The 144179-nt window shown below is 35.1% G+C and overlaps 1 protein-coding gene across 9 annotated transcripts; it reads right to left on the bottom strand.

The window, feature by feature from the left end:
• Positions 1 to 1208: 1208 nt before the first annotated feature.
• Positions 1209 to 62079, bottom strand: LMO3 (LIM domain only 3). 9 transcript variants are annotated; one of them, XM_063593014.1, is made up of 5 exons: positions 61632 to 62078; positions 57964 to 58030; positions 52554 to 52767; positions 13286 to 13411; positions 1209 to 4106 (listed from the first exon to the last, which is right to left on the bottom strand). In XM_063593014.1, exons 3-5 carry the CDS (start codon positions 52757 to 52759, stop codon positions 4001 to 4003), a joined length of 438 nt encoding a protein of 145 aa, XP_063449084.1. In that variant the 5' UTR covers positions 52760 to 52767; positions 57964 to 58030; positions 61632 to 62078; the 3' UTR covers positions 1209 to 4000. The 9 variants fall into 9 exon arrangements, with proteins under 9 accessions (XP_063449084.1, XP_063449085.1, XP_063449087.1 ...); XM_063593015.1 differs by lacking the exon at positions 61632 to 62078 and adding an exon at positions 59833 to 59998; XM_063593017.1 differs by lacking the exon at positions 61632 to 62078 and adding an exon at positions 58718 to 58855.
• Positions 62080 to 144179: the final 82100 nt, after the last annotated feature.

Genomic DNA, 144179 nt, shown 5'->3' on the forward strand with positions numbered 1-144179 from the left:
GTTAAACTTGACACTGGTTTCAGCCAAATAATGGACCAGTTGCAAACAATAAATAGAGGCAGCTTCATTTATAACCGCTATTTCAACAGAGCTCTATTGTAATCATAGCAATCTGAGGGTGACTCATTAATTAATTGATGTTCTTTTTTATTATGTGCTATTGAGTTAATGAGTAATTTGTGTGCGATAATTCTCTGAACACATTGATTACTTGAGATATTTTCTGGGGCTTTCATATCAATAACATGCTGGAGAGGTAGAAGATGCTATTCGCTTTTGTGTGCTCATTATTAGCAGGTTGGAGATGAGCACAAACCAGTGCAAAGACATGTTAAAGTTATTTGATCTAGGCCAACCATAAGTCTGCCCAACAGGAGGCTGAATGCTCAGGGAGAGGCCTGTCACATAGTAGGTGCTCAATAAATGTCAGTTGAACTAATGACTATTAAATCTCTGCTTTCTATTTCCTTAAATTACATTAAAACCACATTTAAAAAATATAACAATGTTTTTAAGAAAAAGTAATGATCAAAAAGGCTTTTGCTAAAATTGTATTTTGTGCTAATGGCCTATTACAATAAACATGCAGATTGTTTTTGCAACTTACTGAAGTGAACACTAAACATGTTTGGCCTACGTAATTTCTATGAAACTGTTTAAGTGATGATTCAGACAGTGGTTTGCCTAAAGTGATAGTTAAAAGGAAAACACTTCTGCATGGCATGTTTTACTACAGACATAATTTTCAGTGCCCTGTTTCAGTTAAGGTGCAACATCTCTTCTGTAAAAATGTAGAATTGAGTTTCCTGTTTTAATTCATTATACAGAATAGAAAATTTGAAATTTAATCTGACAACAGCAACAGAGTTGCTTTCAGAAAGATCACCTAAAATTTGTATAAATGTGCAAAATTACACCCAGCAATTGCTACCTTCATTTTTGAGAGTTTTATTTTCCCCATAAAAATAAATAGCGGTAAACGACCTAGCGCAGAGATCCTAAACATTACTTTCAGAGAAACATTTGGGGTGCTTTGTCTATGCTTGTTATGACTTAGCTTTAGAAAGTAAATGTCCTTACACACCTTTTTTTTCTTTTCATGGACTTAACATATGCTTTCTAGAGATCATCTTAAATTTTGCCAGTTAAGTGCAATCAAATAGTGTAACACCCCTTTTATTAAAAACATAAATCCAAATGTAAAAAAGTGAATGAAAGAATCCAGCAGATATTTATTAAGCAAGATGAAAGTGAAATTACAAACACAGGTCAGCTTTTAAACTCAGCACTCTGTTGGAGTGGAGGTGCACGGTCCTTCATCATAGGCAGCCTATGCGAGATGCATCTTAGGAAGGGAGCTTTCGCTGCTCAGAAATCAAAGCTCCATCGGAGGTGTCCTACTGGGGGCATCAGACAACAAGCTAAATGACGTTAGGGCTACACAACACAAAGGGGAAAGTTGACAACAATTCAGGGGCTTTGAGTAGTCAAGACAATTAGCTTAGTACTTCAGGTCAATAAATGCTACAATTTATGGGCAATTAGCTGTAAAAATGGCCTACAGCTGAAACACTATTGTCTTGTTTCATGATTTCATGGAGATTAAAGATAATCTAAACAGATTAAGGCCTTAATCTTTAATCCAGGTGAGTAATTGTGTTTGTAGTAAAAAGCGTGAGAAATAATTATCAGCATATTATGTAAAAGAAAAAGCAGTGAAAACCTTGTTTGGTCTTCCAGTGGCAAGGATAGTTGAACAGCTTCAAGAAGCTGAGAGAAGTTTGTTCCCAATTTACAAGTATTTTAACATAGAGATAAACAAAAGCAAAACCAGCTAAACCTTAAAAGATCATCTGAATAAGATACTGACAATTATAATTTTACATCCACGTGAATTTCAAGCAATTGTTAATGGGGACCAGCAGGGCTGCATTAAGAAAACCACTTTTCACTGATCTCTCCCCCGCACATTTTTAATTTGTCTTGCTTTGTTTATTTTGGTTATGCAAGTCCTTTCTCTTCATGAAACAAGTGTAAGGCTCTAAGGCTAAAATAATAGTTATTTTTGTGGGCCCCAAATAGCTATTTTTGAATTTCTTTCTTTAGTATATCTCAAATCTGGGGAACACGGAACTTGAAGACTCCTAACCATGAAGCATTTGGAAAAATACATATCATTCACTTTTCACAGAACCATTTTCTTAAAAATAAGAGGCAATATCCAGATTCACATGCATGTTCATAATAAAGCTTTGTTTTAAAACAAATCCACACCAGCATTATTTTCAGCTTAATATTTTGGCCCCAACCCAAGAATTCAGGTATAACATTTAATTTTCATCTGCAATGCATATATTGGAAGGACAAAATATATATGCAAATAACACTGGAAAATATTGTTTCCTGTACAAGTGATCAAGAAAAAAACAAAGAAAAAGAAAACCCATAGCACTAAGTTTGCTGTAGTGAAAATATGGTTAATGGTGCCGTGCAAAATTAGATTTGTTGAAAAGTAGTTCTATTACAGGGAGCAAAAGCAAAGAAGCAAGTTTGTGGGCAACGCGGAAGAGGGGATCATATTCTCATTTCCTTAATTGTAATTTAAATAATCATTCTCCATAATTTCTGTTTCTAGAGCTTTCTTCTTTGTATGCTATCATGTAAGGTAGTACTATTTCACCTTAAAAAATGGAAAGACAAATTTCAGCCTAAGAATGATGTATTCTGAGTTGGCAATTACTTAATGAGAGAGTAAAACACATCAAACTTAAAGTGTTTACTTTTTGAACATTAAAATAAATGTCAGGTAAATACAGAAAAATATATAATCACTAGTTCTCAGCTTTTTATCAATCCCTTTGTTTCTCTTCTAGAAGATTCTATGAGCATTATGTTGCTCCGATCAAAAGTAACCTCACTACTCAAATACCATCATAGCTTCAATGTGCATTATAGTGATTTCAGTAGATTCACACTCAAATCTTTTCAGTGTCATACATTTATTAAGCCATAAAGTTATTAAACCCTCAGCTCTTGTGGAGAGATCTGGGCAGAATTTATACAAGAAGAAGTTTAATTTATCACTTAAAAATCATCTTATAATTGTGGTAACAGATTTTTAAAGTAACCCTTTGGAAAAAATTTTACGTGATACCCAAAGGCACTAGTTCACATAAGGGGTGTGGCTGAAAAAGCAAAACAAAGCCATTGTGTAGGTAAAGAGCACACAAAAAAAGGATATTAAAAGGAAACCTGTTAAGCTTTAAAGTTATTCTAAAAATGGCACTTTTCACGTTGGTATAAAATGAAAGTGCTTTAAGATGAAATTTTTATGTATTTTTTTAAAGCTGATTTTTAACCCCCTGAAAATAGGGGGTTATAACAAGAACACTGATAGACTCTAACTCATAGCGGCAATAAGTAGTGGATGTCACTAAAATGCTCTGTGTGTGTCTTTATTTTTTAGTATTTTTAATGTTGATAGACTTGCTTTATCTATCTGTGTATCATTAGTGAGATTTGCTTTTCAATTCTTTACTAGAAAGTTACAGCTCATTTAAAATAGCTGGTAAATACAGAAAGCATAAATATACAGTAAGTTTAAACACTGATTGTACTAAATGCAACAATACAAAGAAGCAAACGGAACACAAATAGTAACACAATAAAACTGTATTACATTTGTGCTTCAAATATTACAATACATTATATACAATAGTCCAAAATAAACATCTCATGCCAAGTGACACAAAAACGAATAGCAAGCAAAAAAATCCAGCCATATGTACATTACTTTTTTCTTTAATAATAAACATTCAACTCTGAACTGGGGCAATTTCACTACATACAGATGCAGTCCGCCTTTTATTCCATATAACCATCCTGCCTTCCTATATCTACGCTATTCAATAGGTTCCTGTGTCAATTCTTATATACATGTGGAGCAAAAAAGATAAAAGAATGTAGTGCTTTGTATTCTTAATGGGGTGATGTTGATAGATCAGCGAACCTGGGGTGCATAACCTTCTTTCATTAAACCTTCCTCGTAGTCCGTCTGGCAAAGGATCATGTTATTCTTTAGGAAAAATTTGTCTCCAACACAAAATCTGAAAATATTTTAAACAATAAAATGTGGTTAAGACCATTTCACTTGGATCTAGAAATTTGAAGATTTAGTTTCCTATTAATAGTTTCTCATGGTAATTCCCTGAATCTGAAAACCTGGCTTAGACAGTTGTCTTCATTATCAGAATTAGACCATTTACCATTTACTTCATTTAATGAAATGTTGCACACATTTGAAATCTTGCCTTTGCATGCAAAAATTCTAAGGATATTGAGATAAACACTTTGGGCACCAAAGATGACTTGCTTTTTTTTTTTTAACCACACTGGAAAGAAAAAAAATAAAAAGAACTGATCTGTATTTATACCCAATAAAATAAAAGAAAGAATGATAATAATGTTTCACTGCAGTAATTATGGATGATTTCATCTCTGGCCATTTAGGCACTTAATAAAAAAGTAAAAGGCATTAAAATGAATCAAACAATTAGAAAATAGCCCATTTTAAAGCTTCCCATTTAAAGCTTTCTTTTACTCTGTTATTAAAATGTGATTAAATGTTAGTAATCTAGAAGTGATCATTCTGAAATGAAAGTTGCTCTAGCATCAGATTCTGATGCTGAGCCATTTTCCTTTGTTTGTGGCAAGTTCACCAACATGAAATAGTAGATGTCATTTCTTAGAGCACTTCCAATTCAACCACAGGGAGTAACCTAAATGAACTACTTAATATTGATGTGATAAATTAAACTAGTTTCCAATAGCTAATTATGCATTTTATTTCATAAAGCATTGTTTAATGTGCAAGACTGTAATGTTTTTAATAAGTGTTCTTTTTGTATGATTTCCCCATGGTGACACTTTGGACACAATTAAGGTCAGAAATAAATGCTTTTTCTGTTTCCGGTACATTTAACAATAAAGTAACTCTGGGGAGATCTGTATATATATTTAATTGTAACAATTTAACCTTCAAATAGTGGTGTCTGGTAGAGTTGACCCAGTAAAACTACTTGTAATTATACAAGTTGACCTCTCTGACCTTTGATAGTAGTCTCTCTTTATCAGATAGTCAATTTCAAATGATGTTCCAGCAGAAATCTTAGTGGATAGATTAAATTGTGTAGTGAAAGCCACCCTTTAATGTTTTGTGAAGTTGAAGGTTTAAATGAGGAGCAGTTGGACTGATTTACATTTGCAAAGATTGGAATGCTAGACAAACAGTGAACCTATTTTTTTTCCAACTGGGTAGCTTTGGAAATTTATCCTTATACTAGCTAAGTAGATAGAGGGGAAAATAGTGTAATTTAAAAAGTAGATTGAAAAGAATTAGCTTTCCTCTTAAAGGAAAATTGGTCTGTTTATTTGTGGAATTTACTTTTTTTCCCCAGGATTACTGCCTGCTGATGATGTTGATTGAAAGCACAGACTATGCACTGATCTTGAAATCCTAGGGTTGTTTGTGGGCAAAGCTACTGGATACAATGAACATTCAAGTTTGGGGCTTTAAGTATATTTTCTTTGTATTAGTTGTAACCTGTATACTTTAAATGTTGCACTTCAATAATGGTGTTTGTGCAAGCCAGTTTGATATCCTTATCAAATGAAAAGTGTCTGAAAGGCAGAGAGGTATACTGCAACCAGTAGGGTCCAAACTCTACCTTCCCACTTATGATAATTGAAAATAAAACTTTGGTTTTTAATACCTGTGACATCAGTCGACTTTGTAGGCTTGCGGCAAGGAGTAGAAATGAAATATCTAAAATCTTACCTCTATGTTTGAAATATAGGTAAAATAGCCACCTTTTTATACTTACCATGTGCTAAATGCTAAGCATGTATGTACATCATCACATTTATTCCCTACATCCAACCTAGAAAGTAAGCATTATCATGGCTTTTTACAGAAGAAAAACCTAAGACTCCATGCCAGAATTTCAAAGCCCTGCCCAAGATTCTGTAGTTAGAACGTATACAGTAAAGGAAGAAAAATAACCCAGGCCTTTTTGGATTCAAGACTCAAGCTTTTACCTGAGGGCAGTAAAGCATGCAGGCTACAAGAATAATGTGAAGATTAAATGGTTATACAGGGTGTAACTGTGTTTTTTGTATTACTATTATTCTTTTGCATAACTTTAAAAAAGTCTGCCTACTATTCAATTAGGTGGTATATATAGAGCAACAGAGGCAGAGCGAGAGAGAGACAGAACTTTTCTAAAATATTCCTACCTGACATATTTTATTACTAATATGTTAACAACTGGATAAAGTGCATTTTATATGCATTTCAATTTATACTTAAAGGTCAAGATGAAACGAACATGGATGAGGGATGTCACACTTGCACATATGACTCAAACAAAACAGCCTTGAAAGCTGTGGTTAAGAGCAGATTACGACTGGTATGCAATTAAGGTTGACACCCTCTTTAAAAAATACTTCATATATAAATATAAAGAAATTTCAGAGACAGCAATACAGATAGTATGTATTTAACAAATTAATCTGTAACTGTGATTTTGTAAGAAATGCTAATTTCCAGTGTGATTTAACCAACTTCTTATGAGATTCAGCATTTGCAGGACCAAAAAAAAAAAAAAAAAAAGCATTATGAAAGGAGTGATAGCCAGAGGATACTGTAAGTATATTAACAGGCTACAATTACTAAAAATAAACATAATCTTTCTTGTAATCTGACCCTAATTACTTGTAGTATGCTCAGTTCAATTAGTTTTACCCTTATTAAAAAAAATTATGGTAAGGAATAAGAAGATGCCCAATTGGATTATTAAACCATCTAATTCTGATGTTTTGGAATTAATATTAGATGTAATTTCTAGATATTTTTGAGTGATTCTAGCTGACTTCGTATAGTCTTAGAGACTTGAGAAGTATATGAAACAAGTGTAACTAGTAAATCATCCTTATAAAATATAGTGCTTAGTTTTAAGCAGGTTATCAAAAGCCTATGCTAAGAAGCCTCCACTGGTAACATCCCTTTTAAGAAATAAAAATGTTAGCCTAGCCATCTTCTTTCCCTAATGTTAGTGACTGACAATTATGATTAATTTCTATCTTACAACACTTAGCTAGGGAGCTCCAATCCATATTTCTAGTGTCTATACTTTCCTATTCCACATCTTCAGTTAACTGTAAGTTAGAGATTTCTATACTATACTGTTTTCAATAAGAAGTCCGGGTTGTGTACTCATTCCTCCACTATACACCTGTGAACAAATTTACTGTCTTTCCCACTGACAGTCCGGTTGTCATTATACATCTCACTGCTAACAACCCTTAGTGTATCAAATGACACTACCCACACCCCAAATCTTGCTATACATTATTCAAAGTTTACCTTACTTTAAGTCCACTATATCTATTCACATTTATATGCTCTTAGTCAGAAAATAAAATACCTGTCTTGAAATGGGCCTGACTCCAGAGAGGGAGACCAGATTCCTTGGGTTTAAATCTTTTTTTTTTTTTTTTTTTTTTGAGACGGAGTCTTGCTCTGTCGCCCAGGCTGGAGTGCAGTGGCGCGATCTCGGCTCACTGCAAGCTCCGCCTCCCGGGTTCAAGCCATTCTCCTGCCTTAGCCTCCCCAGTAGCTCTGACTACAGGCGCCCGCCACCTCGACCGGCTCATTTTTTTGTATTTTTTAGTAGAGACGGGGTTTCACCGTGTTAGCCAGGATGGTCTCGATCTCCCAACCTCGTGATCCGCCCGCCCGCCTCGGCCTCCCAAAGTGCTGGGATTACCGGCATTAGCCACCACGCCCGGCCAGGTTTAAATCTTGAGTCTACCACTTTCTTCTAACTGTAATCTTGGGCAAGTTACTTACATTTCCTATACTTTACTTTCCTCATCTGTCAAATGAAGCTAATAACTACCTATTTATGGGATATTTTGAGTATTAAACGAATGAGTACATGTAAAACACTCAGAACGGTGTTTGGTGTTTGACTAATACTTTATCAGAATTCGCTATCATTACTATTTGGTAATGATAATCTTTTCACCTTTACTTAAGTTGTTCCCTAGCAAGAAATATTTCTCTCCTTTTTCTGTCTACTTAAATTGTAACAATCCTTGAGTTCCCATTGCCTCCATCAACATCTTCTGACCATGTAAATTTGCTTATTCTGATGTTTCCCAAAGCACTTCTTTATTGGTGTATTGTTTATTTTGGTGTTTCAAAATTTCTCATGAATGTGTAACTGGTTTGCCATTATAGTCAGCAGTTCTGTGGTAAATGACCACGAGTTACAGTTCTTTTGAACCCTTTGCAGAACCATCATAAACTGTACTACTACTTAAGGTGTGTGGTCAATAAAAAATGGTTAAGGTAGATTTATTCCAGAAACCAACAGCTTTAAATAACAAACGTATTTTAGATGACTAATTTAAATTTGTATTCATTTTGACTTTTATTTAATGGCTTTTCAAAGACTAAGTTTACAATTTCATTTCCTCTAGGTGCTTGCTCTCTTTCTACTCCTCCATGTGCCTACCAAACCGCTTCTCTAATCTCTGAACATACTGAGCCGCTTTTCATTTCCTAAACACGTCAAATGCTTTCACATCTGCATGCCTTTGCACGTTGCTCAATTTGCCTGAAAATTCCTTTCCTCACTGCTCCCTGGCTCCCTCATCTTCCCCAACCCCCAGCAGACACACTTCCTGTAGGTCAACCAGTTCTAGGGAGTTCTTTTTTCAAGACCCAGCATATCAGGCCTTTGATGCTTCCCTAACACTTCAAGAAGGATGGCTCTCTCTTCCCTCAGTATAGCTCTATTTAGCATCGATTACACTCTTCTGTGAGTCTTTGATGTCCTGTCTCTCCCATAGCTCTGGACACCTCTAAGAAATAAACCAGATTTTATCCATCTCAGCTTCCACAGAGCCTAGCACAGTGCTTTATTCTTAAAAAAAGAAAATTAATTGTTACATAATTTTACATATTTGGGAAAATTTCATCACAAGCTTTTTATTTTTCCTTTTCTTACAAAACTATCATTTAGTTTTATTGTGTTTTCTAAGAAGAAGGGGCTTATTCACCTTTAAGAAATTAACCTGTTATATAGAATCTTTCAATTCTGAATGAGAGTCAAGATATCATAAAATAAGCTTAAATAACCCTCCTGCGGTACCTTTTAAAATAGAGAAACTAGCCGAATTTTAATGCAGGATTCACGTTTTAGCTATACGCCTCTAAAAGGGGCAGAGGAGATCTATATATAAGGGACAATCAATCCTGAAAGGTTATTATTACTGCTACTTTTTAAAACATTCAGAAATGCTTTGGAACTTAATGATACTTTGATTTAAAGGTAAAGATGAAATGACTGCTGAATACAATTCACAAATGCGTAATTCCACAACTTTAGACGTCGATAAAGTTTGCTTAAGAGAAAATGCCTATGAATTACCTATTTGCCTTGTGTTTCACTTGAAAAGTGCAATATTGCGACAATGATTTGGCTACTGGAAGTGGGATATGGGTTTCCCGGAGGAGACTGAAGCAAACTTCAGAGTAAAAGGAGAATCTCCTATATGAAAACCTTCTGTATCCTGGGTAACAAAATTTGTCTGCTTTGCTTGACTGATGAAGATTAGCTGACTTCCCGCATTAAAGAAGTTTGTCTTGTAGGGGCTAAAGTGACAAGACAATAACTAAGTGCTAATTGTGCATAACCGGCACTAAAGATATGCAGTCCCATTATGGCATGTAATAAATGAAGCGAACACAGAAATATATTAGGTACTTTAATAATGATACTAGAATAGTATTTCGCAGCAATAAGAATGTGAACAGTTTTAGAGTCAAAATTTAGGAGTGTTTGTCTTACTTGACTGAGTTCTCCTGAGGAGACAGACTTAATTGTGAATGCAACTTTTTATTTCAATGGTGAAATAAAACAGATATATGATTTGTAAATAGCATTAACAACCTACAATTACTTTGCATCATAATAGAATTTAGGCTGGGTTTAGCACTTGAATGATGTTTTTATTTTCTATGTAGAACATGGATAAAATAGGTAAGCCTACTTAATAGAAGAAAATGGACAAAGGACATAAACTGCCTACTTCTCTAAAAGAAGGAATACCAAAGGGCCACCAGGGATCAAATAAATGCCAGTTAGAAATTATAATGAAATACTGTCTTTCATCCCTTAAGGTGGCAAGGATTTTTTTTTTTTTTAAACGTAATTCCTAGTGTTAGAATGAATGTGAGGGAATGCGTAGTTTTGTAGATTTCTGCTAGGAGAATAATTGGTATAACTTTCCTGGAGATCATTAAGCAATGTACAGCATATGCCTTCAAACTGTTATATACCTTGTTTAATTAATCATGCTCTGTGAATTTAACCAGATAGAGATATGAGCATTTGTTTTTATATAATCTGAATATCTACATTTAGCAAGAAACACTATTGTGATATATGTCTTGTGGGAAAGTCAAGTTAGTGGAATATTATTTGGTAAATTATAAAAATAACTAACTTTTGAGAACCAGTTGTGTTCCTGACATTTAATATAAATTATTTTATTGAAGTTTCAGACTCTGCAAGAGAGGTATTAGTGTTTCTATTTTATAGGTGTGGGAATCAAATTCAGAGAGATTAAGTAACATACTCAAGATCACACAGTTAATATATCAGCTACTATATGGTGGTGCTGAAATTTGAATCTCTTCTCACTATAAATGTCACATTCTTTCTACTATTCTACAGGGTCTCATAAGGTCCATTTTTATATTGATAATACTGATAATATTTACAGCACAAAAACTTTTGAAGATACAACTTATATATCTGATGATAGAAGACATATGTGAAGCTCTGTCCATAAAACTGAACTCAGGAAAGCTTAAAATATCTTAAAAGAATTTTTAATGGCAGGTAAAACAGGCACAAAATATAAATTGAGTGAAAAAGTCCAAATATCAAACATTAGGATTCTCCCTTGTAACTTTAATTTGCTTAAATGTGAGTGTAATATTTATACAATGTCATTTGTCCTATATACATAGAAACATGTATGGCTGGCTATATATCAAAATATTAAAATGTTTTCTTTTAGAAGAATGAGACATGGGACAATGTCTTGTTCTTATCATTTTCTATTTTCTAAATTTTCTACTATGAATATGTAATCTTTTATAAGTAGAAAAGCAATGACTTCATGATTCCATAATGGGAACTGCATGGTTACTGGCTGCTATTAGTTGATCAACATGACAAGTCAACAAAAGTATTCTAAATTTACTACTAAGACACCTTTAAAATGTATAAAATACATATATACATGCACATAAAGGTGTCTGTATGGATGTGGGAATGTTTGTGTTTGTATATCCTTATCCCTACCAAAAACGTGCATTTGCCAATTTATTTTCGTCTAAATGTTACCCTAGACTGAATGAACTTACTTTGATTCTCAGTACTTGCTGGGAAGAGTCAAGACATTGTAAGATAACATCTTACATGACTGTCTGGGTAACTATTATATTATAAGGTACATTAGGCCACAATCTGAATATCTACATTTAGCAAGAAACACTATTGTGATACATGTCTTGTGGGAAAGTCAAGTTAATGGAATATTATTTGGTAAATTATAAAGATAACTAACTTTTGAGAACCTGTTGTGTTCCTGACATTTAATATAAATTATTTCATTTAAGTTTCAAACTCTGCAAGAGAGGTGTTAGTGTTTCTATTTTATGGGTGTGGGAATCAAATTCAGAGAGGTTAAGTAACATACTGAAGATCACACAGCTAATATATCAGCTAATATATGGTGGTGCTGAAATTTGAATCCCATTCTCACTAGAAATGTCACATTCTTTCTACTATTCTACAGGGTCTCATAAGAAGATTCTGCATCAAATAGTACCTTTCAGAGTAAATTACAATAACTGAGAACTTGATGCAACTAATATTTATTGATTATATACTCTGCCAGGTGTTCTCACAGAAAGTCAGTGAATTCATTTTCATTAAAATCTATCAAGTGTTCTAATTTTTGAAATGTTGTATTTTTAATATGTACATTTTAATGTTCTAAAACCCTCTCCATTTATCATATAAAACAGGTGCCAGTAGTATATAGTTTTCACAGAAATAAAAAATATAACTTTCAATAAGAAAAAATGGAATTAAGTGATAATACTTTTGAGCTGAAAGAATTCTCTGAGATGAACTAATCCAGCTTCATATGTTACAAATGAAAAACCTGAGGTCCAGAGAGGGAAAGTGTTTGGTTTAAGATTGCACAGCTTATTAGTGGCAGAGCCCATATTAGAATTTAGGTTTCCAGGTTCCCTGTTCAACACTTTTTCAAATGCTCCTCTCCAATGATAATAATTGTTTAATTATTAGCTATATCTGGACTGATTCTCAAAGATATTTGAAGTAACTGCAAAAGTACATATAGGACAGGGTTAAAATTTAAGGTAAACAGCTAGATTGGGTGGGGGTGGTGGCTCATGCCTATAATCCCTGCACTTTGGGAGGTGGAGGTGGGAGGATTGCTTGAGGCCAGGAGTTTGAGACCAGCCTGGGTAACATAGTGAAACTCCATCATCTCTATAAAAAATGAAAAAAAAAAATTAGCCAGGCATGGGAGTGCACACCTGTACTCCCAGCTACTTGGGAGGCTGAGGCAGGAGGATTGCTTGAGCACAGAAGTTGAGGCTGCATGAGCCACGTTAGTGCCACTGCGCTCTAGGCTGGGTGACAGAACCAGACCTTGTATTAAAAAAAACAAAAACAAAAACATGAGAGATAAGGAATTTAAAATATAAAAAATAATAAGAATATAAAATACCTGCAACAAATTCCTGTATATTTGCTTCATTGCCTATTTATTTACTCACATAAGTAGTACAAAAAAGTAGATATTTAAAACTACTTTTAAAAAGACAGGAAAATAATAAAAGAAGGAATGAGTAAAAGAAGTCAGAGTTTACGGAAGTGTTTCCATTTTCTGTTACTTGCTCTTATATGATGCTTTTCTTTCAGGTAGAAGTAAGTCTTAAGACCTTTCTTCTCCTTAGTAGTTTGTCTCTGGCATGGGATTAAAGTTTACAGAACAGAAAAATGCTGAGATTGATTGCTTTAAATGTATGAATATAATTTCCACCTATTAAATAAATAGCCAGCACAGAGAGGTTAACCATTTCTTAGAGACCAAAAAGAGACCTGCTTACCTCTGATTACAAAGCTGACATGCAAAGCAGTCCAGGTGGTAAACATTGTCCTTGGCACGCATCACCATCTCAAAGGCAGGGATGAGCTTACTACAGGCAGCGCAGTTTCCCGTTACACCAAAGAGCCTAGAATAAGAAACATTTTTTTTTTTTTTTTTTTTTACAAACTCTTACAGAGAAATCTGAGATCGTGAAGAGAGATGATGCTAATATACTCTGTAAAGCTACAATACACAATGCTTTATGATGTACACAAGTGGATTTTATCCTAGGTGTATGCATAAATATTCTTCTGCAATATATTCTCCGTTGACCTTCTTTGATGAAAATCACATCTTGTTTGAGAAGAAAAGGAAAAGACAAATACATTAGGAAGCTTACGTAACTGCACATAAACAGAAGTCAATGGGGGTGAATTCATAGCAAAAATCTCTGGGTTAGAGTATATAGAAAATATAAAAGCAATATAACTTTGCTCTTAATGTTATATATTAAACATTTTAGTTGGGAAAGGAACCAACTAATGAATGATTCACTACTTTTTGACATTTAGTTACTAAAAGGTTTGCCATTATTATTAAAAATACATTTATGAAGAAGCCATTTAAATAGTCAAAAAACATAGAGGCGCATGCATGCACCTTATGGCTCTATACCATAGTTATAGCTATGATTATGTTATTCAAGTAGCACATTAAAGTAAATGAGGCTGTAAACTATATATAGCTAGACCAGAAATTGAAGGATAATATACTGTCAGAACCACTGGAATTGTCTAGAATTTAAAAAAATTCCTATTTGCTGCAGATTCCTGAGAATCATTATTGTAACGACCTAAAAGAAGTACAAAATAAAATGTCTCTCATTTCATAACGTGAGGAAATATTTTATCCATTTGCACTGGCAATATTTAAACCAAGTTTCTTTAAAGTTGATAATGGAGGGGAAGAATTATTACAAATAATATTCCATGCATAGTAGTTAATGCACTTTTTTACTAGGAAGCAAACTAGATGAAAAACACCACATCTGCCAGTTTTCTTTTTTCTCCAGTGTCAGGCTGACAGGAGGCAAATATAATGGCTCTCATGGGAAAGACCAAATTAAAAGCAGTTCTAAACTAATGAATTCAAAGGTGCTATAGAGAAAACTCATTTTGGTTATAAAAATGTACTTTTAAAAACCTTAGCCTTTCATTTTATTGAATTTAAGGATTAGGCACAAATGTGCTGAAGTCTCTCTTATTACTTTCTGTAGACTCCAAAGAGAAGTCTTTTCTTAAGGCATGCATATTCATTTTCAAGTTTATAACTATTTCCTTTTACCAGGATAATGACAGTTGTTGGAAACAGTTGTGAGAATGGTTTCTAAGTGTCTGGCAAAATGTGCAATGAATGTTTATGCTCATATTTTTGTTGGATTGTCTCTTGAAGAGCATAAGCGCCTTGAAGGTAGAACAATAAATGCATTTTAAAGACTTTGCTAACATAGTCTGTGCACTTGATAAAAAGTAAGCGAAGTTTACATTCAAGAAGATCAAATTCATAATTGTTAGCACTTATTTTCCTTAATGAATTAAAAAATACTTTAGTATGCTTATTTTAAGGACTATAACCCAAGTAACCTTCATGTTCTCAGTTTGTAATCCGTATTTTGATAAATAATATTTATTTAAAAAGAACTTGCTCAAAAATGTAATATCTTAATTTCCTACTGGCATCATCAAAAATGAAACCATCACCAACTAAAGCTTTCATCCTATTCATTTGTAAGGAGAATTTTTTAGTTCATTCTAACATTTCATATTTATTTTTCAGTGTACTTAACATGATCTGCTTAGGAGATCTGCTTAGGAGATCACTTACATGTGCCATTGTTTCTTCTGTTCTTTATTATTTTTGAGAAATAAGAAAAACTTAAAAGTTCTTTATTCAATGAATATAGATATACTTGTGTATATAACATCTGGTTAACATGCGATAAAGCCGTTTTTAAGAATTATTCAGTTTGTTCATATCTAATAAACATACACACAATGCCATTTTGAAATTCTGGACGTAGTTTTCCCCCATTTCAATTGCTCTCGCTAGCTGAGCATTTATCAGCTACCTGATTAGAATTTGTTTCCACACAAACCATTGATCATCAGCCTATTACTAGGCAAATGACAGTTAATTACCCACTACATTAACCACTGGGACCTGAGACCTGCTTCTGCTGCCATCAGTCAACATGATAAATGTGGCAAGTTCAGTAATGCATGGCCAGCCCTGAGCTGCCTGCTATACTGTGAACAACCCTCAATCTCACTTCCAGGCCCAGGAAAATCTATGGCAATCTGCATAATTACAAGCTCTGGGTTAATAACAGACAAATGATTTGTTGCATCTAAACAAAGTCCTTGGAATGGTCCGAGTCTCTGATGGCTGCCCGTACGGCGCACTGCTACCAGTGTACTTTCCACTACAATGTGCACAAAAGAGTTCTCTGACGTTATAGCCTTCCAATTTGTTGCCCTCCAATTTATGGATTCTGCATATGTGATTTTTAATCATTAAAGGACTCTTGAAGCAATATTATCTTAATTATTCTCTGCTGTAACCAGGGAATTAGGCTTCAGATAAAATTTTCTTCTTCCACGCACTTTCCCTGCCTCGCTGGAGGCTCCATCAGTTTCCATCTACACCTGGACTCTGATATCCTAATGATGAATTATTGCCCCTTTTCCTAAGAGGGCGAACCTTACAAGGGAACATTTTACTGAACTGTCAGCTCACAGACTGAGTGCGGAGATGCGGAAATCTGATCTAATTTACTGCAAAGCGATGCATTTGTTAGACTTTTTCCTCAGTTTTGTCCAAGGATCAAGAGATCATTCTATAGCTACATTCGAGTTCTCTTTTTTCTCAGTGGGACAAACCCAAGATTCTCTGGGAAAAGAAACAAAGTATTATTTTATAAAATGGGATTTTCAAATGTATAATGTTATCCTTTGGTTTCCAAACATGACATTTGGATTTCGAGGCAAAAGAATTTTCATATATGTCAATTAAGCATAAGACAGGCATAGTTCTCCTTTGTAAGATTTTTTTTCAGATTGTGCCTAGGAAATATTTAAAAACAGTCTCTTAACTATCTAATTCATTTTGAGTACTCATAATCCTGATAATTCTTATAACCCCTTCCTCTGCACTCTTTACTCCCACACTCGTTTATAAAGTTATCATAGATCCACTTTTCCATTTAAGCTGGAGATCCTTGTAAATTCTTGTTTGTAGTGCTTGTACAGTCACATCCCCTACATAAGAGGGCCTAAGAGTTCTTAGTCGTACACTGAGACAGACAAAGCATTATTTTAAAAAGGAAGTCATTTTGAAATTTTGATCTAAATTAATCACAGCATACCAGCTTATACATTTACGGTAAGGAAAAAAATAAGCTCATTGATCTATTTTGCTCATTTTAAGATGTCTTATAGATTATTAAATCATGATACATGGTAATTTGCCAATTTATGGGCTAGATTTTTCCCTATCATTTATGTTCATAGTAGGCCTTAAGCAATATGACCTTTATCTTGTTTCTGACACACTTCCAAAAGTAGGCTTATAATGTAAAAGGTGACAAGTACCGGCCATACAATATCAGTGCATATAACTATTAATATCTGTAGAAATCCCAAAGATGTTTCTGTCCCCTTTCTATTCCATTTTTTTGCTTTTGCTACCTCATTTTGTCTATCTAAAAACAGACATGAATATAAAAACCAAACAGACAACTTTCTAACTTTCTTATGGGTAAGAACACGGCCTACCTGTATGCTGTATTACACCTGCCACACTGTAGTGAGCATGCACAGAGAAATATTTAATAACTTTTGTGTATGGGTGGCATTGCAAGAACTAAGACAAAACAAGTTTAGATGTTTTTAAAGCTGCCAGAACATTTTGCATTTTTACTAAATGTTCAACAGCTTCGGCAACATTGCCATAAAGCAAGCAAACTCTTTATGGTTTAGTGTATATCCATTTCTAACGTTCCTGCAGACTGGGGGTAGGGAAAAACTCAAGACATATACTCATTTAACATAGCAATAATGAATGTGGTTTACTACAGGCATCAGGGGAAAATGAGTGTTCATTGTATTAGTGTCTTTTATTTCACAGCACCAGATGTTTCTATAGATTTTTTTAACCAGGTCAGTGGCTCAAGTCACTAAATCAAATTCCTCCAAGCTATGTAAAGCATAGTATTTGACTCAAAGTAATTTAATATTTGAGGAAAGTGCACAAATATGTCACTGCAGTAAACCTTAATTCTGAGTAAAGATGAGATCAGTAGTCAAGCAATCCTCATTTAATGAGATAAATATGCATAAATTTAGAAGTTATTTTATTTTATTTGAGAGTCTCACTCTGTCACCTAGGCTGGAATGCAGTGGTGTGACCATGACTCACTGCAGCCTTGACCTCCTAGGCTTAAGTGATCTTCCTGCCTCAGCTCCCCAAGTAGCTGGGACCACAAGTGCATATCAACAGACTTGGCTAATTTAAAAAAAAAAAATTTGTAGAGATGGGGTCTCTCTCTGTTGCCCAGGCTGAACTCACACTCTTGGGCTGAAGCCATCCTCCCAACTTGGCCTCCCAAAGTTATCAAATTATAGTGTGAGCCACTATGCCCGGTCTAGTATTTGTTAAAATATTAAGGATAAGACTAGTTTAGTTATAATCCTATCTTTAAAAAAAACTATAGAATAACTACAGATGAACAGAGAAAGGAAAGTTTGGCTTTCGAAGAATATGAAATTGCAATCAATTGAAAAGATTTTTAACTTTTGACTGTTGGATGGAAAAGTTTTATTGAATATGTTTTGTGGGAAGGAATGAACATTTTCACAGATTGAAGGACAATTGCTTTTTTGTCTGTTACAAACATGCTTCTCATCTACTTTCTTCTTTTACTTTTTCAACTAAGGAAGGTAGTGATAGAAAATGAAAACACTTTAAACATTCAATTCTTTTGTTTTCAACTTAAAAAGTTAGCCCATTACAAGCTGTAGAGAGTTGAGTCTATTGTTCTTTCTCTTTTTGGGTTCTCAGCATGTGCTCCACTGTCATAGAGATAAATGTATTATGAAAGTTAAAGAAAAGTAAAAAAGAAAACACTGAACATTTTAGAATGTACATATAAAAATATAAATGTTTAACATTATTTTGAACTGTGTTTCTAATTGTTGCAGTTAGGTCTACCACATATTAAATATTTTCATTGATGATTTTGAATTTTCCTGAAGTTAAGATTAAAAGGCTGAAAAAAGGAACACTGACACTCTGTTGGTGAGATTGCAAATGAGTACAGCCATTACAGAAAACAGTATGGAGGTTCCTCAAAAAATTAAAAACGGAACTACCATATGATCCAGCAATCCCACTACTGGATTAAAAATCCCACTACTGGAAATCAGTATGTTGAAGAGATATCTGCACTCTCGTGTTTATTACAGCACTATTTACAATAGTCAAGCTATGGAATCAACCTACATGCCCATCAATGGATGAATGGATGAAGAAAATGTGAGATATATATATAAATATATAAAAAAATATATAAATATATATAAATATATAAAAATATATATAAATAAATATATATATATAATGGAGTACTATTCAGCCATAAAAAAGAATGAAATCCTGTCATTTGTGACCACCTGGATGAACCTGGAGGGCATCATGTTAAATGAAATAAGCCAGGCATAGATGGAAAAATACCTCATGATCTCAGTCATGTGGAAGCTAAAATAAAAAGTCGACATCATAGAAGGAGAAAGTAGCATAGTGATTACCAGAGCCTGGGAAAGGGAGCAGAGAGGGAAGGAGGAAGGGGAGAGATTGGTCAATGGGGCCAAAATGACAGTTAAGAGAAATAAGTTCTGGTGTTCTGTTATTGCACAGTAGGGTGACTATGGGCAACAGTAAATTACTGTATATTATAAAATAGGTAGAAGAGAAGCTTTTGAATGTTTTCAACACACAAAAAAATGATAAATAATGTATGAGGCGATGGGTATTTGAACTACCCTAATTAGATCATTACACAAAATATATATGCATTGAAACATCAGACTGTACCCTAGAAATATGTACCATTATAAGGTGCTAATTAAAAAAAGAAATTTTCAAAAAAGCTTAAAAGTTGACCATATATTAAAGAAAAGACATTTTCTATTTTAAAACCTTAGAGATTATTTATTTCATAATTAAATCTATAATATTAACTCTAGCTTATTTAGTTCAGCCTTTGTAAATAATATTTTTCTTTATTAACACATACAGATCATGCCAAAACAGAAACATAAAAGCCATTTGCTGAAAGTTCAACATATAAATATATACATGTATAGTACATATATTCATTCTCTCTCCAAACATGCACATACACACATAATAGGCAGATACTACACTGAATGAAAAGGAAAGAGAAGAAAAATTAAGTTAAACTTACTAAGTGCCTAACTACAATTTCAGTAAAAAACTACCAAAAGCCCATGCTACATAGTCATATATGTATGTTAAAAACTACAACTTGGCACTTGAGATCAGGAGTTCGGGACCAGCCTGGCCAATATGGCAAAACCCCATCTCTACTAAAAATATGAAAAATTAGCTGCGTATGTTGGCAGGCGCCTGTATTTCCAGCTACTCAGGAGGCTGAGCCAGGAGAATCACTTGAACCTGCGAGGCAGAGGTTGCAGTGAGCTGAGATCGTGCCATTGCACTCCAGCCTGGGCAATAAGAGTGAAACTCCACCTCAAAACAAACAAACAAACAAACAAACAAAAAACTACAACTTGGTACCTGAAATCCCAACAATAATTCATGGTATTGAGAGAAAGCTGAGGTTCAATGAACCTTTTTTAATGAAAGTAGATGCCTACTACGTGCAAGGTACTTTGTGGGAAATGTTCAGTGGACTATGGGTGTGTGTTGCCAGGCAACCAGTGAGAAGGATAACCCAGGGATAGAATACGAGAAGTGCTCTACAATAAAGGGGAGGATGGTACATCACTTGGTAGGCTTGTGCTGGAGGACCGGGGAAGACAAACCAGCTGAAGCAGGACTTGAATGACATGGCATTTCACAAATAGAGAACTGCGGGGAGCTGAAAGAAGGTCATCGTGGGATGATGTTAGAGGGTGAGCAGAAGCCTCTATGTGGTCAAGATCAGGGTTTATTTAAAGGCTATTTTTTAAATGACCAATATGGTAGTAGTCTGCTTGGTGGAGGTTAGGTGGAGTAGGTAGAGAAACCTACACAGCCTGGATGGGTGATGACAGCTTGGATGATAGAAGCTTCATGTTTGGTAAGTTGGTATTTTAAGAGAATCCTCAGAATATCATCCCTCTCCTACACTCAGGCAAAACTCCACACTTCCTTCAATCAGACAGAACACCACCAGGCAGCAGTGGGTGCTCAAGCCCACTCAGAGGGCTCACTCCTAAGATCCGCCAACCGCTAGTTGGACTTACTCAGTAGCGATCATGATCTGATCCATTTTAACAACATGGTGGGGGTAATAAAATTACAGGTAAAAATTATCCCTGAACAGGAGGGAGAAAGAATATTTAACTGTTTGATTTTTTGGAATTCTTGAGATCTAGACTTAGTACTACACTGACAACAATAGAAAATAAAAAGGAGTACTAAAGGTGAGGAAAGAGATCTTGGTGAAAGTTATTGTCATCGGTTTCTCTGGGTATTGTACGTTAATGGAAACCTGATTTCCCATTAGAACTACACAAGACTTGTAAGAACCTAGCATTACAGAAGCATCAAGTCAAGCTCTATGAATAATCTGTATAAAATACCTGCCATAAACAATTACAGAATCCATTCCAGTTTGAAGGTTGTGATTCAAAATAGATTATTTTAGACTTGAGATACTCAGAGAAACATAGAAAACAGAAAAGCAATACCCTCCATACTCTGGATGTGGATCTTTCAGTTTTACCAAATGGCTGGTTTCTCCCCAACCTCCAATCCACTCATAATCCAAGCGAAGTACCCATTCACTTACTGTCTATTGCTGTGCTGACCGGCATTTTAGTCACCAGCCACATGTGGCTAACGACTACTTGACATGTAGTGAGTCTGAATTGAGATGCTCTAAGTGGGGCATATGTACCAGATTCCAAAGCTTAGCACAAAAAAGAAAAATATTTCATGAATAATTTTTGAAAATATTGATTACACATTGAGATGGTAATCTTTGGATACATTGTATTAAATATGTTGTTTAAAAAACTAATTTCACCTTTAAAACACTTTCCTTGGCTACTCTGGCTACTAGAAATATTAAAATTAATATGTGGATTACATTCTATTTCTATTGGACAGTGCTGGTCTATAGCTTCAGCTTTCTTTACGTCCCTGGATATATGACAGTTGTAACTTTCAAACAAATGGAGATCCAAAATTTTCTAACTGAAATCCATCCTAGAAATCTCTCTTGTAATGTTCTAAGCTTAAAGATGAGAAAAAATACAGGCCAGAGACATTTTTTTCTAACTTGAAACTTAAAAATATGTATGCTAATAGTGTGAATCATTATAGCTCTCTCATAATCTGAAATAGATGACAATGCCCCACCTATTGTTCCAGTTTCAGGCTTACTCAGTCAGTGTTAATTCCTTTCTAAACTTGCCATTTCCTGCTCCATGAAGACAGCAACAGAACAATATGTAAAGAAAAATGGGTTGATGCTTGGGCTAATTGGCCCTGTCTTAGCTCTGCTATAGAGAGCAGAAAATATCCCATGTCTACACACAAAACCTTACACAATTATTTAGTGTCAGAGCTAGCAAGAGAACCTACATCCCTTATCCAAATTTGTTTTTCCTTCTCACTATACTTCTTTGTTTTTCCCTGCAAAAATGGGGCAAGAAGGGGTTGCTTTGAATAAAAGTCTCTAGGTTTCTGGCCTGACAGAGGGTAATGGCTGATCTACATAGAATCATCATGTCTCTTTCTACACCTGACTCTTAAAAGTTGCAAACAGTGTTTAAACATTATACTTTCCCTTTCAACAAATAATTGTCAATTCCTTCTCATACCCATTTTCCAAAGCCTTACGAGCAGGTGTTACTGCTATTTATGATCAGCACAGCAGCCTACTGGGAGAAGCTATGCAGAGAAAAGTAAAATAGAATGTTTTTCCCTTAACATTTGATGAGAAAAATATTTCCAGGCAAATATGGCAGTTGTACCAACATTTCATAGAATCACAAAATCTTAGATCTGAAAAGAATCTTTTGTTGCTAGAATAAAAGAAATGTGTCAAGCTTGCTATTTATTGTTTTGATATTTAAAAGACAGGATTTTTCACTTTTAGACATAGTTATGGAAAGAACTAGAATATTAAAAGGGAGAAGGGAAAAAGAAACAGTAAAATAAAGGATAACACATAGGTACTAAAACAGAAATATTTTAACTATATTTTTAAAGTAATAGAAACAAATATTTTATCTAATCACTATAGCTCCTTGTTCTAATTTTAAGGTAAGTTTATAATGAAGGAAAGGCCAATCAGCCACAATTATACGAGCATAAAAATCTACAACTATTTTAGATATCGTGGGAAATTTAGATACTACACATCTCTCCCTTGATATAGCTCAGGAAGCTGCTAGTTTCAGCCACAGTACAATTAATGCTAATTGGAATATGCTTTATACAATTTCATAATAAAAGCTTTTAAGAATTTTTTGTGATAGTCTATTCTATAATAAGTTTCAAAAAGCTTTGTCTACTTAAAATTGAATAGGGTTTTCTAGGTGAAACTTTTTATGTAAGTAATACTTTCCTAAAAATCAGCATTGAAGTCTTTTGATATCTTTACAGACTTCTTAGAGACTCATAATTACCTTCTTTTCTATCTTTCTTTTTCATCCTTTTCTTTCCATACACCATATATAAAAGTGAACAAGAAATTAAGTGGAGAGGTATCTGGTTTGAAAATATTTTTTTTTACTCATCTCGTAATTAAGGCACTTCAAATACTGAAATTTTCAACAGAAAAGAAAAATAAAGAAAATGAAAAGAAAGAAGCATTATACGAAAAAATATATAGATTGAATATCTCTAAAAGCAAGGGTATTCATATGTCACAATTTTTCTAGGACAATCCTGGATATAAACCTGTTGCCTAGTCTATATACTCATGTTATCTTTAACAAAAATGTCCTGGGTTGGGTAGAAAATTATATGGCAACCCTAGTAATAGCCAAAGAGCAATGAGAACTCACTCAAAGGTTTCACAATTTCTGTTCTTTGGTTCCTTCACTGACTCAAATATGCAGATTGAATTAAATACCCTTTCAAGATATTTATGTAATTATAAAATTCTGTGATTCTTCCTTCTAATCATAGTGTAACTGGATCATTCAGCTAACACTAATTTAGAAAATGTGACTTACTTTTCAGACTGAACTTGTAACATTGTCTTAAAACTCATTGAAAAGGGAAGGCATCTAACTTTTATTTAAAATAAGCTAGTATTTAAAATACATACACATTTTTTAAATTTGTGAATCCTTAAAAGGATTTTTGCATTGCCTCAAAGTGGGATTTAAGAGGAAAATCCCACGTTATCAAAATAAAGCCATGAAAGCAATTATTTGTAGGATTAGATGAACTCCTTTTTGGAATAAGAAATTAACAAAAGGAAAGAGATTCAAAAAGACAAAATGGTATTCTGCAAGAAAAAGGTACATTTCATTAGTATTAATTTGTTAAAACTTGATGCTTTCCATAATAAATTACCACAACTCTCAATCCAGTATTAAGAAGGAGAAATATTAAAGTTGTACTTTTATGTAGTAAAGCTCTACAGAACGAATTACAATAAAACCTGTAGATTACATATTTATATGTTCACATACAATATTGTTCATAAACATTCTCTATGTTTTCTGCATAGTGGTCCAAACTCTTTTTTTTTTTTGTAAAGAGCTGTTTCTACAGTGCTGACTTTAATTAACGATTTTAGAATGTGTATCTATCTATCTTCTTTATTAAAAAAAAAACAGAGCTACTAAGCTATTTCCTTTATTGGGTCACCTTTAGGACTTATTATTTGAAGTACTTCTTAGAAGCTGCTATGCCAAAGTGCCTAGAATTTTAACTGTTTCTCAAACAGATCTAAAACTGGATGTCAAACCCTTCATAAATAGAGTATGTGTTAGGGTGTGTAATATCCACGTATATCCAACTTCTAACTTGTAAAATATATTTAAGTCAGTTACCTCTGACTTAAATATACAGATTATATATATAATTTAAATATATTATATATATTTAAATATATTATAAACCATATAATGCTCTGCTCACTGTTAATAAACTAAATATTTTTGTAAAAAACAGAGACCAACCACTTTGGGAAAACCTGTTCACAAAATATAGGTTAAAGTAATTTGCTCTAAGGATACTACATTAAGACCAAACCTGCTAAGGTATTTGATATGAATTTATTCACCTAATTTTTAACAGTTTGATAATAGCAAGTGGATATAAAATTGATCATCAAAATAGGAAATTATAAATATGAAATCCACAATCCTTGAAAGTAGAGATTTTTTAAAGGAGTGCAATTCTTAAAATTTTCCTGTTTTTATTATGTGTTTCTCTATCCAGATACATTTTATAAAAGGAAAGAAAAAATACCTTTTTTTTTTCCCTATGAAAGTTAGGAGTAAGCCACTCAGTCAAATCACAGATAGGAAAAAACATTAAATAAATATATTCCAATGTCTATTCATAAGTGCCCCGGACAAAAACCTCATATTAACATATTATTCATATAAATACTATTTGGGGGTTTAGAGAGAATATTGAATAAGGCAGGTCCAATTTAAAATCATTAGTGAATGAAGTCAGATATAGTTGAAACAAAAATTTTGAACTCAGACATATTGAATATTAAAAACATGAGGTACTGGAATCATTTGACAGCTGATATTCAGTGGTAACCAGCGGCCCTGAAAAGACAACTTAAAAGATATTTGAACGCGTGTGTGCATGTCTTTCTATGTGCTTGTGTGTCCACATGTATAAATAAAGTACTAACCTACTAGTTATCTCTTTTTACTCTCAGCCTGTCAAAAAAACCTGTCAGCTGCAAAGGCGATAAGGGGGGCAGTTAAAAGAAGATACTGGAGCCTTAAGCTTCTTAATGTGCCAAGAATCAATCCCATGAAAGCAAACAACTTGAAAAGGGGTTATATGTATTTAGGAAATCTCTGAGGCTCCCTTCCTGCTCTGCTCGAGCTGGAGCGAGTGCTCAAGTTTTCTCACCCTAATGACCCCTGAAGCAGCCCTGAGGGATTGCAAAACAAGGCCGTTACACAAGGCAGCTTGCTAATTGAGAAGTTGATCGGGGGTAGAGAAATCCTGCTTTACCACGTTAAGTGTCGAAATCAAGCATGACTAGATTGACGTCGCCAAATCACCGTCTGGAGGCCACTCCACGCCGGGAGCAGCAGGGCTTTTCACACCTGATAGGCCCTCACTCTATCTACATCAAGTCACATTAAGAAAGGAATGTATTACGGAACTGGAGTCAGTCCGTGCCCCTCAGAGCATTACTCCACTGCCTAATTGCTGCTTCTCCGCTTCCCCGAAGTAACAAATGTGTCCACGTGGACCTGCAGCTTACCTGATCCCTTTGGAAAGCCAACCTTCCTCCACCTACTCTGCCGATTTGCTCCATTATAAAAATGCAACACCACCAAGACCCAGAGTAAGTTAGAGGAAGACAGTAGGGTTAGAAATTTTGTATTACATATCTCGATCACATTGATTTAAATTACAGGGACCTTGGAACAATGTATAAACGATGGTTCTTTAAACCTTTTATTTTTAAATGAAGTTGCAGATGCAGGATGTCTGATCAATGAAAACGCCTGTCTCTCGGATAGTGATTTAGACACCACACGGTGTGCAGAGAGGAGAGACCTTCTGCTTTTGAACTTTGAGTCCCCAGTCACGGATTTGCTGCTCTCCAACCTAAAATCTCCTGTGACAGATGGCATAATAGATATTCCCAACAGCCCAGACTAGCAGGCTGATATTACTTGGTATTTTTTCTTATACTCTTTCTGACAGGTTCAAAGCACTTAACCAATGATGTGTTTTAGGTAGGGGATAAAAGGTGACTTAGGAACTTTCCCCCTATTTGTACCACTTTTTAAATTTTAAATCTCAGTTTTCTTACTGACACAATGGAGCTAATTCCTATCTGTGCTCTGTTAACTACAAGACACATAGAGAAGAAAAATGGCTTGTTTCCAACCGCAAAGGATTTACCGGCCATTAGAAAAGAAAGTCTTCTATAAATCTGTAATAGAAAAATTAATCCTTACCATACATTTTGAGAGGTGGTAGGTGGCATCCATTCTGTGAGTGGGGAAACAGAAGTATAGAGGTAGCAGTGACATGTCTGAGATCTCACAGTCATTAACAGCAGTGATAGAAATCTGGCCGAGTCCGAGTCTATGTGTTCTGATACCTAGAAGGGTGCTCCCTACATAAGGCACCTCCTTTCTTACCCTCAATTGAAGTATGATACATAGTATGACAAACTAGTAACAAAAAGAAACAAACACAAAACACACAAAAGAAAAGGTGTTTTTGTTTGTTTGTTTTTACCTAGCAAAACATAACAGGGCAATCTACAGTATTATGTAACCTGGTACTGACTTCCAAGTTATAATCTAAACTTAACATTATGATGTCCGTCATGTTTTTATAAAAAGCTCCCTATTCTCTTTTGCAGCTCAAAATTTATAAATAAACCCATATGAATAAAACCCCACTAAAATGGAAGCTTTGTTTATCTTCAAAAATATAGGCATAAGGTCAATTTCCACACACTAAACGTCATACTGTCTACGAAGCCTTTTTAATGGAAAAAGCAACTAAAAGTCCAAGTCCTCTCCGATAATGATACCTCCGCAAATTAGACAAATTAGTCCAAAGATTTCCCTTTGCTTACATTTTAAAGAAACATCTGAAATCAATATCAATATGAAATTTGGTCAATTATGTAAGGGCTTAGTGTATAAGAGCTAATGTTTATTGAGCCCTGTCTCTGTACCAGACACTGTTCTAAGCATTTGACACGAGTTATTTCATTAATCCTCAGGACAACTGAATGAGGCAGGTTTATTCCTCCATTTTATGGATGAGGAAAATAAGGCATGCAGAATTATGTAATACACCCAGCGTCACATAGATAGATAATAGGAGAGCTGGACTCCACACACTGAGCCATTTAGGATTCCCCTCTTGTGTCAAGAGAACAACAGAAGGAACCTCAGAGGCTATTCACTACTACCTCTTAAAGATCACTTTTCATGTCCTGACCTGTAGGAAGTGCTTATGCATAAAGCTAAATTCTTCAGACTTTCTACCCACCAGGGCCTTACAGTCTAGTTCTCCCTACACGACATCCTTCTCTTCTGCAGACTACATTACCCTCCCTCTCCCCATGTTCAATGCACGTAGAAATGAATGTCGGAACATTTGCAAGTCCCTCGAGCCACAGGTCTTGAACTTAACTTTGAATTTGCCTCCTCTTCTCAGACCCCCAAATCTAGCCCTGCCGCTGTGTTAAAAGGGGATCTGTCCTCTTTTGTCTCAGTAAGCTACTTCTAGCGCGCATCACTTCTCCCTTGCACTCATACTACAACCTCCCAGCTGAACATCTTTCCACCAGCCTGCCCTGCCCTGCTGTCCGCCTTCCACTCTGCAGCCGGTAGACTTTCTATAACACAGCTCCAACCCATTGATCCTGCTTATAACCTTCCATAGCTCCCCTACTGTATGCAGGGTAGATGCAGGGAAGCATGAAAGGTCCATCCTGTCTGTCTTCTTTTCTGTCTTCTATCCCATCACTGAGCCTCACCCCCAATGTGCTGCCTACTCCCTGGACTCAGCATCTACCTTCACACCTGATGTCCTGCCACTCCTGCCTGCTGAGTTCCTACTAAATCTATTCTTCCTGGAAGACTACTGCTGCTTTTTTTTCATATTCAGATCAAATGTCAATGGATCTATGAAGCCTCTCTGATTTCCTTGAGGCAGAATAAATAACACACTTCTTTAGACATGTAAGCACTTGTTTTCATATACTAATTCATCTTTCAGAATCTGTATCAGTTACGTACCTGTTTGTCTCTTTCTCACTACATAATAAGCTCCCTGAAAACTTGCCTTCTCCTTTACTCTGCACCTAACACATGTGATGTTCATATGCTCCATAACTGCTGAATTAGAATGTAGAGATATATAAATGGAAATTAACATTCTTGCATTGTCCAACTATATAGACTGCATACAGGGATTTTACTTATGACCCCTAGATTAGTACCATCTATTTTTAAATACCATTTTAAATTCAGTGTACAATGGACATAAGACCTGTAGGTGGAAGTCAAAAATAAATTACTTAAAAGCTGTTACAAAGAAATGATTATACCACCCTCCCCATGTTCTTTCCTAAACTATCTATTTTAGAAATAACCCAATAAGGGCAAAGCTATATGAGTAAAACTACACTGGAAGCTTGCTAGGCAACATGAGAATCTACTTGCTGAAACTTAGCACCAATTCCATCTGTCTTTGATCACACTCAAGATGGTTTAGGTGCCAACACATCAGAATTCTATTATTAGCAGATGCAGAAAACTTGTGACTGGTAACATCTGTATCCCTCATATCTAGTGATATTTCTTTACCATCATTACCCCATTACTCTAAAGAGTTAACAAACAGCATGATATTGTATACCTAACTTAGGCAGACAGTCAGAAGGTGCACCAACATCCACCTGAATTCTGCAAGGACGTAAACTTTCTTCTTTTTAGGATCATCTCCTAAATTTCCTTTTCAGCTTCTAGGACCATCTCTTATCACAATTCTTCCATGAAGGCCTCCTAAATAAGCTGAGTTATTAAAATCACATTTTCCTAAGTAGTTGGCAATTATTCTTCATTATTTTCATCATATAGGTTGTCATCTTATTGCATTTATTTCAGCATTCCTAAATATATTATTCTACCCCACTCCCTCCTTCTACCCTCCAGTCAATATTTATTGAGTACCTATTATCAGCCAGATTTTCTACCAGATGTTGGATATAACAAAACAAATAAGAATTTCCCCTGTTCACAAAACGTTTGTGGTATAGTTTTGGAAGAGGACAAGTAAGAATAATAACAAACAAACAGAAAGGACATTCTCATCTCATAACAAATCATTCTGCACACATCTAGAGGAGAATTTTTTTCCTTAAGGCAGTAATTTCCTCATTTCACTCATCTGTTCAATAACTTACAATGGTTCCATCTCACCAACATAATAATATTCAGGTTGCCCATGATGGTTCTCTGGATCAATTTAACAGGGCCACAGTTCTTTCTAACTTTCTTCTAAATGTGCCACCTAATTATGGTTGCCAGATTTAGGATCACAAATTATTTCATGTGACATTTTTAGACTAAAATAATTATCCATTATTTATCAGAAATTTGAGTTTACCTGGGTATCCTGTATTTTTGTCTGGCAACACTACAACTAATTCCACCATCTCATTTGGAATTAGATGTACAATGGACTCCAGTCCTCAGTAGGCAACAACTTTCATAAGAAATATATTCTGTCCTCATTGCTCACGGCATCTCATCGCCTCCCAGAAGTCTTGCCAGGCAACAGAGACTGAGTTTTTCTTTAAACTCATAGTTTCATGAAACTTAGAAAATGTTAACTAACTACCTAAAGTGACAGTACTGCAATTTTCTCAAATTCATGTACAATGAATGTTTAGGGGAATTCTAAGAGAATTTTTTTCTTCCAAAGCTTGTATAAACTACTCAAGTTTGAGAACAATTGTATTTTACTTAGCTTACCTGAACAATATAAATTAAAAATAACTTCCTACTTTTAACTTTACATGGGGTAGAGGGAGAAAGGGGAGGGGTCAGGTAGAAGGGATGGAGGAACAGGGAAGAGAAGAAGCAGTTGTGCTCTCTTTGGAGTAGATGGTCTCAGGCTGGCCCATGCTCAGGTCTGACCTTAGGTATAAAAGTTTCAAAGTACTAAAATAAAAATCACATTAGGCCGGACGCCGTGGCTCATGCCTGTAATCCCAGCCCTTTGGGAGGCTGAGGCGGGTGGATCACTTGAGGTCAGGAGTTCGAGACCAGCTTGGCCAACATGGTGAAGCCCCATGTCTACTAAAAATACAAAAATCAGCCAGGTGTGGTGGTGCATGCCTGTAATGCCAGTTTCTTGGAAGGCTGAGGCAGGAGAATTCCTTGAACCTGGGAGGCGGAGTTTGCAGTGAGCCGAGATCGAGCCACTGCACTCCAGCCTGGGAGACAGAGCGAGATTCTGTCTCAAAAAACAACAACAACAACAACAAAAAACATTAATTCACTAGAAGAATATATTCAAGGAGAAATAATTCATAGTTATATACTTAACAAAATCTCACTTGAAATAAAAAGAAAAGAAAAAGTTCTTTATTCTAATGAAGTATATTGCATTGTTAAGGTCTAGTATATTACATTTGTACACACTCTTGACAGACTGTATCATTGCAAATAGGTGACCTTTTCCAACCCAAACACTCTCTAGAGCTTAGTTTTTTAAAAAGGCACTGATTATAAAGGTCATAAACTTCCACAGGGATTTTTTTTTGAAGAGAACAACATGTTTTCTCTTCTAGCATTAAATTGTATATATATATTCCCTTAGATACACATAATTTAGATATTTAGGGTAACCGTCATTAAATGGTTTGGCTGTTTTCCAATAGAATTAGGAAACCAAGAACAAGAATTGTCCAAATTTGTTCAGATAATTATTACCAGAAAAACAATAGCTGTGTTTCACAAGGAGGTTTTTGGTGAGCCTCAGAAAAGAAGTAAAATCAAATGTGCCTGATGCCACTGATGAGAAACAATTTTTTTGGTAGGATTTACATAACCTTCCAAGTTTACATTTAATTGACTAACAATTTGGTGATGGTATATCAGTAGCTTAAAAGCCAACGCAGATGTATAAGTGAATAGTTCCCTTGCTTCTTATTTGTCGGCATTATGGCCTAATAATTTGAAAAAAAGGTTTTAGAATCTTAGCCAGGGTAATGGCTCTAAGTAAAGAAAGATCACGTTGGTGGAATCCTTTAGTTGAAATCTTACTCAGTAGGAAGGCTGAGGCTGCCTCTTCTCTCTCAACCCCACCTAGCCTACTAGGCACTCAGTAAGAATTCAGAAAATTTTTATCTTGTTTTTCCAGTAGAAATTGCATTTCAGAATGACCAATAGATTCAGTGGCTGAGTGAATGCGATACTTTACAGAAAAATACCAGCTTATAAATGTAGAAGTGATAGGATGACAATCTAATTTTTCAACCTGTACTGATTTAGATAATGATTATCCATTGTTATTTATACCCACTAGGTTTAATTGCCAACAGAGAACCAGGTATCTGTTGGTATTTAAGTAATGTTGCACAGGGTGCTTTCTGGTCACAATGAGAAAGGTGTAACTGTACAAAAGCAGGATCAGTTTATCATCTCATGATCAATTTAAGTGTCACAAATAGTGAGATAACAGATATTATGTATTTCCTGATATTATACAATATGACATCATTTATCATGTATTCTAAAACAAAATATACACCTACGTTATTTTTATTTTTTAATAGAGATGGGATCTATGTTGCCCAGGCTGGCCTCCAACTCCTGGGCTCAAGTGGTCCTCCCACCTCAATCTCCCTAGTAGCTTAGACTACAGGTGCGTGCCACTGCTTCTGGCAATATCTGAATTTTGTCAATGTTTAAAGCAACTTCTATTTTACTGGGAGCACTAGGAATAGAAGGATCAAGAGCAAAGATACCACAAGGATGCAACCAACCAAATGAAGTAGGTGAAAAATTTTAGAGGACCACTTCTATGGTCTCTTTAATAAGTGAATGTCATGAAAATGACAATGTTCAACATTAAGAGAAACGTAATAGACATGATAATCAGATGTAAAGTGAAATCTTGGATTGGATCTTGATTTGGAAAACCTTTGGAGGTCTTTTCTGGGGACAACTAGAGAAATCTGAACAAGGATCGGGTAGTAGATTATATAAAATTTCACTAGCATGCAAAAATGTAGATCATATTCTAAAAAATTAGGTTACAAAACAGTATGTAAATACAATCTCAATTTGATAAAAAATACATACATGTGCATAAATACAGGTAGAAAAAGATTTGGAATGATGAATAATTAGAGCAAACATTAGTAGGTTCTGGTGGAATCATGGTGATTTTGTTACTGCATTTTTGCTAATCTCTTGTTAAATTTTTCACGATGTTCTTAAAGTTGCTTTGCAATAAAAGCTTTTATTAATTATACAAAGAAACAGAATTGACCACTGTTAACACCTTATTTGTTTTAAATCTATTATGAATAAGTATATTGTGTATTGGACATGCTATATACAACACAGACATTCAGTCATCCCTCAAGTTTATGTTTGCTGTGCTATTTTATAACTAATGTTTTGATGAAATTGCAGCCACTAACAAATTTTTTTCTAATCTACAACTAATCAACATTGTAAATAGTTAGGTACAAGAAAACCGTTGGTTATCTGGAGAGAAACAAAGGAAGTTCATCAGTGCTTGAGTTTGAATGATTGAAAATTCAATTACAGATGACAGGATCAATTTATGGGGACCTCGGAGTAAGTCCCTGAAGCCATGTCCTCAGTCACTAAACACTAGAGTACAGCTCATGAGGATGGGTTCTGGAGTCAGTCACACTGTCTGGATTTGAATCCTAGCTCCATCACTTGCACCTTGGGAACTTTGACTAAATGACTTAATTACCCTCAGCCTCAGTGCCTTCTTCTCTAAAATGGGTTTAATAATACTGTAGTTCCCAAGGGCTAGAGGAGATTACATCTGTACAGCACTTAGCACAGTATATAACTCATTGAGAATACCTGAAAAATAATACTAAAATATAAGATACATAAAGGCAAATATTTCTGTCCATTTTTTTAACTGCTGGAGCCTCAGTTCCTATAACACTACCCATTATAGAGTAAATCCTCAAGAAATATTTGCCATGATCTGAGTTTCATTCTGTTGACTTTCACAATGTTAAAACAAACACTCAAAATTCCATTGCTATTATAACAGGCTTACCATCAGTCTCATTGAGATTTTTCTGTGATACTTATCTAGCAGGGAAGAACAGAAAAATAGAGGACATTTTTTTTCAGCAGAGTTTTCCTTTAAAAAGATTTCTTCATATGAATGCTGAACTCTAAAGCATATATATTTTAATAATTGTATTACTACTCTTTATTAATTTCTTTTATATTTCTAACAAGCTATTTTTGGCATAGAATAAAACTATAAATTTGATTTACTTTTTTATTTAGCTGCTATGCTTAATGTACCTATTTCTTGAGTTTTCTCGATTTTCTGCAGACAAAATAGTTATCTTTTTTACTATTTATATTTATTTACTTCATTTTCTTATCTTATTACATTGGCTAGACCCTTTAAAACATTAAATATGAGGGACAATAATGAGTATCCCTGGCTTTTTCTTGACTTTAATGGAAATTACTTTAGTATTTAGCTGTTTCATAAATTTGCAGTTAGGTTTCAGTAAATTTTCTTAATCATATTTAACTGGTTTCTTCCTGTTTCTCTTTATTTGGAAGTTTTGAAATGGCTGAATTTTATCAATTGCCTTTTTGGTACAGACTGCCATAACTCTGGTGTTTCTTCCTCCAGTTTGATAATACAATGAATTAGATTGAGATATGTCCTGGTGTTCATCTCTGAATTCTAGAAAACATCTAACCTGTTCCTATAGTATTATTCATTTTAGACAGTGACAGACTGTTTGCTAGTATCTTCCAAGTTTTTGTATCTGTATGCAAAAATAGCATTAGTGTTTTATATTTTATATTGTCTTTATCAGAACAAGTTACTGTATTAGAGTTACGTTAGTTTTGCATAAGCTGCTTTACATATTTTGAACTTAAGCTTCCTGTGTAACACTTAATTGTGGATGCTATGGAAGTGGCTAGATATACATTGCTTAAGCTTGTTGGAGAGTAATGGGCTACGGGTAGAGATTGAGTCATCACAATAAGAGAAGGGATTGAAACCATGAGGACAAATAACATCTCCTAGGAAAAATAAGTATACCACAACAAGATCACTCTTCCTAGGTACGGTCCCTCACTCTTTTAAGTATCTGATTGGGATGAGACGCCCAGAAAAGAATCAGAACTAGGCCGGGCACGGTGGCCCATGCCTGTAATCCCAGCACTTTGGGAGGCCGAGTTGAGTGGATCACCTGAGGTCAGGAGTTCGAGACCAGCCTGGCCAACATGGCGAAACCCCGTCTCTACTAAAATAAAAAAATTAGCCGGGAGTGGTGGCATGCATCTGTAATCCCAGCTACTCGGGAGGCTAATGCAGGAAAATCTCTTGAAGCTGGGAGGCAGAGGTTGTAGTGAGCTGAGATCACTCCACTGCACTCTAGCCTGGGTGACAGAGCAAGACTCCGTCTCAAAAAAAAAAAAAAAAAAAAAAATCTAAACTGTAGGGTCATGGCATCCAAGACAGTAGAAAGCTTTTAAAGAGAATAAATGATCAACACTATTAAAAGAGAAGAGAGACTGTAAGATGATCCCTGATAAAATGCCCATTGGCTTTAGCAATTGGATGTCAGTAACAGCAGTATCAGCAGGGTGGTGAGAGACAGAAGCCAGATCACAAGTGGGTAAGGAGCGCAAAGGAGGTTGAGGGAGTATGGATGACAACAACAGACTGTTCTTTTTTTTAAAAAAAAATTAGACAATAGGGGAATTGATAACAGTAACATAAATTTGAGGGATAAAGAATCTTTTTACAGAACAGAAAAATCTTGGGTACAGCCATATGTTGACAGTCAAGTAATTGTAGAAAAGAAGATACTAAAGACTGAAGAAAAACAAGTTAACTCATAAAATGAAGACACACAGAATACTGGAGGGAATGGAGCCAAGGACATAAAATTGGCCTTAGAAGGAATAGGAAGACCTCTTTCCCATAGATGGGATAAAAGAAATTAAAGATAAATGGAAAAGCAGATAAAATGTAAGAGGCTGATTTATATCAAACCTGATAAAAAAAATCAGGGAATATCAATCTGTATGTTATTTGCTTGTTTCTAGCAATGCTTAACCACACTGTAGGAATGGATTGAAAAAGGGTGGCATACCCACGGCAATTTGTTAGACTGGAGCAGGGGTGAAAATTGAGCTAGCACAGGCATGGGAGGAGACACAGAAGATGGAAGTGAAGGGGACTTGCCTGATTGACAGTTGGGTTCATACTGGGCAGGAAAGATAGAAGTCTTAAAGGTTTGACCAAATTAGGAGAAAGAGACATGACAGGAGAGCTGAATGTCTGAAATCAAAGATCAGTGCTATTACAAGTGAAACAGGACTACAGTGTGGAGTTTAAGATTCCTGAGATGAAATACTTTTCCATAAGGAAAAGACACTGTATATAATTCTGGGATGGCAGGCTGATGTTCAGTAGGGTCAAGGAGGCTCAACAAGTTAGGGCTTGGTTTCAAGTGAGTCATCTCTAAGCCTTTTAGAATCCCTAGAATTGTGGTAAGAGGGAAATGACAGCAGTGAGAAGGGGTAAAAGGTAGTATAATTAGATGTACGAGTTTTGTTGGAGGATGCATTTTTTAGTAGTGAGTGGGGAGAGTTATGTGTATCTAAGATTGCCAGTTTCTCCTCTTGGCTTCATGGAATGTGGGATTTACATGAGTAAGTAGTACCTTGCACCTGTTGACAGCTGAAAGAAAAGTTGCCTCCTTAAAGGAGAGGCAAGTTTCAGGTAAGGCAACAGATGAAATTCAGTTAAAACAATATTTTGATGGGAAAGGCATCTGGCCAAAAGATTGTGGACACAGCAAAAGTTATTGACAAGGACATGAGGTTTCTGGAGGACCCAGTGGAAAAGTGTTGAGTGAACGTAACAGCAGAAATATACAGAGAATGAGGAAAGGAATGGAAACAAGAGAAGTTTTAGATTAACATTAGCAAGTGGAGGAGTGGTGGGGGTAAGAGGCCTGTTTAGAGGTGGATGGCCTCAGATGTCTTAGCTTTGGCACAGTGAGGGTCCCAGAAAATATCCCACTTAAGTCCAAACATATTGCAATGGCTGCCATGAAGTTCAAGAAACAGCAAGAGATTTCTTTTATCAGGACGGGCTGCTTCTCGCTTCACAAAGCAGTGCCAAGACTCCTTGTTAGGCTGAAAGCTCCCAGGAGATTTCTGAAGCAGGAGTGTAACTGGTATACATTGGATGAAGGGCTGTGATCCTCTCTTCAAGAATTCAGGATGCGAGGAAATATTTTCAAACACCTTAGCGAACTGTACACATTAAAGGGCCTGATCAGTTATCTGAAACTAGAATTTTATGATTCTGACCAAAAAGTTACATACTAGTAGCTGTGTGCCACGTTAGAATTAGTTGCCAATGTCTTATATACAAGAGATTTTACTGAAATATCTAGAAAAAAAAAATCTGGTTTATCCAGAAAAATCAGCAACATTAGGCCCACATTCGTACAGTGTGCTGGAATTAAGTCATGGCTTCCCCCTTTGGGTGGCGCATGCAAGCCCCAGTTCACAACGTTATTATTCCTTCCAGACCCCGGAACCTGGAGGCAATTGAGTTTGTAATTCCCGTCTTAGCCCTTGGCAAGATAAATAATTCAGCCTATTTTATTTACATTCAAGTATCATGGTAGAAAACAAGTTATTGATTACTGCTTCAAGAAAAAGGATTTGCATATTTGTGTATATATTTTTAAAAAGTGGATTAACTTTATGTTAAACAATCACTTGGCCACAAAGATTAATATTAACCTATATTAAAGGTTATTTTTGCTACCATCTTCATCCTACATAGTGAGCATAAATGTTGTTTCAAATATTGTTCCCAAATATTATTCAAATTCACCTAATTTTACATATAATTGCAGATTAGAAAACTAATTTCATCACAATCTCCCCTTTCCTAAATTCCTCTCACTCAGCTATCTGAGCATCTCTCATGCATCAGGCCCTATGTTCCCACCTGTATTTTCTTTCCGTTGAAGTCCACCCATTCCAATTATTTAAGTGATTTCATTTGAATGATGTCAAAAATAATCCTCAGGTGATGCAAGCAGCTCCAAATATAATAATAGAAAGGAAAATATGCGTGAGAAATTACAAAAGCCTGGAGAATCAATTAACATATACACTTCTAAACAATTGTTAGAAAGTAAATTTGATCTGGGCTTCCCAGGAAACAAAGAAAAGAGGGAAAATGTCAACATGTATATGATTCACAGGCCCAAGAAAAACATCATTTAGTCATTTATAGTCTCAGAAATCTTGCTTATCCTAAGATCTGGGCGACGTTTCACCAGTGAGGCGGTAGGACATTGTGTGATAGAGTAAACAAAGTCCCCAATAGCATCCTTAGGACACTGATGTTTTTGCAGCTGTTAATGAAAATCTTCAACACAGGAAAACAGCAAAACCTTGATGTACAATTCCATAAAAATTTTTGAGGGGCCAAAACAATAGGGGTCAAGATCAAAGACACAGGGAAGGATAAATTAAAAACCATCACAAGGAATAATTTTTTAACATCCAGTTTTTCAGGTAATCTGCCATAAATACTATTTCCTTCAGATGACTTCTTAAAACATAAGAATGGAAAAGCAGCATTTGAAGTTGTAATCTCTGGCAAGAACACAGAGTGTTAAGATGTCATGATACGATGAAGTCCACATACGGAACAACTAAGAAACAACTAAAACACGTGCATGAATGGAGAACCACTGCATGGCTGTGTCAAGGAGAGCGGAGGATCCTAATCTTCCCCAGCAAGGCTTTCTGGGTCTCCTCCAACACACAGCTGAGTCACAGAGGCCCTGGACAATGTGTCTGGACAAATCTCACGCTAAGCATTATCTTCTACGTCCACAGAAAAAAATCTGTTGTATAATATTGTCAGATTCAGGCCAACTGAATTCTGGAGGACATCTGCAAAGACACTGCATTTCATCTTTGGACGTCCTTTCTTGGCAGGACCACTTGTCTCCCAAAGCCTGTCCTAGGATGTGGCAATAAGGCTATACCGTCGGGGTAGAGAATTCAAGATACACATCTTTTGACCCCCCATTGCAGTAGATGATGTTTTTTTTCCATTTCTCTGGTACTTGAGCTAAGCTCCTGTGGCTCAGATTATTTATTGCATTACTTTTGTAACCTTTCTCCCAAAGGAACATGTAAGCCATACACAGTTGGCATCAAATATTACTGGATGACAGATTTGTTTTTAAAATGGTAAAATTAGACAATACATCTCATCTAAATTCATGGAATTCTCCCCTCTAATAATAGAGTCATGTGATAGCTTAAAAACACATGCTTTATCATCATTCAGTAGCAGTTTATTCATTAGAACATTCTGTACTCCTCTAAAAATCCAACATATCTCGTCACATCTCATATTTGGTTATTTTCCTTCTCAAAAGGTCTTGTTACAAATCTAATGCATTTAACTACCAAACTATGCCCACAAGGGTACTTGGACAATGGCTTACATTTTAAATTATAGCAATTGTGGGTGCTGCTGACCTGTCAATCTCAAATATATTCATAAGCTACACACACGAAAATGAAATGAACAAAGTGATTCAGATTAAACAGCTCTGACTACCCATTTTAAGAAAATCACTGGGTGTGCCTAGGATCCAATGCTAACAATTTGTTACGCACTGCAGTGTTACAGCTTTCTAAATGGTAAGTAACTGTTTAAAAATTCCAAAGCATTCTTAAAACGTTTCACTTAAACATTTCTGCAATAAAATCTTATTGAACTGTTGCTTTCATTAATTTTCTACAGACTAGAGAGCAAGGAATTCAAGTTCGATTTTTTTTCTTTTAACTTTGCCTACTACTAGCAAATAAACTGTGCCTCTTTTTAAAATAAACCCCTGGCCTTGAGTTTTGGCCCCTTAATAGTAGCCTACATGGTTGACTACCCTTGGTGTTAAATTTTCTTAAATTGTATTTCTGTCAGTGTATCATTTTTTTAAGCAATGGACCCTATAATAGCAAGCACTGGTCTGTCAGGAGTGCATTTTAACAGCACGACGCAAGTATTTTTCACTACAGGAGACAAACAATGATATGTATTACATGCAGTAAACACTGCCTTTGGTACACAGGGTTCTCTTAGCATTTATCTGTCTAAAAATCTCACTGTGTCCTGAATGGGGGGTTTCAGAGGGAGGGAGAGGAACCTTGTCTCATATTAATGCTGCCAGTAGCTATGGTATAGCGTTAGAAAAAGTCCACAAGCATTGCTACATTTCTCATGAAAGAAAACCTTGATTTAATTTTAAATGAACAAAACAAGGAATATTAATTCATCCTTAAAAAGTCCCTTTCTTTCAGATAATTACCCTGTCTTTCTCTTATGACTTCTTTCCCAAGCTTTGGTATTTTCCCCCTTTTATTCACAAGTATCATCAAACAACTTTCAATTAAACATAAAAAGCTACTAAGACATAGTGCTCTCCAAATTTAAGGTGCAATACTCCAAGAAATGCTTAAAAAATTATTAGCATTTCCATGCATTTTCTACTTTTTCCTTTAAATGTTGTTTTCATAATTTTTAAAATGTATAATAATTTACAATTTATAAATATATACAAATTGAAGGTGTGCACTTAAATTTCTTTAAGAATAAAGATATATAATCAAATTGTTTAAAGAACACTGTGAAAAATAATGTGAGTAAAAAAGTTGGTATTCAATTTCCTTGCCACCTGAGAAAAAGATGCAAAATCAACACTATAAAGAAAACCTAAAACAACCTAAAATTGTATAATATAATTCTACTCTATGGAATATTAAATATAATGCTTTACAAGGCCATAGAACTTTTATAAGGTAAAATAGGGAGAGCATGGATATATAAGGTATTTTAGAAAACTATCACCTCAGTTACAAAGGAAATAGAATTTTCAGTAATTCTCCCAAAGATCCAAATTCATCCTCATTTATATAAAGCACACTACAATCTTAATTTAACAATCCATTCCAAATTCCAATAATCTCCAGTGTTGAGATAATTTTTCCATAGAGCCTAAAGTGCACATATTTAGACATTTCTCCACCCATCTCCTTTGCACATGAAAAGTTGGTAAACGATCTCATTATACTAGTAGCCTTTCATATTCTTCATTATTAATCACTCTTAAACCTCTTCTTTAATCTTCTCCTCATGTTTAATTTCTCCCTTATCTTATCTTCGTAACTCAGTGCCATTCTCCCCTCATAGCAACAGAAGCTGACATTGGAGGAGTATCAGCCAATGTGTACCGCTCTTTCCCTACTGTGGTCCACTGTCACCCCTAACTATTTTATGAATAGGATTCCTATTTCTAGAGAAGAAAACGGAGACTTGGAGAGGTTGAGTAAGTTGCCTAGGAACGTGAAGATGGGGTGTAGCAGAAGGGGGTCGACGTCAGGCCTGGATACCTCACCGTGATGCAACCTGACATGCCTCTAAGATCTAGGAATTAGATGTAACCTCACCCAGTTTGGAAGATTTTAGGGAAGTGACAAGAACTCATGTAACTTTTTATTTTTTAATGAAGTGATATTCACAGAAGATTAAAACAACAGTAGATGAATGCATCCTAATAGGAATACATGAGTTATCTGCCACTGATGATCATTGATGGAGAAGGGGCAATACCTAATGTAGTAGAATAATGAGAAACACATGATGAGACATTTAAAATATACTGTACATATTACTATGAGTGCAGTATAAGCTTGTGGCTTTACTTTTACTTGTGACTTCACAGTAAAAAATTAGGTCGTAGTGCAGATGAAAGGCTCCGTATAAGTTAGGAAGGAAAAATTTAAGAAACATTAATTTAAAATCTCCTGAAAAATTATATCTTTTTTAGGTTGCTGCAGAAGTCAAGAGCTAACCAAGAAGACAAATAATGTAACATATTTAATCAAATAAGCACATCATCTCTATTATAAAGAGAGTGGTTTGTTTAATAACTATCACTGACAAGATTATTTCAGATTATTTAAACACCAAGCAAACTATCAGGTTAAGATCAAGCAACTTTTCTTTAAGATCAAGCTCAAATTGATCGGCCTTGGAAGACGAGGATCACCAAGTGATTAGGAATATAGGTTCCTCAACTCAATCTGGACAAGAAAAGCATCTGCCAGGAAGAACAGAGGGGGACTGTTAGAAATTGTAACAGAAAAAAGCCCCCAAGATGCAGACCACAGTAGGAATTAAGCCTCGTAAAGCTCTTTGGCTACTATCTCCGTCTAGCTTTCTGGGAAGTATGTGTTGGATTTTTTTGTGCATGAAGTATAAATGCCACCGTTTTTGAAAGCCCACCCATTCATCCTGTACCTCCTTATAAGATTCAGAGCACATTTGCATAGCTTCTTAGCCAAGTATGCATGAAGATATCCCAGCCCATTTTATAAATATACATGCAAGCTCGAGAACTTTGATTTGTACCCAAAGTTTAAACTTAAACATTTTTAAAAGACACTTTGTACATACAAATCCCACTGTTATAAATAGAAATTAATATTTAACTTTTGGCTTTGAGGATTATGCTTAGCTCTTCTTCAAGCGAAACTAACATTAGTGAGCTAGGATTAAGGTTAGTGGGTTAGGTTAGTGGTGAGAAATATAAGCATAAACAAACTCATGTAACATTTGTCTCATCAAGAATGTAATTCACGAAATTGTTTTAAATAACAATATGTCCTTAATGTATCTTCTCTAAGTGCTGGATTTAGAAACATTTATCATAACTAGAGCAAATATATTATTTTACATGTTTTATAACTGTAAGATAATTAAATAGGGCTTGGCTTGACTTTTAAAAAGTGAAAAAAAGACAAGAATATCACCCCTCAGACCTAGAATAGCTGACTTCAAGAGTAGAAAATTAATGGCCTTTGAAAAATCCACATCTTTGCAATTTGTATTACCTAAGAATTAAAAAAAAATCGGTATCATTGTGATCAGGACAGTTTGATGACATCTTTGGTCAAGATCTTACTCTCATAAATGCTGTGTTGGCAGTCCTAGCTCATCAATATAGGCATTTCCTTGAATTTCACATTGAAATACTATGATGTATAGATATTCCATTTGCCATATTAATAGATGAATGTAGATGCATCACTTTAAAATCAAACATGCGACTATATCATCCCCCTTAGATTGGCAACAGATCATCACGTGACCAAATCCAGAAGCCTGTTTTCAAATTCATATTTCACAACTATTACTTAATCACACAGGGTCATCAATGGGGCCAAATAAAAAGACATCCAAAAAAACTTCCTGTAAATAAATGAAAAATAATCTCATTCAATTCAGCAGATGAATTCTATAATCCCAAATGAAATTGATTTCACAACTGCCTCACTGAATAAGCTTTACGATGGTTTTCAAATTGAAGTATTATCACTTTTCTAGGGGACATTTAGAAATGTATACGGGGCACTGTTTGTTGCAACAGTGATAGGTGGTACCATAGACCTACACAGCGACTACCCCTTATTCTTGCCCCTCCTGCTCTCACACACCCCAGCTGCACTAGTATCTGTGATGTCCTTCAAACATATGAGAAAAACTCCCACCTCAGGGCCTTTGTACTGGATGTTCCTGAGCCCAGAATGTCCTTCCCGTACATGATCATGGCTAGCTCCTTCACTTTCATCAGGTCATTACTCAAGTCACCGTCTCAGTGAGGCTGTCCGCACCCCCTCCACACAAACCAAAATTCTACAAACCTCTTGTACTGCTTCATTTTCTCCTCATTGTGTTTATCATCTCCTCATGCCCTATACTTATTTTGTTGATTACCTATTTCCCCTAAGTAGAATATAAACTCTACAAGGGGAGCGGGTATTTTTGTGTTTTATTTAGTGCTGTATGTCAAGGCCTTTTACAGTACCTAGAATATACAGAATGATCACATTTATTGAATGAAAAAATGGGAATGGGGATGATTAAGTGTTTTGCAAGAGGTATCAATTGTACAAGGAAAGATAAGCATTTTGCAAGGGGTGTCAATTATTGATAACTTACTGATATCTGTGATAAGAGTTGGAATAATACAAATAGCATGAAAGTTACAAGCTAAGTCTGTCTTGCTCTGCACCCAAAATATAACCCGTGAAGCTCAAAGCTCAGCTTTTATAAGAGGACCACTGGCTTATGAAATAATTTTTATGAAGTCCAGATACTTTATAACCTCCCTGCTTCAGAATATTTTCTAATCTCTCCTGATCATACCTCTTGTCATTCTCTATATTGGTTCCCTGGGACTTAACTGGAGTGAAACTCTTTATATATTCTACTTAGTTATTTGACAATAATAGTGACTATGTTTATCAGGTGTAGAAAATTTGAAAAATAACTTGCTCTTAAGTTCTTTCCAATTTTCCCAGACTGGATAGCTTATTCTTCACAAAAGAAAGTACGTATAACTTTGTACTTTATATATTATACAAAATTAATTAGAAATGTAGTATTTCACATTCATTATTTATAAGAATGAAGTATTGGCACTCAAATATTTGTCAAGTGACTAAATGGTTTCATTGTAGAACTGTTAAAGAGATAGCAAAGCAAGTAATCATAAACACAAACCCCAATCCTGCCTCTCAGCAAGGGTTGCACTGTGAAAGAAGAGATTCTTCTAGCTCAGGAACTTTCTAATATTTTTCCTAATAAATGGTCACAGAAAATACTGGCTTATAAATTTGAAGGCAATTACTTATAATTTCTTTGTATCTCCCAAAGTGCAAATGTTCCTCAGTGGATATTCACATGCAATATTTATAGACTCTAAAATTACATTCACAGTATAAGTGAGCATCTCACCTGTAAAATGCAAATAACCTGCTCATGGAAACTAATACTTGCATGAAGTTACGACTGCTTTTTCCATCCGCTTCCCTTACTCCTACCCACCCAGGTAAAGGAACAGGTACTGATCCACTCATGTTACCATCTTTATACATAGATATTGGTAAGAATATATTTTTATTGAGCAGCTAATAAACAAAAAATAAGTGGTATGCTTAATGTTGTAAGGTATTTTAAAATGTAACAGTCTTGATTCTTCTATTTTTTGGTGAAATGTGAGCAGTATGTCAAAAAACACTATCCTAGAGATGGAAAATTAAAAAACATTAAAAATAATTACTAAAGAGATTTCAAAATCTTTTAAAAACAAAAAGAATAAAATAATTTCAAAAACAGGTAAATAAACATCTCTGTTAGAACTGCTAAAATAAAAACATAACATTGTTCTAAAAGTTTTAGAAACTAGGAGTAAAGTAATGACATCTAAAATTAGCTTTTCCCTCTTGTTGCTTGTTGGGATCCCACAGCATAAATGAGACAGGAATTTATTTTTTCTCTGTGGTATCTGATTACTGTTAAACATTAGGATTAGCACATTTTATGAAGTTCCATGCCTGCTTACTAGTCCTTGTCATATCTGATATTTATGTTTACTAAAATTGATTTTCTCTTTTTATTAATAGCTTGGGTTTAATGTGGACGATGCTTCACTGCATTAGTAATAACAATTTTACTTAAATATTGCTTTGGTGTGCTCTTCTGCAAATACTCTTTCAATTCCTAAGAGTCTTTTATTTTCCCAGTAGCCCAGTTGGAGAGTTTTAATATTAAATTGAATCATAACAACACATGCTGATTAGAGTCTAACTTAATACATGCAGCTTAATGTTAATTTTCCAACTTCAAATCAGGGATTTGACTATTCCAAGATGATTATTCATCTCAAGTGTGATTTCATTTTAAACTTGTAAAGCCCACAACTAGAGATTTTTGCATCAGAAAACACTAACATGATAGCGCAAAGGAATTCGGCGAAAAGAGAATCATTACATAACTACAAAAATACTGTTGAGAAGAAAAAGGTTTATCAAGAAGATTTCATAATACAGCACAGAAGCAAAAAAATGGCACAAGCAAATGCACAGTTGGCTGATGTAGTTAGTTTGTCAAGATAGCAAACGTTTGGTTTCTATAATAAGAGGATGTGCTTAGGTCCTAATTCCTTTAGAGAAAGTTATCCATTAATACTGATAATAAAGGGGGGAAAGGCATAAGCCAAAGGAATTGTTTCAAAGTTAGAAATGAAAAGCTAAATGCCACATTTCTTGCTTCACAGTATAAACTTCCACTTCAAAATAAGCTTCGTGTAAGCACCTTGAAAAGGGAAATACATGGTTAATCATCAAAACAAGTATATTATCATAGTAAAAACAGAACTAGAACAGGCAGTGTCAAACTCCCTCGGAGCTAAGAAAAACAGAATTAGATATTTTAAATCACAAGGAAATAAATTTAGGCATTCTGTAGTTTTATAAAAGTTGTCCTACATGTTAGACTGATTAGTATCCTGTAAGAATAGATGAGTGCTATAGTTTGCAATATTAACGAATTAGCTGGGGTCAAGTGTTTGAATTTTACAAGTTTTAAAGCTTACCAAGCTATGGTGATTTGTTGGCTAAAGTCAATGATGACAAAAGGTAATGGCGATTCTAAGGTTACACAGATTCCAATCTCTGTATGTGCAGCATGTATGTATATAGATCCACACCTCTTCAAATGCTTAACAAGAGGAAGTGCCATGTATCAGCAGAAGTAATCATATACATAAACCAATTTTTATAAGCCAATTAAACTAAAAAATAAAAAAGAAAGAAAAAGGCCGTTTATAGAGACATGCCTAATACAAATGGAGGTTTATAAAAATACCTAGCAAATTGAACAGAGTATTGCTATTTTTATTTTTATTCCCTTTGTTTTCCAGATCTTGTCCAGCATTTACACTTCATATATTGTATTTTTTATTGATAAAAGTGAGAAACATTGGCTAATTTTTTCAGAAGATGGGATGAGGATGCAGTACATGGCTTTGAATAATAGAAGACATTCTCATACGAGTTGGAAAAATGTTTTCAAGCCAAATACCAAAATAAGACTTCAGTGCCCCACAGTGTAATGAAGGGAAATACAACGGTCATTTAGGTTGGTGCAATTCTTTTTTTAGGCTATTTCATTTTTATGTGAGGCAGAAAACGGAACTGCATAATACATTTCTACAATTTATATATTCATCAAAACCATTTACAAAATTACTACTTTCAGCATATTTTAAAAATGAGATTGCTTAACAAATTATGTTTATGTAGTCAAAACACACCATTAAAATTTATTATTAGTCACTTAATGGAAGTTAATGGTGAGTTTATAAATGAAGTGCTGGCTTACTTTGATATAGTCTAAGAGCAACCAAAAATAGAAATTATTTCCCAGAATTCTATGTATTTATAAAGTGCAAAATAAGCAATTTTAGCAATTCTCAAATGTAGGTTTTCCAGATGCATTTAATCCTAAATACACTTGTAGAAACAGAATATTTTTCTGCTAAGTCAGGTATGTCTAACTTATCCATCTTACATGTAAAAACTATCCTGACTGAAGTATTTCGTACTTATTAAAAGATAAAAAACTATCAAGATACAGAAACATTATAAAATATTTTTAATACTCTGGGGGGTCGTGAAATTTCCAGTGAAACTATCTCAAGTCTACAAAACAAACTAAAACAAAAAGCCACAAAAGTAAAATAATTATATTATTGGTAAATACTCATTTACTGAAAATGAATGCATTATAGAATTAAAGATAGAAAGATATTGCAGGTAAATTTACCAATGAGAAGAAATTCTGTATGTGCAGTAAATATTTTTAATAGAAGTTGTTTGGGGGCAGTTTTTGCTCAGGAAGTCTAGTGTGAATTCACCTACTATTTTCCAGAATGAGGGGCACTCTTCTGAAGAATTATCCAAAAAAATTATCACTCCTAATTTGTATTGGTTCAGGAGTAGTATAAACGCTAAAATATTTAAAACAGAATTCAATAATGCTTCTTCTACAATAAAGGGAAAAATGATCTTAAAATTGTAACTTTTTATAAAGCTGCAAATAAGATAATTTGTAAGGAATATAACAGTATTTTTGTAACAGATATGGAGTTCAATATGCTCATGTCAAAATATTTCATAATACTAAAATTAACTTAGACATTCAAACATAAAAATTATGACAATAAGATAGTATTTAAAAGCTCAAATGAAGCTTATAGAAATAAAGCTTATTTGTAGAGTTCCATTTCATATAAAAGTTTATGCTTTCAGAATTTAGAACAGTAAAAAGTGGTTTTTCAAATAATAAGAATACATTGCTTTCCTGGAAAAATACTTCCAAATGATTAATATTAAAAAGATGACAATGAAAGAAAAAAGAATGAATATTGTATCAACATTAAAAAAGCATCTGTGCTATAAATTGCCAGATAAAATAATATTAACAACATATTCCTATTTACCTTTACACTTATAATTATGTACCAATATAAAGCTGACCTTACATAAAAATTTAGAAGCACCAGGTTTGATCAATGTGAGATAAAGTTATAGCTAGATTTATGCCCTATGTGGCAATTTATTTTTATTTTCTCTTTTAGAGTTATTATATTATTATATTAAAGCATATAAAATTTGTAGTCAGCATAGCAAGCTTCAAATCATTTTAGTTAATTAGCAACTATGGTGAAGCATGAAGCATCACTCTTTCCCAGTAGTTTCATTTTAAACAAATCATCCTCACGTATAAAAATAGCAAATTGCATTAAATTTTATATAAGACATTTTACAGCTTCTTATATAGGAAAAGCTATAAGCAGCTTCCATGGCACATACCACAGCAAACAGCTTTGAATAAACTCTGGCAAGATATCATTCATAGAGATACAAGATACATACAGCCTATATAGACTTAATGCTTAAAGTACGTCACAAAAAGTTGCAGGTTCAAAGAAAGAACAACGAAAAATTGCCCAGAAGTTGAGTTCCAGTTACATTCTGACATCCTTTATTGCCTTCAAGTTGAAAAAGAAAGTATTTTGGTATTTCTCCTAGTTCTATTTAATGCTTGCTGCAAAACATTAAATAAAAGCATGTAGAATTCCTAATTCTAAGACTCTGATTATGCACTGGCTGGCTACTTTATTCATATTTTTTCATACTGAAATAAGGCTGATAGATCACAGTGATGAGTACCTTAAACATTATCACTACAACTTTGCTATTTTTACACAGTCATTTTTAATCTACTTTAGACAATATCAATTTTAAGCTCCAACTTAAAGCACAAAGATGTTTCTATATCTAATTTGTCATAAGTTACTCTTCAAAAAAATAAAAATAATTATAAATGCATTGGATAGATTTTTAACAGATACATTTCTTGGTCTGCCTGGCATATAAATATTGACTGGGTAGATTTCATAATTTCAGTCAGAAACATGTTAGAGGAAGTTTTAAAAAGTCAGTCCTTCTCTTTCTTTAGCTAATGAGTTTCCAAAGGAGGAAAGCAATCCCACAAATGGGCAAATTCTGTCTCATCAGATATGTACGTTTTATGTTCCACAGCTAAATGAATGATATGCCAGTCCAGTTCTGGAAAGTGAAAAATTCCACTGTTAAGGTTTGATACTTAATGTAAAAACTATGGAAGATTTTTCTTTCTTTTTCTCTTAAATATAGCTACTAGTGCCATAAAGGAGAAAAAAAATGGAAAGACATCAAATTTTCCATAATAATAGTTTCTATAACCCTTAAGAAAATATCTTACAGTCTAAATTATTATATTTTCATATTATTTAATATCTCAAATCATCATTCAAAGAACTTATAAATCACATCATCATTATCACTACTCAAAGTAACACAAATAAAACACAGATCTTTAAGTCTCATTGCTCATAATTAGGAGTGTTTGTTTCTTTCTGTTTATGGAGGGAGAAGTGTATTAAGAAGCTAAATGTAATTGGCAAAAATATTTTACATTTCACTGTATGTAAAAAATTATCTGGTCCAGGACAATACTTGTAACCAACAATATATGTGGACAGGCAAATTACTATTTTATTACTTTCCTTATTCTTACTTACGTTCTTAATAATTTAGACATGAAATATAAATATGTAAGTTATTTATGTCCAGTTTGGTGCCTCAGAGAAGTTACATAATATCCAAGGGCCAAAAATAAAACAACTTTTAAAATAGAACTTAAGTGATTAAACATTGGTTATATAAAATACAAAATGAAAGTATGCTGAATTTGGAGGAAAATGAGAAAAATTACTTTTAAAGCTCAGGAAAATAACCACAGAATATTACTTGTTCACTGATTATATTACAGATTCTATGTAATTAAATAAACAATTAGATAGTGGCAACTTTAGGTGTACCTTCCTTTTTCCTTTAGCTAATTTCACCCATTGCCTGAAATCATACCTCTCACACAGTAAGCATTTAATAAACATTTTTGAACAACTATTTGTATCTAATCAAAGAAATTAATTTGTAAATAAAATCTGCTTGACTATATTTGTTGATTTACCATACAGAATCAGACTATTTTAATTTGCCAATCAGAGACATATGCTGTTGAACATCTACACAATTTCACTGAGACACATGCTTTCCACATAAAACTAAATACCACATCTGCGGCATAATCTATAACACGTAACACAGTGTTTTACACACACCAATTCTCCACTTCACTTCTGCAATTTTAAGTGTTGATGAAGTTGCCAAATAAGTCACATTATATACAACAAACTTTCAGTTTAAATAAGGGACAAGATTGCTGTTAACAACTTAGTTTGAAATGTTAACAACCGTTAGGCTGTTAACATAACAACTGGCCATTAATGTGGTAATGACCAATTTAAGAGGAAATCGTACTCTGAGAAATGAATATATTGGCAATCAGGACCAGGGTTTATATTTGAAAGAATATTATATACTTTTAATAAGTTAACCACCATTAAAAGTTTGAGCCTATCAGGAGGTAACTGAAAGTTATTCTACAAAAAGCCACATACACTCTTATAGAGATACAAAAACTTCTGATATGAAAAGTATTTTTGATAAATGCGTTTTAGCAAAACACTTGAGACTATCAAATATATTTTTACTACCACAAGGAAAAAGAAAACAAAACAAATCTAAGATTACTGTCTTTGCTCGATGCTATGTTGACAGCTAAGAAGCATGTTATACTCACAATATAGATATTTCCTTGGCAAATTTTTATTTTTGTTTTCAAAACCCCCAGATATTTCAGTTGACATTCTTTCAAGTTTACTTAATTTTTGTCCTTTGGTTTATTAAAACACCTTAACATTGCCCGGGCTATATAAACTCCTTATTTGAAATGGTAACATAAATCTACTTGAGATACTGAAATTACAAACAAATGTAAAAGTCAAAAGGAGTCAAAAAGCTATGACTATTGGTTAGTACAGATAAAGCAAAACTAAAAAGCAGTATTAAATCACTAAAAGCAAATACAAATGCTTTATGTGGAAATGAGGCTCTAATTCACAATGGGCAGAAGAGAAATTTTTATTTCAAAGAGGAAAGTTCAAAGACCAGAGAGTTCTAAAAGAATGAACATTATACATTAATTTTGATTAGTTGTGCCAACACAATGAGGGAAATCCTGGCTGGAGAGAGTGACTTCTCATTGTTGGCACCTTGCATGTGTTTTACGCACTTGGAACACAGAGAAGTAGTAACAAGTGGCCATAATTAGTCAGGAGGCTGTCAGATGAGGCCGTCCTAAGAGCGAGAAGGAGTAGAATCTGATAAACAGTACTGCTTTCACCCTCTTGTAACTACCACTAATCAAATGATATATTTTTATATCTAAAGATTGGATCTGACTGAAAATAGCTGAATTATATACTAAGAACGACCAAATTCCCTAGAAAACACCTCACCAAATGACCAAGGTACTAAAGGAGTTACCGTTGATTGATAAATTTTGTCATAAGGGAAAAAATTCCAAATAAATCGCTTAATGTCAGACCAGAAAATGATTAATTGTATTAAATATGAAAATCCCAATGATGCCATATATCATTTCTCTAATTTGATAGATCCTACTTTATTAATATAAGTAATTTGCAGCTGAAGTAAGTCACAAAGTTGCCTGAAAAGCAAAATAATTTTCCTTCAGCAGAAATTCTGTGTTGAGTACTTAATGCTGGAAAACAAGCTTTAGTAGGCTTCATAGCTCCATAACCAAGAACACCTGCCTTGTCCTGAAAGCATTCAGATGTTTACAGGTTGGAGGGTGGCTGTCATTTTCCTATAATGATGGAGGTCTTTACTTTGTTATTATCCATAAAACTACTGGCAAGTCTGAGGCGGTTCAATTGCTTAGTTGTATTTTTGAGATTCCCGTTTAGAATGTCATGAGGTGGGGCAGGAGGAAGATGTATCTACACTTGGGGAAAGTTTTCAAAACTCTACAATAAATGCACTAATAGATATTAACCAAGGATTTGCACCTGACTTCCTCTGACACACTTGAAACAGAGAAGACAGCTGAATAACTTTAGAAGACTAAATTCAGGTCCAACTTAGAGGCAACAATTAAACTGTTTTACACAGTCCATTTTTTTTCAAGTTGAACTTTTTAAAAATAGTTAAGATACTTTGCCAAATGGCTGATTAATTTCTTTGTGTTATGCTCAACCCCCATTCCCCCTTAAGCTCCAAAAAAAAAAAAAAAAAAAAAAAAAGCAAAAATAAGTAAATCAACCTGAATGCTGATTTCGACCAAATACATCCTTGACATTGACATTAACTGGCAGTTTCAATATAGGCAGCGCCATAACCAATTGCCTGAGTGTGCAGGCAAGCCAAATTGAAATACTTTAAATATTGTGGTTTGCTGGCTATTCCTTAAGCATTAATTTGGGTAACACACACAGGGCAACACTTTGAAGGCTGACAGGTCAACTTCTTTCAGGAATATAAGCTGGCAGTAAGGAAACGAAACAAGCAAACAAAAAATACACTTACAAAAGTACTTTAAAAGGCATCCAGTCATCACTGGTGTGCAAGGATAATTCCTACCTCAGATAGTCTCTGCGACAAAGGATAAGATTAGCTTTAGTGTACAGGGTGGAGCCCACCTCTCCCAAGCGACAGTCACAGCAGGCACACTTCAGGCAGTCTTCATGCCAGTATTTGTCCAGTGCCTTTAGAAGATACCGGTCCTTGATCTTTCGGTTGCAGCCAGCACAACCTTTCGGCTTGGTGTCTGGCTGGACTGAGAGCATTTGTATACCTAAAGGAAGACAAAAGCAAAAAAGAGAGCTGAGACTACCAGACAGAATAAAAAGACCTCAAACAAGTTAAATATTTAATATTTCCTTATTCTAGGAGTGTTAGCTTTTCTTGTTTAGGGCTATACTGAAATCAAACCAAATTTTGGAAACAAAAAGTCTCAAACTTTATCAAGTGCTTATTAAATCATTCATAAAGTTACACATGCCAAGTGACAATAATAATAAATTCATGTTGACCATGGTAAATTGACATTATAAATATGAAGTTCAATAACATTAAATAATTTTATAGTATCTTCATTCTCCCCATAGAGCAGTTCCTTTAGAAAGAAAATGTGAGTAAATAACAATCTGAAAAGAAAGCTATTTAACAAATTAATCTATGCACAGTCCCTAGAAGTAAAAAAATGAGTTTCACTTAACTGTTTAAAAATTTCACTTAATATGTGCTTGACGGTGGAAGGAGAGTGCACCTGGTATGGGGTTACACTAACCTTATTCAGCAGTAGAGGTGTTTATAGTTAAGTACACAGAACTGCTACCCGAAAAGCTCACCAATCCTATATTTCTTGCTTGCATCCAAATACTTCTTCTATGTCCTTGATATTTCAAAGTATTCATTGTGTTCAAATATAACATTTATACTCACAAGCATCAGTCAGCACCTATATTAATGGCAGATTACTTAACTATATACTATATGCTTTTATGTAAACCTAAAGTATATGATTATACCATTTATTACCATAAACATGCAATTATTTGTTTTATAAAGGAAAGAAAAAACAATAGAAGGCAAGATCTAAATATATATACAATTATACAAACATATATAAGTAAATATATACATATTATATGTATACTATGCTAAACATAGAAACATTTATATATTTTAAAGATATAAATCCATCATAAATAAGGAATCCAGCTGGATTCTATGGGCTTTACAGTTTGATTGAAATCTTTTGAATGAATGGATATTCACCTTGAGTGTCTTCCTATTTCCTAGGTATTAAAACACCCAGCTTTAGCAAGAAGCTGGACCAACTATCCAATGCCTCATATTTATCAAATAACTCATTTTAAGCACTATAAAGTACTGCAGACATCATCAATTCCAAATTCCCTCATTTTACAAATTATGTTACAGAGGCCCAAGAGAGGTTCAGAGACTTGCTCAAAGCTGAAAGACAGTTACGCTATAGACTCCAGCCAAATGGCCTTCTTACAGTCCAGAGACCCCTCTGCTGCATTATGTTTGCTCTCCTAGGCATAAAGTTTTAAACTTGCATGTAGGAGGATACAAAACACCAAATGTGCATGCATTATAGGATAAGAAATGTCAAGCTGTAATCTGCACTTTTGTATATTTTCCTTCTCCAAAACAGCTAAACCTCCTCTAGTTTCCTCTGATACCTTATGATGAAGGCTTCACCCCCATCACAACTTTCACAACCTTTTTTTTTAAAAAAAAATCCCACTGGTAAGAGACATCAAGGCATCCGCAGAGCGGAATAACTTTTCTAACTACAAATAATACATGAGTTGCACAAAATATTGTTAGGATGTTGAACTTTCATTAGAAAATAACTTGTCTGGTAGAGTTGTGTAGGGAATGGCAGGAAATAAAGCAGAGTAGCTGTTCTTTCTTTCTGCATCATAAGCATAGCTGTAGTCACCGGAGCTGCAGACTAACAGCTGGATTTGTAAGAAGAGCAGGTGGTATCCCTATAGCCTGCTTTCTGTTCCTTTCCTTTGAAGGAGCTAAGGGCCTAGTGTAGATTAATCATAACCCTTGATAGCTCTGCTAAATCTCACTCTCTAGAACTTCTAACAAATGAAGTTTCTTTGATCAGAACTAGTTATCCTCTTCTAGCAAGGTTCCACAAGGAACGAATGCCATTAATTACAGTGAAAACAGATCCAAGTGCCTGTTAACCACACATCTAGGGGGAAGGGGAAGTTTTGATTTACTCAGTGAAATTCTGGATGGTGTTACTGAAAACACCTAAATAATAAATATTAAGAGAAGCCATTCTAATTAAGCCATCCTAATTAACGGCCATTCTATTAAATTTGTAAGGCTATTATTTTTATTTATCACAAAGCTCAAAGATGACAAATCGAAAAAAAAAAAATCCCAGTAGCAGCTAAGTTATATTTCCCACAGTTGTGTTTCTACCATCAAGCATAGAAGGTCAGCTATTTTATTCAAAATGCTTTGCAACCAAGACAGGGGATACCAACATTTGGCACAAGTAACACTACCCTACTTGTCTTCACAAAATGTTTTTGTTGTGTTGACATTTTAATTTAGCACTCAGAGGCCAATTAATATTTGAAACTCTTACATTCTGTTTGGCCTTGGGCATAAAAGGAGTTTGATATTTCACACTCCATCCTGGTACCTTATTTGAAGAACATCATGGCAATTCTCTTGAAAACGGAATCTCTTGAATTCCATGCAAGTTAACAATTGTAGCAAAAGAACTATTTTGTAGTCACCATGTTACCGTGTACTTAAAAGGCATAAAGCAGTCAGCAGCCTCCCCTCTTCCACCAGAAGAACATGTCTGGGTAGAGTTACGTGTTTGTAGCTAAGAAACATTTCACAAGTTGCTCATAGCACATCAGAACTCATAACTAGTTTTAGATTGGCATGTAAATTGTTCTGAGGGAAATTCTTATTGCCTCTGAGACCCTGCCATTCTGAGTTATTTGACAGTTTAAGGGAAATCATAATTAAAAAAAAGACATAAATAATAGCCTGTGCAGTGTGGTGTGCAGAAATAAGTAGAACCATTTCATTTAAACTCTGGTGAGCTTTTAATTGCCTGGATTGCATTGTGAGGCGGCCTAACGGTTGATTGCATCCATTATGTTCCCTTGTTCCGTGCCATTCATCCGCACAGTCTCAGCTTCAGTAGTTAACACAACAAAGTAACCACAACTCCACAACACACAGGGGTTTAAAAAATAATAATAATAATGAAAGATTTGCAGGACTTAGACACAGTCTTACATTTTTGGACTAACTACACAGAGTGAATAGAAAACATTTTGTCCCTGTCGGAAAATTCACAGAGAACAATTTGGGAGAGGGAAGAGGAAGAGGGAATACATAAAGGGGGTTGGAAGAGATGAGGTGCTTCAGAAAGATGCTAAAATGGGAATGCAGGTTCTGCAGCTGGGAGCATTGACACAGATTAAAAGAATTTGGCCAACATGGCCATTCGATTGCCAAGAGGCACCAGACAAAAGATTTTCTCTCCTCCTGCCCATCTTCATCCTCTTCCCAGCCCCCAACCCAGGTTGGAAAACTGGATTGGGCCTAAAAGCTTGTTTCTCTCTGTTCACTGGCCCAGAGCATCCCTACAGGCTGCAGCCCCCTAAGGGACAACAATGCAAATAGATGTCCCCAGATCTCAGGCACTGGAGCTGCTTAACTCTGTTCTGCCCCTTCAACTCCCAGCCCCCTTCCCTATCCTTCACCCCCCTCCCCTTTTTGAGCAATGGAGCTGGGAACCAATTTGATTCCCTTTTTCTCCAATGCAGCTGCAAGGCTCAGAGATACTGACATTTTTCCACTCTTATCAGTTTAATTACAGTTACCATGGCAGCAAAGTGCTAGTGCTTGGCAAAGGCCAACAAGAGATTTGCAAGACTGAGTTCAATTTTGATGCAGCTCACATGCAAAATAAAAAAAAAAAAAAATAAGAAACATACATACACTCTAACAAAGAATCCCTTGCGGAGTTTATGCTCCAGCCTTTTGTGGTTGTGTCTTTGCAGCCACACAGGGATGGTTTGCAAAGAATGTAGCAGTATTTGTTGCATCTAGCAAGATTAATTGGTTTAAGCAGCAGTCTTTCAAAGCAGTTACAACAATAATATTTCGGTTCTTTCAGAAAGACACAAAAGCAGCGGAAAAGCAGAAAGGCTTTTGAGCGGCCAGGAGTGCAGAGCGCCAGCAAAGTGCATCTATGATAGACTGTAACCTTACCAAAACTTTTCTCCTTTTTCTGCATGAGTTGACTTAGGCGTGCCTGAGTTGCAGCAGCTTCGCATTGAGCACCAAGCCCAAAGGTAGAAGTAGAAGGGGGTCTCCTTGATTTCGCTTAAGTGTGGACCTGGTGCGCAGCCTACACCGCCGAGGACCGACTATTGTGAAGCCACTTTGGGAGCGGGTCGGAGTGGCGGCAGGGGGTGGGGGAAGGGATGAGGACGGCCAGACAAGACAGGGCGCACACACGGAGCCCCTCGCAGTGTGCAAAATGATGGCGAATGACAAAGCCACATGCTTCCCTAACTCTGCCCGTAATCCTAAAATCCCAGCGGCCCCTTTTAGCTTCCTGGTAACAAATGGATTTGATTAAACTGTCACATGCAGCGTTAGCATAGCATATCATGTTCAATATGAAAAAGATCATAAATCTGACTTGTATTTCATAACAGCAATCTGGGTAGTCCCCGTAAAAAATGTGCTGCATCAGTTTGAATCTCAATCTATTAAGATATAGGCACCTTGGTCCAGGGACCTTCCCTCTTCTAGCCACTTCTGCCCCTACCCGCCTGCCCCCCCCCATGCCCAAACACAGCCACTTTTCCACGGCAAAGGAACAACATTTTGTTATTATGGCTGCGTGGAGAGAGGCAGAAGCGTCAACAAGGACCAAAAGATTGTAATATCAACTCTTTAAGAAGTGGGGGTTCATGAATTCCAGCAAGTAAGGGGGAGGGGTCCGGAAACCCACCCAGGACTGAATTCTTTTCCTATGGGCTGGGAGCAAACACTTCCTAATTCCAAACTCTCCCTGCCCCTCTCTCCCCGGGAGTCAGGGGTGTGGAAATACTGCAGTTCATGGTGAACTTTGACTATTATCCACTCGAGTCGTACTTGAGACGTTCCGCGCCGCAGCCGCTCTCCCTCCTTCCATCAACATCTTCCGCCTGCATCTATTTCATGTCTCATCATAAAAATAATGAAGCCTCACATGATTTAAACAAAACCGTCTCAGTAGAGCTGCAGCCCGAGTGAAAGTTGCAGTGCGGAGCTGGGTTGCAGCTCCAGTTTATGCCTCATTAGCAGAGGCTGGGGAAGAAAAAAATACCCACATCCGCACACGCACGCGCGCACCCGCAGACACACACACCACAAATAAGCCGACGCGTGTGTACACAGTTGCTGCACTTACCTTCTCAATCAAGCGATACAGGGGGAGGCCGTTCAGTAAGCACAGTGGCTGCTTTGTAGCGCTTCTCCTTGGGAAAGGTCAAAAAGAAGCATTGTTTGAAAAAAAAAAAAAAAAAGACGGGGGAGGGAATGTCTATTTTTTTTTAAGTTTAAAATAATGAGGTCCTCAAGGATCCGCCAAGCAATGGTGTTGACCGCATCTGAGCCACAGGTGTCCTCCTTTTAGGCAACTGCAGTCCGAGGCTGTCTCTCTCCGTCCTGGTTCAAGACAACTTACCCCAGCAGCGTGCGAGGAGCCGAGCTGAAGGAAGCTCCGGCTCTCAGCTGCAAAATGCAATCCCTTCCCAGCCAGACATAATACAGCCAAAGAAAAGGTCACTCAGTTATTAGTGAGCCGGCGGAGCCCAGGCAGCGCTTGTCAAGACCACAGAGAAGCAGCTCCCTTCCGATTTAAGACTATTTACCTCTCGCCCCCACCCCTCCCCTCTTCTTTCCTTCTCTCCCTCCCTCTCTCGCTGGCTCCCTCGCTCGCTCTCGTGTGCCTGTTCTGCAGCTCAGTCAAGTACAGCCGCCCTCGGAAAGTGCAAAGCAGCCACGAGACAGATCGGGCTTTGTTGCTAATTTCCCAGGGTGAAAATTTACAAGCCTGCGAGTGCAGTCAGCACAACCACATGCATATGCTACTCACAAACGCTGGGGACAAACCCGCACACAAAATGTGACCTCTGCAGGAGTCGACTGAGGAAGGACCCTACCTCCTGGACCAGTCCAAAAGAAGAACTCCTGCGAGAGAGCTCCGGAGGAAAAGGGTAGGGTTCCTAAAATAACCAGGGCATTTTGGAATAGGTGGCTACATTTAAAGCAAATTGCCTTCCAAAGCCATTTCTGAAGCTACCAATTATGGAAATTAAAATAAAAGCAAGAGAATCAAACTGCTACCAGAATACCCTGGAAAAAGCACACAACCCTCCCCTTTAAGAAATGCCTGGAGGTGGCTGCAGTCGCTGGTCTGTCTGTGACTTCCATTCATGAACTCTCTGAAGTCGCTGCTCCGCAAGTCCGCCACACAAGCCTGGTTCAGGGGGTCACACACACACTCTCCTTCCTCCCTTCCTCTAATGGCCCAAGACCCAAACTGTGAACTTGTTCTCCATTCACTAATGCTGACCCCCACCACCACCACCCCGAAACACACTTCCTGCAATTACTTGAATTCCTTGCTATTTAAAACTCACACGCTCCAATGAAAAACAGCCAAGAGCACTGAGAAACATGTTTTCAGGACTAACTTGGTCAAAGAACCATAGTTTCTGCACCATTACTGCTTTGTCTTCACAGGCTTGTTTTAAGGCCTTGACAAATTTTTTTTTTTTTTTTCTAATAGGTCCCATTATCTCTAACCTCCTCTCCTCTTAACTTTCCTTGGCATCTATAAAGGCCACTGGTAGCTTTAAAATACCTTATTATTTTTCCAAGTTTTCCAACTTCAAAGTCACCCTCTCTTTGGGCTGCTCTTAAAGTACCCTCACCAGATTTTACAAAGCTTCGTCAGAGGTCAAGCTTAAAAATGGTCCACATTTGAATGACACTCACTGAAATGTTTAAGAGCCAAGAAATATTCAATTGTTGAACTACAAAAAACTTGTTTTCTTCTCTTCACCATCAGTTTTAATCTAGCTCTAGTTTAAAAAAAAAAAAAATCAAAGCACCCCCCCATGAGTATTTAAGCTAAATTTTGTTTTTCTTCATAAAGAATAAAGGCACAACATTGATAACTAGTTTTTACCCCCTCCCTTTTGAAGGCTCATAATAAAATAGCCTGTGGTTTGCTTTCCTCTCCCTTTAAAAGGCAACAAAACTCAGAACTAACCTGAAAAATAACGATATTCACAGACGGTAGATTAATGAGAACCCCTTAGTTGACTTGTTCTGTACATAGGCAGATTTCTTAAGTTTGGCTTTTCTGGCCCGTCTAGGCAGGCATACATGCACTTCACCCATCCGCACAGCTCCCCACTGTTCTACCCCACCTCTCTGCTACAGCCACTCTGAAAACACCCCAGTATGTGTGAGTGTGTGTGTGTGCATGTGTGTGCATGCATGTGTGTGTGTCTCGTGCGCTCTGTCTCAGCCAATGCACTGAGAAGAAGAAAAGAGGGAGGGAGGGAGGGAGAAGTATGTGTAGGGAAAGGGAGAAATAAAATCAAAACAAATGGTACAGCTAATGAGGACAATTAAATTAATTATGTTCAAGGAGATGAGATTTTTTTTCCCCTCCAACTGTATGATCTGTTACCCCTCGCTGGCAACTGCTGCTCTGTAATTCATGGCAACTGATTAGTGCATCTATGCAAATCTTTGTTTAAATCATTCAACTAATTAAATGATGGGATTATTCCTCTGCCTACGGTGACATCATTCGCGGTAATTAGTACTCTATTTGGACTGTGGCAGTAAGATTCCTGATATCAACACCAACCTGCAAAGACATTAACCACTTTGTCACCTTTTTCTTAAGGGACAAACACCCAGATCTCTAATTGCATCCCATCCTCTTCCTTTTTCCCCAATCTTCCTTTTCCCCTCAATTTTACCATTTCCCCCACACTTATAAGCAAGTAATACTGCCAAGCAAGGAGGAGAGAGAGAGAGAAGGAGAGACAGAGGAGAGAGAGAGACAGAGAGAGAGAGAGGAACTTAGCGAATAATATGCCAAACCACATGTGTAAAGGAATAAAATGGAATAGTTAACATTCAGCTCCATGCCATTCATTTTCCCCTAAAATGTAATGATAATTAGATGGGTCATAAAATGCTCTTCTTTTCATTATGACTGATGAAATGCATTAAAGCTGACAGGGTATTACCTGACAGTAATTAGGTTTTGTCATGAATTAAATTATTTGAAAGCAGGCTATCTCCCCAATCACGCAATTTACAGCAAGATTTTTTTTAATCTGTGCTACAGAAGAGAGAGAGATAGAAAATAGCAGTTTTTCTCTTCATAATCATATGAATTATTCACAGAAAAAATCATCAGAAAACCCCGTGCAGATGAAGAGGCTTGCCACTTAATGTACTGCACAGATGTGATCATCAGCGGTTGCCGACAATGAAATATACAAGTGCACACAAAGTGATCTGGTGAACAAGAGGTGGAATTTAATCATCTTCTGCTGACACTTTGCGAAAAACACCATTAACCCTCAGCAAACCCCCTGTTTTCCTGGCTCCCCCCAACCCCAAAGTCTCACCCCTCCCGCGAGGGAAAAAGTGAAAGAAGAATTTGTGCTTTTGTTTACTCAGCCAAGCTAAAGGTTGGATCCAGCCAGGCAAGCAGTTTCTTCATTTCCTGAGAGTAAACTACCCAGTTTAATTGCAGATCCTTTGGAAATCTTTGCGAAAGGATTGCTATAAAGAGCCAGATCTTTTTGGTCCGATTACCTTTTGCCTGTGCCCTCTTTCTGCAACTCATCATCAGACGTTTGATGAGAGAATTTACTTCATCCAGCCCCCATCCCAACACTTATTAAAGGAAAAAAAAAAAAGGCAGACTGTCTTCTTCAGGGGTCTTATATTGTGATACCTTGATGAGGGGAAAATGGGAGGGGAATGACAAAATGGGGTGGAGGAGGGTGCTGAGGGGGTGATTAGATATATACTACTTACCTTTGCCCAAAGGAGATCTCCCACAAGAAAATAGTGTGTATATATGTATATTTCTAAACACGTCTTCAAGTTTTCAGCTGTTTCTTTCTTTAAAACACACCTCACAGATTACTTTTGTGTGCGGGTGTTCAATTACGATTTCTGTGGCGTCCCAGAGATGCTTCGGTTAGGTTGCCGTCTTTTTTTTTTTAATTTTTTTTTTTTTTTAGGGCAGCAGACAGGTTGTTGGGGGGAGGCAAAGGATAGCACACCCTGAAAGTCCAGGAGCAGTGAAAGGTCTCGGTCAAGGGAAGGATGAGGTTGATACTGCCCCCGCCACACACACTCCCACCATCACTCTTCGAAATTCAGCAACACAAATGAAAGAAACCTCTGCTTCAGGCTTCCTGTCTTTCTTGTGTGCCTCTCCCTTTCTCACTTTCTTCCCGAACTGCATACAAAACCTGAGTGGGCCAGAGCTGCTCCTCCAGTATTTAAACACCTCGCCAGGTCCCTAGTTAGCAGCTTCCTTCAGCTCATCCAAGAAGCTGACAAGTACTGTTAGAGGAGGCTGTACATGTTGCTCTAATGGACCTCATTAAGTTCTACTTACAGATGTTCTCTTAACATAATTGATCTGCGGTGAGTTGAGAGGACTGCAACTTATTCCCTAGCCCCCAATTATGGTTGGGTAATTAGATCCCCAACCTCCAATTTTTCACATTCACCCTTCTAACATTCCAAAATATCAAAGTATCTCTCTCTCACCAAAGCTCCCCCTTACCGGACTCCACTCTACTCACTGTATTGACAGTTAGATCTGCTCTAACCTTTGTAGTGACGCCAGTTTTAATGGTGCATTCAGTCCATTGACAGAGCTGTGTTTTCTCCTCCAGCCTCTCTTCTCCCTTCCTCTCCACACTACCACCCCCACCCCACCCCCTTAACCCTCAGAAACAAAAGGGTAAAAAAAAAAAAATCCTCTAACTTGTGTAGTTTGTACTTTTGATAAAAGGTTTCAGTGATGAGCTTTGGCAGTGGTGCTTCCTTTCTAATGTCTTTTTATCTGTATTAATTCCTCAGATGAAAACTTTAAGGAACAATGAAGGAGAGAGGTAGTGCTCTGAAACGGTGAGAAGAAAAAAATTACACAGCACACCTGGGACAGATGAAGCCAAACTAGTGCTTTTATAATGCCAATCAGCAGGGCTGTTATCATCCCTCTAATTAGGAAAGCAGCCTAAAACAGAGAGCACTTGGGGAAATGGTAATGTTATGGTTTTGCACTTAAAAGGAGAGACATTTCCTGCACTGTAAGAATCTAGGATTGGGGCTGACAAGTCCTTTAATTAATGGGCAGGATTCCCTGTGTGTGCAAGTGTGTGTGCATGTTTTAATTCATAAAAGTGGACAAAGGGTGTTATGAGGAGGAGGGAAGGAGCGATGGGGGAGGGAGGGTGAGTCCATTAGTTTGAAGATGAACAGAGTTCATAGCTACATTCATCTTTTTTTTTTTTTTTAACCCCCACAGGACTGAGGTGCAGAACTGGAGTGAGCTGTTTTTCTAGGAATTTGAATGTTATACTGAATAAAAGCCCCAGGCCATAAGGCAAACACAAAAGTTTGAGAGAACCCATATTTCAAGTTGGCAAACCCCTGTGTCTAGCTTGCCCCTGGTCGCTATCTCTTTGGGTGGGTGTTTCACCCAGCTCCTCTGGGCTTTGCTGTAGACTACTTTCCCACACACAGGTGCCTAGGATTCGCTTTCATTTTGCCGTGCTAAAGAAATATGTAGCTTAAATAATTCCAGCAACAAGATTACTCTTACTGGTTAAAAAAAAAAAAAAAAAAAAAAAAAAAAAAAAAAAAAAAAAAAAAGTGGCCTAGTATCCTAAGACAAAGAGTTAATATTTGTCTTTTTGAGGGTTTTGAAACTGAACACTTTGAACCTGGCAGCATCGAGTTCTCAATACTGTTTTAAATGGCTTTTTAACACTTAGGAGAAATTCTCCAATGGCTCTAAGAGATACTTCTCAATTTTTTCATTCCCTCTCTCTGCTCTCTGCTATTATTCACAGATATGCATATTCCTACACGTAAATACACATGGGGTAGATTGTTTGAGGGATAATTAATCTAAAATTTAGTAAGATCTTATCTAATTTATTATTTCTTTTTTCCAAAAGAAATTCAAATGCTCTATTGCCATCTCAGATATACTAGTGTGTCGCCTAAAAATTACACTTAGATATTACACTTACACCAACATACTAAAGGGATGCTGATTTTACAGTAGTCACAGTGATTGATTAAACAAATTTATCTTATATCAAACTAGTGCTTGACTTGTAAGTCTACTGTGTAGAATAAATAAGATTCTTAAAAATAACACACATTATTCATTTAATTTTTGTAGTAGTATCAACGTCTTTTTAAGGGAAACATAGCCTCTGCTTTCAAAATATCACTAAATTTAGAACCCTAAATTTACCCTGGTCAGAAGGAAGCAGCTTTATAATAGTGTAATTTTATTTTAACATTTTATGAACAAATTTAAGGTAAGAGTAATCCTTAAAGAAATAAATGGGGTTAGTCATTTTCTTATAAAGTTGAAATGGCAAAGCAGCCTCCTTCTAATTTAATGGAAGCAGAAAGTGAAACCAAATAATCTAATATTCAATACCTTTTTAAGATAAAAAGAAGAAACTAAAATGAGGCCCCAAGATTAATTTTATAATTTACCAGAGATTATTTTTAGAAGAATTTAAAATGAAATAAATATCATGTTGTTTGTACTCATTTGAAAGAAAATTTTCATCACTTTAAAAGAAAATCACTTTCTGAACAAAGTAGTACATGGCATTCGCATATGCCTCCAAGCAGCTGGGAAAAATATGTAATTATTTTAAATATCCTTACACAATGTATTGAACTATTAAGCAACCACGCCAGGCTTCAATTCCTTGACAATTCTTTCCATGGATAGTATTTTTTAAAAGACAATGAATACTTTTTGAGGAAAATGAAAATGAGTTTTAATTTCCAATAACCTAGGATGGGTAGTAAGCCTAACAATAGGCAATACTTTACTTCAGTTTGTAAGAAAGAAAGAAAAAAGAAAACAACAGCTAAACAAACAAAACAAAGTTTCTAACAGGCTTGATACCTTTCCTCTGAATCACTCCACAAGAGCAAACTGCTCTCAGTTTAAATCATATTGCATGACAAGTTGTAACTTACATGTGTGTAATATGCTAAATGAGCTTTCAAAATGTTTGCTAATTCTTTACCTATACAGACATCACAGCAGACTGGATTTCATGTAAAATAAGCTAAGAAGGCAAAGTAAAAATTACCCACCTGTCCCTCCTGCAAATTTTGTAAGTTTTCATTCATAAATGGAATTTTCTCTCCAAAATTATACACTTCTGTTTCAATTTTCCACATATTGAACAGAATCATTAGCCACTGCTAAAAGAAAACTTATCTGAGGCTTTAAAATGATAGTGTCTTTTAAGAATCTGGGCCAACCACAATTCTGGCTATTGCCAGTCCCTATTCAATTTGATTTAGAGTTGTTTTATTTTTAAGTTGTAATATTTATTTTTACATGGAAAACATTTGTCACCACTTCATATTTCAGAGACAAATTTAATATGTTTATCTTGGTTGAATTCTTTTAGAAGTTAGATGTATACAATCTAAAAGAAGATGGCACCTACTTTACAATCCTCTAACTATTTCTTTTTGAGTCTGGATACTGTTAGAAAGTTTACATCTTTATGTGGCTGTAAGCCAGGTCTGATAGGCAATGTAGTCTGCCAAAGGCACTAAGTTTAATGCAGATAATGGTTGCCCAATCATTCTCTAAGTACTTAATTTTTATTGTGTTTGCATCAAGTAATTGTCTTCCACTGAATCCCATCCCTACCCTCATTCCTCCCCAAGAAATGGGTGGAAAGATTTTTAAGCAATGTTTCAAAGGCATGCTACTCCATTTCGGTTAGGCCCTCTGAACTGATGTAGATAACGCAAAGTTAAAAATATCTTCATTTTCCAAGATTAGAGACAATGTACAGAAAGCATCTACTATAGTGACTAGCTTATATAATAAGCATCTTAATAAATGGTACTAATTATTATCATATTCAATATAGCCCAGCTCAATTTTTTACTCCTCATTGTACAATCATTCTTGTTGTGATCTTCTCTGTTTCTGTGCTTCTTTAACACTTTCTGTAGTTTATTGAAAGTGAATTATGGATAGTCTGTATTCCCTGCTAGTCTAAAAACCTGGAGGATTCATATTTTGTCTTATTTAGCTTTGCATACCACACAGTGCCAAGTAGAGTGTCTTGCTCACAGTAGACATTTATTAAATGCTGATCAAATTGATTTGAATTAAATGAAGAAGCTACAGTGCTAAAGAAAATGTTTATAATGAAAATTTTAAATCTAAGTTATTGACAAAAATAAAAATCTAAGCATAGTAAAGTCAGATGTTCGTTGATAACATTTTGATATTTTAGGGCCGGCACGGTGGCTCACGCCTGTAATCCCAGCACTTTGGGAGGCCGAGGCAGGCAGATAACCGCTTCAACCTGGGAGGCAGAGGTTCCAGTGAGCTGAGGTCATGCCACTCACTGCACTCTAGCCACTCATGCCACTCACTGCACTCTGCACCTGACAGGTGACAGAGTGAGATCCTGTCTCAAAAATAAAATAAAATACAATAAAATTAGACATTTTTACATTATGCAAATATTTAAAAAGATTTATTACAGCATACTGTAAATGTTGATTTTGTCATCTGTCTTCATGAGTAGACCATAAGTTCTTACAGGCAGAACATATATTTTAGTATCTGCAGGGCACAGTCTAGCACACAGTAAGTACTTAAATGTTTACTGCATGAATGACAAAATAGAAAAATAAGAAGAAATAGAAAGATTCAATGGACAGTTAATCTAAATAAAATTATCATTACTTAAAATCACTAGCTTTCTGTGACAAGTAAGGGAGATACAAAATGGAGGTCAATAGAATTTTAACAGAAACTAGAATTACAAAAGCTTCCTATAATATACAGACATTTAGAATTTTTACAAGGTTTATAGTGGTAAGAATGCTTAGGCTAGGCAGAGGATATTTATTAGTTATTACTATCAGATATCAAATAACACCTTTAAGAGTCTACTTATAGTGATAGAACATCTTAGGTGACATTTAAAAGGATGTAGCTTTTTCTAATTATGTCCTAAAATACTTAAGAAAACACTAAAAAGACAAAATCATGGCATCAAGTCTCAAATACACTAAAGCAAAGCATCTAGGTGGAACACCTACTAATTACAGTTAGGCCAATTTTCTTGGCACTCTCAGGTTTTATCTCATGACAAAGTCAACACCTAAAGTGGATAGGAAGACGCTTTGTAGTTTTATCATGTTATGCCTACTGGTCTATACCCAGAGTGTATTTTAACCAAAGAAAAAGAATGCCCAAATGTTGATTGTTGAGGCAATTTTAGGTCAATTCTCAGACCTCCATCCGGTTCCCCAACTGCCATCTCACTCCCCATTTAGAAACAACATCTTTCAGAAACAAGTAAGCAGAAGCTATAGGGGGGGACTACTTATTGCTCATTGCATACTGGCTGCTTCTCCCTCCAGAAGAAATGATCTGAAGATGGTGAGAGAAACATCCTAAATACATTGAATGCTGGGACTTTTAGACTGTTGTGTATTATATCTTCTCAGAGTTTCAAAGGACCAGGCAGGAAGTAAAAGAGAAATCACCACTCAGTTAAAAACTAAAAATCATATTGGAATCTGGGCAATCAACTTCCTTTCTAGATGTGAATCTGAGAAGGAGATTTTGTTGCCATTGTTGCCATGCTATTTTTTTGGTCAGAGAGTGTGTCTAAGGACAATCCACTCATCCTATATTCTGAGAGTCACTGAGTTTAGAAAGTACTCCATTTAATGATTTGTAAAGAGAGGTAAAAAGAAACAAAACATTAAGCACCAAGAATTACTGTGGAATAAGGGAAAAATAATTACCAACCTGGAAGCCCAAAGGAAGAATATGTTTTTAAAATTGATTTCTTGTAAGACTCAAGAGAACATTTCTGGAACCTGTTTGCTATGTTCAATAAAATGCAAAAAGAAATGCTTCATGAACCTCCATGGAGCAGGATAATCAGCCTACAAGGAAAAGGGTGAGGTACAAAAGAGGGACAGAAAAGCTAAAAGAGAATTTCAATAAAACTTAAGGTGTAACAGAAAAATTAAGCCACACACTTTAAAAGGTACTGAGAATACTAAACTCTAGTAATGGTAATACTGAAGCAGGAATGAAGTGACAGGGAGGATGGGCTGAGAAGCTGTCATAAAATGTACAGGATGAGGACAAATAGATGAAAAGTATGAAAGGAACATGATAGTTTATAAGACCTATTATGGAGCTTCAATATGTAACTAACTAGTGGTCCTGAATAAAGAATTACAACATAGTAAACAGAAGCAGTAAATAAAAATATAACAGAAAAATTGACTGTTTGACCTACATATTCAGAATTGATTGACTTTACTAACTTCAAGATAAAATGATAAAGGAGACCCACAAAACTCATATTGAAAACTTCTGAATTGCAAAAGAAACAAATAATAATTTAGAAACTCAAGTATCCAAATAGGGGGGAAAAGGAAAAGAAGGGATTTTCACCAAAGAAAAATGTATCCAGCTAGCTTCAGATACTAACTGTAAATATTTCAAAAAAAGAAAAATAAGAATTTTAAAAGGGTGATATTGTGAACCAAGAATTTCATATCTACACAATGTATTTTCTTATGTAAAAACCATTTAAGGTTGGTTTGTATGTATAAAAGATCAGCAAAATGAACATTTATGTACCTTTACAAAACAAATGACTTGAAAGATTGCTCTAAATTAATCTAAAAGAATCAGATTTTAAAACCCAAACATGGGAGGGTCATGGCACAAAAGGATTGGGAGTTTTGCCTTTATCTATTTGGATCAAAATTTTAGGTGCAATGTTAGATATTTCATCAAGCAGTAGAGTATTTCTGTAATCCAGTGATTTCATTTGATTCTCTTCAACTCCGACCGCTTCCCCATCACCAGGAAATATATTTCTCATGTCTCATTGCAAACCTCACAGTTCAGATGGAGCCTCTTGTTAGGTCCAACGACCTAGGAAACTAACTAGCACTTGCGAGATGTCCAAAATATCATACAGTTGGCCCTCTGTAACTGTAGGTCCCATATCCATGGATTCAGCCAACTACAGATAAAAAATATTCGGAAAAAACTGCATTTGTACTTAACATATACAGACATACTTTTGTTGTTATTCCCTAAACAATATAGTATAACAACTATTGCCATTGTATTTGGTATTACAAGTAACCTAGAGATTATTTAAAGTATGCAGGAAAATGTGCATAGGTTATACACAAATACAACACCATTTTATATCAGATGACTACAGCATTTGCTGTTTTGATATTTGCGGGAGGTCTTGGAACCAATTCTACATGGATACTCCGGGACAACTGTATTTACATGGCTGAGAATTATGCTTGATAGTTTCTGTTTGCTATCTATATGGCAATATATTGTCAACTTTTAAAAATCATTTATTTCTCTCATTAATGAGGCCTTTATCACGACTAGATTTGTTTTACAGATTAGGAAATTTAGGATGCTTGGCCAACTTTCTCAAGACACCACACTAAGTAAGAAATAAATTTGAACTTACATTTTCTGACTTCAAATCAGATACGTGCTCCATATCTTGCCTAACATAGGACTGCTTCATAGATTTTTAGAAAATGGTAATTTGTATTTTTTTTTGGTTGTATCCCATCATTTGAGTTGAAAAAAGGAAACAATCTTCATGTCACTTAATACTTCAATCAGTTTAACCTTATTGTTCAACTCTCAAGTGTACAATTATTGTGCATAATGGTATTAATATGTAAAAAATTACTTTTCTAATATTCAGTTGATATGACAGTAGGTTCCAAACTGCTTTTTTGACATCTATTTGTTTGATTACTCTGAATCAGATAGTTTAGCATTACATTTTTTGGAAAGAAATTTGAGGACCCTTAGTTTCAGCTACAGTAAAGCTTTTTTTAAAACAATAAATTTTGATATAATTTCAAACTTACAGAAAAATTGCTAAAACAGTACAAGAAACTCCTATATCCCATTTACCCAAATTCAACAATTATTTGTATGCTGCCTCATTTACTTTATAAATCTCTGTCTCCCTCTTCATATGTATACATACATGCAAATTTTCCTTTAAATATTTGAGAATACATTGGAGACATTGTGCCCCTCTACCCTTGAATAGTTTATTATGTGTTTCTGGGAAAACAAGAGCAAAAAATGAAATCTCTATGTTCTCTGAAGTACTTAAAACCCAATTATAGAAATCAGAAAAACTTAACCTCCATAAAATACTATTATCTAATTCACAGTCCATACACAAAATTCATCAATTGTCCCATTAAGATCCTTTATAACCCACCCCATTCTGTCTCCATCCAGGATACAAATCAGCATCAGGCACTGCATTTAGTTATCATATCTCTTCTTTTCTTTCTTTATGGAGAAGCTTGAAGTCCAAAACACATTTCTTCTTACGGCCAGTAAAGTTTGGAGGCAGACCAGTTGTTCACCATCCTGGTTTACATTTAGACTTATCTGGGGAAATCTGCAAAGCCATTTTACTATTCCCACACTACCCTTGCTGACTCAGAATCCCAGGGAAGGAATTGCCCCAGAACTGATATTTGTTTTTTTTATTCTTCAAAAGATCTAGTCATTCTGATGATCAGCTAGCTTTGAAATCCCTGAGGTCAACCAATGATAAACTTGGAGAAAGAGAGCAACACTGCTGAGGCTAGCCAGAGAGGCAATATTAGAGAGAGAGAGAGAGAAGAAAGATGACAGGAGAGAAGAGGAATGACAGAGAGGAATCAGAGGCATGTCATAGAAGGTGGAAGTTTTCCAGTAGGTACTTAAGAATATTTACCCCAAAACGACCACTAGTAAAGACAGCTCTGGAAAGAGTAAAACAGAGACCCTTTTGGCTTTCATAATTTTAAGATATCTGTAAGCAGCTTGTTTCTTGAACAATTATAACCTATTTGGCAAGAAAACATTTCTGTAACCATGTAAATCTGAAGAACAAAATTAGTGTAATTACCTTCTTATCACCTTTAATATATGAAAATTCATCATAAATCTGCAAGAGTACAAAGTATTTACCCAATTTGCTTGACATCACCTTTTTGGAGGCATGCCTGTTAGTTAACACATCCACTTCACTGCCTAAGTGACTTTAGAAGTTGCATTAAATTCTGAAAAACTGCACCATATAACTCAGGTAAATTTTGGTAAAGACATTCATAAGGACAAAATTATAAAGAAATATCTTTTCTCTAACTGTTTTTAGTTTAGGATTACATATAAGCAAAGAACAGCTAATACTACCAACAAAGTCACATAAGAGTATAAAATGATGAGCAGAATTATACATGAACCATACAAGTGACTAATGAAGAACCATATAAATTGCCAATAGCAATGAAGATGATGGTTAGCCAGATCAAAAAAGATGTATTCTGAGGCAAAAATATACAATGTTGAGACCTTTACTCCTAAATACATAACTGTCTTCACTAGAAGATACAAATATTGAATTTTAAAAACTTGTTGTATTAAAAGCTCTTCCTAAATACTCTTTGAGTTCCTATAATTTAAAAAAATTCCATGAAGTTAAAAAAAGTAAAATCTTAAAGCAATAGTTCAAAGATCCAAGCCACCTTTGTTTTTCCTCCAATAAGAAATACTAGAGTTGTTCCTATAGAGCCCAGTCATACAAAATATTAAAAAATAGGGCTGGTATACTGGATTATCTCCATAATTGCTGCTTAAGGAAAATATACAGTTTTACACTTTTAGGAGTCTATTGTGTTTATGTTATTACCATATGATATGACAAAGTGAAAATTAAGAAGCAGCTTAAGGTTGGCTGTGCTCACCTGGGGTGGTTTTCTATTTTTTTGTACTATAGCTGAGGTTATTCATGTGCTTGCATTTAGTTAGGTCTCTGCTGGGCATGGACTATCTTAGATATCCTCATCTTCCAGGGTCTTTCCTCCATAAAGTTCCCCTTTAGTTCAACCTTCTTTATAGCATGGCAGCTGGCTGCCAAGAAGAACCATGCCAAGAAGACAAGTCCCAGTGTACAAGTATTTATTTGTCAAGCTTCTGCTTGCATCACACTTGCCACTGTCCCGTTGGGCAAAGCATGTCACATGGTCAAGCCTAGCTAGAATGGGAAAGAACTATACCAGAGTGTGAATACTATGAGACATGGTGCTTTAGAAGCCATCAGTGTAACAGCCTGCCAAGCAGAAGGGTTTTAGATGCATTTCTGTCTGTGTTGGCTAATAATTTGCATCTGATTATCCATCTTCAAATATTGCAACTCTAGACAAGGATAAAGCAAGAAACAAAGAAGATAGGTATATATTCATAAAGTGCTTAGAAATATCCATCGAGATATATAGATTTTGTGGCTAAATATATTAATTACTCTAAATGGAATCACATATTATTTGATTAGCCAAGATTAGAACTGATAGTTGAGCTGTTTCTAATATGTTGACTACTAAAAGTAATAGCACAGCTAATATCAGAGTGTAATAAAACAGAAACATTAGGCTAGGACATAGGATCACATAAGTGTCATCAAACTATGTGCCTGTAAGGGTATCATTTAAGTTCTTTAGGCCTCAGTTTTTTATATATTAACACAAATGTCTTAAACTATATTTTTTCTTAGCATTTTTTCAGCTCTAAAATTTGCCACATCTTTAAAAATTCTTTAAGTATTATTAGCAACACAAACACACACACACATACAATGTCACCCAAATTCCCTCATTAATCAGTTAGCTATGCCAGGGATTGTGAGAAATATGTAAACGTTAATTTGTGGTTATTAAAGATTTAATTCAACTAATTGGGCCCTGTTAGTTACCTATTAAAATCTCAGTCACAACCGATAACATGGTCAAGAGGGTGTTTCCATGGTCTAGGTTCCCCTGGATATTACCAGATAGCATCGTGATTAGAAATAAACAATAAACAAGGTTTTTATTGGGGGGGGAGGCTAAGGATACTCTGTATAAATGTGTAAATATTATAATTAAAAGAAGAAAAAGGGAGGTTACAATGTCCTAATGTACTGGGAGCTAAGGAGTGCTTGTAATCTCTGGTCATCAGAGATGGTGTACAAGAAATGTTTCTTACTTTAGAATTCTTCTTCCCAGATTTTTATCCTTTTCAACACAATGAGGCGACTGAAGCAACAGAATATTCATAACTCCTCCTCCTCCTCTGCCCCTATTAATTCTTTCCTCCTCCAGCCATTTAGTTTAGATTTTCTTTTACTCTTACAGACAAACCACCCGCAGTTTACAGCAATCTAAGGCATTAGCTGTGTCTACAGATGAGCTGATACTTGCAAGACAGAACTTTTGTCAGATCCATAAATTGCTTTCTATTGTTCCTTTCTCTAGTGCTCATATTCTTGCCCTTGGACATTGCTAAATTCTTATTCTACTTCCCATTTGTATATATGGCATCTCCAAATAAGTTAGTTCATTCCCCTCCTTTCCTACCTCCTTATATGCCATATCCTTCATACTAATTGGTCCATCCTTCTGAGAAGGTAAGTTCACATGACATATAGGCTTTATGGAGTGCTGAAATATGCTTTGCATCCACAGTGGAATTTCCATGCAGGAATTTTTTTTTTGTCTTGGCTCATTGATTATTAAATCAAGTTTTCTGTGTCCTGAATTGAGTCTTCTACTTCTTTTAGGTTGATCTTGCTGTGAAGTAAATACTGTATAGAGTTGTCTGAAATAACTTTCTAGGATGATAGGCATGTTCTCAATCTGCATTGTACAATAGTCTAGTCTCTAGCCACATGTGGATATTGAGCACTTGAAATATATTTTGTGTGACTGAAAGTGAGCCTGTATTTTAATTAATTTTAAATTAAATAATTATGTATGACTAATAGCCACCATGTACTGGTAGTGTAATGGCAGAGAGAGTAGTCATTTTGCACTTTAAGAGTTATTTTCTTGACTTCCTGACACAGATATTTCTTACACATGGAATGTCCAGCCTTAGAAAATGTTACCCAGTCTAATAGATCTAGATCCAGATTTATCTTCTACAGAGTATCTTCTTGCCTTTGAGTCTGTACTGATCCTCTTTTTGTTGAAACATTAAGTGTACCTTGCCTCTGGCACTTAGAGCAGACTATTATGCATTGTAATTTATCTGCATCACAAAAGTGTGATTTTTCTCCATAATCAGATTTAAAACTCTTTGAGGTCAGAAACTCTAACATTTCTTTTGCATTCCTCTTGGCAACATAGCATATGCTGGGTACCTGGTTGTTGCTCTATAAGTATTTATTGCATGGATAAATAAAGTAGGTTACATCAGGGAGTACGGTGACTGGGCAGATGGTGTCCAAATGACAAAAGCCCCACTTCTTCCTGCTTGAAGTGACGGCATATTTTGATAAGTTTCCCATAAGGTCCTAGAAAAGTATCTGAGAACTAGAATATGCAGTTAAGGAGGCTGGCAAAGAGAGAGCCAATTTCATGGAACTTGCAATGTGTAGTTATACAATTGCAGTATGTTGCATACAAGGGCCTCTCTGATTTCCTCTCAGTATAAAATACACTTCAGCAGAACAGAGTACTGGAGTGAAATTGTAAGCTTTCTCTCATGTGTGTAGAAAGCCACATGGTGGCTCCCACCACTAGTGATTTCAGATCTGTGTAATAGTTCTGGTTTGACTTTTTACAAGTTCTTGAAATTGTTGGCTATGTTATTCGTATATACTGTGTAGTCAAACTGTTAGTGTAAAGACTATTTTCCTGAACTTTCTAGAGCTGAGTAGGATAAGAAAACAAAATGATAAAGCAAGGAATACAAACAATGCAACACACTGCTAATGATTTTAAATCATGCTGACAAAAAGTTTCTGAATAGCTCATGAAATTCTTGATATGTTTGAAAAAATATACCATTTGAAGTAACAATACAATGTCACTAACATTTTTGAAAATAGTCAACAATGTTTAGAATTTGTTTATACATATGGCATGCATTTTAGATGTAACAGCCAGGAAAATCTCATTATTGTAGACTTCACTGGAAGATCTCTGAGGTCCCTTCCAGCTTTAAAATGCTGAATATAATTCAGAATTTATGATAATTTGAACTAGGCAAGGCTGAAATTTACTTTTGTATGATCTATGAAGCAAGGATTTGCTAATAGTGTAAACAAGATTGCTTGAGGCTTTTAACCAAGCCATTTTTAAAGATTTTAACACGTTGTGTGATACAAATGGGTCTAATTTCAAATGATTCCCACCTATTTATTAAAGCACGCAATGAAAGACTGTTACTTAGAAGTGCTTTTATTAGCAGCTAAATGTACACTGTGAATTTGAAAATAATAAATCTGCATTTCTTATTAGAGTATATAGTTTGTGTTTTACTTAATTCTGTTTGGTTTCTCTAATGGTAGAAGATATCAATGAAGCTTTTCTGTAATTAGAAATGACTACTTCAAATACAATTGCCTATTTCATTAGTTTATTTTTCCCTTCTTACTTTATGCATTCTTTATCACCTTGATCTATTTAAAAATATATTTATGAGGCACTGATATTTCACAAGCAATGTAATTACTCTTTGAGGAATAATTAAAAACTTAGGGCTTCTTAAATTTGGCTGTAATTCTGATATCTATTTCCAATTATTCAAGAGTACAATGGATTAATATAGAAAGTGTAAGATTAGGTTGATTCCTGTAAAGCTTTAATTTTCTTCTTCAGCATGTTGTCATCATAATTTGTTTCTCTTGATTTTAAAACAATTCTCTGTGTACATAAAGGCTAAGAAATATTCTGTACTTTACTATGAAACTAAGATTCTACTCTAGGCAAAAGAGCTTGAAAATTTACTTCACTTACAAATAGGAAAAATCCTTCTAAAGGCCTGTAGAGATAATACATATAGTATAATTTACAAAAATGAATATAAAAAGATTTACTTTGTAAAATCTTATATACCGTTTAGAATGATAATTTGAAATTGAAATTGAATTTAAAACACAATGTAGGAAATATTTGATATCACTTGCTGTATGTTGACAAAGCTAAAACACAAAATCATTTCTATTAGAAGATGTTTGTGTAAAAATCTTTATGGTTTCCCTTCACAAGTGTATTTTTAAAATGACATATTTTTGTAGCATGTAGGATGGTGGTATTTTATAACACCATTTTCTAGATTCTATAGTCCATGTTTATACTAACAGAGAGTGATGCTATAATAATAACAGTCACGATTTACTGTAAAACTTTTACATCATAGTCCTTTGAACATATAAAAAAATTTAAAAACATGTATTATTGTATACTTTAGTTAAATAATATTCACTAAATATCTAATGTGTTGCTTAAGCTGGCCTAAATATTCTATACTATCATCCTTAATCCTCACAAAAACCTATGAAATAAGAACTATGATTGTCTCCAAGTTATAAATGGGGAAATTGAGGACTTGAAGGAGACAGTAACTTGCATAAGAGATTCATGTGGTTGAGAAAGCATTTGAATGTACATGTCTGACTCTAAAACTTATGACTCTAAAACTCTTACCCCTCTAGTTTTTCTGAGTAAAGGGTTTATTTTATTTTCTCATGGTGTTGCCCTAATCACCGTAATGCCTTAATATCTCCATATATTAAATACAAATTTCATTATTGTTGCTAAAGAATAGGAGCTCTTTTTTGAAAAGGGATGGAATTACTCTATTTGAAAAGGTGAAGAAAGTAGTCTAGGGTATTAAACGTTTTCAGTGGTGGCTTAACAAAACTTGAATACAGTTATTGCCAAGTTATTTTGCTCACCCATCCAAGTGGGTACTTTTGAAATCCCATCTGGTTGCATCTACTTCTTGTGTTCCACCTATTTTTCAATGTTAAAAATTTCATCTGAAATTCTTTATACCAATGAAATGATTTCTTCTGTCTCATTCAATTCAGGACTTCTGCCCCATGCCAATTGGTCTGAGATGGTAAGTTTCACTCATTACCTCTTAGCATAAAAGAAGTGCAATGATGTAGAAAATATAATCTGTTGAAGAAATATTGGTTGCTAGAGATTCCCATATATGAGGCTTAAATTTTAGTGATCTCAAAATCCTTTTCTGTTTCATCTTTTTCATTTTGCTTCCTAAAATGAGTATTACTTCAGATTTTGCAGTAAGTACCCACTAAATGCAGATAGCACCCAATTCAAAGCAATCTCGGTTTTGACGCTACCATTTTAACCCCAACAGTGTTTTGGTTGGGTGACCCCTAATAAGTGAAATTGCTAGGAATAATCAACACCAAATAAAACAGAAGGACTATAACTGCACAAGAAATAAAATGTGACTAAATAAAATTGGATATAGTATAAGATCTTATTGAAATATTCATCTATAATGTTCTATCCAGGAAAATTTGTCTTAGTAGAATAATCACCAAAAGCAAGCAATCAGAAAGCCTAAACATTAAGACATTTTTATATGAGCAAAACTGATTGATTAATCAGCTTTCTGTCATAAAATTTACTGATCAAAATTAAAATATTTTCAGTAAAAGAAAAATGGTAATTGACAAGAGGAAATTATTTAACTATAGTCTGTAAGAAGTTGACCATTGGATTAAATTGGTTCATGGATTTACTCTAAATAACCTTCCAATAAAGTTTATAAATATTTCAATACTGATAAATTATTTTATCTTATTAAAAAACTGTTTTAGATAGGAGCTTGCTCTGTCACCCAGGCCGGAGTCCAGTGGACTGATCATAGCTCACTGCAGCCTCAGCCTCCTGGGCTCAACTGATCCTTCCACTTCAGCCTTCCAAATAGCAGGGATTACAGGTGCTCACCACCACACCCTGCTGAATTTTGTATTTTTTGTAGAGATGGGACCTTGCTTTGTTGCCCAGGCTGGGATAAAATACTTATTTTTATAAATAGAGATTCAAAGTATCAAAAGCTGTAAAAGCACCAGGGTTGAAATATTTTGTGTTTTCCTCAAATCTATTGTTTCCATTCCTAAATCTATTTATGAAATGAATTCAATTATGATAAGATTTGTCCTATCAACTCATAGCGTTTTTGTGAAGATCGAATGAGATGATAACTACAAAAGTACTTTGTTAAATTTAAAGCATTATTTAGTGGTACTTATTATTTTGAACTGCCTGTTAAACATTCTTTGTTGAATGTATGACTGACACAAATCAAACTTACGGCATTTTCCCAAAAAGTGAACCTCTCTCTATGACTTGCCCACCCTGTCAATGATACTACAATTCTAACACTTCTTCAAAATTCAAGGGTTGAAACCTCAGCATTTCTTTTCTTTGTTTTAATTTTTTTGAGTTCCTTTTAACTCCTTTTCTATCATGATTATACAAGCCAAATAGAGCCAAACAGTCTAATCAACCAGACTATATGTGATAACCAAATTGTTGTCACATCTCAACTGCTACTCAGTTATAACTTTATCTCATTTTTATAATAGACGTATTTCTGAAAATGTGCAGAAATTGATTTTTTTACAAATGAAATTTTATTCTATATACAATAAAGTGATTTTAAGGAGTTCTACTTTGAAATTTTGCGTAGAGTGAAAAATTCATTATCACTGTAGATTTTTCTATATGTCATTAAAACATGACATGCAAATATTATTTTCCGTTTTCAAAGAAACTCTTGCAAAAGACATGCCAAATGTGGTTCATTGAAGATTCTCTTCTCTGGCAAAGCTAGCAATTCAATGACCCATTGAATTAGTGTCACTGTGGTTATGTGGTTTGGTTTTCTGCTTTATATTAAACCCCAAAGCTTTAAATAAATGAGTGTGATTATTTGAAAGTTTTAAGCAATAGTAAAATAAGGGCAGAGAAGAAGGAACAAAGAGTTATCCTGTAATTTATATTTGAGACAGTATGGATGACATTTAAGATATAACTGTAAGAAGCAAATTATAGTGACCATAACTCAGCTGCATGATCAATTTTATTTTCAGTGGGACTTGGAATAAAATAATATAACTCAGTAGAACAAATTTTGTTGCCCAGGATAACTGTTGAGAGTATTTGAATTCATTGCATGGGAAAGAGGCATCTTAAAATTTTTTAATGATAAAATTTTAAAAAATGGTAATCATGCATGTTATTAAAATTAGTGCAATAGAGTCATCTTAAGCATTGACTTTCCTATGGTAGGAAGTTTTTATTTGAAGAGTTTCTGAGGATTATTTTGTCATCTCATATATTCCTTAAAAATTTCTAAGAATATCAGTGAAACCACATGATGCAATTATGGTCAACTTAAATGACATGGTCATGGTTCAATGACAGAGGTTAATTGTGCATGTAAGCTTTCCTGTGTAACTACTGAAATTAAAAGCTGATAGACCTAGGTTTTAATTTGCCCAGGTTTTAGGTATTTCTGTGTGTCTACTATAGTAGAAACAAAATTGACATGTGGAAAATATTACAATATATTGTAGTATAATTCTTTAAATATTTTAATAAAATCTGGGACTGGCCATACATTAAAATACAGTTCAAGCCTGTAATCCCAGCACTTTGGGAGGCCGAGGTGGGCAGATCACAAGGTCAGGAGATTGAGACCATCCTGGCTAACATGGTGAAACCCCGTCTCTACTAAAAATACAAAAAATTAGCCAGGCGTGGTGGCAGGCGCCTGTAGTCCCAGCTACTTGGGAGGCTGAGGCAGGAGAAAGGCGTGAACCCGGGAGGTGGAGCTTGCAGTGAGTTGAGATTGCACCACTGTACTCCAGCCTGGGTGACAGAGCGAGACTCCATCTCAAAACAAACAAACAAACAAACAAACAAACAAACAAACAAAAAACAGTTCAAAATATATGAAGACATATAGACTAGCAGGACAAGCCATGTGCAATTAGGTTACAGCTTCTAAAATGAAAAATGAAATTGTATGGATTTCCACGTTTCTCTAGGAAGAAAAAAAGAAGCAAATAAAATTAGAACAAAAATTTTGTATTACTCACCCAAAGCCACTGTGGACCAAGTGGCATCAGAGTGGTACAAGCAGCACCTGGATCCTTAATGCCTAGACTAGGTATGGAAAGAGACTAATTCACTGGCTAATAACATTAATATCTGAACTGGTCTTAAGAGATAACATACATTAGCATGTTGAATCACACTGTTATTTTCAAACTGTAGGGTTCAAATAGACAGTGATGATAATGAAGTTTAGCTCAGTCCCAGAAAAACACAGATATTTTTTCATAAAATGGTTGAAGGTTTTATGACTAAAATTATGCTGAAATGTGTTTTTTAAGTTTAAGTGATCAATTCTTCTATGGTTAGTGACTGCATAGTCTGGATTTTCCAGTGCAGTTTAGATTTCATAAAAATGTTCTTTTTAAAATAAAGGTAATTCAAAAGGTAATTCCCTTTTGAATTATTTTTGTGTAATTAACTTCACAAATGAGAAAGAAGAAAAACAGTCTATTATCAAACCACATATTTTGGTTTTAGGGCCAGAATACATGAATATTTTATCCATAGCCTAACACCATATTATTTTAATATTGTTTTCATTAATTATTGACATATATAATACCCCTTAAATATTGAAGAAACTATAATCTCTAAAGTCTTGAGCTATTATTTTCTGTTTGTAAACAAGAAATGTTTAAAATCTGAATTTAACCTAAACCAACCGGGCACAGTGGCTCACACCTGTAATCCCAGCATTTTGGGAGGCCAAAGTGGGAGGACCACTTGAGGCCAGGAATTCAAGACCAGCCTTGGCAACATGGCGAGACTCTGGTCTCTACTAAAAATTAGCCAGGCGTGGTGGCACGTGCTTGTAATCCCAGCTACTCAGGAGGCTGAGGCAGGAGAATCACTTGAACTCGGAAGGCGGAGGTTGCAATGAACCAAAATTGTGCCCCACAATTTTGTTCTCCCACAAAAAAGAAAGAAAGAAACAAAAGGAAGGAAGGAAGGAAGGAAGGAAGAAAGGAAGGAAGGAAGGAAGGAAAGAAGGAAGGAAGGATGGATCACCTAAACAAGGTGGGTGGGATGAAAAACATTTGCTTTTTTCAGTCTTCAGTGATATCTTTTCTCTTTTCCTTCAAAACTTCTCTTCCTATGTTCCTTATGCCTTTTATTCCACAGGACTAGAAAGCAAGTGCTGATGTTACTTTCTATCTGTCTGTCTGCCCTTTTGTCATTGTTCTCATTCAGGCTCTTGGTATTCTTCAAGAGAACTATTAAACTCTGTGCTTTCTAGGCCAGGCACGGTGGCTTCTGTCTGTAATCCCAGCACTTTGGGAGGCCAATGCCAGCGGATTGCTTGAGCCCAGGAGTTCGAGACCAGACTGGCCAACATGGCAAAACCCCGTCTCTACGAAAAACACATAAATTAACCAGGCGTAGTGGTGCACACCTGTAATCCCAGCTACTCTGGTGGCTGAAGCACCTGAATCGCTTGAACCTGTGAGGCAGAGAGTGCAGTGAGCGGAAATGACTCCACTGCACTCCAGCCAGGGCGACAGAGGCAGACTCAAAAACAAATGAACAAACAAACAAACAGCTTTGTGCTTTCCACTTTCACTCTTGCTTCCATTCCCCAATTTATGAACTATTTTGCTACCAGAATTATCTATCTAAAATCTGAATCTGATCTGATTACTTCCTCTTTTATTACCTTTCAATACTGCTCTCAGGTAAATGATCACCCGCCCCAGACTTAGCTCCAATGACTCCATGCCTCACAGTGAATAATCACAGCGAGTTATATGGCCCTCCATCATGAGTCCACACCACCTTTGGTGTGTATCCTCCTACCATATTATGCCATTCGTTAAGAAGCAGGGATTTGTTTTTTAATGAGCTTCTTTCTCTATCTCTTGCAAATGTGAACCGGCCCTGGAATTTTTCATAAGCCCCTCTAGGGAAATGCTTTAAGGGGAAAAAAGAGGGGTTAGCACTATCTATAGGCACTTGCTGTGTGTGAACTTCTTTACATGACTTTGCTTAAGACCTCACAGCCACTTCATGGCCCAGGTATAATTTTTATTTTGTGAATAAAAAGACTAGAGCTCAGAGAGTCTATCTACATTGTCAGAGATGATACCTTTGTTTAAAAAGTAAAGCCTAGAATCAACCATTTGATTTCTAGAATCAAAATCTTTGCACAGTACCTCACCCAGGTTCTAGAACTGTGATCTGGGCCAGGAGCTGCCATTGGGCACATTAGGTTAGTGTATCCTCCTGTGATTTAATCACAACACAAAATAGATTTTGGTCTTTGAGGATTGCCACAATGACTTCTCACTACCCCCACAGGCCACAATGGGCCAACAGCCTCCACACTGTGTACTCTGATATTTTTGCTCAAAGGTGCACTAAATCCCAGTAGAGCCCCTCTACATGAATCTTGGGCTAGATCCTGTGCGGGTCCACGTTCACAGGGCAACCCACTCGGAGTAGTAGGCTCCAATTCACAAGTCAAACACATATCACGGGAAATATCAGTAAATTGTACAAATTTCAGGATCCAGAGAAAACAATGTATGATCCTTTGAAAACCATTTTTTGAAAAATGCAATGTATATAACTTCAAAACTTTATGCAGAGTATTTGGCTAAAAAATATATGGACAGTAGATTTAATTTATAATGTTAAGACAGCTTTATTTATTCATTGTTTTGAGAATGGACATGAATACTTTGACATGAAGATGGCCAGGACATGGCAAAATGAGGTTAGACGGAGAAAAAGCACTGTGCCCATTCCTTTGTCAAATGTAGGATCCACCATGTTGCTTTTGCAAAACGAGGTTAGAAGGCAAAAATGAGGTTAGAAGGACAGAGAAAAAGCATTGTGCCCATTGCTTTGCCAAATGTACTTGAAAAAGAAGAGAATTTCCCAAGGCCCATATCTCTATGATAGAAATCTAAGAGTTTGGGAAAGAGTTACGTGAGTAAAGATCATAGTTATCTAGCAGGAAAACTACTTGTCACCAAAAATAAATAAATAAACAAACAAACAAACAAATAAATAAATACAGGTATATCCAAACAAAAACACTGTGTTTTAGTCTATTAAGGAGAATTTCAATGAAAGTTTATGATTGATTGGTTGTCATAATGGAAAATAGTTTCCCTGATTTTGCCTTATTTTCCCACTCTCCCCATATTTTTCCTTGTCTCTTGATTTTTTTTTTTTTTTTTTTGAGACAGAGTCTTGCTCTGTCACCCAGGCTGGAATGCAGTGGTGTGATCTCAGCTCACTGCAACCTCCCCATCCCGGGTTCAAGCAATTCTCCTGCCATAGGCTCCTGAGTAGCTGGGACTACAGGCCTGTGCCAGCATACCTGGCTAATTTTTGTATTTTTAGTAGAGATGGGGTTTCACCATGTTGCCCAGGCTAGTCTCCAACTCTTGGCCTCAAGTGATCCTCCTATCTCAGCCTCCCAAAGTGCTGGGACTATAGGCGTGAGCCACCATGCCCAGCTATCTCTTGATTTTTAACATTCTCCTCTAATCCCTTGTACCTAAAAATTACAAAGTTTGTGACACATAACTTGGAAATTTTAAAATTCTATGGGAACTAGTACTGTTACATTTATTTTAGAACTGAAATGGAGTTTCCCAGAGACTCCCTGTGTTTCACAGTAAATAATGTGTTAAACAAAATAACCAGTCAGAATATATTCAGCCAGATTTCATGCAGGTCTGGGGTGAATTTTAAATTTTTCTCATCTCTAGCTTATTTAATTTTCTAGTATTTGACCTTCCTAAAAGCAGGCAACTGTTAACTTAATGCTAATGGTGAAAGCGAAAGCAACATGGTGGATCCTTCATTTTATTCTACTTTACCGCCAATTTGTGTAACTGGGAAGGACGTAAGTTTTTGCTCTCTGAAAAAAGAAAGTATTTATCACATCTCCTCCCTTGCCCAGAATGAGTAAGAATTTATATTGGGAATAAAAGCATAGTAGCTGTTTCTTTCACTTGCTACTTCAGTGGAAGAACGTAGGCAGGTAAAATCTTTTACCAGGTGGTCTGGTAAAAAATTATTGTCTTTATTCCATGCACATATACAAAATACTATATATATATATAGTATTATATATATTATATATATAATGATATATAATACATATTATATATCATTATATATAATACGTATTATATATAATGATATATAATATGTATTATATATCATTATATATATGTATTATATATCATTATATATATGTATTATATATCATTATATATAATACGTATTATATATAATATATATAATATATAATATGTATTATATAATATATAATATATAATATGTATTATATATAATCTATATAATATATAATATGTATTATATATAATCTATATAATATATAATATGTATTATATATTATATATAATATATAATACGTATTATATATTATATATAATATGTATTATATATTATATATTATATATAATATGTATTATATATTATATATTATATATAATATGTATTATATATTATATATAATATGTAATATATATTATATATAATATGTATTATATATTATATATAATATGTAATATATATAATATATAATATGTATTATATATAATATATAATATGTATTATATATAATATATAATATGTAATATATATAATATATAATATGTAATATATATAATATATAATATGTATTATATATAATATATAATATGTATTATATATAATATATAATATGTATTATATATTATATATAATATGTATTATATATAATATATAATATGTATTATATATTATATATAATACGTATTATATATTATATATTATATATTTTATATAAGATATTATATATAATATTGTGTATATGTATATATTATATATATTATATATACAATATTTTGTATATGTATATTTTATATATAATATTTTGTATATTATATATAATATTTTGTATATATACAATATTATATATTATATATATAATATTATAATATATAATATTATATATATAATTATATAATATATTATATATTATATAATATATTATATATTATATAATATATTATATAATTATATATATTATAATATATTATATATAATTATATAATATATTATATATAATATAATATATAATAATTATATATATAATATATTATATATAATGATATATATAATATATATTATATTATTATATATTATGTAAAATAATATATAATATATATAATTATATCTAATATAATTATATTAGATATAATTATATTATATATAAATATATTATATTATATATATATATTTTTTGAAACAGGGTCTCACTCTGTCACCCAGGCTGGAGTGCAACGGTGTGATACTGGCTCACTGCAACCTAAGCCTCCTAGGGTCAAGTGATTCTCTCTTCTCAGCCTCCCACCACGCTCGGCTAAGTTTTGTATTTTTTTAGAGATGAGATCTCACTGTGTCACCCAGACTGGTCTCAAATTCTTTGACTCAAGGGATCAACCCACCTTGACCTCCCAAAGGGGTAGGATTACAGGCATGAGCCACTGTTCCTGGCTGCATGTAATAAAAAAACTTACCAACTTCAATATACTCACAATTCTTATTTATATACAAACTACTTGTAATATTTTTTTCTTCTAGTGTGACTTGAGATTCTCTTTCATTGATAGGACTTAATAATCACAAAAATTAAGTCACATATTTTGAATTATTTCAAATATGTGGGAGGACAAGTATATGTAGAGGGGAAGAACTTCTAAAGTTGATATTTTATAATACTCAATGAAATGATTCACACACAGATATACAATACATAAACGTCCATATTAGTAGAATATTTCCATATATCTTATACAGATGTTGAGCTACTTATTGACATGTGTGTGGAGAGGACTAAGACAAGTTTCCTGGTGAACTATGTTGATATTGGGCTATTCCTATACATAGTAATATTGCAGAAGAAAAGTGGGGAATAGAGGTGGCAGATGGCCAATTATAATACCAAATTTACATAATAAGGACAGGATTTGATTGGCCAGTAATGTAGCACACAGTCTTTTGTAGCATATTATATTATGTTAACATTAAGATAAATGTATGACAAATAAAAAATTAAATGATTTAAATAATTTGTGTCCAAGTCAGCATTAAAATACGGTTGCCTTTAATAAAATACTATTTTATGATCCACTCACACAGACTTTCTGTATCCAAATCATCCAGAAGATACCAACTCTTCTTATGGAACAAATCAATTTTAAACTCTTTCTTACAAAATTTATAATAAAATAAAGTTATCAGAATAATGGTATAAATTATTAGATAACTATGAATATATATAGATATTTCATTACAGGTAGAGGCAGTTTGTGGGGACTTTAAACACAGAGATATTAGAAGTCCAGGACAGGATTTTTGTATTTAGAGAAATGTTTGTTTTATGTGTGTGTGTTTTTTTTTTTATGATGGGAATAGGAGGAAAGTACTCAATAGACTAGGACCTCTAATATGAAATTTACCAGCAGTGTAAATAACTATTCCCAGAACAACTTTAGATCTAGAATTTAATGTCATATCATAAGAGCTTCTTTACTTTTGTAGGCATGTTATTATTTCCCCATATGTTGAACTTTCATATAGTCAGTTTCTTTTAGGAAGAATAATGCTATATCGTGTTATTTATATGTCAGAGGGAGATGGATACATTTAACTGATATTATGGAATAGATATATAATCACTATTGTCACCTATTTTAATGTACTTTTAAAAGAAAATCAATTTTATTATTTATAACATACATGAGTGCATTCTCTATTTCAAATCTGTAACATTGTGTGTGACCACTTACTATTATTCTGGTTATCTAAATTAATTTTAAAAATCCATCATCATATATATAGTTACTTATTTGCCTTTGTTTCTTTGCTGAGCATATATATATATATCATATTTTTGAAAGAGCTGAATTTAGATTTTTATTATGCTTTTGCTACCACTGTCTTGAATTTTATTTGTAGAGTGCAAATATGAAGTCCTAAATGAGCTTGAATTAAGTTACACTATGTTTTTCATTAAATAGATTTTTTAAAAGAATAGGCTTTGGGGAGACAATAAAAATACAATATTATAAAATTGTATTTTGCTTTTAACTTGAAATAAAAGTTTAATCCTGAATGGTGGAAATGGTACCTGAAATTTTTCCCTCAATGTTTTAACAGATAAGACTCTTATCTGTTATAAATTCTGGATTGTGGTTGTCACCAATTTTGTGAAAGAAAAAAGAGCATTGCATTAGCCAATGATTCTTTGTCAAGTTACACTATAAAGTATTATTGCATTTTGTAACCATTCACTGATATTAAAAGCTGGGATTTTAAAGAAAAGCTTTAGATTCAGGGCCACCAAACATAAGGATTATCAAATCTGGGGACATTGTATGACAGAAGCCCAGGTAGGCAGTTTCTTTCTATTCTCATTCTTACCTTGAGGAAAATAATTTAGTCATTAATATGCAAATATTCCCCTGACTTTATTTTATTTTTAACTTATTTCTAGGTTCCCTCTTTTTCTCTGGGATTAAACTCTATATTAATAAGTTTTTATGCTTTATTAAACTATTATTGAAACTATATTAATACATTTAATATGAAAAATTAAAATCAAAATCTCTTCAACTGAACTAAAGTAGAGAGCTGATTTGAATATCTAGCTATTCAGGAAACACACATACACACAAATCACATTTTACTTAAAAAAACCTAATAAATTTTTGCAGTTGTTTGTTTTTTATATTTTGGTCTTGAACAATTTAAAGTCTGTTGATTTATTTGTTATACTAGTTTGTAGACTGATCATTCAGGCCACAACTTATTCTAAGCATCCTTAAATAAGATTTATCAAGAACAACCATGGATATAAAAGTAGAAGTATTTTTTTTCCCTTAAGGAATTTCAAATCTAGCTGTAGAGAAAAGTATTACATATGGAAACCAAGAAGAACTATTTTGGGCGATGGTGCCCCAAACACAGCTTCTTCTAAAGGAAACATCACTGGGCTAGCCCCTGATGGGGGCTGCTTCTTCCCAGGCTGCCATCTTCTGAATCAGGAATGGCTGGAATGAAGGAATTCTTGATCTTAGAGAAGCCAAATCTCAGATTTGCCAGCAGCCAGTTAGCTAGAATAAAGGATGAGTAAAGCTAAGCAGATACATTTTTGAGTAATCAGGTTAATGCCTCAGGAATCAACTTAGCTAATCAGATTTGCTACTCCAAACAGGCCATGAAAGCTGAGTTTAGACTAAGGTGCCTATGTGGGACCACATCAAAAGTCAAGTTTTGAAGTAGCACAGAGCTAAAATAAACCAAAAGAGGCGGTTGATACTGGAGAACAAGAAACACTTGTGAGGAGTATGGCTGTTAAGTATGATAGAGCACCAAGAAAAAGGTGATTGAATTCTTGTTTCTAAAGTAGCCAGGGCTAACTAAAATTCAGAAACACCCTTTAGCTCCAGCCTCTGGGAGGGGCTTTCTGAATACGCTTAAAAAAAAATCTGAGTTTGACAAATGAGAAATTTTGTACAGGTTATTTTTTCGTGAATGTAGAAAGCAGGCTTCAGGATTTAATTTTTAAACCCATTTCTTAAGTCATTGGTCAACAAACATTTTCTGTCGAAGGCCAGATGGTATTTTTTTGGCATGGTAGGTAGTGCAATCATTGTCACAGCTACTCCACTCTACTGTTGTAGTGAAAATTATTCTTTTTAAATATTTTTAACCACTAAATGTATATAAGTCATTCAGCCCTAACAAAATCAAGCAGCAAATTCAATTTAAGCCACGCATCATAGTTTGCCTGACTTAAAAGCACGAGTCTGGGATTCCAGATTTCTCTACTCAGCACTCATTCACAACTAGGTGACGCTGCACAGGTGGCATTCCTTCTGGGCCTTGATTTTCTTCTTTACAGTGGGACAATTGGATTATATGAGCTTACAGACCCCTATCCCTCTAAATGCTAAACTTATTTTCTCTCTCTCTTTCTCCCTCTCTCTATATGGAGAGATATCTAGCTATCTATATATACACAGATGTATATACAATATATAATATTTATCTATATATAGATATCTAGCTATCTCTATATAAATATATATTTCCTCTCTATATGTCTATATATAAAATATATAATATTTATATATAGATATCTAGCTATCTATATATAGACATACATAAAATATATATAAAATACATAAAATTTCTCTCATAGAGATATCTAGCTATCTATATATAGATATGTATAAAATATACATATTTATTTATATATAGATGTATAAATATCGATATTTATATATAGATACATAAATATACATATTTATTTACATATATATATATTTTTGAGACCTGATCTCAGGATCTCATTGTTACCCGGGCTGGAGGGCAGTGGTGTAATCAGGTATACATCACCACATCTGGCTAAATTTTTTTGTTGTTGTTGTATTTTTTGTAGAGATGGGGTTTTGCTCTGTTGCTCAGGCTGGTCTCAAACCCCCGAGTTCAAGCAATCTGCCTGCCTCAGCTTCCCAGAGTTCTGGGATTACAGGAGTGAGCCACTGCACCTGACTGTATATTTTGGTTAAATCATTATAAAAGTTTATTTATTTTATGCTTTAAAACTTATATCCCCATATTCTATGTTAATGTCTATAAAAATCTACTCTTTTTTTGTCATTATGAAATAAATGGAAACATAAACAAAAATTTATCCAGCCAAGATATTTTGTAAGCATAAAATGTATTTATGTCTATTTTACAAAGCAGGTCCTGGCCTCTGTTTTCATTATCTCTAGGTTTAAGTAGTGATCTTCTGATATTAAGTCTTCCAGTTTCTGTTTATTATTTGTAGTTCTGCATGAAGTGTGCTCATCAACTGATTTTTTAGGGGGTAGGGATGTCAAAGCTTCATAATTTCTATGTTTATTCAGGTACCCACTGTGGATACCAAAAACCAGAAAGTAATTAGGATTTAAAGACTTCCATCAGTTTTTTGGGGGGATGGTGAGGGGAAGTTTTTCATTATTGTAAGAGCAAGTTGAGTGCCAAAGATAGAAAGATAGTTAATATTTTTAAAGCTTTCTGTGTAGTTTTCACTTCTGTTTTTCTGTTATTATAGTTTACAACATGTAGAGAACTGAGAGTGACTGAGAGTACTGAGAATTTAACCTTGAGGAGTGCTTAACACATGATTTCTTTTCAAAACTAGACCGTTACAGTCACAAGTCCAATTTATGCCACGGTTTGAAATCTCAATTTCATATTCTTTCTGTATTTTTATTTTCATCCCAACTATAAAATATACTGTGCTTCTCTATTTTCACTCTAAATTATAAACATTTCTTAGCATTATTCTATGTTTTATTTAAAAAGCAACCTGGGCTGGGCACGGTGGCTCACACTTGTAATTCCAGCACTTTGGGAGGCCAAAGCCGGCGGATCACCTGATGTCAGTCAGGAGTTCGAGACCAGCCTGGCCAACACGGTGAAACTCCGTCTCTATTAAAAATACAAATATTAGTTGGGTATGGTGGCATGCACCTGTAATTCCAGCTACTCGGGAGGCTGAGGCAGGAGAATTGCTTCAACCCTGGAGGCAGACCATTGCACTCCAGCCTGGGCAACAAGAGCTAAACGCCGTCTCAAAAAAAAAAAAAAAAAAAAAAGCAACCTGGAAAACAGAAATTATTATGCTAACATTCAAAATGTAAATGTGTTCTCAGTTCAGAGATTAAGGAAGCTGGTTGGAATTTGTTTTGTAGGCTTCCGAAAGGCACTTACCTTCAGTCAGAATTGACTAGATCAAGGAACATTGTGACATAGATGAAGTTAAACCTGAGCATTTTGTTAAACACCCAATACCTTTTAGAGACATAGGTCTCCGCATTGGGTACACATTCACCTCTCTTTTCCTTGCAGGACTCAAGCCCCAGAGCTTTTCTATCTTCCTTTTCTCTTTCTGATTCCACTCCTCACACCCTGTTCTGCTCTACATTAATCTAATAACCTAAGGACTATATGTGTCAACATTTGTATTAGAATAGGAACTTTTTCAGAATCCAGTGGCTATCTCCAAAGTGAGTAGAGGTGATATCCAAGGTAGGTGGCCTTAAGCCCAAACCGACTCTGCCTATATCTAGGAGTAGCTCTGCTGGGTCCACATTACAATATTTTATTTTTACTTTATCCAAAAATCAACTTCATTCATTCATAAAAAAGAATTATATGAAGATCTTTTATAAAAGAAACCAGGGAGTCCTCAATATTAGTGTGAAAATGAAAAAGACAGGATATTCTCAGTATTAAAATCTTTCTTGCCCCCATGATGTGCTGAGCACTGTATTAGAGAATTCACTAAAAAGTAAATTATGGTCTGTGCTTTCCAGTCACCGGCTGTTTGATAGGAAATGCAGATACAAGTAAATAATTGCAATAAGATATTTAAAATGCTGTAATTCGAGGTACTAGATACATAGATGACACAAAGACAGAAGTGGTTAACTCTGTTGGTTGGGGCAGACAAGACTTCATAGGAGACCACTGAGTTAGATTTTGAAAAATTAACTTTACAGATGAAGAAAGTAATGAGGAGTTTTGTGCCAAGACGTGGTGGCAAGAAACACATTTGCCTTCTATTTTGAATAAAGAACTAGTCTTGCAAAGACTTGAAGTCAATAGAAAATCCATTTTCACGAAGGTAGTAGCTACCTCCAATATTCAGGGGATAGTGGCACTGAATCAAGCTTCAGTACACAGCCATCAGTGGCATTGATAATGTGCAGTGATATACTTATTGGATCAATTAAATTGTATAATCACAGTTACTGTTCTGTCTACCTAGTTTCATTTTGTCCTGCCATTTATAGAGCCTCACTCCAACCTTCCAGATTATTCCCTTAGTTATCCAATTTCCTTTCAATAGTGTGTTTCATTTTTCTTAACATAGCAACTGTTAGTTTCTGATGTACCTAGATACCCTGGCTCTTGCAGCAGTAAAGAACAGGAGTCTTGAATTTTGTGGTCATTTTTTGCAGAGGTGGAACAGTTCAGAGTGATGTGCTTTTGTGTACTGCACTAAAAGAGAGTTTAGTAGAGACACTGGGATTGAGGAGGTCTGTAGGACTAGGGTTTTGGCTAAATTATTCATATGAACTTTGGAATTATGACCATGACTGTATTTGGGATAGTAAAGGTTTGATGTTTCTTTTTTTTTTTTTTTTTTTCGGAGTCTCGCTCTTGTTGCCCAGGCTGGAGTGTGGAGTGCAGTGGCATGATCTCGGCTCACTGCAACCTCCGCCTCCTGGGTTCAAGTGATTCTCTTGCCTCAGCCTCCCGAGTAGCTGGGACTACAGGTGCCCACCACCACACTCGGCTGATTTTTTATATTTAGTAGAGATGGGGTTTCACCATGTTGGCCAGGCTGGTCTCAAACTCCTGACCTCTGATAATCCACCCACCTCAGCCTCCCAAAGTGTTAGTATTTACAGGCTGAACCACTGCGCACGGCCGAGGTTTGGTGTTTTTAATGAATTTGGGTATTTGGCTTTGTTAGTGTGTTCTCATGCTGCTAATAAAGACATACCTGAGACTGGGTAATTTATAAAGGAAAGAGGTTTAATGGACTCACAGTTCCACATGGCTGGGAAAGCCTTACAATCATGGCAGAAAACGCAGGAAGAGCAAATGGACTTCTTACATGGTGGCAGGCAAGAGAGCCTGTGCAGGGGAACTCCCCTTTATAAAACCATCGGCCATCGGCCAGGCGCAGGGGCTCACGGCTGTAATCCCAGCACTTTGGGAGGCCGCGGCAAGCGTATCACGAGGTCAGGAGATCAAGACCATCCTGGCTAACACAGTGAAACCCCATCTCTACTAAAAATAAAAAATAATTAGCCGGGCGTGGTGGCGGACACCTGTAGTCCCAGCTACTCGGGAGGCTGAGGCAGGAGAATGGCGTGAACCCAGGAGGCGGAGCTTGCAGTGAGCTGAGAGTGTGCCACCTTATTCCAGCCTAGGTGACAGAGCAGGACTCTGTCTCAAAAATAAATAAATAAAATAAAATAAAAAATAAAACCATCAGCTATCATGAGACTTACTACCATGAGAACAGCACAAGAAAGACCCACACGCATGATTCAATTACCTCCCACCAGGTCCCTTCCATGACATGTGGGGATTATGGGAGCTACAAATTCAAGATGAGATTTTGATAGCGACACAGCCAAACCATATCATTCTGCCGCAGCCCCTCCCAAATCTCATGTCCTCATATTTCAAAAGCAATCATGCCTTCCCAACGGTCCTCCAAAGTATTATTTTGTTTTTTTTTTTTTTGAGACAGAGTCTCTCTGTGGCCTAGGCTGGAGTGCAGTGACATGTGATCTTGGCTCACTGCAACCTCTGCTTGCTGGGTTCAAGCAATTCTCCTGCCTCAGCCTCCTGAGTATCTGGGACTACAGGTGCATGCCACCATGCACAGCTAAAGTTTTGTATTTTTAGTGGAAACAGGGTTTCACCATGTTGGCCAGGCTGGTCTCGAACTCTTGACCTTGTGATCCGCCTGCCTTGGCCTCCCAAAGTGCCGGGATTATAGGTGTGAGCCACCACGCCTGGCCCCAAAGTCTTAACTCATTTCAGCATTAACTCAAAAGTCTACATTCCAAAGTCTTATCAGAGACAAGGCAAGTCCCTTCCACCTATGAGCCTTTAAAATCAAAAGCAAGTCAGTTACTTCTCCAATACAATGGAGGTACAGGCATTGGGTAAATATATCCATTCCAAATGGGAGAAATTGGCCAAAACAAAGGGGCTACAGGCTCCATGCAAGTCTGAAATCCAATAGGGCAGTCATTAAAACTTAAAGTTCCAAAATGATCTCCTTTGACTCCATGTCTCACATCCGGGGTATGCTGATGCAAGAGGTGGGCTCCCATGAGCTTGGGAAGCTCTGCCTCTGCGGCTTTGCAGGGTACAGCTCCCCTCCTGGCTGCTTTCATGGGCTCACATTGAGTGTCTGCAGCTTTTCCAGGCCCATGGTACAAGCTCTCAGTGGATCTACCATTCTGGGGTCTGGAAGACCATGGCCCTCTTCTCACAGCTCCACTAGGCGGTGTACCAGTGGGGACTCTGTGTGGGGGCTCCCACTGTACATTTCGCTTCCAACTGCCCTAGCAGAGATTCTCCATGAGGGCTCTGCCCTTGCGGTAAACTTTTGCCTGTATATCCAGGTGTTTCCATACATCCTCTGAAATCTAGGAGGAGGTTCACAAACCTCAATTCTCGATTTCTGTGCATGCGCAGGCTCAACACCACATGGAAGCCCCCAAGTGTTAGGGTTTACACCCTCTGAAGCCACAGCCCGAGCTGTATCTTGTTTAGCCATGGCTGGAGCTGAAGCAGCTGGGATGCGGGGCAGCAAGTCTCAAGGCTGCACACAGGAGTGGGGCCCTGGACCCAGCCCAGGAAACCATTATTTCCTCCTAGGCTTCTGGGCCTGTGATAGGAGGGGCTGCCATGAAGGTCTCTGACATGCCCTGCAGACATTTTATGCATTGTCTTGGCTGTTAGCATTTGGCTCCTTGTTACTTATGCAGATTTCTGCAGCCAGCTTTAATTTCTCCCCAGAACATGGGTTTTTCTTTCCTACTGCATCATCAGTCTGCAAATTTTTCAAACTATTATGCTCTGTGTCCTCTTGAACACTTTGCCACTTGGAAATTTTTTCCCCCAGATACCCTAAATCATCTCTCTTAAGTCCAATGTTCCACAGATCTCTAGGGCAGGGGCAACACGCCACCAGTCTCTTTGCATAGCAAGAGTTTCCTTTAATCCAGTTCTCAAGAAGTTCCTCATCTCCATCTGAGACTACCTTAGTATTGCATGCTTTGTCAGCCTGGACCTTATTTTCCATATCACAATCAGCACTTTGGTCACAGCCATTCCATTCAACAAGTCTCTAGGAAGTTCCAAACCTTCCCACATCTTCCTGTCTTCTGAGCTCTCCAAGTCTCTATGAAGTTCCAGACTTTCCCACATTTTCCTATCTACTTCGGAGCCCTCCAAACTGTCCCAATCTCTGCCTGTTACCCAGTTCTAAAGTCGTTTTCACATTTTCAGGTGTCTTTACAGCAGCACCCCACAACCTGGTACCAATTTACTGCATTACTCTGTTCTCACACTGCTAATAAAGACATACCTGAGACTGGGTCATTTATGAAGGAAAGAGGTTTAGTGGACTCACATTTCTATATGGCTGGGGAGGCCTCACAATCGTGGCAAAGATGAAGGAAGAGGAAAGGGACATCTTACATGGTGGCAGGCAAGACAGCATTTGCAAGGGAACTCCCTTTTATTATTTTATTTTAGTTTAGTTTAGTTTAGTTTAGTTTAGTTTAGTTTAGTTTAGTTTCGTTTCGTTTCGTTTCGTTTTTTGAGATGGATTCTTGCTCTGTCTCCCAGACTGGAGGGCAGTGGTGCAATCTTGGCTCACTGCAACCTCTGTCTCCCAGGTTCAAGGAATTCTCCTGCCTCAGCCTCCGAGTAGCTGGGACTACAGGCATGTGCCACCAGACCTGGCTATTTTTATTTTCTTATTTTTAGTAGAGACAGGGTTTCACCATGTTGGTCAGACTGGTCTCAACCTCCTGACCTCACATAATCCACCCACCGTGGCCTCCCAAAGTGCCGGGATTACAGGCATGAGCCACCGCGCCCAGCTTCCCCCTTATAAAACAGATCTTATCAAACTTACCACTATCATGAGAACTGCACGGGAAAGATTCACCCCCGTGATTCAATGACCCCCCCCACCAGGTCCCTCCCACAATATGTGGGAATTTTGGGGGCTACAATTCAAGATGAGATTTGGGTGGGGACACAGTCAAACTATATCAATGACCAAGAGGGTAATAAATGGCAGATAGAGATGTTGAGAGTATGTAGCCAGGTGTCATGAGCCTAAAAAAAAATTGCAAGTGAGTGACATTATGGTGTAAAAAGACAAAAATAGGAATTAAGATGACCATCTACTCTCTTCCAAGCCCTCATGGTGTTTTGGACATTTGAGAAAGCTATAGAAAAGTATATGAATGATTTATGAAGATGTAGAAGATGCAGAAAAATTATTTATAAGGAAACGGGATTCCAGAAGGCACAAAGGAAGAGTTGAGAAGGCAGCAATAGGGAATTAGTTGGTGTGAAGTATAGAATTACATCAGATTAAGAAATAAAAGGTGATAGATTATAGAAAGGGACTTTACTTGGCTGGTGTCCTTGGACATCAAGGATGGGTAGCATGGCAGGCTAGAATTTTGAACAGAATTCTAGTAGAAAGATGTTTCTATGTTGGGACTAGGAGTCTATGAATGGTGAAGAGTTGGATTTGGAGCCTCTTACCAGTCAGCAGTGTCGCACACTGCTGTCTGGACATCTTGAGAGAAAATTGGTAAATGTTTGTTTTGATTTTTCTGATTAGCTTAGGTTTGGGCCTGGCTTTCTCAACCTTGAAACTATTGACGTTTTAGCCTGATAATTCTTTGTTGTAAGAGGACTCTTTTGCATTATAGAACAAACAGCAACAAACCTGGCCTTTACCCACTAGTTGCCAATGCACTATCCTCCCAGATGTGACAATCCCAGATGTCTCCAGACATTGCCAAATGTCCCAGGTTGAAAACCGGTGGACTAAGCTCTTCTACAATTTTGTAGGGCAGGATGAAGTGGTACTAAATCTGAAATATTAATGACAGCTTTTATTAAAACTTCTTGGCTTAGGCAAGGAACTGTACATTGGAGTAGTAATATTCCAAAGCTAAATATTCCAGTTACTGAAAATTACTTTTCAGGAATATATGGAAGTGTGATTCAAAAAATTCTAACAATTTCTTGTTGCTTACAGAATAAAATCCAGATTTAGCACATTAGTGAAGTTTTTTCCCCAGTAAGTTCTGCTCTTCAGCTCTGCTTCCACATTTACCTTTCTGCCAACCTTCCATTCATGGCATTTTCCCCAAATAATTTTTATAATTTCTCATTTTATTTTTGCTCATATTTTTGGTTGCATATTTCTTTACCATTATTTTCCAAATAAATCTAGGTTTCAAGGCACATCCCAAATGACATCTCTGTCATGAATCCTTCTCCAATTCTATTGGTAGAATTTAATATCTTCCTCCCCTGCATTGAGGTGGTACAGTGTAATTTTATACTATTTATTACATTCTACATTTTTATTGATGATATATTTTTTCCCATGGAATACAATATCTCCCTATAAAGTGCAGATCCAGTTCTTTAATTTTAGAAAGTTTTCTTGTATTATATCATTAAAAACTTCTGTTCCATTTGCTGAATTGCTTATTCAGGAAAACTATTAATATTTAGGTTGGATCATATTTGTATTCCATGTCTTTATTGTCTTTCTAATTGTCTTAATCACTTGATTTTTAATGAATTTACTGTGATTATATTGAGTGCTTTTCCTAGGTCTCACTTTGCATTTTGGATTTGTCTAGCCTGTTTCCAATTTATAAAAAAAATTACTTGTTGCATTTTAATGGTACTAATTTTATGTGTGTATGAAAAACTAAAAAATATGTAAAAAAGGAATCCAAATACATTTTTTATCCTCAGCCCAAAAGTAAAAATCTTAAACAGCTTTTCTCTATTTTTAAAAATTTAATTATAAAACTGTGTTCTTCAACTTGTATTCTTAGCTTTACAATTACTCTCTAATCTTATTCCATATTTTAATAATTTTATCTCTGTGGATTTAAAAATATCAAATTTGTATTCTAATTAAGTAATGGTACAGAAGAAAGTATTCATGGAGAATTCTCTTCATTATCTGCAGTTATATTTTCCCCCACTATTTCTCATCATTTCTCTTTTTTTTCTCTTCCTCTCCTACCTTTCTTTGCCTTTTTCCTTTTTTTTTTTTCCTTTTGGCTGTTATAGTTTGCATATCTGACATTTCTTGTAACTGCTCTTGTTTAACATGGTCAGAGCCAAAACTCTGTTTGACTTGCTTCTTACCACATATGAGACGTCTTAATCTTTCAAATTACTTAGTATTGCATGCTTATCCTATTTTTCTGAAACCTAAGGCATGGTAGGATGCTTGGTAATTATCTGAAGCCATGTACAATTTTTTTGGAGAACTCAACTCCTCTGTCTCTCTCTCTTATCCAATATTTCATTAATCTTCTGAGATACATCCATGCCCCTTAGTTGGGAATCTTACCCCTTTGGGAGAGTCAAGAGAGAAACATCAGCCCTTCAATACGTTTCTCCCTAAAATGAAGTATTAATAAGATTTCCCAGGATTCTGTCTTTGTCTTCTTGACATTTTTTTTCTCTGATCTGCTTCTTGGTTGAGTTGGAATAGAAGTGGTGGAAGGGTAGATTTAGAATTATGTCTAGCCACAAAGCAATCTTTTGTATCCTTCAGTGGATACTGCTTTCTAAACAGCTTTATTAAACATTGATTGACATTCAATAAAACTGAAAAATATTTAAAGAATACAATTTGATAAGTTTGATATATGTGTATAGTGAAGAAGCCATCACCATAATAAAGATAATTATATATCTATCCCTGCCCCAAGTTTTCCATGCCCTTTTGTGACCCCTTCTTCCTACCTTTCCCTGATATTCTCCCCTCTTTCCCATTCCAAGGCAACCACTGTCACTATAGATTAGTTTGCATTTACTAGATTTTCATAAATAGAAGCATACAGAATGCACTATTTTCTATTTGGCTTCTTTAACTCAGCATGATGATTCTGAGATTCATGGATGTTGTAGTATGTATCAATAGTTTATTCCTTTGTATTGCTAAGTAGAATTCCATTTTGATTTGGGTCTCTTTTTTTAATATCTTGCATTTATCTACACAACTTTTTAAACATGTGAAAGGTGGATTTTCCTCTTCTTTATAGATTTTATTTTTCTGCTATTTTAAATACCTTTATAAATTTTTTTGTTGATTGGCAGTCACTGTGAATTTCACTTTATTGAGTGCTGGATACTTCTGTATTTCTATACTTATTCTTGAGCTTTGTTCTGAGACACAGGTTATTTTTGAGATATTTTGCATATTCAGGTCTTGCATTCTAGCTTTGTTATGTGAAACTGGAACAGTACTTAATCTATAGCCTATTATTCCCCACCAATGAGGTGGGACCCTCTGTGTATTTTACTCTATGCTTCATGAATTATGAAGTTTTTTTCAATCTGTCTGGTGGAAACAGATACTGTATGTGCCTCTGTAAAGTGGAAAATTTCCCCCAGCTTTGGGTAGTTTTCTCACATGCATGCGCTGACAGGTATCCAGCAAGAATACACAACGGAGACATCTGGAGGTCATCAGAGTTGCCTCTGGATGCAGCTCTTTTCTGTTTGACACTCTGTCCTTAGATGTTTAGCCTCCTTGGTCTCGTTCCCTGGACTATCAACTCTGTTTGCTAGACTTATAGATTCTGGTGGGATCTGGCTGGGTTCCCTTCTCTCTGTGCAGCAACCGGAATATGCTTTCAAGGCAGCACATTGGGCCAATTACTGGGCTCACTTTATTTGCTTCTTATCTCTCTGGGATCACTGAAATTTGTTGCTTCAAGTCCAGTGACTTAAAATCTGATGTTTTATATAATTTAATAAATGTTTTTGGTTGTTCGTCCAGATGTAAAAGAGATACTTTTGTTTTCTCTGGAGAGTATAGCATGAATTGTGCTTTTCTCAACGTTTTGTTGCAGTTAGTTAAATTTTTAATGAATATCAACATTAAAAAACTTATAGCTATTATTGGACTGCAATTCTATGATTTGCTTTTTATGTAGTATGTATACTCTAATGTTTTTATTTAATTACACATGTCTTTATTACTAGATTTTATAATCCCGATGTCAGCTAAGACAGCCTAAAATCTAGAAGAGATTGACTTGAATCCCTATTCAACAACTTTTAAGACATCTAATTCTCTTTGCCTCAGACCTATACATTAGTGCACCAAGGTTGAAACTGTATCTGTGTATGAAGAGAAAGAAAGGAAGCAAAGAAGCAAGCAAGGAAAGAAGAAAGAAGAGAGGTAAACAGAGAAAGAGAGAGGAAGGCTTAATCTTCCAAAACCAGTGTGGAAAAACCTTCATTTTAAAGCCTAGTTGAAGAAATTGACATCTATGAAGAGAATGTCGATATAAAGAGTTCAGGGATGAGATAAGGTTACACCTAAGGTATTATTAGAGATGAAAGGAGGGAACCTGGTGCTGTTATTCTAGGTGAAGAAAGACGGTAATGGCATAAAGTTATGAACCACATATATGTATAGAATTTTTATTTGCCTAGTAGCTTTCACTCTCTCTCCTTTGTGTTACAGATTGTAGTTCCTGGATCAAAGGCATGAAATAATTAATCTAGCCCACTCTCCTTGGCCACATGGTTGGCCTATGGAGGTAGTGAGATTTGAGATAAGTGGGAGTTTCCATATAAAGTAAGTGACTCTACTCCTCTCTATTCCAGAAATTTCTTTTTTTCTTTCTTTTTTTTTTCTTTTTTCTTTCTTTTTTTTTTTTTTTTTGAGATGGAGTTTCACTCTTGTCGCCCAGCCTGGAATGCAATGGTGTAATCTCGGTGCACTGCAACCTCCACCTCCCAGGTTCAACTGATTCTTCTGCCTCAGCCTCCAAAGTAGCTGGGATTACAGGCATCCACCACCATGCCCGGCCAATTTTTTTGTATTTTTAGTAGAGACAGGGTTTCACCATGTTGGCCAGGCTGGACTCAAACTCCCGACCTCAGGTGATCCACCTGCCTCAGCCTCCCAAAGTGCTGGGATTACAGATGTGAGCCACCGCACCCGGACTATTCCAGAAATTTAAGCCTTGAGCAGACACATGGAAACCAATGGCAATTGGTGTTGGTGCTGAGTTATTTGTGGCCAGCTCTCTGGAGAGATGATTCCTGTCTTCCAAGAGTTTTACATTAATTAATCTAGAACCCATTCAGTGAACTCTATTTTTACTTAAGTTAACCAGCTTTTATTTCCATTTACTTAAAACTAAAGAAATTTCTCCAGTAGAAGCTACAAGCAATTTGGTATTATGAGTAGACAAAATTGTAAGTATATGATGAAAACTGAAGCTAAATAGGTGAGTGGGGCCAGGTCATAGAGGGCTTCCTTTTTCACGTTATATGCTTAGTATTTATTTTGTAGCTTACAGAGTTTTAGGAAATAAAATGAAGACTCTGTCAAATTTTAGTTTTTGATCAATCATTCTGACAGCCGTATTAAAGATGGATTTGAAGAGAATAAACCTTGAGAGGGAATGAACAATTAGATTCTGCTTAAGCTAAAAGATACTGAAGACCTAAACTAGTATATTAGTTTTCTATTGCTGTTAAAACAAATTACCACAAACTTAGTGAGTCATAACAACACAAATTTATTATCTTATAGTTCATAGGTTAGAAGTCTAACATGTATCTCACTGAGTTAAAATCAAGGTGTCATCACAAACCATGCAAGCAAGATCATGGAGTAAAATATTTATATATTGAAAGAAAAAATACCCACCAGCTTAAAATTTTGTTTAAAGGAATTAATATTTAAAAGCAAAGGAGAAACAAAAACTTTCTCAGGACAAAAAAAAAAAAAAAAAAAAAAAAAAAAGAAATTTGTCATCACTAGACCTGCCTTGCAAGAATTGTTAAAAGTTCTACAGAAAGAAGATTGACATTACTAAGAAACTTTAACATATACATATATAAAATGACGAGCATTAAGAAAGGAATAAAAAAAGCTAAAATAAATATTTTTAATTTTCTTATTCCTAATTGGTGTTATAGATAACTGGGTTCAAAATAATGATAGCAACGATGTTTTGAATGATTATAGCTTATGGGCAAGTAAAATAAGTAATAGGAATATAAAAAAACTGGAAAAAGAAATAGGAAGTATTCTACAATAAAGTAACTTGCATTACACATGAATTAATATACTGTTATTTGAATGTGTACTTATATTAATTGTAAATATATACTGCAAAATCTATAAAGACCACTAAAATATTTTTAAAACGGATAATATTCTAAGCAAATAGAGAACATGGAATCATATAAAATGCTCAATTAAAATTAGAAAAGGCACAACAAAAGGGTAATATTAAAAAAAAAGCAAAAAACAAGTGCAATAAGGGCAATGACTGTTTTTATGGTTACTAATGTGGTAGATATTAATCTATATCAATAACTACCTTTTGTTTGTTTGTTTGTTTGTTTGTTTTTGGAGATGGAGTCATACTGTCGCCCAGGCTGGAGTGTAGTGGCATGATCTTGGCTCACTGCCACCTCTGCCTCCAAGATTCAAGCAATTCTCCCACCTCAGCCTCTCGACTAGCTGGGACCACGGGCACACACCACCATGCCTGGCCAATTTTTTGTATTTTGGTTGAGATGGGGTTTCACCGTGTTGCCCAGGCTCTTCTCGAATTCCTGAGCTCAGGCAATCCACCTGCCCCTGCCTCCCAAAGTGCTAGGATTACAGGCATGAGCCACTGCGCTTGGCCAATTACTTTAAATGTGAAAGGTCTGAATACATCAATTACAAGACAGAGATTGACTGAGTAATTAAAAAACAAGATTTAATTGGCTGGGCACGGTGGCTCACGCCTGTAATCCCAGCACTTTGGGAGGCCGAGGTGGGCGGATCATGAGGTCAGGAGATCGAGACCATGGTGAAACCCTGTCTCTACTAAAAATACAAAAAAAAAAAAAAAATTTAGCTGGGCATGGTGGCGGGTGCCTGTAGTCCCAGCTACTGAGGAGGCTGAGGCAGTAGAATGGCATGAACCCGGGAGGTGGAGCTTGTAGTGAGCTGAGTTTGCATCACTGCACTCCAGCCTGGTCAACAGAGCTCAAAAAACAAAACAAAACAAAAAAAACAAGATTTAACTATATGTTATTGACAAGAAATGCACTGTATAAAACACAAGATGCATTAAAAGTAAAGGGATGAAAAAAGATATACCTTGCTAACACAAATCAAAAGAAAGCTGGAGTAGCAATATTAATTTCAGAAAAAGCAGACTTAAGAACAAAGAAAATTATTATAAATTAAGAAGGATATTACATAAAGATAAGGGGTCAATTCAACAAGAAGACATAACAATCCTTAATGGATATTCTCCTACCATGAGAGCCTCAAAATATAGGAGGCAAAAATGGAAAGATCTGCAATGAGACTAGACAAGTTCGCTATTATAGTTAGAGGCTTCAACATCCATCTATCTGTAATTGACACACAGCAGGCAGAAAATTAGTAAGGATATAATTGAACTAAACAGCACCATCAATCAAGTGGATCTAATTGACATTTATAGAATATTTCATTTAACAACAGCAGAATGCACACATTTTTCAAGGTCACGTGTAACATTCACCAAGATAGACTAAATTTGAAGTTATAAAACACACATCAACAAATTTAGAAGACTAGAAATTGTGTAAGGTATGTTCTTAGAACACAATGGAATTGAACTAAAATCTAACAGATAGCTGTGAAATATTATTTGGAGATTACACAACACACTTTTAAATAACACATGGGTCTGAAAAAGAAATTTCAAAAAAATCTTTAAAAATATTTTGAACTAAATGAACAAGAAAAACCTGAGGAATGCGACAAAAGCAGCACTAAGAGGGAAATTTATAGCATTAAATGAATGTATTAGACAAGAAGAAAGACCTAAAATTAATAGTCTAAGCTTTCATCTTTGGAAAATAGAGAAAAAAGAGCAATATCAATAAAGTTGAAAATAGAAAAACAATAGATGGTATCAATGAAGCCAAAAGGTAGTTCTTTGAAAAGATCAATGAAATAGAAAAAACTCTAGTTAGGCTCACCAAAGAAACCAAACAGAAGACACAAATTACTAACATCAGAAATGAAAGAAGGGCCATTATTACTAATCTTATGGACATTAGCAAGATAATAATAGAATATTATCAATGACACTATGGCCCACAAATTTGATAACTTAGGTGATGGACCAATTTTTTGGAAGTCATAATCTATAAAACCTCAACAAGGTAAACTACATAATTTGAATATGTGCATGTCCATTAAAAACATCTAATCTATAATTAATAACCTTTCAAAATGGAAAGCACCAGGCCCAGATGATTTCCCTCATAAATTCTACAGAACATTTAAGAAAGAAACGGTACAAATTTTCTACAGCATCTTTTTAAAAATGGAAGCAGAATGAACAATTCCTAATTCATTATATAGGGCCAACTTTAACCTTATATCAAAACTCTATAAATTATGCAAAATGAAACTATAGACTGAAATCTCTCATGAATATTGACATCTTCAACCACATATTAGCAAATCAAATCCAGTAATCTAAAAAGAGAATTATAAACTATGATTAAATAAAATTTTCTCCAGGTATTAATAACTGTGTCAGCATTTGAAACTCAATTAATGTAATCAATCACATTAATGTCCCATAGAAAATTCACATAATTATATCAATAGATGCAGAAAACAATTGACAAAATTTAACATTCTTTCTTGATACAAACTCTCAGCAAACTAGGAATAGAGGGGAACTTCTTCAACTGAGTAAAGAAGGTTTACAAAAAACTTACAGCTAATGTCATATTTAATGGTGAGAAATGAGATGCTTTTTTTCAAAGATTGAGAAAAAGCCAGAGATGTCTATTCTCACTACTGTTATTCAACATCATACTGAAAGCCTGAGCCAATTCAATAAGACAGGAAGAGGAGATTAAAGTATATGATTGGGAAAGAAGAAATAAAACTGTATGTTTGCAAATGACATAATCGTCCATGTAGAAATCTCCCCCAAATTGCCAAAAAATCCCTTCTGGAACCAATAAATGAATATAGCAAAGTTGCAGGGTGGAAAGTTAATATACAAAAGTCAATTGTTTTCCTGTATAATAGCAATAAAAAAATTGCAATTTGCAATTAAAAACCTAATAGCATCTCATTAGCATCATAAAGTGAAATTTTGAGGTATAAATCTATATTAGTCTATTCTCACATTGCTATAAAGTAATATCTGAGGCTGGGTAATTTATAAAGAAAAAGTATTTAATTTGCTCACGGTTCTGTAGGCTGTCCAGCAAGTGTGATGCTAGTATCTGCTTGACTTCTGGGGAGGCCTAAGGAAATTTACAGTCATGGTAGAAAGTGAAGGGGGAGCAGACATATCACATGGTAAGAGCAACAGCAAGAGAGGGAGGGGAGAAGTGCCACATGCTTTTAAGTAATCAGAGCTCATGTGAACTCATTCACTATTACAAGGACAGTACCGAAAAGATGATATGAAACAATTTATGACATTTGCCCCCACGATCCAATCACCTCCCACCAGGTCCACCTCCAACACTGGAAATTACAATCCAACACGAGGATTTGGGTGGGGACACAGATACAAGCCATGTCAATATCTAACAAAATTTTTATAAGATCTCTATGAAAAAAAACTACAAAACTCTGACAAAAGAAATAAAAAAAGATAGATTAATAGATATTCATTTTGTGGATAGAAAGACTCAGTATTATTTAGTTGTCAGTTCTTTCCAACCTGAGCTATAGGCTCAAGCAATTTTTTTTTTAAACTTTCATTTTAGGTTCAGAAGTACATGTGCTGGTTTGTTACATAGGTAAACCCAAGTCACAGGGGTTCTTTGTACAGATTATTTTGTCACCCAAGTACTAAGCCTGGTAGTCTGATCCTCTCTCTCCTATCACACTACTCTCTCAAGTAGCCCCCAGTGTCTATTGTTCCCCTCTTTGTGCCCATGTGTTTTCATTATTTAGCTCCCACTTATAAGTGAGAACATGCAGTATTTGCTTTTCTTTTCCTGCATTAGTTTGCTAATGATGGCCTCCAGCTCCATCCATGTTCTTGTCGGGGACATGATCTCATTCTTTTTTATGACTTTTGTATGACTGCATAGTATTCCACAATGTATATGTACCATTTTCTTTTTCCACTCTACCACTGATGGGCATTTAGGTTGGTTCCATGTCTTTGCTATTGTGAATAGTGCTGCAGTGAACATACATGTGTATGTGTCTTTATGGTAGAATGATTTATATTCCCTTGGCTATATACCCAGTAATGGGATTGTTGGGTCAAATGGTAGTTCTGTTTTTAGCTCTTTGGGAAATTACCACACTGCTTTCCACAATGGTGGAACTAATTTACACTCCCACGAACACACCAACAGTGTATACATGTTCCAATTTATCTGCAAACTTGCAGGCATCTGCTATTTATTGACTTTTTAGTAACAGCCATTGTGACTGGTTTGAGAAGGTATCTTGTGGTTTTGATTTGCATTTCTCTAATGGTTAGTGATATTGAGCTTTTGTTCATATGTTGGTTGGCCACATGTATGTCTACTTTTAAAAAGTGACTGTTTATGTTCTTTGCCCACTTTTTAAAACTTTTATTTTAAATTCAGGAGTACACATGCAGGTCTGTTATATAGGTAAGCTTGTGTCATGGTGGTGGGTTATACAGATTATTTCATCACCCAGGTATTAAGCCTAGTACCTATTAGTTATTTTCCCTGATCCTCTGCCTCTTCCCACCCTTCAACTTCCAGTAGGCTCTGGTTTGTGTTACTTCCTTCTATGTGTTCATGTGTTCCCATCATTTAGTTCCCACTTATAAGTGAGAACATGCAGTATTTTGTTTTCTGTTCCTGCATTAGTTAGCTAAGGATAATGGCCTCCAGCTTTACCCATGTTTCTGCGAAGGACATGATCTCATTCTTTTTTAATGGGTGCACAGAATTCCATGGTGTATATGTACCACATTTTGTTTATCCAGTCTATCATTGATGGGCATTTAGGTTGATTCTATGTCTTTGCTATTGTGAATAGTGCTGCAATGAACATACACATGCATGTATCTTTATAATAGAATGATTAATATTCCACTGGATGTATACCCAGCAATGGAATTTCTGGGTTGAATGGTACTCATGTTTCTAAGTCTTTGAGGAATCACCACACTGTTTTCCACAATAGTTGAACTAATTTACACTCCCACCAACAGTGTATAAATGTTGCCTTTTCTCTGCAACCTTGGCAGCATTTGTTATTGTTTGACTTTTTAATAATAGCCATCCTGATTGGTGTGAGTTGGCATCTTATTGTGGTTTTGATGTGCATTTCTCTAATGATTAGTGACACTGAGCTTTTTTCCATATGCTTGTTGGCTGCATGTATGTCTTCTTTTAAAAAGTGTCTGTTCATGTCCTTTGGCCACTTTTTAACGCGGTTGTTTTTCTCTTGCAATTATGTTTAAATTACTTATAGTTGCTGGATTATAGAGCTGTTTCAGATGCATAGCTTGCAAATATTTTCTCCAATTCTTTTGGTTTCCGGTTTACTCTGTTGATTGTTTCTTTTGCTGTGCAGAGGCTCTTACGTTTAGTTAGATTCCATTGGTAAATTTTTGCTTTTGTTGCAATTGCCTTTGGTGTGTTCATCATGACATCTTTGCCAGTTCCTATATCCAAAATGGTATTGCCTAGGTTGTCTTCCTGGCTTTTTATAGTTTTATATTCTACATTTAAGTCTTTAATCCATCTTGATTTGATTTTTGTATGGTGTAAGGAAGGGGTCTAGTTTCAATCTTCTGCATATGGCCAACCAGTTATCCCAGCACAATTTATTGAACAGGGAGTCCTTTCCTCCTTGCTTGTTTTTGTCAGCTTTGTTGAAGAGCAAATGGTTATAGGTGTGCAACCTTATTTCTGGGCTCTTTATTCTGTTCCATTGGTCTTTGTGTCCATTTTTGTACTAGTACCATGCTGTTTTGGTTACCGTAGCCCTGTAATATAGTTTGAAGTCAGGTAACATGATGCTTCCAGCTTTGTTCTTTTTGCTTAGGATTGGCTTGACTATTTGGTCTTTTTGGTTCCATATGAATTTTAAAATAGTTTCTTCTAGCTCTGTGAAGAATGTCATCACTAGTATGATAGAAATTTTATAGAATCTGTAAATTGCTTTGGACAGTGTAGCCATTTAAATGATATTGAGTCTTCCTATCCATAAGCATGGAATGTTTTTCCATTTATTTGTGTTATCTGTGATTTATTTGAGCAGTGTTTTGTAATTCTTGTTATAGAGATATCTCACCTCCCTGGCTAGCTGTATTCCTAACTATTTTATTCTTTTTGTGGCAATTGTGAATGGGACTGCATTTCTGATTTGGCTCTTGGCTTGGCTGTTGATGGTGTATAGAAATGCTACTTTTTTTGTACATTGCTTTTGTATCCTGAAACTTTGCTGAAGTTGTTTATCAGTTGATAGAGCTTTTGAGCTGAGACTATGGGGTTTTCTATGTATAGAATAATGTTATCTTCAAACAGAGATAGCTTGACTTTCTCTCTTCCTGTTTGGATAGCCTTTCTTTCTTTCTCTTGACTCCTCTCTGGCCAGGACTTGCAATACTATGTTGAATAGAAGTGGTGGGAGAAGCCACCCTTGTCTTGTGTTGGTTTTCAAGGGGAATGCTCCCAGCTTTTGCCCCTTCAGTATGATGTTGACTGCGGGTTTGTCATAGATGGTTCTTGTTATTTTCAGTTATATTTCTTCAATACCTAGTTTATTGAGAGTTTTTTAACATGAAGCGATTTTGAATCTTATTGAAAGCCTTTTCTGCATCTATTTAGATAATCAAGTGTTTTTTGTCTTTAGTTCTGTTTACGTGATGAATCACATTTATTGATTTGCACATGTTGAACCAAACTTGCATCCCAGGAATAAAGAGTACTTGATTGTTGTGAATTAGCTTTTTGATGTACTGCTGGATTTGGATTGCAAGTATTTTGTTGAGCATTTTTTCATCAATGTTCAACAAGTATATTGGACTGAAGTTTTCTTTTTTGTTGTTGTGTCTCCGCCAGGTTTTAGAATCAGGATAATGGTGGCCTCATAGAATGAGTTGGGGAGGATTCCCTCCTCCTCGAATTTATGGAATAGTTTCAGTAGGACTGATACCTCCTTTGTACATCTGGTAGAATTTTGTTTTGAATCCATCTGCCTTGGGCTTTTTTAGTTGGTAGACTATTACTGATTCAATTTTGGAGCTCATTATTGGTGTGTTCAGGGAATAAATTTCTTTCTGCTTCAGTCTTGGGTGTATGTGTCTAGGAATTTATCCAACTCTTCCAGGTTTTCTAGTTTGTGTGCATAGAGGTATTCATAGTAGTCTCTGATGGTTATTTGTATTTCTGTAGAGTCAGTGGTAACATCCCCTTCGTCATTTCTAATTGTGTTTGTTTGCACTTTCTGTCTTTTCTTCTTTATCACCCTAACTAATGGCCTATTGTATTAGTCTGTTCTGACACTGCTGATAAAGACATACCCGAGACTGGGCAATTTACAAAAGACACAGGTTTATTGGACTTACAGTTCCATGTGGCTGAAGAGGCCTCACAATCATGGCAGAAGGTGAAAGGCACACCTCAAATGGCAGCAGATGAGAAAAGAGAGCTTGTGCAGGGAGACACCCATTTTTTGAAAACCATCAGATCTCATGAGATTTATTCACTATCACAAGAACAGCACTGGAAAGACCTGCCCCTGTGATTCAATTACCTCCCACTGGGTCCCTCCCACAACACATGGGAATTCAAGATGAGATTTGGGTAGGGACACAGCCAAACCATGTCACCTATGTATCTTATTAATTTTTTTTCAAAAAAACCTCTTTGATTCTTTAGTGTTTTGAATAGCTTATCTTGTCTCATTCTTCTTCAGTTTGGCTCTGATTTTGGTTATTTCTTCTCTTCTGCTAGCTTTGGGGTTAGTTTGCACTTTGTTCCCTAGTTCTTTTAGTTGTGATGTTAGGTTGTTAAATTGAGATCTTTCTAACTTTTTGATGTGGGCATTTAGTGCGATAAATTCCCCTCTTAACACTGCCTTAGCTGTGTACCAGAGATTCTAATATGTTGTATCTTTGTTCTCATTAGTTTCAAAGAACTTCTTGATTTCTGCCTTAATTTCATTATTTACCCAAAAGTCATTCAAGAGAAGGTTGTTTAATTTCCATGTAACTGCATGGTTTTGAGTGATTTTTTTAGCCTTGATTTCTATTTTTATTGTGTTATGTTCTGAGTGTGGTTGGTGTGATTTTGGCTCTTTGCATTTGCTGAGGATTGTTTTATGTTTAATTGCGTGGTCAATTTTAAAGTATGTGCTATGTGATGATAAGAAGAATTTATATATTTTTTATTTAAAAAAAGATTTTTTTTGGAGAGTTCTGTAAAGGTCTGTCAGATCTGTTTGGTCCAATATTAAGTTCAGGTCCTGAATATCTTTGTTAATTTTCTGCGTTGATGATCTGTCTAATACTGTCAGTGGAATGTTGACATCTCCCACTATTATGGCGTGGAAGTCTATGCCTTTTTGTAGGTCTCTAAGAACTTGCTTTACCAATCTTGGTGCTCTGTGTTGGGTTCATATATATTTACAATAACTAGATCTTCTTGTTGAATTGAAGCCTTTGCCATTATGTAATGCCCTTCTTTGTCTTTTTTAAAATCTCTGTTGGTTTAAAGTCTGTTTTGTCTGAAATTAGGGTTGCAACCTATGCTTTTTTCCCAATTTCCATTTTCTTGGTAGATTTTTCTTCCATTGCTTTAGTTTGAGCCTATGGGTGTCACTGTTTGTGAGACTGGTCTCTTGAAGACAGTGTAACATTGGCTTTTGCTTTTTTTCCAGCTTGCCACTCTATGCCTTTCATTCAAGGCTAGTATTGTTATGTGTGGATTTTATCCTGTCCCCGTGTTGTTAGCTGGTTATTATTCTGGCTTGTTTGTGTGGTTGCTTTATGGTGTCACTGTTCTGTGTACTTAACTGTGTTTTTATATTAGCTGGTAATGGTCTTTCCTCTCCATTTAGTGTGCCTTTCAAGACCTCTTGTAAGGTGGGTCTTTGGTAATAAACTCCCTCAGCATTTGCTTTTCTGAAAAAGATGTTATTTCTCCTTTGCTTAGTAAGCTTAGTTTGGCTGGATATGAAATTCTTGGTTGAAGATTCTTTTCTTTAAGAATGTTGAATACAGACCCCTAATCTCTTATGGCTAGTAGGGTTTCTGCTGAGAAGTTGGCCATTATCCTGATGGGCTTCCCTTTGTAGGTGACCTGCCTTTCTCTCTAGCTGCCTTTAACATTGTTTTTCATTTTGACCTTGGCAAATCTGATGATTATGTGTCTTGGGGATGATCTTCTTGTGTGCAATCTTGCAGGGGTTCTCTGTATTTTCTGAATTTGACTGTTGCCCTCTCTAGTGAGGTTGAGGAATTTTTCATGGGTGATATCCTGAAATATATTTTCCAAGTTGTTTGCCTTTTCCCCATCCATTTTAGGGATACTACTGTTTCACAGATTTGGGCTCTTACATAATTCCATATTTCTCAGAGGTTTTGTTGATTCCTTTCCATTTTTTGTTATTTATTTTTGTCTGACTGTCATATTTCAGAGAACCAGTCTTCAAATTCTGAGATTCTTCTCAGCTTGGTCTATTCTGCTGTTAATACTTGTGATCACATTGTGAAATTCTTGTCATGTGTTTTTTAGCTCTATCAGATCAGTTAGGTTCTTTTTAATACTGGCTATTTTGTCTGTGAATTCTGTATCATTTTATGGTGATTTTTAGTTTCCTTGGATTTCCTTTGCTGTTCTCCTGAATCTCAATGATCTTCATTCCTATCCATATTCTGAATTCTATTTCTTTCATTTCAGCCAACCCACCCTGGTTAAGAACCCTTGTTGGAGAACTAGTGCAGTTGTTTGGAGGACATAAGTCACTGGCATTCTTGCAGTGGTTCTTTCTCATCTCTGCATGTGGGTGTTCCTTTAACTGCAGTGTAGATTGGGCATAATCAGTAGACTTCCTTTCTGGATGTTTTCACAGGGCCAAGGCTTTGTGCAGGGTCTTTATTTGTAGCTGATTTCCTGTCTTTGCTTTCACAGAGGGGTATGTTAGTGAGGTATTTTTGGCATTGAAGCTTTGGTATGTGACCCAGTAGGTGGCACTTAGGTATAGTCACCAGCTGGTAGATTCTTGGTCACTTGTGTAGCTCCCCTGTGTTTCTTCACAGTTCTAGCTCTCAGTGCTCTGAAAGTGTGGGCTCCTCTCCCACTTGAGTGCTGGCTGTAGATCATGACTTGGTACTCCTGGGCTGCCCACTGCAGCTCTGGGGTAACGTTTCCTCCCCATCTTTGAGGCAGCAGAGGAAGGGACTTTAGTAGTGGTTGTGCCAAGGGTCTTTTGTTCATCTCCTGGGGTCTCCACCCCAGAGAGATGCAGGTCAGCAATCACTCAGTGTAATCAGCTTGGGATGGGGGGATCTGTGCTGTGGGTCCAAGCCAGAGGTTCCCTGCCTGGTGATGAGCAGGGCAGGTGGGTTGGATCTGTGTGAGATGAACGGGCCTCCTCTCCTGATGCAAGCAATTCCTATCAAAATCCCAGCCATTATTTTTTTCTTTTTGATATTGGTAAACTGATTCTAAAATTTATATTGAAAAGGAACAAACTCTGAATAGCCAGTGCAATATTGAAGAAAATGAAAGTTGGAGGACAGGCTGGGTGCAGTGGCTCACGCCTGTAATCCCAGCACTTTGGGAGGCTAAGGTGGGTGAATCGCAAGGTCAAGAGATTGAGACCATCCTGGCCAACATGGTGAAACCCCATCTCTACTAAAAATATAAAAATTAGCTGGGCATGGTGGCGCACACCTGTAGTCCCAGCTACTTGGGAGGCTGAGGCAGGAGAATCGCTTGAACCCAGGAGGCAGAGGTTGCAATGAGCCAAGATTGCGCCACTGCACTCCAGCCTTGCGACAGAGTGAGACTCCATCTCAAAAGAAATAAATACATAAATAAAATAAAAAAAGAAAGAAAATAGGAGGACAGACAGTATTCAACTTCAAGGCTTACTATAAAGCTATAATAAGACAGTGTGGTATTGGTGAAAGAATAGACAACTAGGTCAGTGCAGCAGACTGGTTAGCCCCCAAATAGACACAAGCAAATATAGTCAACTGATCTTTGACACAGGAGTAAAGGCGATTCAGTGGAGAAAGGATAGCCTTTTCAACAAATGATGCTAGAACAACTGGTCCTCTACATGCAAAACAAACAAACAAAAAATCTAGACACTGACCTTATACCTTTCATCAAAATTAATTCAAAATATATCACAGACCTAAAGCGAAAATACTAAACTATAAAACTTCTAGATGATAATGTAGGAGAAAATCTAGATGACCTTGTGGTTTTGTGATGAGTTTTTAGATATAACACCAAAAGAATGATCCATGAAAGAAAAAAATTGATAAGTTGGACTTTGTTAAAATTTAAAACTCCTGCTCTGTAAAAGGTACCTTCAAGAGAATGAGAATACAAGCCTCAGACTGGGAGAAGATATTTGCTAAAGACATAGCTGATAAAATATTGTTATTCAAAATATACAAAGAGTTATTAAAACTCAACAATAAAGACACAAATAACCCAATTAAAAATGGGCAAAATACATGAAATATCACCCCACCAAAGAAGATACGGAGATGGCAATAAGCTTATAAAATGATGTGTGATAGCATATGTCATGAAGGAATTGTAAATTAAAACAATGAGATATCGCTATCTAAAATTAAAAAAAAATATGATAGTACCAAATGCTAGTAAAGATGTGGAGCAACTCTTATTTTTTGCTGGTGGGAATGCAAAGTGATACAGACATTTTGGAAGATGGTTTAGTAATTTCTTACAAAGCTAAACATAGTCTTATAAGATCCAGCAACAAGAGGATGGACGGTACTCAACTTCAAGGCTTACTATAAAGCTATTATAATAAAGATAGTGTGACCACTGGCGAAGGAATAGACAAGTAGATCAATGCAGCAGAATAGTTGCTGCAGAATAGCCCCCATATACACACCCATATATACTCTAAAAATGTATTTACCCAATTTACCCAAATGAGTCGAAAATATATCGACACCAAAACTGCACATGAATATTTATTGCAGGTTTATTCATCATTGCTAAAAACTGAGAGAAACCAATATAGCTTTCAAGAGGTGAATGGGTAAATAAATTGTGGCACAACCATACAATTTATTCAGCAATATTATTCAGCAGTAAAAATAAATAAGTTATGAAGCCATATGAAGATATGGAGGAATATTTAATGAATATTGCTTAGTAAAAAGAGGCAGCCTGAAAAGACTATATACTCTATGATTTCTACTCTATGACATTCTAGAAAATGCTATAGAGACAATAAAAGATTTGTGGTTGCCAGATTTTCAAGGGAGGAGAGAGTTGACTAGATGGAGCACAGGACATTTTTAGGGGAGTTAAATCATTTTTTACAATACTTTATCAAGGAATACATGGGATACATTTGTCAAACCCCATAGAATTCACAACATAAAGAGTAAACCTTAGTGTGAACTGTGAGATTTAAATAATAATTTATCAATCTTGGTTCATCAATTGTAACACATGTCTTACACTAAGGCAAGATGGTAGTAACATGGGTAACTGAGAAGTGGGGAGAAGTGGTCTGTGGGAACCTTTTGTACTATCTGCTGAGTTGACTGTAAAACTAAAACTTCTCTAGAAAATAAACTCCAGTAATTTTTAAAATGAATTAGGGTGTTGGGAGACTGTATTTCTTTCTGGAGGCTGCAGAAAAAATCTTCATTTTTTTCAGCTTTTAGACATCATTTGCATTTCTTGGCATGTGGCCCCTTCCTCTTTCTTCAGAACCAGCAAGGTGTACTTAAAAGTATATTAGGTTAAAGAAAGGTGTTTCTTTTAAGATAATTAGTTATCTTTCTATCTATCTCTGTCATCTATTTTTGTAAAACAGGAGAGAAACTTGAAGAGCTTGAAGAATGTTACCAAGAATGAAAAAGTTTGAAGATAGGGGAGTTGGAAGGAATACCTGGTAGAGGACGTTCTTGAAGGTGTAGAAATAGAGTCTAGAACACAACTGAATAAAGAGAGCTCCCCATTTTGTGAGATTGGAGGTGAAGAGGGAAATTTGTGGAAAGAGGAACTTGGCAAGGATGACAAAGGTAATATCAATTTCTTGTTTTGAAATAAAAATCAAGGTGTTCCACTGGATTAAAAGTATTTATTGATTTAATGCTATACTTGTTTATTCGATAATTGGATACTAAATATAACCCCTTTTTGATAATATGTGTATAGTTCAAGTAAAAAGAAATTAAAGAAAGAGGAACCTGAGTTTAATGAAAGAAAAAATATTTTTGCAGAAATTTATTTCAGGTATTCTTTGACATCTTGCAGAAGACGCATCTGAATTTGCTTTTAATTTTAAAGAATACATCAGGCTGTTCTCAATCATCCTCTCCTCCTCAAGGTTATTCTTCATCTCAAAATTTAATGTCAAATGTTTTCATGCTTTGATATCAAAATATCTAGCTGATAATACCTACCTGAGTCAATCTGTACGACTAAAATATTTTGGGAATATAAGCTAAAATTGGTCTGAAAAATCTATATGTATCCTCTACACTGAAAACTACCTCAAGAGACAGTGATAAGTATTAGAAGAATTTTTAATGATGAAATTACACACATTGCTTGTATGGTATTTGTGGCAAATGGACTAAAAAAAGAACACATAGCAGAGTTCCAGAATTATAAAATAGTTAAATCTATTGTTAAGTATTTGTAATACTAGAAGCAGTAGAGGCACAAAGGCACTGATAACATGTTGGATTATCAAAACTAGTTACAACTTAGGGTTGGGCTATGTTTTTTGTACTGATGGTTAAATAAAGGGCTTCCTAATATTTTGGGCAATTTCTTTGCACAAAATAATCCTAGAACAATGGAAAAACTTGATTTAGAAGAAGATTTTCATTATCTATGTGTCTATGTGCCAATATCTCTATCTGTCTGTCTGTCTATCTATCTATCTATCTATCTATCTATCTATCTATCTATCTATCTATCTATCTATATCTATATCTATCTATCTATCATCATCATCATCTATCACTCTATCACATCTATCTATCTATCTATCTATCTATCTATCTATCTCTCTATCTATCTATCATCATCTATCACTCTATCACATCTATCTATCCTTTTATTCAATGGCCAACTACAATGTACTTGATGCTGGGAATTTTCTGTGCTCCCTCAATCATGCACAAGACCTACCTCTTCAAATCTTTCCTAAATCTAGGTACTTCGTTAAGTATTTGGTTTTCAAAGGTCTTCTCACTAAACAAAATCTAGTAAATCTAAGTAAATGAAAGGCATTCTTAAATCAACAGATCTGGAATTAGTAGGTGCTAATTATCTATAACGATTGTCTAGCACATTAATAAAACATAAAAGGTGTGATGAATGCTATCAAGAAGCTCAGGATGAATAAAAAGTTTGTTAAACTGCAATCTGAAATTTGTCAGATGTCACCAATTTGTTACTTCAATATATCTTAAATGAAGTGAGAAACATACTAGTACTCTTATGTTGTAACTGATTTTTCTTATTTTCCCTATGTTCTTAGTGATTTTTATTCTATTAATTAAAAATTCTCTCATAATTTAGATTATAAATTCATGGGCCCCCAAAACTTTTATTTTGGATGCTAAATAGGCATTCTAATTTTTTTTCCTACTGTGCTTTATGTTTATATTTGCCTATATTTAAGTACTAAACTTGAACTTGTAAATAGTAAATAAATGAGGTTGGCTGGGCATGGTGGCTTACGCCTGTAATCCCAACAGTTTGGGAGGCTGAGGCGGGTGGATCACCTGAGGTCAGGAGCTCGAGACCAGCCTGACCAACGTGCAGAAACCTCGTCTCTACTAAAAATACAAAATTAGCTGGGCATGGTGGTGCATGCCTATAATCCCAGCTACTCGGGAGGCTGAGGCAGGAGAATCGCTTGAACCCGGGAGGCAGAGATTGTGGTGAACCGAGATCATGCCTTTAATCCCAGAACTTTGGGAGGCCGAGGTGGGTGGATCACTTGAGGTCAGGAGTTAGAGAGCAGCTGGGGCAACATGGCAAGACTCTGTGTGTACTAAAAATACAAAAATTAGTCCGGTGTGGTGGTGCATACCTGCAGTCCCAGCTACTCAGGAGGCTGAGGCATGAGAATGGCTTAAACTCAGGAGGTGGAGGTTGCAGTGAGCCATGATCACACCTCAGCACTCCACTCCAGCCTGGGTGACAGAACAAGACCCTGTCTCAAAAAAAAAAAAAAAAAAAAAAAAAAGAAAGGATGAAGCTTAAGAAAAGACAAAGTGCTATACCTCTCAAGTTTTACACTTTATTAATTTCACTCCAGGCCTTTTTTGACTACTTTATTTAGCTTAAGCTCTTCATGCATATCAACATTCTTTGAATAGCAACCCTATGCCAATCATTAGAGACACAAATATATTGAAGTAGAAAGATAAATAAATTAACTGGTTTATTTAAACATTGGATTGCCATATAGTAAAGAACTAGATCAACATGAATTAAAAAATAAATTCAAAGAAAAGGTAAGTCACACAAGAATAAGAATGATATGCTACCATTTATGCAAGATTTTAAACACACAGAATAAGAATGTAATTATTTATGAATCGCACATACATAAAGAAACAGTATGGAAACCTGTATGGAAATAAGAGAGTGAAAAAGAGACTAGAAATGTAAGGGGAAGTCCAGTCACAAAATACCCAGTAAGCTCAGTAAGATATTCAGACAATACCCCAAGAGGAATGGAGAGTCATTGAAGGGTGTTACAAGTTTGAGGAGAGGTGCAACGGCATGCATGGTATAATTAGGTGTGCGTTTTAGAGAAATCACTCTGCCTTCTGTGTGAAGAAGAGACTGGATGGGGATAAGATTGAAAGAACAGAAACCAGTTAGGAGGTTGTGGTATTAATCCAGATGTATGACAATTGCAGCCAGAACCAGCGTAGTTTAGTAAGAAAGAGGAAATTACGCAAATTTGAGAGACACAGAGACCTGATGACAAAGGACTTGATTAATTGATTCAGTAGGTGAGAGAGGGGGAAGAACTAAGAATAACTCAAGCCGCCTGTGATGTGATCAATCCTCTAAATCCAACAGAGTTTACAAGCAGTATGTAAGGTGAAAGAATATATTACATTACACCATGGAAATGCAATCAGTAAAATCCAGACTGTGGAACATTCCACACAACAAACCTCCCAAGCTCTTCAACAAATATTCTGCAAGTGGGAAAAGTATGAAGATGGAAGGAAAAGCCTATAGATCGGTGGCTCTCAACCACAGGTGATTTTGTCTTTGACAGGACATTTGGCAGTTTGGAGATATTTTTGGTGATCACACCTGGGGAGATGCTATTGGTAACTAGGGGACAGAAACCAAGAATTATCTGGTAGGTGAGAGAGGGCGAAGGTGAGGTGAGAGAGGGGAAAATCATCTGATTTTCCACAGAATAGTCCCTTACAACAATGACTGGACTAAGAATGTCAATAAGATGAGGTTCAGAAACTGCCATAGATTACAAGATAATTTAAGAAGCATATCAACCAACCGTGATTTATGACCTTTTATATTAAGATATGTATAAAAATGACATTTATGAGAAATTTGAACATTGACTAGATATTTAATAAAAGTAAAAATTATTGTTATATTCTAGATGTGATGATAATGTTATTATATTTAGTTTTCAAAAGTCCTTATTTCCTGAAATATATATGGAAATACTTACAAATTAGATTATATGATATCTAAGATTTGTTTCAAAATAATGTGGAAGAAAAAATAGATAAGGACAATTGACAATTGATGTTTATTAGGACTGGGTGAGGGTACATGGGGGTTCGTTACGTTATTCTGTCTCCTTTTGTGTATGTTTAAAAGTATGCATGACAAAAAAATAACTCCAGCTTTCTGTTTTGCATCATACCATTTGTTAAAACAAAGAAATATAAATCATTCAATCTTTGTCTTGTTTAAATTCTTCCTCCTTTTTAAAAAAAACCCAATTCATATAATGGTATATATACTCCTTTATAATATGTTTTGTTAGCAGCAAATTGTTTTGAACATTTCTTCATATAATTAAATAATTTTAAAAACATTAAAATGCTTCATGCTATTTTACATTATATAGGTATCATTCATGCATTTTTGCTTTAAAATAAAGTAGTAAAATAATTATGCATGTGAGCATGACTTTTGTGAGGGGCTCTGATTATTTACTCAAGATACATTCTTCAACATAGAATTACTGAATTAAATATACTAATGTACATCAAACTATTAATATAACCTGCTGCCAAATTTCTGTCCCTATAATTATTATTGATCTATACTCTGAAACCATTGTACTAAAGTGAACATTTTGTTACACACTTACCTCTAGATATTATCATTTTGTGAACTATTTTGTAATTAATTAAGTATAATGAGATTTTATTTTAATTTTTTTTAGATTTTTTTTTAGCTATTGTTTTTTGGACAACTAGAATCAATCACTGACATTTTAAAATTATTGTATTAGGCCCTTGAGTTTGAGACCAGCCTGGCCAAGGTAGCAAAACCCCATCTTTACTAAAAATTCAAAAAATTAGCTGGAAGTGGCACATGCCTGTAATCCCAGCTACTCATGGAGGCTGAGGCATGAGAATAGCTTGAACCTGGAAGGCAGAAGTTGCAGCTGAGCTGAGATCACATCACTGCACTCCAGCCTGGGCAACAGAGTGAGACTCTGTCTCAAAAAATAAATATAAATAAATAAATAAAAATAAAGTAATTCTATTATGCCTTTGAAATTGTCTCGGATATATAAAGAAATTTGGAGATAGTCCACATCTTTAAATTATTTTCTCTTCACAGGTAAAAGGTTTCTCTCTACATTCTTTCAATTTTCCTTAAGATTCCTTTGTAAAAGTTTCAGTATTATTTTGGTAGATATTGTACATTTCTTGTTAAGTTTATCACTGAGAATTTTGTGTTTTGTTTTTATTATGGATGAGATCTTTAAAATTTTCTGTCTATAATAACATATGAGAAATCTCCTGAGTTTTTATATTATATTTCCTTTCTGGTTATTGACATTTGCTATTTTTGTTTGATTTCTGAGATTAAATTAATGTTCTTGAGTCTTTGAATGAGGCAAATCAACAATTTGCATCTAATAATAATTTGCAGTCATCTTTCTGATAGTTAGGTAACTATTTTTGGGGTACAACAGATTTTCCAGAATCCACATATAGACAGTATTTCTGCTTCTTGTTTAATGCATAGCTCTTTCGTGTGGACTTTTAAAGGAATTTGAAATTAAATAGATTAAGTAAAATTATTTCAGATAACAATACCTCAATAGGCACAAAGACAATCAAATGAAAAAAATTGAATCACCATGTTTATAATCTTCTAAAATCTGTATTCTTTACCCAAACTCTTTTCTCCTACAATGTGATGGTGATATACTATCCACAGTGAAAAATACCAAAACCTAAGACTGGAAGTGAGGAACATTATTTCTGGCAATAGTAAACATTTCTGGCTGGGGGTCATAAAATAAAGTAGCTTGGTAGGAGCAGAGATGTCTTCGGGGAAGTAAACTGTGCGTCGTTTAGGTGGAGGAAAGCAGTGGAGATAAAGACAGCAAGAAGCCACATGGAAACTAGGTATTCTCAGATAATCGGTATCAGGATAACTGAAATCCACAACAATTCCCAGATCTCACTTTCTTATGCTCCAAGGAATACACATTCTGTGTTGCCTACGGTATATTTATATAGATTAGTATTTTTCTCAGCTTGAATTTCGAAATATGAGCCACACAAATGGCAAGGTTTGCTGAAAGTATGTATCTCTTAAAAACTTTAAACCTGGTAAGAACAGGTGAAAATACTTTTCACACAATGCTTTCTGGATAAATAAAAAAAGCTATTCACTTTCAGAAGCATTAAGTATTATAAACTGATGTATACCAAGTAAATGCTAAATGAATGTCAAATGAAATATAAACTATGAATGCATGTCTTTGTTTTTGTAAATAGTATTCAAACACCTTTAATGTTTTTGCATCTCGGTCATATGCTTAAATAAGGGTCACAATGGTAAAATATCTAGGAGAAGAAAATTTTATACTAAATTTCCAGTTGAATTATTGCAATGGACATGTTTGAAGAGAATCAAATTTTTATAATATCTTGTTCAGTTACAGCCCTAATCAAGTCTGCAAATCATGCCTTTCTACAATGTAAGATAAATGATTAAGGGTCCATTTTGTTGCTAATTTCCATTAGCACTGATGAGAGCCGAGCACATGTATCAGAGGCAGAATAGACTCTTTAAGAACTAAGAAACATTAAATATATTAAACAGATAAGATATTTAAAATGTCTAGACTTCGATAGCACTTTCTTCAAGATCATCATAAGCAGAATACTGAAAGGTGTTAGCAATTCAATCAATGGAAGGCAGCCCTTTTCTCTAACCCAGCAGTGAGAACAATTGCTCCTGAATGACAAAGAGGGAAGCTCTTCTGAAAATGCTATCATTTGGTTGTACCCAAAGCTCTTCTGCAAACACTGCCAACTACTTGTAGTCATTGAAGACTTTATAGCGCTAGAAAAATAAATGAACGTGAGTACCACATTGCTCTCCACCAACTTGTGCATGGATCTGTCTCAGTTCTGCAGGTTCTCTTTTGTATTGAGAAACTTGCTAGTGCTGCCTTCTGTTTTTCTGTTTTAGAAACAATTTGCAGGATCTGTTTATACCAGCAGGGAGAAAGATATTTTCTATGTAGGGAGCTGATGTACCAGGAATCCCTCATTTTGGTCCTATAGCCTCTACCTAGCTAATACCTATTAAGTAAAATTTTAAAAGAAACAATTCCAATAATGTCTATTTATTTCTTCCTAATTCTTTTTTCTTGTGAAACATCATGATGCCTATCTGTGGAGCTAAGATGCTGAAGTGGTCACCACACTTTCCCTTCACATATTTATTTTACCAAAAATTACTTTGAAAGTCTATGTGCAAGTCTAATGATACCTTTTACTTTAAAACTTCCCCTGTTTATGTACAGAAAAATATTTTTTGCCAAGATGGCTTAGGAAAGGCAATACTAGCAAATGAAAACCTAAATTAAGGAAGAGAGAATAAATAGATTTTTAAGCATACAAAATTTAATACTTATGTTAAGGAACAAAATATTAAAAGTCGTTTTATACAGAGTGAATTTATCTCAGAGCTGAATTCAAAGTTGGGCAGCTTTGAGTGATATGATAATCATGTTTTCCCCCTTCAGTTGTACTAGGGGATTGAAATTTATATACTCAATAACTAGAAAAGAATCATAAAGGATCAGAGTGGAGGAACCTGTCTCCCTCCATTTTTTGCTGTCATTCCCACAGTGATTTTAATATTTTTCCTATGTCTTTGCTGATTTCTTCTGCCAAACATTGTTTTCAAATGCAGGCTGTTCTGAAATGAGTACTATAAACTGCATGTTTCTTAGCATATACACACGTTTTCCAGGTACTACAAGGAAATCTTGAACAACAAAAAATGAAAACATAGAATGGCCAAGTCTCCTGCCAGTTCTAAACTTTACTAAACTGACTTATTTTAAGTCTTACATTTAAACTATTTTTATCACTTAACTCAAAGTTTTTATCTTTCTGAAACATAAAGGAAAACAGAATCTTTCACAAACCAAACAACATCACATTTTCTTTATTTGTGGTTTTCAAATGTTTTGGGCAAAATTCCAGAAACACTTACAGGTTTTATGCATTTAATTCATGTTAAACTGGACTAGTGATTTATACAGTATGCTTGAGGTTTTCTTTTTCCTCTGAATAGTGGCCAGAAATATTGTTAATTTATTGAATTCTTTGTAGAAAGTGATGTGTGCATTATGTGGAAACAGTAAGGTAGCTACAATGTGTCAAATAAATAGATTCAATACCTTATGAAATAAGTATAAAACTTAAGGATAACTGGTCTTTTCTTGGATCAGATCAGAGATGTGACAAATGTTTCTTCTCGTTCAATGATCATAGCATAATTGAAAGAGAAACAAAGCAGTGAGTGGCTCTAGCTTTGTAAGCCATTTCTGCAGCTGTATATAAACTACTGTAGGCATCTCTTTCATTTGTCTTTTTAAAAATGAAATATAGTCATCCACATTATGATATCTGTCTTCTTAAAATTGGAGCTTAAAAAATAAATTTTTATAACCATTTCAATTAAAGAAATATCCATTTGTAGTCATTTACTTTATCAATAAACTCCAGTTTGGGCACTTATATGAAACCAAAATATTCTGTTTTACTTTTAATGACTATTACAAATAATCTAGTAGGAACATACAATACATCTTCTATTACATATTACTTCTAATTATAAAATGACAATGTCTTGATTCTATTCTCCACCATATATATTTATTTTGTGAAATACAAATATTTTCTTCCTCTGATGAATGAATTAAAAAATATGTGAAAATTGTAACAGCTTTAAACAATATCATGCCTTTTGGAGGTTGTGATTCCTATACATTTTTCACAAGCCACCATTTTCCTAGGTGTCTGTCACAAAGCTAGCAAATTCTTTTTAGGGCATTTGAATTATTAAAAGTTTGTCACATATTTTTCAGTGGAATGCTGTCTTCTCTCATGCCCTTTCACTGAATAATGTTAACCACATATGATATTCAAGTGATTTACCACTCTTAGTCACACATACTTCACAGTGTTTTTGCTGGCAGAAATGTATTAAACTACCCATGTGCTTTGATGGGTCTTCATTGTAATATCTGCTAAGTAGTTGACTTGTGCTGTCTTGCAATCTCTGCTGATCAATTTTTCACTGAATAAACAAATTTCACTATAGAAAACCTCAGTCCTAAACAACATTTGCAATTATATCCTAAATAACTAGCAAACCATTCCATGTAAAATGCCATTGTTAATATCTTGTGCAATAATTCATTACGTAAGCCATTACTACATATGATACGGAGCAAGAGGTTTCTCCTCCTACCTGTGAAGCTAATAAAACTATCAGAATATTTGTAAAATGTCACAATTTTAGACATATGACCCAGTTAAAAGTATTATCAGTACCACAGGTAATTTAGGATCAAAATTTCTGTGAATGAATGACTAATGGGAAAAAGGGATTGGCCAAATTTGAAAAGGTGTTTTTTAGAAAGAAGCTCTATCTTTTAAGATTCTGTTATATACTGAACTACTGATCAACTTCTTACATAAATAATCAGCACATATTCAAACCAAGTTTCTGTGATTCTGTATAATCAATCAGCACAAAAACAATTATGAAAGGAGTAGGCCATGATTGAGCTGTCATTTCAGTGCAGCCACAGTTGTTGCTGATGGTCTTGCCTGCCTAATTCATGGAGCGCCATTCATTTCTTGGTTTCTGGGTGTATAGCAATCCCTCCTCCATATTTCAGACTTTTGGAAGTACCCAAATGGAAAGGGTTTATAAGGCTGCCCTGACTAAATTCTATTATTACTTAGGACTACCCAATAAATTTGTATTTTCTTTCTAATAAGGCAGATATTTTAACCCCCTTTATAGGATTAAGTTAAGCATTAGTGTTAACTACATCTCAGTTTATTCAATCTATGTTTTTAAAATTCATATGTAAATTTAAAAAAATTTCTTGAAATACTGTATCATTTGAATATCTGGCAGTGAGGCTATAGCAATGAAGAATGCAGTAGGGTTTTAAAAAGTTTAACTTGGCAGTCTTGACTTTTAATAATGTTCACCTGCATTGAGTGTACTTAATTGTTTTACACAAAGTCTGAACTTTGGTAATATTTCTCTTTGGGCTACTTTTCTCATTGAAAAACATAACTTAAACACTGGAGTGACACTGTGTTAACATTAAGAAAAAAATCTATGCTACCCAGAATCTTCATCAAAAAACTGAAAAGATGCCAGTACATTTAGAGGGCAAAAGAGTGAAATTTGAGAAAAAAAAATATGGTTGCAGAAAACCTCTAGAGGTTATCTTTCTGCTTCATCCTGCTGGCTTCAGGCAAACTTTACCTAAACTATTGTAGGCAGATGGGTATCTGGACTGTTTTTAAAGATCTTGAGGGAAGCAATTCCATAATCTCTTAATATCCTTCTTTATATCTAATCTTTTTGCTCATTTAGTTTATCTTCAGCAGACATGGATAATGTTACCCTTTACAATATAATTCATCATAACCTTGATAATTGAGATATTATTTATATATGAAAGAGTTTTCTCAGACAGAAAAGAATATTATAATTTTAAATAGAGACTTTAACATTAATTGTCAATGTAAGACAAACATAAACTTATACATTTTTAGACCAATTTAGAGCAAAGATAAAATCTGGTATTTAATGAGAAGATAATGCTATCTTTGGAAGGGCCTCTAACTTTATTTCTTTATTGAAAAAAAATTCTACTTCCAAACATGGATAGAATCTTTGAACAATCCTAAGTTCTGAGATGTGTAAAATTCTGGCTTTCATGTTTAGTATTTAGTACTGTTTGTGCTGCAGGTTTGTAACAAATTTACAACTCCACTTACACATTGTCACTCTTCTAATTATTGTTAGTAGATAAATGTGAATCATACAATATTAATTAATTTTTTAAAGGTTTGAAATTGAGGTACTTTATATTTTCATCTTTCCCAAATTTTCCTGTGATTTTAACAAAGACACACTAATTTTGCAATTTTAAACATGACTATGAAATAAAGACATGTAAAAATTATAGTTATATGCAAATTAGTGTGGTCCTTTTCTAAGCAGTTAAGCTAGTAGACTGCATGTTTTTCTTCAGTTATAATAAAACTCTTTATATGAAAATGTCATGTCTCATTTCTTTAGCATTGGGTCAGCCAGACAATATAAATGAATAAAATTGTATGGATGGAAAAAAATCCATCCATGGACTGAAAATACAGTCCAAATTTATTTTTATTGTATAATATTATACAAATAAAACATTAAATATTTTAATTTACTTTTAGTTAAAAAGGAAGCAAATATGTAAAATATTAGATATGTTTAGTTCCTTCAATTACCTTTATATTTCATTAATTGTTAGTCTGGTTTGGACACAAAAAATGTTTTACTTTCTTCTGTTGTAGTGTCAACATTGGTTTTTGTGTACTCTGTTGAAATGCATCTTTTAATTTTAAGCAATGCTTAGTTTGCTTCAGTTTACAATGGAAAACAGATTTTCTCAAATATAGGTACTTCCCAACACGTATAAAAATTTTTCATAAGAGTTTGTGTAATTTGTTGAATTCTGGTTTTTAGCATCATCATGTTTAGATTTTTGAACTATATTGCATGGTATTTCAGCAGCAGATCATTTGCAATTCTTCACACATACTAGCTTCTTTTTGTTTAAGAATTTGGTCTTTAAATATAGAATTTGTGAAATTTGTTCTGTCCATATCTTTTGTGTTTGTAGAACCGTCTTAGCATAGAAAAATGAGCCAAATGTCCTGTGCCATTTAAATTTCCCGAAGATAAAGTTTCTCTGAGAGGGAGTTGTTCAAATCATAAATTTGTGTAACTAGTGCAAAAATTATTGCAAAGACATTTAAACAATTCTGACAGATAAAATATCAACCAAAAAAAAGCCATGTTTTTGATTGGGTTTTCACTGGTGACAGATGATAAGTTACTTGAATTACAAACATTATTTTCAATCCTTTATTTGTATGTATGCATATATGTGTGTGTATGTATACACATATACGTAATCAGCATTGTGCCATATAAAAACTATGAATCTCTGAATAGTAGAGAAGACTAGTAACTGGGTTTCCAAATCAAGCAAAGCATCAAAGTATCAGTGGTTCAAATTATAGGAGCATATCCAGCGGAATTTCTTCATTACTCTCTTCATGGTGTGTTTCGTTGCTAACTTTTTAGCTCAAAGAGATGCCTCATGAATGATACTGTGAACACATGTAAAGTGTCTGGTCTCTGTCCTAGTAAGACATTGCTACCTTAGATTGAAGTTTCATACTACTGCAGGAGCAATGCTCTTATTCATGCTCATCAATTAAATTATTACGTTCATCTCTTCAGGATTTTTCTCACAAAATAAATAATGTTCTGAACTTGTGCCTATCATGGTACTAAGGCCTTAAAGTGCTTTGGTCATGTCAACATTCTCATCTACAGCATGAATCATGTTGCTTCATAGCTGTTAATATTTAAATTTGGACTTCCATCAACTGTAATAGACAGCTCAAACTAATTGGTCCTGTAGTTCTCAAGTCTGTTTTCTACACTTTGAACTGTATTTTCCACTACACTTGTATTCGCAAATATTTGTTTCTATTTGGGGCTCATAATTTCTGCTATCCTCCATAAACACTTCTTTATGAACTTATCAGCTGTAAAAGGCTTTGATGTCAGAGCCATTTTTTTTTCAGTTAATACACATTTGCATTTTACTAAGCACCACCACTTTATTTGCATTTCAAAATAAGTCCTGTTTAAATATCAGTCTTTTTCAGTTAATTAAAGATTTTACCATACTTTTTTATGAGTTGGTCAGAATTTTTTTATATAAGCAAATTAAGTGGTGATATTTTGACATAGACATGATACATTGGCATATTAAACACTTAGAATTTTCAACATTTCCACAAATAAATATACATTCTCATTTTTCATAAAACATGGGCCCTCTTGCCTTATCTTATGTTTCCCGCAGAGACATGGATACAAGAAAAATTTCCCTCCATTTTACTTAACGAAAAATAACAGCATGAGTACTATGATAAAAAAATACCTAATATTTGACCTCAGTGGCAAAGAGAAATGGTGGGGACCAAGCAACTGAAGAGACCATATACCACTTAAGAGGATGAGTTACAACCCGTTTTTAGCTCATTGATGCTACATAAGAATTTCTGCATATTTAGCTGAACCTAATATATGGAACTGCATGTGAAATATCTTGCCAATAGCAGAGTAGACCAAACACAAAATACCCAGAGGGCAAATTTGGCCCAAGGACCACAAGGTGGTGATTCTGCTTTAATACATTGTTTTTTTTTTTTTTTTAGCTCATAACAGAATTACAAGCTTTACTACTCAACTTCACCACTAGGCTTTTCTCCAAAAAGCAACTCATAATTAAAAAGAAAATGATACTGTCCTTAGAGAGTAAATATTTTGCTTTTGTTGATGATACACAAAAAGAATCTGCTGTATACTTTCAAGAAAGTTTTGAAAATGTTTTGAATTTGTGAGGATAGCAAGTATGCACTCTGGAGTCTAATGACCTTGGGTATATCAACCTTTTGTGTCTATAATCTCACCTGTAATATGGGGAAACAATGGTTCCCACTGATGTGACTATTGTAGGAATTAAATGAATAAACATGTGACAATTCTAGTACACCTCCCTCCCACTAAAAGAATAGACTTTATTTTTAAAAGTAGTTTTAGTTTCACAGCAAAATCGAGCAGCAAGTACAGAGAGTTACAAATATTCTCTTACTCGACACATGCATAGACCCCCACTATCAACATCCCAAAGCAGAATGGTACATTTGTTACAATGAATAAATCTATATTGACAGATCTTTATCACCCAAAGTCCATGGTTTACATTAGGGTTCACTCTTGGTGTTGTGCATTTTATGGGTTTGAACAAATGTATACTGACGTGTATGTACCATTATAGTTCCACACAAAATAGTTTCACTTCCCTAAGCATCCTCTGTGTCCCCTCTGTCTACCCCTCACTCCTCTCTAACTGCTGGCAACCATTAACATTTTTACTGTTTCCAAAGTTTTACCTTTTCCAGCTAGTCATATAGTTGGAATCATTTGGTATGTACCCTTTTCAGATAGACTTTTTCACATAGTTATAAGCATTTACGTTTTCTCTATGTCTTTTTATGGCTTTATAGCTCATTTCTTTTTAGTGCTGAAAAATGTTTCATTGTCTGGATGTACTACATTTCTCTATTCACTTACCGAAGGACATCTCGGTTACTTCCACATTTGGGCAGTTATGAATAAAGCTACTATAAACTTCCACGTGCAGGTTTTTCTATGTGGACATGTTTTCAACTCATCTGGTTTTAATTCTAATGAAGTCCAGTTAATCAATTTTTCTTTCAAGCATTGTGCCTTTGGTGTTTTTTCTGAAAAGTCATCACTACGTCCAAAGTCATCTAAATATTTTTCCATGTTATCTTCTGGAAGTTTTACTGTTTTGTGTTTTACATTGAGGTACAAGATCTATTTTGGGTTAAGTTTTGTGAAGGATGTGCCTGTGTGTGGATTCAATTCTTCTGTTTTACATGTAGATGTCCAGTTGTTTAAGCATCATTTGTTGAAAAGATTACTATTTTATCCATTGTATTGCCTTTGATCTTTTGTGGAAGTTCAGTTGATTATATTTGTGTGGGTCTGTTTTCAGGCTTTCTATTCTGAAATAGGTCCCATTGACCTATTTGTCTATTCTTTCACTAATACCACACTGTCTTGTACACAGTAGCTTTAGAGTAAGTCTTGAAGTAGACAGTGTCAAACCTTCTACTTTAATCTTCTCCTTAAATACTGTTGCTAGTCTTGTTCTTCTGCCTCCACATATGAATTGTAGAATTCGGTTTGTCAATATATGCAAAATAACTTGCTGAAATTTTGTTTGGAATTGTGTTAAACTTATAAATTAAGTTGAAAAGAATTTATATATTGACAATATTGAGTTTTCCTATCTATGAACGTGGAATATCTCTCAATTTATTTAGGTCTTCTTTGATTTCTTGCATAAGAATTTTTAATTTTCTCATATAGATATTGTACATGTTTTGTTAGACTTATATCTGCCTGAAGATTTTAGTAAGTAATAGCTATTCTTATTAAAATAATAAAAATAACATCATCATCTGAAAGTGACATATTCCCATTGATCCATTTTAAGGTGGCAATACTGATTTAAATAAACATGCTCTGGCATTGTTTCAAAATATCAATACTCAGTGGTGAGTACATGGGCATTTGTAATAACATCTATATTTTTGTCATGCTTAAATATTAAATAAATAAGTAGATATATATGTATATAATTTTTAAGTTGCACAACTTGATTGCCATTGCATAGCATAGACCAAAGCCATATATCCTAGTTTTAAATCCAAGCTTTATAATCTACTAACCATTTAAGCTGGGGAATTTTACTTAAACTTTTTGGCTCTAAACTTCATAGCTATAAAATAATAATAATAATACATTAGCTTATTTGGTTATTGAAAATTCAATGTATAAAACAATGCCTTATACACAGTTTATAATATATGACTATTAAATATTATACTCTTTTAGTCACTTCTTAAAATAAATGGATTATTTTTATAAAAATCAAGTATATATAATTTCAGATATGAAAGCAATATGTGTTCACCACAAAAACGGTAAAATAATATACGGAAACATAAAGAAATGTCCTCATGATCCTGACACACAGAGATAACCATTATTTACATTTCAGTGTCTTTATTTATGGCTTTTTAAAAATTAATGTCTTTTCTTTGGTTTTATTTTACATAGTTGTGTTCCTATTATATTTACAATCTGGTACCCTGGCATTTTTTTTTTCACTTAGCATAATGACAAGAATACGTCCATTAAAAAAATATTGTTTTAAGTAGATGGGAAACATTCCACTCAATAGGTTTTTTTCCCTAACAATCATTGGCCATTTAGATTGTGTCAAAATTGTGTTACTCTAAATAACATTCATAAACATCTTTAAACAAAGCTTATTTCCTTAGGATATGTGATAATGCAAAAATTAAGAAAACAATTTATGTTACATATACATGTGTATTAATCAAATCAATCAAATAAAACTGAGTATGTAGGTGCACTGTAAGTTGAAAGTAGGGAGGCTTTATATAAAGATAAAATGAATAATTTTACATTCACTCAGTGCAGAACACTTGCACATATGAAGTTATTAAACCTCCAACAGTCAAACCTCCCAAAGACTCAATAACCTATATTCAAATATACACCCATCTTCAATTTCATGAACTGTACATGAGCATTAATATCATAAAAGAGTACATACTGTGTGATTCCAACTATATGACAATCTGGAAAAGGCAAAACTTTGGAAACAGTAAACATATTAATGGTTGCCTATAACATCTGTATATTATAGCCTCATAAAGAATAATACCTATTTAGGGGAAAATATACTGTTTTTATGTCTAACTTGAGGTATTCTTAAAGGAAGTAATGTTGGATATAAGTGGGAAGAGATTCTAGAACCCCATTCCAGGCTTCTCATAGTTTTTTACCACCAAATAGTCCTTAGATTGTCTCTGACTTCTCCTACCTGCTTCTCAAACTCAATTCCTGTAGTATGGGTTTTCTCACACACCAAGTTGTACTATGGGGTAAATATTGGTCTCATTTAAAATTAATCAAAGAAATTAAGCATTTTATCACTGTTTCTGGGCAGTATAAGATTACCAATATGACACTAATGAGTGATAAAATTCTAGCCAAAGACAAAGAAACTGATGCGTTATAACTTACGCAGAATTATGTTTAAGAAATGTAAACTTTCATTGGGATACCTGAACAAATAAAATTATTTCAAAGTACCACCTACTCATTTAACATACAGGCCATCTGGTACTTAGAAAGGACAAATACCTTGAACAAAACCACGTCTCTTGGCTTTTACTTTGATACATGATCGATTCCCCATGTTGATTTTTTGGTAATTTAAATGAACTTTAATTTAGTTATTTATAACAATTAACAAATTGTAGTGAAATAAATTATAATGAAAGGAAAAGAAGAAAAACAAGTTAACAGTTAAATTACAGGTAATATTGATTTTATAAATCTACTGCACATCACTATTACAGGTGTTAGTTTTACGCCATTCTGCTTTAGCAAATATAAATGTTTTTATTTGTATGTACGTGTGAATTTGTTAAGATTCACTTATTTTTATATAAAGAGGGTGATTTTCCTTTGAAGGGCTAGGTGAATGATATGAATAGAAAGTGAAAAAACGGGCTGATCCTTATGATAGACATCAGTTTTGGAAAATGCTAAATCCATTATTGGTTCCTAATTACCAATATCCTACAACAACAAAGACCAATCTTAGAGAACCATACCAATATCCTACAACGGCAAAGACCAATCTTAGACTGCCATACCAATATCCTACAACAACAAAGACCAATCTTAGAGAGCCATAGAATCTTCCCAACCAAATCTGTGATATCAGTGCAATGAATCAAGAGTGAGCTGTGAGCCTTTTAAGTGCTTAGCATTTGGTGTTTAAACAGTAAAATTAAGGTAGAGTTCTTAAGGTCAGCAGTTTTATTGAAGAGGGTAGGGAAGGGACACACTGGCATTTCCAAAGATCCAAAAATTAGGGGTTTGCTTCATCCCTTTCCAAAGAGTGAGAAGTATAACAAAATTCCTGCAAAGTAGGCTTTACACAAAGCACTAACATTTAACCTAAATACATTTATCTCTTAGTACATCAAGTTCTTAATTGCCAAGCATATATTACCAAACTGAAATTGAGGATAAATGAATATTTTATATGCAGTCTCCAAAGGCATAAGAATTAAAAATTAAATTAAAGGCACTTGCCAATGTTTTAATTTGCCTGTTAAAAAAGCAAACACAAATATTTGATGCTGACTATATTTTAAATTCTTCAAATCTAAGTCAATCACAGTAGCAGTAATTTGTAACTAAATAGGGTTTTCTTGAATCTTACAAGGAAAGAATGCTGAGGACAACAACAACACAATGGCAACCATTTTTTACTTATTATTTTACTCTCACTTTTCTATCACTGGGAATACTGTTGGGGAGCAAGAATAACTAACACTTTTCGAATATTTATTATGTGCCTTGCATTCTTCTAAGTACTTCACATGTATTAGTAGGTACTATTATCATTCCCATTTTATAGGACAAAAACCTGAGGCACCAACAGATTAAGTGATTTGTGCAGGATCACACAGTTAATAAGAAGTAACAGTCTAGAGATGAAACCCTTCCTTATAATATTGACACAATACTGTAATGCAGTAAAGCCTTAAAGCATATTATATCTTTTCATGTCAAGCAGATTGACAATTTTCGACTCATTTCCGATTGGCTTGGAATATGTCATCACACACCCAACAATATTTTTATATCCCAAAGATAAAATGAAGATTAGATTTCATTATATAGAGGCCCTTTAAAAATTATTTCCACAAAAGAGAAAAACTAATTTTTATTTTAAAACATCAGCAAGAATGCTAAAAAATAACAGGTTATACTACTTGGTTTAATTTCCATTTATGGGAAATTAGATCACGTTGTGCTAAATCCATATAACATAAGGCTGTTATCCATGGGTTGCTTTGAATTTTCTTTAAATTCCTTCCACAGCACTGTATTTATCCCAAGTAAGTAAATCCCTTTAAACCCCTATTTTGTGGCTATCTGCCATGTGCTCTTATTACCAAAGGGTAAACCTAATGTTTAACTGTGTCCTTCTATTTGCCTTAAATAAAAGAAAACCCTAATACGTCAATTACAGCCAGCTCTCAATTATCTGTTGTCACGGGACAAAGACCACAACAGCAACGATAATTTAAATCCATGAATAATTAGAAAGTCTAATTTTGCCATTATTTTGATTCTTCCCTGTAACAAATCTTTCTTGTTTGAACTGAAAATAGGTAGAAAAAAATAGACTCAATCAAATATTATGGTTTCTCTTTTAAATGTTTCTGATATAGACTAGTGAAAAGGCTAATTGGGAGAGAAATCTATCCAAAAGCATCCAAAAACTGAGTGAGGAAGGTAACCTGTATGTAAAAACTCCAATTATTCATTCATTACGTAAGAGATTCTCAGGTGAATTTAGGGGTATATGAATTTTCCGAGAAAGAAGCCATACCTTCAAATTTGAAAAGTTTTAGATTTATTTATTTCTTTTTTTGGATCTGATCAGCTCACCAGTCACTGTGCTGATGCCATCCCATATTCCAGTGATATTAGCACCTCCATTGACATCTGGCAGGATGCCTTCTGTCAGGAGCCTTATAGCCAATCAGAGTTGATGATATTGTATTAATGGTTCCATAATAAAATGAAAAAGATGGCCTTCATTTTGATGAAAGCTGTAAAGTAGCTATTGTGCTTGTTTGGTATTGCAAGGCCCAAATGTATTATTTATGCAATTTTTCTTTTGAAAGAAAAACTGAAAGAGCAGATTTCATTTTATAGCATTCAGTCAAAGCTATTGTCTCATGAATGTGAACATTTCTGTATTTTATTTCCTCAGAGTGTAGAAGGCATTTTTTAGAGATCATCTAAGTGGGGATTTAAAAATTTAAAAACTACTTTTAAAATAGGTAGGCCCTAATGACTGGATCTATTGTTCATACTGGTAGATAAGCTAAATCAACACTTGCCACATAAGAACTTGCACTTAGTTGGAGGTATAATTTCCAAGGTCTTAGCTAGTCATTAAGACTTTCTGTTTGCTTGTTTTAAATAAAGACAAAAAAGTCAGTAATTTTATCATAAAGTAATTTATCAGGAACAAATGCACAAAACAATAAAATATATTTTTAAAATACTAAAGCTATTTTGTCTAAGTATGTCATTGTGTACTTTTTATATAGGAGTTTCAGTCTGCAGAAACATGATTATACCAAAGGAAAGTAAGAAGAAAATAATCCACTTATAGGAAAAAAAAAAGCAAAACCAAATTTTAATGAAAAAGCAGATTTAAAATAATAACATGATATAATAACTTTCTTGGTAATTTTATTCAAGTATCCAGTATCTAATTTGAACTTCATAGAAAGTGCAAAATTAGTACAGGTTGAGTAGCCCTTGTCTGAAATGCTTGAGACCAAAAATGTTTCAAATTTTGATTTTTTTTGGATTGTAGAACATTTGCACATATATAATGAGATTATCTTGGGGATGAAACTCAAGTCTAAACATGAATATATTTCATATACACTTTATAGCCTAAAGAAAATTGTATTCAACATTTTAAATAATTTTGTGCATGAAACAAATCTTAAGTACTTATGAGTAGAATTTCTAGTTCTGGTATCATGTTGGCACTCAATAATTTCAGATTTTGGAGCATTTCAGTTTGTGTTTTTGGATAAGGGATGCTCACTCTGTATTAATGAAGTAGGCAAAATTATAGAGATAGTCAAAGATCAGTGGTTGTCAGGAGCTAGGATGACAACCTAGGGATGCCTAGGGGTGAATAGGCAGAGGATTTTTAGGGCATTGAAACTACTCTGTATGATACTATAATGGGGAATAAGTGTCATTATGCATTTGTCTAAACCCATAGTCTATATAACACCAAGAGTGAACCCTAATGTAAACTATCAACTTGGGGTGACAATGACCTGTCAATGTAGGTTTATGCGACATAATTAATGAGCATGTACGGGAGCAGGGAATAAGGGAAATCTGTAACTTCTCAATTTTTCTGTGAAGCTAAAACTGCTCTAAAGAAAGGCTTAAAAATACAGATATGCCACGTCTTCATTTTTGGCCAATGATCTTGCTTCTTATTTTACTAAGAAAATAGGAGTGAAGAAGATAATTTTACCCTGTTCCCTCTACCATGTTTACCCACTGTTGTTGTCTGAATGTTTGTGTCTTCCCAAAATTCGTACATTGAAACTTAATCCCCATTATGATAGTATTAACAGATGCAGCCTGTAGGAGATGATTAGGAGCCCTTATGAATGGGATTAGTGTCCTTATAAAAGAGGCCTGAGAAAGTTTATTTGCCCCTCCTGCCCTTTGAAGACACATAAAAGGTGCCATATATGAGGAACAGGCCCTCATCAGACACCAAATTTTCCTGTAACTTGATGTTAGACTTCCCAGTCTCCAGAACTGTGAGCAATAAATTTGTGTTCATAAATTATGCAATGTAAAATATTTTGTTTTGACAGCCTTAACAGACTAAGACCTTCACCTACCTGCATCTGTGTTTATCTACTCTGTTTTCTCACCTCTTCCACGAATGAACTATTTAGTGCTCCTAGCTGAGGACAATCTTCTTGTACAATAAATCTTATGCATTCTTGCCTACTCAACACCATCACTCTAGTAATTATCCCTTCTATTGCTGTTATCAATTACTGTTTTTCTTTCTTCATGCTGTTATTTCTCCCATTAAAAAAAAACAAAAACTCTTTCTTGATCTCCTTTGCCCTCTGGTTATCACCCCCTTCTTTTCTTCGATTTATATTAAAATTAATCAGAAGAGTTGTCTGTAAGTAACTAGTCTCCAGTTCCTCTAGCACAAGTTTCTCTTGAATCCATTCCATTTTTTTGGATACTCATTACTCCATCAGAAGTGTCCTTTTCTTTGTCAAAAAATGAGTGCCATGTTTCTCAATTCAATGCTAAATTTTCAGTCCTCCTCTTATTTGATTAGTCGGCAACATTTAACCCAGTTGAACCTTAAAAATTTCTACTTTTTGAATTTTTTTTTTGCTCTTGCCTAAGGATTGTTCTTTTCAGCTTTCTCTTCTGATTTTTCGTCACTTCATAACATTGGTGTGTCTCAGAGCTTATACCTTTTATCCTTTGTATTTCAGTCCTTATACCTTTTCTTCTTTCTATCTGCATTCACTCTCTTGTTTTTATCCAGTATTGTGGTTTTACAGTTTTATTCTCTCATGGGGTCTTGCTGTGTTACCCAGGTTGGTCTTGAACTCTTGAGCTAAAGTGATTCTCCTGCCTCAGCTCTGGAATAGTTGGAATTACAGGCATGCACCATCACTAGTATCATGGTTTTAAGTGACATTTATAACCTATAACCTTCCAGCCTCAGCTTTGACCCTATATTCCAATGCTGAATATACAAGTACTTATTTGAAATTTGCATTTAGATGGGTAATAGTTATCACTCAAACTTAGCATGTGCAAAACCACTGAAACCAGTTCCCTCTAGTCTTTACCATCTCAGAGAATGGCAACACCATTCTTCTGGTCGTTTAACCCTAAAGCCTTCTACTCATTTGTGCACATCCGTCAACCAACCGATTAGCATATACTAACACTCGACCTTCAGAAGATAATCAGAATCTGACGACAATCACAATACTTTCATCACTACCACCTTAATCAAAGCAGATATCATTTCTCACTTGGAATATCACAATAGTTTTCTTTTCAACCTTTTCTCTCCACTTCTATCTTATTCTTCTTAAGTCTGTTTTTAAGAAATTACCCAGAGTAATTGAATGAAAAGAAAGGGAAGTTCATGTAACAAGTCTCCTTAAAGCCCTTCAATAGCTTCCCGTATCACTTGGAATAAAAGCCAAATCCTTCTCATAGTCCTTGACCTATACAGTGTCACTTCATTGTCTTTTTACTCTCAGGTGTTGCTACTCTCCTGCTTATTCACTTTGCACCAGCCATCCTGTCCTCCAGCTTGTTTCTTGAACACAACAGACATGCCCTGCTTCAGGGTATTTTCATAGACCATTCTCTTCAGTGGTAGGAAGGTAAATTTAAATTTTGGAGTTCCTCCACATGTCTCCCTAATCCTTGCCTCTTCCTTTTTCCCTCACAGTTATGTCGAAGTGTTTTGAGGAGCATTAGCTTACATGGTATTGGGTTCAATGCACAGGATGTGCACCTTGCTTTGGTGTCATTATTACCTACTTTAGTATCTGCTTACAGTGCTATTCTTATCTAATCTTCCTTTATGAACCTTTACAGTTCACTCACTCCCCCATTTTCTTTATTAGTCCACAATGCTACTTCAGGCATGCCAGCTCTTCAGGTCATAACTGCGCTGTTCTTGATCTCCTGGTAAACCTTCCACTGCCCCAGTACCCCTCTAGGCTGCAGAAAACTCTTGTTAAGGTCATCTTAGGTCTTTCTGCCCAGATGTGTCATGTGAAGCATTCTACCACTCCCTCCCCAGTCTAGGCATGGTGACACCTAGGGACCTTGTGAACTACATCTCTTCCTTGGGAACAGGGAACTCAGCTCAGATTATTTTTGATTTAAGTCTTTCCCTTTCCAGGGATTCATTTTGGGTAGAAGAAACAGAAAAGTGTTATTTCAGAAAAGTGTTATTTCTCAAGAACCCACCAGTACTCATGTTCTCTTTCCCCCTCTTTGATTTTTCTCATCACCCACCCCTTTGTGGAAAATTTATGCGGTCTTGAATAGTGCTGGAGACTACAGAAAACTTCTTTTCCTTACTGCACATTTTTCCATAGCTTCTGTCTGTGCAAAATTTCGGGATTTGAAACATAAAACTATGAATAGATTTGCCTTTGTTGTCTTTGTTTTGGTGTACCATCCCTCCCTGGTGGCAGAAAGCAGGTAATACTCTAGCTACTCTTTGAAAGGGGAAGATAGTAATAAGATATAGAAAGTAAAGAAAAAAAACTCTTCAATGTATATGCAAAATATCCTTCTACACAGAATTTATTATCTATTTGGAAGCAAATATAAGATACTCTAGCATAATATTTATCCCGAATATGTATCCCGAAGAATACAGAGTATTTGTGTATTCTAGGTTCAATGCATCTTAATTTATGATGCAATGAGTTTGATGTTGAGCTGTAGGTTTCTTGAGTTTCAGATTCAGGGGACTTCATTTCAGAGAATCATTAAATCACTTTGAATATTGTATGGATATTTAAATATATTATCTATATTACATATTTAAATATACTGCACTATATTATAAATACACTGTAAATGTTATATGTATGCCATTTTATAGAGCTAGAGATAGATAGAGTTAAATACCCCAAATATTCTACTATCTACTTTTGTTTTTATAAACTTAAATTAGAAATCTATAGCCATAAATTACTTTAAAAAACTCTTCTTCTTTTTTCATATTAGAATGATAAGCAGAAAAAGATTATCAAGTACTTCATATCTAGTATCCTCTCTAGAAAGACAAAGTAACCCGGTGGGGCTTTGCTGATATTTGCTTATAGAGTTGTTATCTTCCCTCCTCCTTCCCTTCCTCAATCTTCTCTTTCTCCTCCTCTTTTTTGAAGACTAATTATGATGGTGTCCTCTGTAGTTATTTCCACCCTCATCTATATAAAGCATTCCCTTAAAATTCTGCTTGTGTTCCCTTATATCCTATAAAGCAATCAGCCCTCTAGTCCCAACTTCTGGGAATTTAAACCTTGTAGCTGCTATCACCTCCATCCTCAAATTCTGAATTATAAAAATTGTGTTTATCCTATAAAAAAATTGAACATTTATAACATTGAGGGGTTTCCTTTCAACTGAGGTACACTCAAAGTCTGAAATGCATGAGAGAATCTGGTATAGAGACATATTTCAGGTAAGGTAATGCCTAACTTAATCAGTTTAAAAACCTTGGAGGAGACTGGTGTCACTGGGGTAGCTGGGGGCTATCTGTGCACCATTTTGAAAGTTGGGATGAAGTAACTTATATCAGAACTTCCAAGTCAGAAGTGGTTTTCACTATGGAATTAGCTTCTCCAGCATCTAGATGACACATGTACCCCCAACAGCTGTAGTCAAGCTCTCGGATTCTGATGTCACCTGGTGGATGACCTGCTACAGGTGGAGAGCACAGCATATTTCTACTTTGGACACTTTTTGTTACATTCTTTGATTTGACAATAGATACATGTTTTTAAATTTTAGAGTGTTTCCCTTGTTTTCTTCCTTTACTATTTTTGCCACTTGTAATAATGTGAAAAGAATCCAAAGGAAAAGCCTTCATTTTTTTTCACATAACCCTATTTGCCTTAAAAAATTTAAATATTCCCTTTTCTTCATTTATGTGCTCATTCTACAAATGCTTGTTAGGTATTTATTATGTGCCAGGTTCTGGTGAGGACATAATTTCTGCCCACTGTGTAGGTTATACTCTAAACACATCAACAGTCATGTATATAGATATTTAAGGGCTGGGCGCAGTGGCTCATGCCTGTAATCCTAGCACTTTGGAAGATCGAGGCGGGTGGATCGCTTGAGCCCAGGAGTTTGAGACCAGCCTGGACAACATGGTGAAACCCTGTCACCTTGTCCCTATAAAGAATAGAAAAAAAATTATCCAGGTGCGGTAGCACATGCCTTGTAGTTCCAGCTACTCAGGAGGCTGAGGTGGGAGGATTGCTTGAGCCTGGGAGTTCAAAGCAGCAGTGAGCTGTGAGCATGCCACTGCACTCCAGTCTGTGCGACAGAACAAAACTCTGTTTCAAAAAAAAAAAAACATGAAAATAAATATTTTAAAATTATTTTAGTGATTATCTTAGTCCATTCAGGCTGTTAAAACAAAATGTCATAAACTGGGTGGCTTATAAACAATTGACATTTATTTCTCATAATTCTGGAGTCTGGGAAGTCCAAGATTGAGGCACTGGCAGATTTGGTGTCTGGTGACAATCTGCTTTCTAGTTCATAGATGGTGTCTTTTTGCTGTGCTCTCACATGGCAGAAGAAGCAAACAAGCTTCCTTGGGCCTTTTTTATGAGGGTACTAATCCCATTCAGGAGGGCTCTGCCCTCATGTTTTAATTACCTCCCGATGGTTCTATCTTCTTGTAATATCCCATTGAGGGTTGGGATTTCAACATGTGAATATTAGGAGGACATGAACATTCAGACCATAGCAGGGCCGTGAAAGAAACACGTTCATAATTAAATAGAATACAACCATCAGTTTTACTCAGGGGTAGGCTTTAAAGAAGAGACCATTCTTAGACCTTGTAAACATAAGCACTTCTGTGGGTACATTTCTATTATTCAGCACATTTTTAATTTTACTCTGAAATTTATTATAATTTGAAGAAGAATTTCTATAGACAGGCTTCTGTCCATAATTAAATTAATGTAATGTTTCAGAAGAGTTACTTGAAAAGTTTTGATCTCATAGTTGTGTTCATAGTAGGTACCTATGTGGTATAAGCAACTACGGGTTCTTTGTTCCAAGTTAAATTCCTGAATTAGAACTAGGAATGAATGCACAGACCTCTTTACCTGATTACCATTGGTAAACCATTTCTGGCTATTTAAGATAAGTTTTCCAAAAGCACTTGTAATGTCTCTTGATCCTAGCCTGATGATTAAGAATGAGAAGCCGAATCTTGTCTAAAACTTGATTTAATTAAAGGCTTTCAGGAATATCTACTGGAGTTTTAGAAACATTGTTGATTTATGCAGAGTTATAGGGATAGAGAAGATAACTTTTCTTTGGTGAACTTAGCATAAGCCATCTATAGGCTCTCATATTATGCACATGCCATGGTCATGTTTTCAATTAAATGGAAAAGAGAGCCATTAGCTTGTATAACAAATATTTATTCATCCCCAACTGAATGCTGCGAGAGGAGTAAAGATAGAAAGTAGTATCAGAATGCATCATAGAATCTACGCTACTCAGTCCATGTTGTTAAGCATTTAAGGTTTACACAGAGCAGCAGTGTGCTGCAGCAGTCACATTCCAAAGTGATTTTTCTGCAATCAGAGTTTCATTCATTACCCAATTTTCATGCAACTCCCCTGGCATTTGAAATATGTTTCAAGGTAGACTCCCCAAGGGCTTTTCCCCTCCCATAATAACTGATCTGCAGTGTCCAAAGATAGATCTAAATATCTTTGGTGCAAATTACTTGAGGCCTGCAGAGCATGATTCTCTGTCATCTTCATCACATTTCACACCTACAGAACTGATAACAGATTAATATCTAGGCTGAAAATATTTCATCAGCGTCTCTGGCTAAGGCACCTTGCATTATTTTATCTGGGGGCACCAATAAAAGGAGGAGGGGGCCCAGGAAGAAAAAATTTATTTGCACTCAGAGAGGAGGAATAAAAAAAGAATTTCCTCTAGTATTAGGAGAAAGGCAACAAAGCTGGTCCTGGCAAAGTTCTCTGCTCCGATTATGTATACACTTTTATTCAATCATTGTATCGCTCCGTGTCTGACATTTGGTCAATAGTGCAATCTACCACCCATCAGAATAAAACAGCCACCCCAGAGCACCTTGGAATTTCATTAGTTTCCTTTCAATGTAGTCCTTATAACTAGATGTTTATTTGGAAACACAAATTCAAAGTTCAATTCTGTGCCCTGTCAATATTAGCAAAAAGTCAAGGATCCTAGATGTTACTGTAAACCTGGTTTTTTTCTTATTTATTTATTTATAAAAAAGAGTTGAGGGAGGGACAGTAGAGCATAAAACCAGTTACTAGAATTAAAATTTAAAATAAAAAATGATTGAAAGCAAATTTTACTCATATGGACAGTCTATTTCTTCAATATTCTAGGTTATGATAAGTGCAAAAATGCAAAAGTACCCAGAAAATATTTTTACATGTGTATTCAGTATTTGTATATTATAAAGGATGTGAAAGTGAAGCTTAGTGGGAAAAGTGTTCTCAACACATAATATTGTTAATTACAAGGAGGGAGCACAATGTGGTGCAAGGAAATGGATTTGGTTTTGTCCAAACATAGACATTAGTAGTGGCCCAACCACATATTAGCTGTTGGCTTTGACACAACTTTTGTCTAAGCCTCAATTTGCTTATCTGAAAATGGAGTTAGTGTCACCAAACTTGAGCTGGACAAGAGATGAAATATATAGTAGCATATATCTAAAGCAGGTCATATGATAAGTCCTTTATATTCATTTCCTCTCTCTTCCTTCCTTGTTTCCACAGTAATCAGAATAAAAATTATCTGAGTATCTTATTACTTTGAAAAGATTTTATTCTACTTGATACATTCTGTTCCTCAATTATAGATTTGTTTATTCGACATCTGTTTTATTTTCTTTCTTTCTTTCTCTTTCTTTCTTTCTTTCTTCTTTCTCTCTCTCTCTCTCTCTCTCTTTCCCTCCATCCCTCCTTCCTTCCTTCCTTATTTTTTTTTTTTTTTCTGAGACAAAGTATCGCTCTGTCTCCCAGGCTGGAGTGCAGTGGGGTGATCTCAGCTCACTGAAACCTCCAGCTCCTGGGTTCAAGCGATTCTTCTGCCTCAACCTTCCAAGTAGCTGGGATTAAATTCATGCACCACCATGCCTGGGTAATATTTGTATTTTTGGTAAAGACAGGTTTTCACCATGTTGGGCAGGCTGGTCTCAAACTGCTGACCTCAAGTGATCTGCCCGCTTTGGCCTCATAAAGTGTTGGAATTACAGGCATGAACCACAGTACACAGCCAAGATCTATTTTGTATCAAATGAATTGATGTTTTAAGGCTATACAGGAACAAATGAATGAGTCAATTAAAGATCAATAAGAACTAATATTATCATAAGACCAAGTCAAATGATGCAAATATTCATAGTAACATCTTTTTAAGAAAAGAAATTTGGTCAGTTATTAGAAGATTATCTTTAACTGGGCTAATACTGGTTTCATATTTTAACATAGTGTGCTGAAAGGATATGATCAAGGCCTTATTGTTATGTCACATACAGATTTAAAATATTATCTGCTTTTGAGATAAAAAGAAATTCCAATAAACTCATAAAAGAGACCAAAACACTTGGTGCAATTGTGGGATTGACAACTTAAAGTTTTTGAATAAAATACATTTTATTTCATCATAACACATTTTTAACTTCCTTCCATTTATACCATTAACCGACAGTACCAGTTGTGTTTTTTCCTTGTGTTTTTTTTTGTTTTGTTTTATTTTATTTAGAAGCTTTGGATCTATTTTCTAAAAATTACTGTTTGTAATAATAAACGCAATATTCAACTTCCTGTTCATACTTTAGTTTTGACCCTCGGTTGCAATTGTCTTTATGTGCTTCGAACCAGCTAAATATTATTCTATATTTTATTTTCACCACAACAATGATTTGGGATATTGTATCTGAAGCAAAATTCACTTTCTGCAGATTATAAAAAGTGGAAAAACATTAGAACTCTGTAATGTCAATCACTGCAAAATAGGGACTTAAATTTTCTATGAAACTGTGCATTTTCCAGTGGCTTTTCAAATCAAATTACTGCTTGGTAATTAATATTTATTGGGTTCTTATGTGGTAGGCACTCTTCTAAGTTCTGTATGTATATTAGCTCATTTAATCTTTACAACAAACTTTATGAGATAGGTATTATTATTACTCCTATTTTAATGATGAGCAGACTAAGGTACAGAGACACT

This window comes from Pan paniscus, chromosome 10, assembly GCF_029289425.2.
Source record: "Pan paniscus chromosome 10, NHGRI_mPanPan1-v2.0_pri, whole genome shotgun sequence".
NCBI lineage: Eukaryota > Metazoa > Chordata > Mammalia > Primates > Hominidae > Pan > Pan paniscus.

Excerpts from the sequence above, each read along its gene's own strand:
- LMO3 (XM_034935429.3), bottom strand. The coding sequence starts at position 57,711 with ATGTTGATGGAAGGAGGGAGAGCGGCTGCGGCGCGGAACGTCTCAA. Across the intron at positions 52,768-57,665 it reads TGCGGCGCGGAACGTCTCAA|GTATACAAATGCTCTCAGTC; the intron begins GTACGACTCGAG and ends GTCTTCCTTTAG. Across the intron at positions 13,412-46,033 it reads CAACAAATCACCATAGCTTG|GCTCTTTGGTGTAACGGGAA; the intron begins GTAAGCTTTAAA and ends TTCTTATTCTAG.